A 144,179-nucleotide genomic window follows, 5' to 3' on the forward strand; every position below is an offset into this window, starting at 1 on the left:
CCCTCCCCGCCACACACACACACTAGTGACAAGTCCTAGTTACTTACACAGTCTCTGTCCTTGAAGCTGTAGATATGTAAATATGGAGTACAACATTAGGGGAACCCATCATTTCTCATCAACACCTTAACCACTGTAAATAGCACCATTATAATTATGAGTTTTAAATGACTCAGATTCATTACATGTAGCTGGGCTTCTGTTTTCTTGTTTTATTTTTTTGGTCGGGGATGGCATAGGGTAGGGAGGGATTTTGGGAATATTTAAACTGTTCAGTTGAAACGCACAAGAACAGTGAAAAGGATAGGTGATAACCTGTATAAGTATACATGTAAATACATGTACACCTAAACATCTGTAAATACACTTTTATAGGTATGAGGACAAAAACGGAACATTTTTTTGTGGATACTTAGTGGTGTACATGTGCTGTATAAAATCAGTCTGCTTGAATGTCACAATTTGTGCGTTTATTTTTCGTTTTAGAAAAACCTGTTCTGGAAATTCTTTGGTGCATTTGAAAGTCTGTTGTGGTACTTCTTTGCTAACAGTTGAAAATCTGTTAGGGAAGTTTTTTGGTAGCATCTGAAACTGGAAATTCCTTGTTAACATCTGAAAAGTCTGTTCTGGAAACTTTAAGTAGCTTCTGAAAATGTGTTCTATAATTATTTGGATTCCGTTAATATCAAAAATATGTTTCTCACATTAATAAGCTGTACATTGTGACAAGTTTCTCACAAATTTTCTCACAGTAACGAAAGTGCAGTTTACACCATAGTAATTAGCCTGGACTATGTACCTAAATCAAATAGAAATTACTTTTGAGAAGTTTTTCTTAAGGAAATTGGTCAACAATATCACTGCACATGTATACATGTATGTACCTATTTTCTGTAGAGGTTCCGTATTTCCTGAAAATGTACATGTAAGTGTTGATGGAAGCATATTTCCTAAGTTAATGTTTATTTTGATTCTGCTTCTTGCTTTGTTGTATTGTGTTTGAATTGTGTGAAATTTTTAGTGATTGTGACACATAAATTGTGTCAGGTGGATGAAATGTCATCAGTTTTGTCTGAATGTCATTTATGTCCAAAATTGTTAACTTGTTCAACAATACTTGCCATTGTCATGTTTCTGGTTTTTTTTTCCAAATACTTTGTCAAACTTTTCAGTGTTAACGTATCTGTATGTACTTGTTCAGTATTGAGAAACTAAAATGCATCAGTTATGAGATTTACTCTTGTTTATTAATTTTTTTTTGGACGATGATGGTGATAGTTGAGTATTATAAATGCTTCCTGGCATGTCCCATGACGTTCCATCAGAATGCCATCAGCCTTGCTGATGTTTTCATATATCTGCTGGTTGCCATTGTTGAGTTATTTACGTAGATGAAAACTATATGGTCCTGTGAACTACTCAATCACCATCATTAATAATCTGACTGTTAGTCCCCAACTTATATCCAGGGGGGGACTACACCCTGTGTGTCAATCCATCACAAAATAGTTCTAATAGCATTTTGGTAACGGTTCATCATACGGAACTAAAACTTGATGCAAGGCTTAACCATGACTGATCAAGTTTAAGATTCAGACCTCTTTGTCAGTGATTTTGTTATGGCTGGTTTTGTCTGTTGAAATATGACCGTTTTCTAAGTGGTTGTTATTCTATTTATACAACTTTATGAACCAAGTTATGGGCCATTTTGTCCAATTTCGACCAAATTATGTCGGTCGAAATCCGAAATCAATATACTTATAGAATGCTTATTTATTTAAAAGTACATGTATATCTGATATCAACTTGCACAGATTGCCCAAGACTGGAAGGATTGAGCCAGTGTATTTGTCTTTCCCAGAAGCCGAATAATATAAAACCTGGAGTCTATTGCATGTATATATAGGTGCTTAAATACAGGAATGTTCAAGAAGGAAAAGGGGTTAGCATACAAGCGCTGTGCAATGACACAGGAGCCTCTCACCAATGCCTTACTGTGAGTTCAAGTCCAGCTCATGCTGGCTTCCTCTCCGGCCATACTTGGGAAGGTCTGGCAGCAACCTGCGATTGGTTGTGGGTTTCGTCTCTCTACCTGGTTTCTTCCCACCATAATCCTGGCCGCCGCGGTATAAGAGACATATTCTTGAGTGCAGCATAAAACACCAGTCAGATGAATAAATAAAGGAAGAAAAAAATATTAAGAATCATTTCATATGAATTAAGAAGCTCATCACAAGATATATGATAGAACATCTATCTTGTTGGTTGAAACAATTCGTTGGTGTGGTCTTTGGTACAACTGGTGTCTTTAATGTTAATGTGCTATGCACATATATCCCTGCATATACATGTACATGTAATAGTCCCAGCTAAAAGCAATTTTTTTCCACATCAAAGTGAATTTTTCTTCCCATTAAGTGAATTCTGAATGTTGAGGTTTCAGTTGCTTGAATCTGTTCCTAGGATGAGTTTGAATGTGACCATTGCATGCACATTATTAATCATTCTGATGTATTGGTGAAACCCAAAAGATTTAAGCATATGAAGATGTCATTTCTTAGATTGTAACTTTTGTTTCCCATGTTGCTTTGTTTACATTGCTGGTTTTATACAAATGTTGATGCCATTACAAATGCTGAAGCGGTTATGTGTACAAATGCTGAAGCTGTCACATGTACAAGTGCTGAAGCGGTTACAAAAGCTGTCATTATCCTGGTGTTTATGCTACTTTGATAACTCTGTTGCCTTTCCTTTCACCAGCATGCATTTTTATTTAAGACAGAGCTTTTTAGGTTTTTTCGGCTTTTATAATTTGCCTTGTAATATTTATTTTTATTTGCTGCACTTTACTTTTACTTTACTGCAATTTTACTGTACACCAAATTCATTTTGATCGGTTTGATTGATTTCTGAAAAGTCGATGGGGATGGCCATCGGTTTAGTTGACTAGTACCTATTTCAGGTTGTGACATTATGGACATGCCAGAGGGTATAAAGCATGTGTAGCGTGCTAGAGTATAATATTGCTGTATAGCCATGCTGTTTTCATCTAAGGTTGTGAATTGCTAGAAGTCATTGTCTCTGTGTTCTTTATATTTGTTTTCAGTATTGGTTATAGATTACTGCTTTGTTGTCTTAGCTGGGTTGACTTGGAGCTTTCAGAATGTTTTTGGTTTTGTGTTCACATATACATAAGTGGGTACTGTAATAAATACAAGACCACACATCTGGAATATAATACATGTACATTGTACTTCCTTGTAGCTACATCAGTTCTTGTGTATAATAGTTGAGGAAGGTATTTGTGATTGTTAACCGAATGTAATTTTTGTATCATATAAGTGCAATTTGGTATTCACCTTGTTCCTGAAGTCCTGGACCAATTAGATGTTTTCCTGGATTTGTAACAATTAGTCTGAATGTGTGCTCGTTATGAATTGGACAGTTAATTGTTATGACATATTTTGGCATTGGTGATTGCTTATTTGTGATTCACGCATTAAGCTAGCATTGACTGTCCCACTGTCATTGGCTGCTAAGCTGTGTGCCAGTATTCATATACATGAACACATGATACAGGAAAAGTAAAAGGATCTTCACATAGCTTTTATTCAGATGAACTGTTTGAGCTAGCTTTTGATCCTGATCATGAATAACCATCAGGATTGAAAGTGGGCTTACACAGATAAAATTGAAGGATGGCGCCTCTACTTTTTCATTCAGATTATTGTTAAACACTTACATGCTTTGAGTTTAAAGCAGTGTATATGTGTGGTTTTAATGGTTTGTAAACTTTGCATAAATCTATCCACTCTTGAGAATTCCATCTTTGTTCAACACATTCAGCTCCCAGGATGTTTCCTAGACTTTTCCACAAATCTTTGAATAATAATTTAGGTTACTTTCTCCTATTTCTATTCCATTGGCATGTATAGTTTAATTGGAGGTGGCCGAAATGTATAGACTGTCCCAGGGCCATTCCACAAAAAAAAAAAAAATATCATAGGCTAATTTTTTGTAACTATCATGACAACATGTGTATTAAATAGCATGTGAAGTCCCAGCAGTTACAATCAACTTGACTATTTGAAAGAATGTCCAGACCAGATTCCACTATGTCCTTTATGAGGATATTTATCATTGGGTCACCTCAATGCCAAACTTTCATTTATCGTCTAAAGGTGCCATTCTTTAACGCATTCACATTGTCAAGTATGAATATCACTTTATCAGTCTGATTTACATGTGAAATTTTTACACAAAGTTCAAACTGGCTTTGTCAAACTGGCCTGTGGAAGAAACTATTGTGCGCTAACATCTTTCTTTACAAAGATTGCATTACATTCTGTGACTGTGACATTTGTTCACAAAAAGAAACATTTTTGTCATGTGGATTTAAGTGAGTGGTGAACTGATGTTGAAATGCAGCCAATGACATAAAGAACTTTTGTGTCTGTGATAAGTACGAGGTATTTTTTCTGAGCTGACTAACCTGATCCATGTTCTGGTTTATTGCTAACTATATACAGACCTGAAGGAACACCAACTCCCAGCTAGCTCGTCTGTTGTGTACCCAGTCTACTTCTTGCACTCATATTCAGGGAAATCAAGTTTCACTAATCTGTTTGTTAATGCAATGATGACTATGATTGTTTGTTAGGTTTGATCTCTACGACCCAAAGAGGAGTTCTGTATTGTAGGAGTTGGTGTTTTTTTTTTTCAGGACTAGTTAGTGACAAATCATTTAGGAAACAGATGTACAAGATCTGATTTGAGTCAGACTGGGTTTTTATCTATAAACCTACAGTGAATGTGGTGCATGGCACTGAGAATTGATCAGAAAGTACGTATATGGATGTAATGACAGGAACCTAATCCATCTGCATTTCTCACAATAAAATGCTGTTTCCTGATCTGTTTCCATGGTTACATAGTGCTTGTTATTGCACGTGTTGAGGAAATTATTTCTAAAGCAATACATGTGCTTGCTGTTAAAACCCTGTGCGGAGCAGACAATGCAGTATCACCTCAGAAATCAAATTACAAAGGTGATAAATTACATGGAGTGATTGCTTTTTTTATATGCAACATGGTTGAGGCATTTGAAAATATATTTCTTGTACCAACCAGTGGCAATTTTAGAATGCCTGTATAGGCTGGAGTTGGTTTAACCGTCGTTTCTAATTGATCACCTTGCTCATCACCTTGCTCTACCCAGCTTGCTGCGCTTTCTAGTTTATTACAGCTAGGGGGGTGAATTTCAGTGTGTTTTTTCGTGCAAGAGTCCATTTGCACGGCCAAAATCTTTTATTTTGATGCTGGCATCATGCAGAAAAGAGATTTCCTCTTGAGAAATAAAAGAATTCTAAAAAAGCTGACTGTTGGTGTGATTATGTGTTGATTTATAATGTTTTCAGTCAGGTACTTCTTAGTCAGGTGTGAAGGATTCTTCCTTTGTCCCAAGACTGATGATATATTGGACATTTAAGAAAAGTGAAAAATGCCTCTTTGTGGGGTAAAATACTATTAAATCAAGTAAATTAATTAAAAACGGAGAGTAATGAACAAAGCAAATGAAGGTTAAGTCCCCCCCCCCCCCCCGCCACCGATTCCTTCGCCACAGGTAGCAACTGAAAGGAAGAGGAAGTCACATTGCTCGTTACATTTTATATTAATCTTTTCACATGTATAAGAGTTAGCTGTCCAGTTTGTAAGTGGATTAAACCTTCCCTCCCTTGTCAGGGAGCTTGCAAACCTACTCACTTTTCAAGCCACCACCAAGTCGAAATAAGAGCTTGATTCAAGCTAGTGCCCTTATTGCTCATGGTCCAGTGAGGTGCAGCAAGATCTACAATATATGGAAATGAGCTAACAACATGCTTGTACTCCTTAATTTTTTATTTTTTTGTCCCATCCTCCAGGGAGATTGATTGATAGTTAGGCCTATTCGCCTGTCACACTCTGGTTTCTGAACAAAATTGACTGTACCAAATATTGTCAAAAGAAGCTTTTCCGGAACCTTGAATCATGTTTGAAAACTCTCTGATTCACGAATATCATTTGCACATTATGTCAGTTTGGTTATTGACATTAGTTTCCTGGTAGAAACTGGCTCAAATGTTGTCAGATTTTGAAATGAAATTGTGTTCAGATTCATTTTGTGTACGATCAAGTCAAGTTTGAATCGAGTTTCGATGTGCAAGTTTTGCACCTTTAAATGTAACAAGGTGATATATAAGCACCATCTGGATGGAATTTCCTTTTAGTATAGTAGTAGAAGCGTGGACCAAGCCCAGAGTTCGCTGGTTGAAATCCCCATCTGCTTATCCCCGTCACAAAAAGATTTATGTCAGTCACTCTTGGACCAAGGAAAATCACTGGTCTGGGGCATCTAAGATCCTGGCTCAGATTCAATAGTTTAAGTGCTTGGTTTGTTGTTACTGCCAGGTCCTTGACAAAGGTATGTACGTATGTATGTATGTTTGCTTGGGATGTAACGCCACTCTTAACAATGTTTTAGTCACATGACGACGAGGAGGTGTGTGGTGTGTGTACGCATGTTGTGTTTTCTTGTGGCAGGGCGGGTCCATGTCCCCAAAGTGCTGCCCGACTGAAGCATCAAGCTCAAGACACCAGACGTGACACCTCACTCAGTCACATTATTCTGACACCGGACCAACCAATCATACATCAACACCAAACTTGACAAATGAGCTGACTGATCACATGTTCGAAGAAAACTTACTTTGCTGGCGCTACTGTTGATCTAAATATGGGGGGTTAACTTACAGGTATCTGGCAAAGAGCTGTTTTAATGACGCTAAGTATACTAAGTATACTAGTTTCCGCCATCCATAAACCTGATCGTCGTTTTGTATTAAGGTGAATAATTTTTTAGTAAGGCATTACAAATAATGTTGGCTGATTTAGATACGGACAGTGGTCTCATAATAGCCAGAGACATGAGTTTAATTCTAAATAAATTATCCACAATAGGTAAAGATTACCAACCTTTGAACATGTTCTCATGGAATTCGGAAAAATATGGTTGCATAGTACATCTATGGCTGATGTACTGTATACTGTGACTACAGGTGAAACATCACAGGTGGAACATAATGTTTGGAGTCAGTCTGCTATTCCAGTGAGGTAGGTGTAAATACAAATCTGGAGATAGACGTGCTACAATGCCTAAGTTGATACATGCTTGATAATGTTAGAACATGAAATGTAGACAGAAACATTAAGAAACATCTGGAGGACAATGGCTTGATAACACAATCTGCTTGAAAACTCCAAGCGGGCAAATATTAAGCAGAACTTAAGGAGACCATTATGGACTGGCGGTCCAAAGACTTGATAACACAAGTTGCTTGAAAACTCCAAACAAAGACTTGATAACGCAAGCTGCTTGAAAACTCTAAACAAAGACTTGATAACGCAAGCTGCTTGAAAACTCCAAACAAAGACTTGATAACACAAGCTGCTTGAAAACTCCAAACAAAGACTTGATAACGCTAGCTGCTTGAAAACGACGAGCAGACAAAAAATTGGAATCTCAAGCCGCATGAAAACGGCAAGCATTTAAAGACAGATTTGACAAAACAAACTGCTTGAAAACTCTGAAGAGAAAAAGATAAATAGATACGTGCATGTGTGCCTTTGCTGTCCCAATCTTGTTTTAATTTTAAAAACAAAACGGATGTTCAGGGCTTGGATACTTAAATGGATGCGGTTGATAACATTAAAATATGACACCTTATGTGTTATAAGGACACAGACTCATGACTGGTTTCCCAACATCCGCATACATATACCTTGCTGACAGAAGATAAAATATATGGTCCCTACGTCTAAATAACAGCTACATGTCACTTCGGAAGTGACTTGACATAAAGTGTATTTTATGGATCAAATTCAGTGTAACTATCAAAACAAGGCATGCCCACAATATTGGTTGTCATGGCAACAAGGTGATAAACTATTAGGTGAGAAGGCTGCATAAGATTTACCGATACACTTTGTCAGTATAGTTATAGGGGATGTCAATGTGACACCGAGCAAATGAATCGTATGAAGCGTGATGACATAAAGTACTGTGTAAATTGAGTTCGTGCGAGATTTAGACAGATAAGATTCTGTAGAGATTTAATCGCAGTAACTAGTTCCATAGATACACAGACATTTAAATTGTTAAATAAAGGTTAGTGCAAAATGTGATCTGATGAAAATTGCTTTCATATTACATATGTATACATAAAAATAAACTATTGTCCTATCGGTGACCTGTACATGAACATATATTGCACTGGTTAAGGGTGCGTTAGGTCGAACCGGATGTAGTCCGGGAACCCAGACGGGTCATCATCGCTGGTCTGAGACATAGGATCTTCAAACGGCCTTTCCCAAGTTAATTTTGTATCCTGCACTAATTAGACTGGGCACTGCTAAAAAAATGACAAAATTAGTAATAATTAACATGGATGAGTACAACTTCCAAATTAGTGCCAAAATACACTCCAAAGTACCGCGTAGGGTAATTATGATGAGAATTTCTTGAGTATCAATTCGTGTAGTTTGTCCACTAAAGAAGGACCTTGATTGGTGTAGCTGATTGACTAGTATCAGCTCCTGTACCAAGACTGCTTGAGTTGTGAAACGGCCAAAAGGCTCTATCCAGAAACAGGACAGCGCTGACAGAGCTCACGAGTGGAGTAAGAAAGTCAATTTGACATATGTTTAATTGTGAGCTGTCGATCTATACGAAGCCGTACACACGCTCTTGTCTGTGTACGCAGTACTGTGACATGATATTTACTTCTGCCAAGGCGGTCATTTTTGCTGGACCCCTTAGCAAAAAAAGTGTTTGGCAGGGTTATGGATGACATTTTGTGCACAGGTCAACCTTGGGCTGTTAAAGGACAAATCCACTATAATTTAAGTTTAGTGTAGGTCTGGATCGGAATCCAGGAAATGTTTGAACGATTCTTCAATACTGACATCTAACCAATGTGGTCGCTGTGAGTTCAAGTCCGCTCCGGCCGTACGTGGGAGATCTGCCAGCAACAATATTCTAAGTTAAGTGGTGATAGGGATCGGAATCCAAGAAATACTTCAACGACCCTTCGATCTTCACGGACAGGAGAGAAGAGCAAAGTATGGTCTCTTTGTCTGCAGTGAGGGAAGTAATACATTTAGCGCTCTCAAAGCACCTTCTAAATTAATTTGAGATGGAGAAAAAGATTTAACTGGTAGGATGTTGTTCAGGTTTATGTAAACAATTTATTGCGATTACTACTTACATCACTCTTTTGTTTAAACTGCAAAGTACATGTATTTACAGATAGAAAAAGATAGACGTTGCTCAGAGACGTACTCAATAATGTTTCACTCATAACCAATGTTAGAATCATGGGCGGAGGAAACTGCATGGTGTAATAGTGCAGACATATTCCATAATATTTCACTTGTAAAATGGTACACGTAATGCCAAGGATGGCAGAAACCACACGATGTTTGTGTAGATATACTCAATAATATTCACTCATGCAGAGATAAAATCAAGGGCGGAGGAAAACGCATGGTGTTAGTGCAGTCGTACTCGATAATATTTCACTCATAAAATGGTACATGTAGGGTCACGGGTGGAGGAAAGCACACGTGCTAAATAATGTTTCAATCATACAATTGTCGAGTTAATGCTAGGGGAAACCATGTGGTGGAGATGAACTAGATACTATTTCATTTGTACGACAACATGTCAGTGTTATGGGTGGAAGCTATAATTACCCATGACACACGAATAAAGCACAAGTCTCGGACAAGTATGAACTGACCAGGCTTTCTCACATAAGACTCGTAAGTGGTACATGTATGTATGTACCTGTAAGATGTTAGTAGCTCTGAAGGCAATGAATTGCATTTGTGTCCCAGTTTTTGAACAGTAAAGATACGAATATGTTGTTCAGCAGATGGACTAACCATGCAGTGAAAAGAAACTAAACATCCCTGCTACAATCAACATGTATATTGGCTAAAAAGAGTAGACCAGGTGTGCTAAAATTTATATTGTCATACTGGTGGAGGGTGAGTGATCTCAAGCAAACCGTGCCATAGATCACCTGGATGCCAGAACAATCGCTTATTGTTGCCTACACCAGCGAAATGTAGAGGCAAAGGGATCAATAGAAACTGCCTGTCCGACCGGGACTGGAATTGAACCCACAATGTGTGCGAGCACTCGAAAACGAAGGAGATCGATGATGCAATGTCAACCCCTGGGTCTGGTGCACCTGAAATCATTATTTACCTGTTCTCTATTTTAAGAACAGATAACGTACATCGTCAGTCTTCGTTGTCAGTATGTCTGCCACACCACGTGAACTCATTGTGTATGTGGACTAATACATACTATATATATATATATATATATATATATATATATATACAGGCCTACTTGTAGTTAGGCATGCTTTTATGCAAAGTTTTCTTGTACATGTAGCTGTCTACTAGTTCATGATTTCCATGCAGATTCCTTTCATTTCAGCATCAATGTCTCTATCTAGATCTGAGAATAAACCCTCCTGGATTTGATTTTTTTTTGTGGATGGCTGTTTTTAAATCTAAGATTTCCAAGTCTGAAATTTTGAAGTCCGTTGGAGAATGGTTCATTATCACCTGATAACCAGGTATCACCTTGCACCTTGCATTCCTGCTGACAACCAGTATTCAACATGGTATTTATAGTGATAACCAGGTATCTTCCTGGTCTTTCTGTTTGCAACCAGTATCCACAACGGTTTTAATAACACTTTCAGGCGTTTTGCCGCACTGTTTCTGACAACACTGTATTACCATTGAGTTTCACACTCTTTGTTTCTGATCAGGTGATCCGTTTGGTGTTCACCTGAAAGACATCATTAAACCATTGAAGTAGGAAAAGACAATGTCTGGGATGTTTGACAGACCGAGTATTTTAATAGCCCATTGGTACAGACAGACAGACAGACAGACAAATGCAACTTTCAGGATATACATATACATGAACCAGTCCAACTTTGGTCACAGAGTTACGAGATCCACTCAATCACGGCCACATCATAGCATCTGCTAACACATCTTTATATTGTGCCTAATATATATATATATATATTTATATATATAACAAGGCTGTTCACCCTATATCACAGAAAAACAACAGCTACTGGTAAAATGCAGTGATTTACATGGAAATTAACATACAAAACACCTAACAGTCTAACAGGATGTTTCTATATGGGGCAAGAAATGATATTTTTGTTTGTAGACAAAGAAGTATGTTGTCAATGGTTCACAGTTTTACATTTGGAAGAAATCTATCCACTTTAATTTATAACACTTTATACTTTTCCCACCCAACTGTAAGCTTTATATACAAAAAAGAGTGTTCGAGAATGACCTACAGTAATATTCAACTCAAACAAGGCTGACAATTCTCATCCTGTATTTACCACATCATGATTTTTGCATGTTTGTGCGTTCAAAGTAAAATTATCTACATGTACATCAAAGCTTGCGGCATTAATATACATGCTTACTGCTGATCCAAGTAAGAATGACTTCCAGACAATAAAATACCTGTATATCCATGGCTATATATACATGTAGACTAAAATCCAAACACTGCACAACTCATTTCTCGGATCACCGTATTGTACAATTACTTATAAAGAATGTTATTTCCAGGTAACTTCATTGCACTACATGTAAATTTATAACCCCATTAAGCAGGTATACAGACCATTCAGTAAGAATCTGCCAACACATGTGGAAAGATTACCAGAGTTCCTGTACACACAAGTACACACTGTATTAGTTCTAGGAGATCTCATTCTTCACAGCTATAATACAGAATAGTGAACTATTGTTTCAATTAATTTATTCATATTTGGTATTTTTTTCTTAATGACAGCCAAAATATTTGTAATCTGCCCATCTGTTCTTTCGGCTAGACTCACTAGTTCATCAATCAAAGTGAATACCTGTAGGCCTCTCTTCCAAGGCAAAAGCGGGGCAGACATATCCTAATGTTTACAAAATTACATTGTTCAATTAGTTTTAATTAATCTAGATCTTACACAATAACCTTGATTTGAAACCTTACAAACATACAATTTAGACAGTTGTGAAAGTTTTCCCAAGTGGGACATGGATATTTCAATCAAAATACATATTCTTTACAATACATACACCACAGAATATGGTTGTCTTCTGGACTCGGATGATGTGCTGTGTAGGCTCACAATGTACTCATCAACTACGAGAAAACCTAGGTAAAATCTGGGATGCTACCATAGTAGTCTGCAAAGGATCCACATCATCTTTACAGACTGAAGTGATCAGATTGAAGCAGTTGTGTAAATCCAGTCAGAGCTGGCATATCACATTGATCCAACAGCCTTTAAAGTCTGTGAAGCAAAACAATTATGTCTCTCTAGGGCACAGAACTAATTAGAATGGTACTAGTTACCATGGAAATCAGGTACAAAGAGAGTTAATGGCTTCACTTAGAAATGTTATTTTTCTGACGGCAGAACAGGATATTGTTTAATGGTATATGTTTATAGTGATATCACAGGAAATAGAACAGATTAAGATTGATCAAAGGAAATCAAAAGAAACACCTGTAAGGATACATATCAGGTTTCGTTTCTCAATAAACAGCCCCACGTGAGCGCCATCGCCACTCCCTTACCATTTTACAGAAGATACCTTAAACAACTTGTAGTAGACATTTTCCACATACCTATTTCTAGGTATGCATTTCCATGCATACCTAGTGTGTCAACAAGGCTAAATACTGTTATTGGCAAACTATCAGGCCACCACTGGCAAACCTGTAGCAGACTTCAACAATTCCACTACAGTTCTGTTAGTCTTCATCTACTGAGGATGTACACATTCATTTCGGTCCTACGTCTAAGGTTTATGGAATGGTAACCAGGCAACGGGAACATTATTTCAGTTTTCAACAATCAGTTCAGACAATTATGCAGCCTGTAAATACTGCTGGCAAGCTTACATGTGGGATGCTCCTACGGATACACATATTTTGTATGAACATGTACCTAGGATACCAAATTAACAAACTTACAAATCGATAAAGATTTATCTACTTACATGTATAATTTAAAAACTATTAGGATTGTAAAGTTAGTGAAAGAGTATTGTCATAAACTGATCTTCTTAAATGGGGCATGGATTTTTTGTGGAGATACGATAGCTGGACAACAGTAGATTTCTACAGAAGTACATTTCACAGGTAAACTATTTGTAGACTTGCCATATTCTACCTGGATGCTCCAAAGGATTCATTTTAGCTTGGCTTGTGCTGCAGTGTCAATCGAATTTTGATCAGAAGACAATTTAACTAGGAATTCATCGAAATGGTTTTATGGCCTCTACTTTAGAGTAAATCTTCAACACTAGGGGGGAATTGATCACTTAACAAAATTTCTCTCTTGAAGTGTAAAGAATTGCTCCCATGGTAATGTCAATGGCCTAAACTCTGCAAAACAGGTTCTTGGTGAAGAAATAACTGGTTTTTAATGTTCTTGATTTAGATGGTTTCTTGAAGAACTCTTGTGGAATCTTTACATCTAAAGGTGAAGTCCACTCCAAAAAGTACATCAACCAGGACTGCTTCTGCTGTTAGAACTTTATTATTAATGTCCTCATCACTGACGTCCGCACATTATTAAAGTCCTGTATTATTTAAGTCCTCATTATTAAGGTCCATACATTATTAAAGTCCTGTTTAATTTAAGTCCTCATTATTGAAGCCCTTTATCACTGAAATCCACACATTATTAGTGGCAGGGAACTCTACCTCAGATATATTCTCTGCTCACACCTCTCATCACCGTGGATATAGGCCCCTACATAAAAAAACAACAGTTTTTCGATTTAGATTGAAGTCAAAGCTTATCAGAACCTATTCTGTGCTGTTGGTATTTCCTGCATGATAAAATCATAGTCAGTATGACCAAACAAACTACTTAGATTAAAACTGAAGGAATTCAGGGGTTGTTCAGGTAAGGAATATAACCAGGGAAGGGATTTGTCAGTGGGGGAAATTTGTCCCAAGAGAAGAATATTCGTACAGCGTGCACATATTTCATATCTCTGATCCCTCCGCTATTAGCACTAGTGATATACAGCCATTTACAATAAATTATCACGTACATATGCAATACAACCTGAAGGTTGACATGTAATGTCCATCCATCGAAAAGCACTCAATTTTGTCTTTTGTCCATTTTCGTGTTTTTTTTTTTTTTTACATACCCCAATATACAAGACACTTTTTACATCATTTTAAACGTAACAATATACACATACTAGATATTTACAAAGCAATATGTTTGTGTAACGTACAAATAAATATGGGAATTACCCAAGTTTGGAATACACAGATGTTCATGCATAGAATGAACATAGCAAAGTACCCATAATACCAATAATATAACTTCACTGAGGAGTAATTTACATCTCTGATAAAACAACCATGTTACATGTGTACACCTTATTATTCAAATTCATTAATAAATTTTCAACACCTTTTTTAAACAACAAAGAGAGGCAACCACTAGCCACAGCTTCTTGGGGAAATAATAGTGATGGTAAGGCCTAAAATGAATGTGGAAAAAATCAAGATTGGCATTCTCTGGTATTATTACTGTGAATGCCATTTCATATATTAAACACAAGATATTCTGGTAAAACAGGAAACAGACTTTATTATTTGGGATACTTCCGAAATGTCGACATAATTCTGATAAATCTACAAATATTCGTTCATCTTGTTTCAGCTTTGATTTTGTGGAGAACTTAATAGGAGTATGTTTACAACAGTTTTAATCCAGTCTGATTGTCCTCATAAATGAACAGATCTAATTTTTGTCCTTTTTTAAACATTATGTTTTGAAGGAAGCAAGCCTCTGGTAATACTTTCATTTGGATCAGTGATTATTAAAAAAGAGATTCTGCTGTAATTCAAGCTTTACTAAATAATTTGCGGAGAATGTTGTGATTTTATAATTCATTAGTTTTTCGAGTAATACGACAACAACTTGCCTAAATTCTGATTGCATGCCACGCTTAATCTATTCACAGATCAATGATCACACAAAATCAGTTGTTGGCTTCACTTCATTCAAACTTAAACTTTTGGGATAATCACTTATAAAATTGGCATTGTTACTATATATTGCAGAGCAGACAGCAAATCTTCTGAAGTAAGTATATTAGCTGATCAACTGGTAAAGAAATAAACATACATCGTTTTCTAATTGCAAGTTGCTGTTCATTGAATTTTTGTCCAATATTGCCACAATGGCTCAAAAGTCTAGAAGAAAACTCAGAACAAAAACTGAAACAAAAAAGTCTCAATATGTGAGTACGACTCAACAGAATGTATTTCTCAGCACAAGCTGGGATTTGATGTCTGAAATGGGATCTATATCTTCTTCCAGAAATTGGAGCCAGATTTAGTATACTGAAGGCTTGATTCTGACCAGCTGAAACTGTATTATCATATTAAACACTTTCTATGTAATTAAAACAGGTCTGTTATGCACATCTGGGGCATCTGCATGTACATGTCGTCAAGGTGACGGTAACAGACTCCTTGTGGGAGGTATCAGATCATTCCACTGGCATCCAACGATTCAAGGGGGATAACCACTGCAAGCAAATGACAATAAGACATCTGTCTGCACACAAGAACGTTCATACAGAACAGTCATTAAACTGGACACTTGAAACTTCCTGTCTTTGACCTTAACAAGAGTTCAGCCAAATTAATAATGCACTGTTTCCTGGACATGTGAGGCTTAACTCCTCCCAAAACATCATGGACGCTCGCACAGTTTATGGGACACACCAGATCTCACTCCAACAAAGATGTCTACGCGATCATTTTGCAAATCCATCCGCTCAAACCTGTTCTTAGAAATCTTATCTGTCCAGTCAACGGATGGAGAGAAGGTTCTGTATCCAGAGAGTTGACAACTTCATGTATCTTCTCATTTGGGGTGATCGCTCCAGTTGATAATTTCAGTTTTGTGCCTCAGTTGAACAGAATGTTTTCTGGATCTTGGTTCTCCAACTGGGCTATGTGCCTCAAAACATCCTTCTTTGTAATGATGCCTAGGAGTCTCCTGTAGGTACAAGACACACACTGTGCAATATTATCAGTCAAACAATACGCTGACACATCTATCACATTAACTAAAAGAACAAGCATTTCAATATAGCACACCACGTATACGAAAACTAGGCAAGAATGCAAGAATCATGTCAAATGTTTATTTGTTAACTCTGCACCAATATTATGATAACCTGGCTTTTGATGACCCTGCTCAGACGAATACAAAAAGGCCTTAAAATCACATTTTTGATGCCAACACTGAAGTATTCTCATTAAAAATTAAGTGTCCATTTAAGGTGGATGCAACAACCAGAATCAAGAAAAATATTTAACTTTGATGAAGCTAAACTTTTGGTGAAATACAGTTCCGTACTTCAGGAGATTTATCAACCATAATTCCAACTATTTACAATTGCATTTTACTTTGAATAGACTAAATAAATTCCAAAAGTAGAATCGATTTTAATAGGTCATATTTAAACAAATTTAACACAAGATGCTAAGACTAAATTTACTCCTCGAGCATACGTGAGTACATAAAAATCAAGTGACGCACATACCCATTATGTGTGACTAATGTTTGACGGAGACCTAATTTACGGAACATCTCTACTACTGTCTCCATGGGAGTTTGATCTGTGATGGTTATAGGGGCCTGAAAAATATAGCATGACAATAAGTTACAGCGCCTGCAAAACATATCTCACATAGCAAGAAGTACATGAAGGGTGCATGAAAAATCATGTTTTGTAACATTTATTGTGTTTTACGCCGTACTCAAGAATATTTCATTTATACAACAGTGGCCAGCACTATGGTGGGTAAAACCAGGCAGAGTCTGGGGGAAACCCACAACCATCTGCCGGTTGAGTTTTGCAAGAAGTTTAATTGTCTGGAAGACTTGGTGCCCCAACAGCCTGGACAGCTTTACATGAATTTAGATGTAGATGAAATGGCGCACAATACAAAATATTACAAGATATTTCACAAAGCAGCAAAAACACACACTGGCTCTGTCAACTTAGATTTAAATGCTATTTTGCCCTTTCACTTCCCGAATTTCACGAAATATGTGAATTTCAGTTCTGTTGCTGCATGCACACCAAGAAAAGTAACAAGGAGCTTACCATATCTAAGATCCTCCTAAGTTTAAGGGGTGCCGGCCCCATGGTGACTGTGGGTACATGAACAGTGAAGTATACCACAGAGTTCCTCACCACACCCTCTTGGTTCTTTGTAGCATTGCCTGTAATGAGGTGGTAAATGATTTACTACATAGTAAATATAGTGCTATATAATAATATAGCATAACAATAAAACCCAGGCTCTACATGTAGTTCTTCAGGCCCACCCCAATAGCAATGCCACTAGCTTATCAGGGTATTGACTTAACATATCCACAGCTCATTGCAGTAATGCTTCAAAAGAGAATGGCAGTAGGTCACAAGATGCTTGCTAGTGGGGAGCCAGTGGCTTGCCACTGGGAACCATTAACCCAGTTGGTCCTGTGGATACAGGCAAATCTGCAGGCATAATCTTTCTAAATCTCTTACCAGTACGAATTGAAAAGTTGGGAAAATCTTCACTTTAATACTATAATGTCGCAATCTTCACCATGTTCCGTATAGGGAAGGTATTCTCAACCTGTATTTTGTCAGACATACTGGAGCAACATTATATACCAGCCTAAAGCCCAGTGCACATGGACATTTGTTGTCGCAAACAAGATTTCTTGATCCAGACAACAAAAAATCCTCGAAATTTACTTGCGTGCGGGTAACCACAAGAAGAATTCCCGAGTCTGGAACACTTGACCCAAAGATTCAGCCTGTTTAACTTTGGGCAACAAAAAAATCCAGAAACTCGTCTGCAGGCAATCTGGATCTTGTGAGATTGTTTACACTACCCAATCAGAGTCTATGGAAATGTTATGTAACATGCAAAATGGAAGCTGTGACAACTTTTGAAAGTATCTCTTGACCGTCTTTCGTCACTGGAATCCTCAAAAATGGACAAAAAAATGTTGCTCATGTGCGGGTAAACAATATTTTGGATCATCTGACAGGATCACCCTCATTATGTACACAATGGTATACTACAGTAATACTATACCACTCACTGATAGCCAGGTTGAGATCTCTGCGTGTCACAAAGCCCACTAAATACTGAGACTCCCTGGATACCACCACTGGGAAGCCATTATGCTCTGTTGTTTTCATTATAAATTCTGTTCAAACAAAAAATCACAGCAAATTTGAGAAATTTTGAAACTTCACACCTGGAGATATTTTGAAACTTCATTTTATTACAAGACGATGTTGATTTATTTCTTTCTTAAAAAAATTTGCACGACATTTATATTCACTAATACCAGAAATCCTTTATTTACCTAGCAGTATATAACTTTCCTTTAGCTGGTCTCCAAAGCATTTTACATTTTTCTTTGATCTCTAACACATTATGTGACATATCTGCTCAGCCATGCATTTTTCTTTCTCTCTGTTGCGAAGCCAACATTTGAGAAATGGCTGATGGGTTCCAAACACGGTTGTGTTGAAACAGACTTACAAAATTATGACAACGGATAGCTTAGTAAGAGGACCACAATGTCTTTGGTAGTAATTGTTTTGTAGTTCCTTGGAAATATAAAAATAGGCAATGAGCTCTTAACTGAATGGCAACAATGATCAGTGAAAGTGTAGTTTTTAAATACGGAATTTTGGTCACAAGGTGTGACCAGTTCTTTCAGCAGCCATTTACAATTAGATTTCCCATGATTCAGTTCACAATTTTCCACCCACAATTTCCATATTTCTCCACCAGGTGGCGTGATCTTCTACAGATGTAACATGTGTACTGTGCAGTGGAGACTACCTATAGCGAAGTTGCATACTTCTAGGCCATGGACTTCTGCTACTACTGTATAGAATATCTGGTTACAAAGGCCTGTGTGCAAAATACACTGGAACATTGTGGGCACAGATCAGATTAATTTTATCAAATAAACGTAGATGACTCAAAACACAGACAAAGTGTCCTAAATTCACAAACAGTTCCCAAATACAAATATTAATCATGGGAGATATTGTTGTCAGTCATTGTACCTGATAATAACCCGCTGTTTATACAAAGGTGAGCGAACCACATGTAACAGGATCAGACATTATTAAGCGCTGCTGCTTTGGCAATGGCCTGATCAAGATGAAAATTTTAAATATTATCTCAGTATGACGTGTCAGTTGTCAGCATACTTTTCTGTTTAAATTGTAAGATGGTCAAATCCATAATTCAGCATTAAAGCAAGAAAATGATTACATTAACATTTCAACAGTTTCACTTGTTTACAAGGTGTTTACAATAATATTCTGAAGGCTTCATTCTGAGTGGACTGATAAAGTTGTGCTTTTTGTGAAGCCCTAGAATTGGCCAGTCCAACCATTGTAGTTTTGTGTCCAAAATCAAATTAAAAATGTGCATAAATTACACTGAAAGTTGCAGTATCATCTGCGAAAAGGTTGAGGAATTAGGGTATTAACAGTTGGACAACTAAGACTCACCTATTTCCTCCACAGTCATGGAATCTTGAGTTATCACACAGAGTGGGGGGTCATTACGCCTGTACAATCAGAACAAAACATCACGTTTACACATAAATACATGTATATTAAATTTTTATCGCTATCGGTACATGCAATATCTAGAGACTATAATGTCCTTGTGTTTCTTTCAAAGGATTTCATTTAAGGACTTAAAACAAAAAATCAGTATAAATATGGGAGACGACAATATAATACGAAACCAAGAAATAAAGCCTACGGTAAAAGTTAGCATCATTAACAAACGGGACAACTATTGTCACAGTGTCATCATGTTCTAGATAGTCATGAACAGCACTTGTAACAGTATGATTTGAATACGTAAAATGCTGGTAAAGTAGACCTGATAGTTTTGAATACAGATGCACAGATTAAATAAATTAAAATATGACAGTTATGAAAACTATCCCATTTGTGTCACCTGAAATAGACATGAGCATGCAGTGCTGATCTTGACATAACAAGGTGAGACACTGAGATAGAAACCTTGTACTTTACAGATGGCTTAATTTCCAGTTGTCCTTTTCCCACTTCAGTATGAACTTAAACTGCTCTGATTTAATACCCGTACTGTTATTCAAATTCAGATAAGTAAAACTGCCGATTCACATTACAAAGAAAATCCGAATGACTAAATTACCCCGCAAAAAATCAAAGTGAAGAAGATATTAAACAGAATATTAAACATGTGAATGAAGTGTGTTTTACAGTGTTAATAAGCTACTCTAGCAGTAGCTCTGAAAGAAACAAGGTGATATTTCAGCTGTAGTGTGTGGCTCAGGTAAGTCTACTTTCATTAATATTATTATTCTACTCAAGACCCAGTTACTAATGATAATGGTTAGTTTGAGATAATCAGATCTATGGAAGAAAGTATAACAGGCCATTAAATATAATACTGTTACTACGAAATAAATCTCATGTAAACATGAAACAAATTTGTTTTATCTATATGCAAAATACATATTTGAACATGATACATGTATATAATAAATTTAATACATATAATTTTGTTCATGTGTCCACAAAATAAAGCAAAATTGATAAAAACAAAATATGAGACTGTAATTATGAACTAACGCAAATCTTATCACTGAAAAACATGTTGTAAAGGTGTCTTATGAAATAAGCATACATCTGACTGAGGCAAAGAGTTTAAATAAATACGAAAAAAACCCCAAAAAAAACCCCTACATGTACATCAAAAAATATTACCAAGGTCCACAAATTATTACAATGTATATATATATATTTATATAATTGTATATTATAGTGTACACTATACATGCTTTAATAGACTGTGGAAAACTACCACTGCTATCTATGGGTGCTTGGGTAACTCGGGGAGAGAACTATGACAAACATCATGGACAACAGAGGTTTATCTAGACAAATACATGTGCCACAGATGTAACAGTCTACAGGGCCCGGTTTGAACATCTGAGTCTCGTGTAACATTTCATACCCACCCAATTTGACCATGGCCTCCGCACAAAAACAAGGGCTTACCAACATTTAATATACACACATTATGGCAGAGTAAATATCATTCTCCGTATTGATGATCAAAAACATGTGATCATCGTATTATAGTCTTAAATGAAGCCTATCATCAAATACAGTATTGACATCAAAACTTATTACAAAAAAGGCACATGCTCTAAATCTTCACTCTTTCCAACCATTAAAGCTCTCTTTTCCATGGAATTTATGCATACAATTACATGTATGACGATGAAGATGACGCTAAAAATAATTTGTTCGTGTCACTTAAGATGCAAGCTTCATAAAACTGTGCAAGTTATTTCTCTACACCCTATAGTTCTCTCAGAATGTTTCAAAATATTGGTTGCCGAGGCGGTTGAAAAGGTTGAAGAATTAGGGTACATGTGAAAATTTTTAAGCAATATGACTCAATATCAACAGGTTTCTGCTACAAAAAATTTACAAATTTTATAACTGGAAGTTAAGCAGCTCTGCAGATATTGTATTAAGTCCCAGCCCAGAGACGTACACTCAGACGATGACATAGCGTAATATGACCTGTAATATGAGCATAGAAACAATCCTGGAAAGTGAGCAAGAGCTGGAACCAGACACTTCATGGAGGTGACGCTTCACTGATCACAACATTTTCTGGTCTTGCCAGAGATGCACTGTAATTCTTCAACCATTTCACATATCAAAGAGCAACTTTCAGTGCAATTTATTTTTAATTTTTAAGACACAATTACATTGGTTGAGTTGATAAATTTACAGAGTTTTACAGAAAGACTACAATATTCTGATTCATATCAGAAGACTGATAATTTACAATCACTCTACACAGAACAATGTTTTCAAAATATGCTTGAATAAACACCTTGCATACATGCGAAAAGGTTGAAGAATTACAGTATGTATATTTGAAAAGAAAAAGAATGTAAAAATATTGTGGTCTCAGTTGATCATCATGCACCATTTTTGTTTAACAACATCCCTGAAGAGGAAAACATCTTTCTCATCGTTCCCCTACCCTCTACCCATTTAGTAGACTGCACATTTTTTAGCTTTTTGCTCCACTTTACTAAAGGAAAAAAGCTGTGCCTTCCTCGGAGTGTAATATATGACAACTTGCTATATGTGTAATCTATATGCATCTTATTAAATCATCTTTATACCTATCTTAAACTATAAGACAGTTTCACCACAGATACAAAGGCTTGTGAGATCAGATGTTATGATCTGTAAGAATTTAGATCTGTTATTTGAACAACAGAATGTTGGCATTGAAACCACAAAACATATGCATTTGTCGACAAGCTGGCTATTCAAAAAGCGGCATACCCTTCTAACAGAGTGAAATTTCCATTCATGCTTGGGGTTTTCTGCCATAAGTTTTCCGTCATATGACCATGAGTCAGTGTATAGGCAAAGTTACACATATCCTCCATACTTGTGAAAGCGTTTACATGCTTGGACTTAACATAACAAATTCTATTTCACTTCTTTCTATTTTCCCTTGTGTCATCTTGCATGAGGCCACTTGCTTCCACTCTGCCAGTATAAATAAATAGTGAGCAAATCTTTAAACTTCACAGAAATCTAAAATCAAGCTTTGCCCCTTTGATCCTGAAAGGAAGCCTTTCACTTATGAGCCTACCTTCCAGACACAGCTTAGTTCCAAACTGAGGAAAACAGATTACTCTTTGCTGTGACATCACCAATTCTTGTGTACTTTAAGCTCTCTAACAAGAAAGTGAACAGCTTGGGGAGAGTTTGGCAGAAGAATCCTTGTACACTAAGAGTGATGTGCAGCTCTTCATGAATGCTTGGGTTAGTGTTAGTTAACCCCGTTGCACCCCTCATGCAAAGCCACCATACTGATGTCCCTCCCATAGACTCATTACCCCTCCCCCCCCCTCCACCATTACCTGCAGGCATCACCAGACGTACAAGTAGATTATAAAACTTCTGTGTTAATACATAAAATGACAGTACAGGTGCCAGGCAGACGCCAGCGTGACATGACTGCTAATATCCCCCATTTTAATTAGACATTTTGGACATTTAACAACGTGTACCCTGACCTTGATTCCGAAGCAAATACCTTTTTATACTCAAGTAGTCTAAAGGAAAAGCGGAAAACCTGAAAAAATAAGTTCGTAATTTTTCTTTTTATAAGTTCACCTTTATGGTGGGAGAAACTACAAGATTATTAAACCTGAAGAGCAATTAGTGTGGAAAACAGACATCCATGATTAAAAAATGCTGCTCAAAGCGTCAAGTGAGACATCAATGTATATACATGTACATGTATTAAGTATAAAGCTCAGACAAAACAAATATTAAACACATGACAGACTGGGCAGTACAACAACAACAACAGCACAGCACAACATATCAGAAGGCAGGGTGTCCTAACACTTAACTTACACGCCTAATCCATATCGCCAGTATCTTAGGACAAAAAGTAAAACAGACACTCAATACATTCCTCTACTCAACCAAACTAGGCTTTTATTTGAATGACAAAAAACACCTGTCCCTGGCATAAAAATATTATTGGCTATTAGAGAAAAGGGCAGTGTATGGTACTTGTATTGAAATCATGGTGCACAATATTAATCACACCTAAACAGGACATACAAAATTTAAATGACCTGTACGCTGATAGCAGATTCCATTAAGTAGACTCATTTTTCCTATTATTCAGAGAATGGCTCTAAAGTTGATTGGTACTATTGGAACATTTCAAGTAGTAGGAATTCACACAACACAAATTTTAAAACATTTCTTAAAACACCTCATAAAACATGTATTACTTTTTATTCCCAATTTCACCTTGTCCTGTGTGTTAATAGCAAATAGCATACACATGTATTAAAGCAATTCTTAATCAACAGTAGACACATTTTCCTTATTCCAAACATTATGCAACAAACACATCAAACAGTACCAGTAACCTGATCAGGTTTCCATGTTGTCCTACATTCCCTGATCTAAATATCTGCAGACGGAAAACTTTGTACAAAATGTTTTTCCTACAAACTTTTCTTGAAAATGATGTTGCCTTAAGGCACCATAACCTAGAAAACCTCTTTTACGAAACAAGTTACCAGAAATATGACTTACAATGTTTTGTAAGTGGCACCAGTATACCATCAACAAGACCCTCCACCCACCCCCACCCCCTGCTGCTTGCCCCTTTATACTCCACAAAGGAAACTAGTAAGACGAGATACCAAAATGCTGAAATTCCATCAGCAGGCAATAAATTACTGAACGGTATACATGTAAGTTACGTGTACACTGTTAAAATGGTCAAAGTGGGAAGGATCAATATCTCACCTGGGTCTCATCACGTCCGCTGCTATCGTAGTGTGGGTAAACTCTTCTTTACTGTCCAGGTACGGGTAGCCATTGAGCTGGATATGTGCATCATAGCTGCTCATGGTCAAGGGAGACAACTGCTCTATGGTTGAACATGGTAGCGTTTATTTCCAAGCCTGATCTAATATTAACAAGGTTGATACCGATTGATTAGTTTGTTTGTTTTGGATTTCATAATAATTTTATACATTTATACATTTTTAGTTATATGGGCATGTTGTTGCAGCAGGCTGATCTGCTCACTTTACCAGAAAAAGAATGAAATTCCTTAATGGCAAAAGCATGTTTCATGGCAAGATTGTCATGTTATCAGATAGAATTGGGTCCATATGTCAGGTCTATTGTTTCGAAGAAAAATCATGTTGAGAAATCGAATTTCACATTACAAGAACTGTATCCCCCAGAAAGCAATTTCCCAGAAAGCAGAGCTACATGTAATGTACCACTCTGTCTCAGAATATTGATTATATCAGGGTTGATTTTTTAATTGATTTTAGTATTCCACATTGCAGATATCGCTGATTGCAGTTGAGCCATCAAGTAAATCAATTACTATGTGGCAGCTAGGTGTGTGGAAAGAATGTGCACAACAAAAAATGGATAAAACAGCCTATAACCTCAAGTTGTAAAGTATCAGAGGTCAATTCTCGCAAAGACATTTTTAATGTACAATAAAATATGTACATGTACATATCTGATAAAGTAGCGTGAACATACGAAAATAAACCTCATAATGTGAACTTTTAAAACTTTAAATTAATAATTATGATGATGACTGACTTAAAATTAAAATTAAAAGTTAAAATTCAACCACTTAATTCTACTGTAACCGTTTGCAGCCTGAGTAAAGGATACATGCCCCTCCTGCCTAGGGCATCCCCCACCCATTTACTGGTCATCGTGGCAACCATCATGGGAACGATGTACTGGAGACCACCGGTCAGCTCAAACATAATCACCACCAGAGACACTGAAACAATCAGGAAGGGAAGGTTAACATTCAAAGAGAGTGAGGGTGGATCAACATCTACAGTATATGTGGAAAAAGGACTTTGACCACCAAACTACCTACCTTAATACTTCTAATTTTGGGGATATCTGGTTTGCTCCGTTTAGATAATATACATGCACCTTCCACAGGAATACAGTTTCTCATTTCTCACATGGTTAGTCCAACTAATGAATACCACATACATATCTTTACTGTTTTCACCCCCCCCCAAAAAATAAAAAAACAAAACAAAACAAAAACATGTAATATTTTGCCATCAGCAGCACTAATATCTGTCTTAAAAATTAGATGAGTTACATACTAACATGTAGCTTCCTGCAGTGATAGGAAATTTTAAGATACTGGTTATACATGTAAATGAAAATCTGTGTCATCCCAGAAACAATGTGATATTATGCAACTGTTATAAAATGTTATTCCCGAAACAATGTAACATTGTGTAACTGTTATAAATGAAACAATGTGATATTGTGAAACTGTTATAAAAGTTATCCCCAAAACAATGTAATACTGTGTAACTGTGATAAATTTTATCAACGAAAAAATGTGATATTGTGAAACTGTTATAAAAGTTATCCCCAAAACAATGTGATGTTATGCAACTGTTATAAAAATTTATCTCTGAAAAAATGTAATACTGTGTAACTGTTATAAATTTTATCTAGGAAACAATGTGATATTGTGAAACTGTTATAAAAGTCATCCCAGAAACAATGTGATGTTATGCAACTGTTATAAAAAGTTATCCCCGAAACAATGTAATATTGTGTAACTGTTATAAATTTTATCAACAAAACAATGTGATAATGTGAAACTGTTACAAAAGTTATCCCCAAAACAATGTGATAATTTGTAACTGTTATAAAATTTATCAATGAAACAATGTGATATTATGTAACTGTTATGAAAGTTAAAAATGTGACACTGTGCAACTGTTATAAAAGTTGTTCCAGAAACAATGTGATATTGTGCAAATATTATAAAAATTATCCTTGAAGTACATCATATAGCTCAAATGTGATAAAAGTTATCCTCCATATAACAGATCTTGATGTACATGTAGATCTGGGCATGTGCCTTCTCTCTATTCATATGAAGGTTACACAAAGAATGTATATTCTAGGTAGGATTAAATTAGAACAGAAGTCTACTGCATTTCTGTACGTCATTCGCTATCATCATGCCCACCTGTCATCCTGGTCACACCCCCGAGTGCCGCAGCCGCCCCCACCATGGCGTATATCCCTGGGGTGATGATAGCCTGACACTCCTCTCCTGGCTTGCAGATGTTACTCAGCAGCACATCAGGGTATTTCCTGTCACACATATCATGTTATATATCATAATGCTTTGGCCATACAACATCTTAAGATGAAGGTTTATGGGGTTAAGATGGATTCAGGGGTTGGTGATGATGGTAGAAAAAAAAAAAATGTGATACACACACACACACACAAAAAGAAACTACTAGCCTTGAGGGCTTCGATTCCACATTTTATGCGAACTCCAAAGACCAATAACACTCAATGCCATATCTAATTCCAATTTTCAGACAAATTATCACGAATTCCTAAATTTTGAATGAAGCTTAATCTTTTTCTAAATAGTTTTTTTTTATCCTATGTCTATTTGATGCCTATCTGAACCATATGTTTGTCTGTATATATACATATGTTTTAAAATCTCTTTTTTGTCTTTGTTGAATGTAAAGTGTAGAGACAGCAGAACTTACAAGACCAGCTGCTCCATTCCCACCCCAATAATTCTGCCCATGATGGCGCCCACAGCCATGCTGGGGATGAAGAGACCAGCTGGTACCTGAGGGACAGACACAGACAACATCAACATAAACAAAATCAAAATTATAAACATTCTGGCATATATAGACTAATAAATCACATCCAACCTGTCTCGATTTTTTTGGTATTACACGGTGGCTTAAACCATTTTTAGAAACATTTGTACTTTACACACGTGTTGCTGACAGCAGACAGGTAAATATGGGTGGTGAAAAAAATATGCACGTCGTAAATTGGAGATCTCGATTCATCTGTGCAGTGTATAACAGAAAACTGAAATCTGTGGTAAATCTGAGAGATGGATTCATATGTGTAACGGAAAACTGACATCTGTGGTAAATTTGAGAGATGGATTAATATGTGTAACAGAAAACCCACACCTGCAGCAAACCTGAGAGATGGCTTCATATGTGTAATGGAAAACTCACATCTGTGGTAAATCTGAGAGATAGATTTATATGTCAGTTTTCCATTACACATATAAATCTAATGGAAAACTCACATCTGTGTTAAATCTGAGAGCTGGAATCACATATGTGTGAGGAAAACTCACATCTGTGGTTAAACGGTGATCTGTATTCACATGTGTAACAGAAAAACCACATACGCAGCAAATCTGAGTGATGGATTCATAAGTGTAATGGAAAACCACCACAGTCAAAAGTTTGAGAGCTGGATTCATAAGTGTAATGGAAAACCACCACAGTCAAAAGTTTGAGAGCTGGATTCATAAGTGTAATGGAAAACCACCACAGTCAAAAGTTTGAGAGCTGGATTCATAAGTGTAATGGAAAACCACCACAGTCAAAAGTTTGAGAGCTGGATTCACATGTGTTACCTCATTTATCACATGACCTGAGGTACATGCATATGTAATCACATGTTTATCCATACTTTTGAAAACAAGAATACGAGGTTTACCCCTCTCCCCCCCCACCAAAAAACAACAAAAATACTAAAGATAGTAAGGCTGGAACCAGGTTTTGTCTGTCATATTTTCCATTTCATTATTATATGTATAATATAATTAGTCTCGTATGTATGATATATGTGACTAATGCTAAACTAATGACTGGACCATATTCTCTAACCTCCTGCTGATTTCGTGTTGTTGAAACTGAACAGTATGGCACATGTAGGAGGAGTTGTATTAAAAGACAGAGAAAATATAAAATAAAAAGTTATTAAGTACTTTCTTCACTAAATTGCCTAGATGCAATCAAATGTTTGCTTTATGAACCACTATTGGTGTCAATGGTGTCACAAACTTTTATTTCCACACCAGCACATCTTTAATGTTTTGGTAGCTCATTTATGTGCACAAGTACACTAACTAAAAGACGCGGGACATTTACTGAAATTGTTAGGTCTTTTATTATTGGCTAATTTCAATTTATTTACTTATTTGATTGGTGTTTTATGCCGTACTCAAGAATATTTCACTCATACGACGGCGGCCAGCATTATGGTGGGTGGAAACCGAGCAGAGCCCGGAGGAAACCTACGACCATCCACAGGTTGCTGACAGACCTTCCCACTTATGGCTAGAAAGGAAGCCTACATGAGCTGGTCTTGAACTCACAGCGACTGCATTGGTGAAAGGCTCCTGGATCCTTACGCTGTGCTAGCGCGCTAACCAATGGAGCCACTTTGGTTTTTTTGTCAAGTTATGTGGTTTTTTTTTGTCAAGTTAGAATTTCACTGAAAATGTATACAAATATTCTTTTAACACCCCCCCCCCCCACCAAAAAAAAAAAAAAGATCTGATCGGCTTGAAATTTAATATGTTGTTACACACTGGGCAATGTTATTTAATCTTAAAAAGGTTTGATTTCCGTATACAAATTACCTTTTTATCTCGGTAACTATTTGTGTAGAATGCACATACGGCAACGGTTTTTACCAAAAGTTTCAAGATTTTACCAGAAGTGGAAAAAAACAAAAACCAAACAAAAAACCAATGAAAATCACAGAAATCAGATCAATCTCATGTACTTGTTTACTTTTTATTTATTTCTTTTATAAATACAACATGAATCGCACCTGTGAATAGAGGAAACCTGGCAGAGCTTTGGCTGAAGAAACCACCGCCTTTAGATTGCATACAGTTAGTTCTTTACCTACAAAATTTAAAACCATTGAATACGTACTAGATCTGTAAAAGAAACAAAAAATGTTCAGTACTTTCATGTAACTTGTAAAATACTTTACATGTCATACTTACAAACTGCATGTTGCTACATGTAATTAAAAATGTTGACCTGATTGACATACCTTGATACCAAAGGTGAATATGGTGATGACAGCTTTAAAGACCAGTGCTAGGGCGAGTTGCCAAAGTGACCGCATAACACCGTCCAGGGCTCGTGCACTTTTTATATGCTCAATTCGGATACTTGTAAAATTTCTCTCATAGTCGCTGAAATATAAATTGATCCCTAATTATTCGGTCCACAAAAAGAATAATTTATTCACTTGTTTATTTGATGTTTTATTTGATGCCATACTAAAAAAAACCCACGACCATCTGCAGGTTGTTGGTAGACATAAAAAAACAGATTTCCATCAGACTAAAACATCTGAAGCCTTGTACATGGGTCTAGAGTGCTTGTCTCATATTGTTGCAATTCAGCTCCTGACTTAATACAGGGGCCTCTGTGGCCGTGAGTCGGTGAGTCCGCTAGCGCAGCATAGCGACCCAGAAGCCTCTCACCAAGCCAGTCCCTGTGAGTTCAAGTCCAGCTCATGCTGGCTTTCTCTCAGGCCATACATGGGAAGGTCTGTCAGCAACCTGCGGATGGTTGTGATTTTCCCTCACGCTCTGCTCGGTTTCCACCCACCATAATGCTGGCCACCGTCGTATAAGTGAAATATTCTTGAGTACGGCGTAAAACACCAATCAAATAAATAAATAACTTAATATGGGATAACTAGAATCAAGTTCTGCCGCCATGTTCACAAACAAATAAGTAAATGAGTTTTTCATTTCTTTTCTCTTAAATAGCATCCCCTTATGCCGCTAAAACCTAGCCAACGTCTTATATGAAAGAGTTATGAGAAATATTCATGATTACGGTGTAAAACATCAATCAAATAAATAAATCAAATGAAATAAATACAAAAACAACATAAAACTTGATGGCACTTGATGAGTCAATTGAAAGAATAAAGATATATATTTTACCAGAAAGCATTTTTTTCTTTCCAGCCAGCTATTAAAGCATCTAAACCTCAGATGGCAAACTAATTCTTGTACAGCCATTATTACTGCTACTGCTAATCCATACTCACCACAGCTCTATTTCATCTTCTGGTCCACATCGTTTAACCAGCATTCGGATTAGTTCACTGGTGTTCATTCTGTCACAAACAAACAGAGCTCAATGTCAATATAATACTGGTAATGTAAAATAAATCACGAAACACCACAATGGCAATATTTCAGCTAGATTGCAGAGGTATGTGTACAAAATATTAAATAATAATACAATCCCAATAAAATATCACTAAGATATCAGTGAGAGCAGTCATTTGGTTGGTGAGTAATTGCTCTGGAATTGAAACTCTTCAATGTTGAAAGATCACACAGGAAGTCCTGCCTACATGTACATGTATAACCCTTTTGGGGCTAATTTACCTCAAATGTGATGAGAATTGCTGGTTTATTTAGTTTTGCCATTTACATACAGCTGTTACCACAATGAACTTTTTCGATGACCTTACTTTTCGCAAACGGAAATATAAATATTCCCCTTATTTCATGTGCAGATGACATTCTCAATCTTAAAAAGTGTCTTTTTTTCATTGCCTTTTCTGAAAGTTTCTACATCAATTACAGAATTCCTATTTTTGCCAAGGTCTAACACAAACATGAAAACGGATAAACACAAAGACAATATAAATAAACAATGACCTTTTCACCTTTAAAATTTAGTTGTATGTGGTCATATACTACTGAAATTTTTTATACTGTGAAATTTATAACAAAATACCGATAACGCATTATGCTTTACATGCCCACAACATTCTCTTCTTCTTTTTCCTGTGACCTACATACATGTATTCTATGGTGAAAGCACACACAGTTACTCTGATTTAACACCCGATCTACACTTTAAATGAAAACAAAACTACTGACATACCTTGTGTACTCGTTAGGGAAACTCAGGAGAGCTGTGACCAGTGTGACAACAACAACCTGTGTGAAGACAATTCAAATCCTTTAACATGCACGTAACTGTACCTTGTTCCGTTTGTTGGAGGTGACACATGTATTGTAAAAAGAAACTGACCTTTACGGTCTTACTGAGCTATTGGGGAATATGTTCTGCTGCAGTTGACTGGGCCCTGACCACTACAAATCCAGCTCTCCCTAGCTTGGATAAGAATTCAAAAATCAGGAGGTTGTCAGGTACTTGGTGAAGCGCAATTCTCACCTCTAACTATGATGTGAGTAAAACATTCTTGGGTATGACATTAAACTCCAATCAAACGCATGAGTGAGTGAGTGAGTGAGTGCTTCGGGTATAATGCCGTAGTTAACAATTTTTCAGTTATATGCCGACGAAGGAATCCTCAGAGTACATGTATGTGTAATGTGCCTTCTTGTTGCAGGGTGGATTTCCATCGCTCTTTCATCTAGTGCTGCTTTACTTAGACAACTTACTGAAGGCAAGTAAGCAGCCCGACCTTAGCCATTATACTGATACGAGCCAAAGAGTCGTTGAACTATCTCCTTCATGCTGAACGCCAAGCGAGGAAGCTACATCCTCTTTTAAGGTTTTAGGTGTGACCCGACCCAGGATTGACCCTGGATACCCACAGAATATGTCACTCACATGGCAGCTGTCAGTTCTTTGTTGGAGAAAACCACTGTGCTGAAGACTAACAATCTGGTCCCTGGCATATAATATAAACATTTTCCTAGATTTGGTTTTCACATTAAGTTCAATGTGTAGTATATGTATGCCATACATAGATGGAAGTCATGTGATCTTGAAATGAACTTCATGTAAGACCAAAGTAAGTGCCCTACACACAAGCTTACTGTCGGAAAGGTTCCACGAATAATTTATATAGAATAGATTATCCATAAATGACACTAAATGGAAGAATTTTCAAATCATTTTAATGATATGGTAACCACAGAAATGTACAACTTACCTCAGAGATTGGGTATTTACCCAAAAATGATGATTTTCTGAACTTGCACCACTTAATATTAAAATTGATGAAGAAACTACCAAATACACCCTGGAATAGAAATAAACCAAAAAATGTCAGTATTTCTTTTCTAGGAAAACATGACTTTTTCTGCTAAAATAGCATTATTTATTTATTTATTTTGGTGTGGGTCAAGGAGCCTTGCTGACGGGCTAACCCCCTTGGTCACAAAATAGCAACAAGATCATCGGTGAGCACTTATTACGTATGATTTATCCATTTAAGACTTTATGTAACTTTATCGGTTTACTCCCAAATCACATGAAATCTGCCAAGACTAGACTCTCCCACCTCGCCATCCCACACACAAACACCAAAGTTCCCCATCACACTCTCATATGGACTATGGGAAATACAATACGACTTTCAAACAACACCATGACAAGCACGCCCACACATAATGCCACGACAAACATATCTATCTTTTCTCTCGACAACATGACAACCACACCATGACTTTCTTACCTCAGCACATTGAAGCACAACCAGACTTTTTCACCTCACCATGGCTTTCTCACCTAACCACGACAAGCACACCTAGACATTCTTGCTACATCATGACAAGCACACCCAGACTTTCTCACTTCATCACATCCAGACGTTCTGACTACACTATAAAAAGCACACCCCGACTTTTCTCACCACATCATGACAAGCACACCCCGACTTTCTGGCTACACCATGACAAGCACACCCCGACTATCGCTGTACCATGGCAAGCACACCCAGACTTCTCACCACACCATAACAAGTACACCCAGACTTTCTCACCACACCACGACAAACACACCCCGAGTATCGCTGTACCATGAGAAGCACACCCAGACTTCTCACCACACCATGACAAGTACACCCAGACTTCCTGACTACAACATAACAAACACACCCCGACTATCACTGTACGATGACAAGCACCACACCATGACAAGTTCACCCAGACTTTCTCACCACACTATGACAAGTACCCTCAGACTTCTCACCACACCATGACTAGTACACCCAGACTTCTCACCACACCTAGACATCTCACAACACCATGACAAGCACACCCAGACTTCTCACCACACCAAGACAAGCATACTCAAACTTCTCAACACACCATGATAAGCACACCCAGACCTCAACACAAGATGATAAGCACACCCACACTTTTTGACTACACCATGGCAAGCACACCCAGACTTCTCATCACACCATGACAAGCACACCCAGACTTCTCACCACACCATGACAAGCACCCCAGACTTTCTGACTACACCATGACAAGCACACCCAGATTTCTCACAACACCAAGACAAGCACATCCAAACATGCTCATCACAGCATGAGATATTTTTCTTAACATTTCTACTGTGCTATGATGAACTTGTCAAATGTTTCGCAGCCTCACGATGAAAACCACCACCAGATTTTCCCACCATGACATGACAGGCACATTACCACTTTCCTCAAGCTCATTATTCATATCCAAACATACAGACTTACCCCCAAAGCTCCCAGGATGACGAATGGAATGAGTTCAATGAAATACCATGGCTCATTGTAGTCAATGTAAAACATGACCAGGTGATCATTGCCAAATGGGTTGATAGAGCGGAGGACAAAGGCTGCGGCCAGGGCACAGAAAAACGACCTCCATAACGTCTTCAGGGGAAAGTAATAGCTCACCTGTATAACAACAACGAGAAGTCACACAACTGACTTCATTAAATTCATTTTACTTGTGTAATTGTAAAGGTTCAAATAAGGAAAATGGCAATAAGTCTGTTTACAGTAAGTGTTTTGATATTACTATGGATGTAATGTGATGTTATGTAATGTACCAGGTACAAGCTGTTTTTACCTCCTCCAGACTGAAGAGTACCCCACCAATGGGTGCCCCAAAAGCTACACTGACACCTGCTGCAGCCGCTGCTGACATGATCTGATAAATGAAAGAGGACACAGGTACATGCAACAGGCAGTTATTATTTGAATAATGTTTAATGATGTTGTTGTAGAGGGTGCTTGGCTATGGGAAAAACGCCTTAAGCAAATCAGCCATTCAGAGCCCTTTACTACAGAAAATCGAGCATATTTATAAAATTTACCATGTACATTTTGTTGTTTCTTAAATCTGAACAAAATTAAACTTTGTGAAGAATTATTATATTCAGCGATTAATATAACCAACTATCAGTGAAAGTATGAATATACAGTTTCATCAATATATTATTCAAATTAAGGGATCAATGTATATAAAACTTGTATTTCTATTTCAATGCAACACTCTCTCTTCCAACACTCACCTCTCTTTTCTTGGCCTCATTTCGACCATACTTTGGGAACAGGTAAGAGAAAATATTGCCACAGCAGCTGGCCACGTGGACGAAGGGCCCTTCCTTCCCAAGACTGAGGCCCGCAGACACCCCTAACATCATGCCCACAGACTTAATGATCAATGTCCACTTCCCCAGGTAACCACGGATAATGAACCCACTGAGAATTGTCTTGATCTGAATAAACACAGGCCCGAAATATTGCAACTACTTTTCGCTGAATAAAGTTCAGAATTAACAGTAGAGCTACATTTCATTGAAGAAGTTCAGAATTAACAGTAGAGCTACATTTTGCTGAAGAAATTCAGAATTAACAGTAAAGCTACATTATGTTGATATTTTGAAAGTAACACTACTAACAGCAACATTATGTTCAATAAAGTTCAGAAGTAACATTACAGCTACATTTTGTTGAGGTAAGTTCCGAATTAACATCACAGCTACATTCCATTGAAGAAGTTCAGAGTAAATATTAGAGCCACATTTTATCGAAAAGTTTCAGAACTCTTTGTGCCATACAATCACAATTCAGTGTTTTCCATTATGTCAACATGAAAAGGAATTTTTAATATCAGACACCAAGGCACATTATATGTTACTCATGAAAAATACTAAAGCTTTATGCCACATTTGTCCGTTATAAACAGATCGTTACCTCTGGAATACCTGATCCACAGGCATATGGGGCAAATACCCGCACCAACATAGCTGCCAATGTGGCAAAAATCAGAGCCCACACAACGTATAGCAGGTATTTGATCACGTAGGCCCCAGCATTCTGACCATCAATTCCGAACAGTTCTGCCCACGTATACCACTGTCAAATGCACAAAGAGAGCACATCCATTTAAATAAAATGCACACACACATCTGCATTAAGAGTAACCTCAACAATACAGGAAAACAACTACTGTGTTAGATATAACTCTGCTATGACGATATATGTCAAGATCCAATTTCATTATCTTTCTACCTTTCTGGTATGGTACTTGTTTCAGTGAAAAAACATAAAAACACTGCAATATGTTATTTGCAACAAACGATCATACAGGTTAAAGAGCTTATTTGATAACAAAAACACCTGGATTATGAGCAGCCTAGCACAATATATTAATCAAGTCCTGTCTAGTGTTGAAATATGATGTATCTTGCTGTCTTGTTGAATTGTCTTTTACCCCCTGGTTGTCAACTGTTGTATTTCCATCATGCATTTATCTCAAGGCTCCCAAAAGGCCCTCATAGTAATACAGAAACTGCATGACAAACATGTAGTTGAATGAATGATGGATTTGTGTTTGAAGCTACATTCTGGAACAATGGACATGGATTATTAGTGGAGTAAACTGGAGTGCCCAGAGTAAACTGGAGTGCCCGGAGTAAACTGGAGTGCCCAGAGTAAACCATCATTCTTTGCCACATACATGTACCTGACAATCTTCTTCATTTTAAACTGCAGCTGAAGCAATACTTTCCAACTTCATAGTATACATGTATGGTATCAGCCAGTTTCATGCGTGGAGGGCCTGGTAAAAACTCCTGTCATTTGGCAAGTAAGTGTCTAACTTTTACACATGTGGCCCACTGGAAGCTCAGGTGGAAGTGTGATGTATTGGAGGGGGGGCAAATGATCTCTCAACAAACTTCAAGTACATGAAAAACTACCTAGTGTTTATGGTGTTTACTGTAATTCTTCAACCTTTTCGCATGTTTGCAATGTGTTTATTCAAGCACATCCTGAAGGCATTATTCCGTAATGACTGATAAAATTATACTTTTTGTGAAACTGGCCAATCCAACCAATGAAGTTTAATCGCCAAAATCAAATTAAAAATGTGTATAAATTGCTCTTTCATATGCGAAATTGTCGAGGAAAAGGGTATTACTGTCCAGTCCTCGAGAAGAGTACAGGCAAGGAAATTCTAATAAATCGCAACTAACATCACAGCATTTGTTTTAGCTAATTCTGCTCAAGCCATGGTGCCATGGAATGTGTATGCTGCTACTTTTCACGATCGTATACTTGAATAGTTGAAATAAAACTCTTTAACTGAGGGAAACTGACAAGGGACTGCATTTCCCTTGTCATCAGTGCTCTCCTTTTACTCCGTATGCTGTAGAGCTGTACCTTTTCCTTGCCTCCTTAAATTGAACAAATTTACAGATGAATATTTCATAAACCTATCCGACTCACTCTATCACAGCCTTTGATATCATCCTCATCGGGGAAGGTATTGTTATCCATCCAACAGCATTGTTCACGGTTGAACCAGAAGGCCTGAGCGCACACCCCTTCCTTGAGGTCTGACATCCATGTCGCACCAATGTCAATTATACCTGCTGAAGCACCTGAGAAAAAGATCACAAAAGGTAATTACCAACTATCCGCTAACAACCATGACTGTCTGCACAAATAACACTTCCTTTAATAAGGTCCTATTGGGACAATCTCTGTAATACACACTCAGAATAAACTGTCCCTGGTTAAACACGTCTACACAAATAACACTCCTTCAGAGTCCTCTAGGACCAATGTCCATAATTCCTTCTGAGGAGCCTAAGAAAGATTCCAGTAGAACACAATTACAAGCTGTCCAAAGTTAAATGAAATTAACTGCATACCCACCCCTTTCTTCTACACCTGCAATGGAAGTCAGCAGTAAAAAACAATTACAAAGAGTGAAATGATTTTGCCTTTGCCAGTAAGGTTTCCTAATAATTCTCTGGCATTAACATCAAGGATTCTTGCTCACACGCTCACATTTGTTTCAATTTACATCTGAAGGTCTCTGGTGTGCATGAGTTTGATGTAAGACATTTAAAGGGCAGTGTGATCAAAGTCAACGATACCTGCAGATGCAGTAGACAGTAGCTCAGGTTGTTTGTCGTCCATTTCTAGATCAGTTCAGAGTACTAAGCTGGTTCTAAAATTCATGGCCTTTCCAGGCCTCATAAAAAAGAACCCTTAAAACTTAAATTCAAATTATCAGGCTTTTTACTGCTTTCAAGGTCACGTACAATCCTGTGACGAGAATTCCTGTGATCAAGCCATGTCTTTCTGATTGGTGTTTTATGCCGTACTCAAGAATATTTCACTTATACGACGGCGGCCAGCATTATGGTGGGCAGAAACCAGGCAGAGCCCGGGGGAAACCCACGACCATCCGCAGGTTGCTGGCAGAACCACATACGGCCGGAGAGGAAGCCAGCATGAGCTGGACTTGAACTCACAACGACCGCATTGGTGAGAGACTCATGGGTCATTACGCTGCAAGCCATGTCTTAATGTACTGTGAGTATTACAGACAATTTTATTTTTTCGCTAGAAACAAGGGCAGGCCTATGCTTGTATATTTTCTACAACCAAAATCTGGATTTTTAAGATATCAGTATTTTTCAAAACCAGTGTTTTATGATGGGAGAAATCTGTATTTATAATTTAAAATTAGAATGCAATAATTCTGTAAACAATGCACTGCATGCCTCCAACTCGCTGATTTTCAAAGACAAACTGACAAGATAAGGTTGCCTGCAAAATAAGGTTGCCTGCAGAAATGTTTCCAAAGCCGACACACAAACTTTTTCACTCATACCGGCATATTTTACAAGAAGATATGCTGGTGATTCCACACTGTTTGTGAAGTGTGTCTGCATGAGCAAATTATGGCAATCAAGGCAACCAAAGCTGATCAATTAAATATCAATAAATTCTCAAATTCTGCACCACTTTCTTTAATTTGCATGAATATGATTTACTAAGTCATACGATATGCCTTTCTGAAGGCCATCAGTGGAAACATCTGCCAAATATGTTTGCAATTTGGAAAGAGAATATTGCTAGCATATCTGAATTAGCTGCCCAGAATTTGTACACCTCCATAGCACATACCCGTCCTGAGTATTTATTGATTGCTACAAGCATATTCTCCAATCTACACATCAACTGGATTAATAAACAGTAACATAACAATGTTACAAATATTTTCTTTACAATGTACACATTATACAAAAATACATTTTTGATGGTCAGGGTTAGCAGCTGTTATTATTAACTCATGTACATCTCAGTCATGTACACCCAATCTTGTTTTCAGGGTTTCCTTTTGGGCCAATTAATGGATTTTTCCAAAGCATTACTGTACAGAGCACTATGCCCTGACCAAAAAAGTTGTATGCTGCAGTAACACCCTTCCCCCACCTCCTGTAAACCATAAATCGCAACTCAGGATGGGTGTTAAAGATGTCTGACATACAACTGTTTCACACGACATACAACCCATACTACTGCTGCCTTTAAAGACCTGGTTAGTTAGTCAGGACTTACAGCTTACAACATAAAAAGTGAAATGATGTCCAGTTCCTGCCAGTTTTGCTGTTACTTTAATATGTCAGAAGGTCGGTCATATTAACACAGTTCTGACTCATCTCCTCCAATCATAATCTTAATGGCTGCTATTTGATATTTATGTACATGTATACAAAGCCAATTAAATAATACGTAAATAAATGACAAAAGGAAATTAATAGTATTTTTGAGGCCAGCAATTGATGTTTCTGTTTTTTTTTAATGACTGGCCTAAAATAAGAGCAGGGTTTACACTACAATCTAGTTAAAATGGTGGGAAAAGGCCATAAATTCCACATTAATGCATTACATATAATGTTATATATATATATCAAGATATAAATGCTGTGGGATCTATTAGGTCCATATAGATTTGCTAGATTTCACCTGCTGCCCACATAAAGCTACTGCCCATATAAAATGCTGATTTTACCCCATCAGGCATGAATGCCCGTTTAACGACATGACCTGACTGTGTAACATAAAACACCGTTTTCTCTTGGACAGATGCTAGTGAATCATTAATGCGCAGTTGTGTTTCCATCCCCACAGTGCATGTTGCAAGATGCATACCGACTTGAACTTCGTCCTATATCGCCTTGGGGTACTTTAACAACAGTCTGTGTTATCAGACATTAATTCACGAGGTGTAAAATCAATAGACAGATTCATGTTCCCCAACATTTTTTGCCACTTTGAGTTTTAGCGTAACAAAAAATTGGCCCAAACCAGAACAGCTTTGGAGTAGCTGAATACAGCAGGTAATTATGCAGAAAGAGGAGGTTAGACGGCCCTCTAAGGCAGCGATCAAGATAATAGGCTGGCTTATTGTACTGAGCTGAAGACTGGGCTGATAACGGCTACTCAACTAATCCATATGAGACATTAGCCCTAATCAGTATACATACATGTAACCCAAGTTCCCAGAGTAGGGCCAACATCTCACATTTAATATGCACTGTCCACAAAAGCTTTGCCACAAGCTGCATTGCCACCATGGTTACAAAACAAGGGATTTTCTCCAAAACCCTGTCGAAAGTTTAACCCGCATGACAACCGATCAGCTTATCTGATGGACTATTCATGTAGGTGCTCCGTAAAAATGTGACTCGAGCTGCCGTGTTCGGCGCAAGGCCAGTAATGCTGATTCATCAGTGCCTCATTACAGGTAACAGTACACTGGACAGCTAGCTGTGAGAAAGCCTGAAGTTATTGAACATTCAACGCTTGAGAAATGTGCCCACCAATGGTTGGCATAAAGCTGTACCAAAAAAAGCCCGCACTATGATGACTTCACCGACTTCATGGCAGTGGTACATGTGAGTACACATGCCCACATTGTGATGACTTCACCGGCTGCCTGGCAGTGGTACATGTGAGTACACATGCCCACATTGTGATGACTTCACTGATTGCCTGGCAGTGGTACATGTACATGTGAGTACACATGCCCACATTATGATGACTTCACCGACTGCATGGCAGTGGTACATGTACATGTGAGTACACATGCCCACATTGTGATGACTTCACCGACTGCCTGGCAGTGGTACATGTGAGTACACATGCCCACATTGTGATAACCTCACCCATTACATGGCAGTGGTACATGTGAGTTCACATGCCCACACTGTGATGACTTCACCGACTGCTTGGCAGTGGTACATGTACATGTGAGTACACATGTTACTGCACAGCTGTTTGCAGTTCATTGCAACAAAGCAAACTTAGCTGACAAGATTAGAAATTTGCAAAAGCTGCAACGACATCCTGCAAAAAGCCAATGGCATCTTGTACTCAGGCCTTTTGTTAAGTTAGTGGCCCACATTATAAGACAACCCAATAACTGACATGCAGACATACAGACAAAGAGATTTACAGAGCTGCTTTTCACTGCTAAGAAAATATCTTTGATATTCATTTAGGCAACCATGGAATTTAACATACATTTTTTCAAGACACCAAACTCTTTTCAACCCACAATATTCATATAAACAGAAAATCCTGGCCAAGTAATATCTCAGAACACCACATGGTTTATCAGAAAGGAGACACGATGGTCAGCATCATTTTTGTAAAATTTAAATACATATATCTGAAAGTTTTACCACTAGTTTTATCAAGATGAAACTACACAAAGGAAGTCATTGATTCTCTCAGAAAAGGACAAACCTGTTAGTGAACGCACACAGATAAACAAAAGAGACCTAGAGCCACTTACACAAAACTTTGTAAGTCGTATTTCTTGTAACTTTTTTCATAAATGACTTTTTCTTGGTTATACTGCCATAAGGAGACGTCACTTAAAAGAAATGATACGAAGAAATGATTTATGAAGTTTTGTGAAAGTGGTCCCTAGTGGTCTGTTCCATAAAGTCAGTCTTCAACTGGTCCAGAGATGGCTGTCTCAAAAGTCTATGTTCGGATGCAAAAGGTAGAGTGGGAACTGTGTTAGTTTTTGCTTTCTATCTCGGCCTTAGGCCACACCAATCAAAAAATTTCTTGTACAGGCTGAATGAATGTTTTCTTAATGTCAAAGTAGGGCATAAAAATAAAACTGAAAAAATTAACTGAAAAATCATCTAATTTGTATGAGATGTGGACTGTCCCAGCAATTGTTCATCTTAAAAACACATTTATGTGATTGAAAAGCCTTGATAAACAGGGAAATTATAAAAACACTAAGTTCAGGAAAAATAAAAGGACGGATTTTCAATTTTTATTCCATTCTTGGATTTTTTAGTGTCAGTAAAACCCAAAATAACACTGGTGTTGCCTTATTCCCCAAGCACTCGCAAGCTGAGCTGACAGCACAAGTTAAATGTTCTAGTACCATTGTACCTGAATCTAGACCACATATAGTAGCTACAATGAACTTAGTCTATGGTTTACTTAGTGTAACAGGACCCAATCTGCCATCATGTCTGTTAAGGACATCTATTGTAAATCTTCAACCTTTTCCACTTCTAAAACACTTTTATCAGTGGAATTTATGCATACAATCACTTCGAAAATGACTCTGAAATGTTGAAAAATTCACTGCAGTGGTTTATAATTAACCCTGCTTTCACTTCCCGGGACAAGAAGGATCTTCCAGAAAAGCTGAATCTTTGGAGCATTTACAATGACCAAACAAACAGCATGTTTTCAAATTATTCTACAGCTAGTCCACAAGTGACAGCTACCCTGAACACAGGTGCTGTTTCCATGACAAATGGTTATTAAGCAGTGTCTCTGGGACAGCTGGCTTACGTTTGTAATCTCAGCTATTTGTCCTTCCGCAGCTATTTGTCCTTCTGCGTCCATGACTGTCTGGACCACTTATGGTACACACTGGTGATTGGCCCAGTAAAAGCTAGAGCAAACTGCCTCACCAGTCCAGTCTGTTTATTTCGATGTTGTCTGGGTGGATCAATGCTGTGCGAATCCACAGTTTCATTTGTCAGTGTTTGCTAACTGCGTAGGGAAAGTGAAAAATTTCATCTCCATCTAGATATATGTCAATTCTGGACACCTTCTTGCTGTTTCAGATACAAACAGTTGCTAAGCACTGGTAGTCGTGTGGCTCGCACAGTACTGATGTCAATGAAAGTTACCTAACATTTCTGACATATCACATGCCATAGCTGCACTTTATTCTCCATGCTCCATGAACTGGTGGCTGTGGTAAAACAATCTCATGTCTTGAGGACCTGTTAATTAAAGCTGCAGGTGGGTTTTACATCAAATTAATGAAAGCCTCACAATGATGACAACAGAAGCCATTAGTCATTTAAACTTATAACAGTGGGAGTACTCTTATGTCTATAATGGTAATCTTAAAACTAACATGAACACAACATACGAATACTGCTGTATGCTTTTTATAGCTGATCTAATCTGAAGAGAAGGATTTTGACTCTCTCTTGGAGTGAGTTTGTGGAACTTAACAGTATTACCATCTACTATTATTAAGAACATATTGAAAGCAAATTTCGGCATCAACAGGCCAGTCATTAGCCGCCTTCAAATGTTTCCTGCATAGACAGAATTTTGACCTGATCTTCTAGGGCAAAATGTACTTGTCACATTGTTCAAACTTTTGTAGATGTTTAATCAAATCTCTCCAAACCCAATGACAGATGACCTACATGAAAAGCATACATGATCTTCAGCATAATGTAAAACACGCAAAGCCTGCAGCCCATCATATTTTCAGTAACTTAATTACAGAGTCATTAAACTTTTCTCAACAACTAAGCTTTAACCGTTGCTGTGTCATTTCCACTGTATTTATTGAGATATTAATTTACTGAGGTTGCTGCAGCAGCAGGACATTCTTTACCAGGAACTGATCCCACCCTTTCATACAGGTAATTACACAAATAACTCATTACAGAAGAGTAATTCTAGTACGTGACAAATTTAATTTCGTTCCGAGAATTACCTGCAGCATACATCTCATTACAAAGTTCCTGGCATGCCTAAGAAAGATGACACAGGTAATCCACCACAATTTCGCCACACTGTCACCTGATGGCTATCAATTTCCAGGCTTCTGACTAACAGAAGAACTTTTGTAATTCCAAGGAAAACCAGCAATGCTCAATCACCACTAGCATGTATCTCTAATCGCCTGTCAGTATTTGTGTACCTGTGCAGACATGTACATCCACATGTGCACACAGAATTATCTTTGTGACAATTCTATCTGCACATTACATATTAATCATATTTTTCTATCATGATTTAACAACCATCTCTGAAGTTAATGATAACTCACTGTGGGAAATGTAGGAATATTTTCTATGGTAAGCCAATGTTTGAAGCACTTCGAGTCAGTAGGGAGTAGACTATGTAGACGTAGATATTCCTAGTCTGTTACTTGTTCTTTTTTAAAACACCTGACATACTTGTCAGGGTCATATTTAGAAAAACAATAAAGGTTCTGAGCCCAAACTTTAATGTTGACATTGTGACTGTGCATAATGAAATTTTTAAAAATGCAACTCAAAATGATGCTTTCTAAGAGGTTTCAAGTCTGTGAGTGAAAGAGATTTATATGAAAACATAACTTTTTATTGGTAAACCATCATATTTTTGTTTAATTTACTTGTTAGTTTTAATACAGCTTGCTTAGTGTGTGGGGCAAACAGTTCGGGAGCCCAAACATTTTCCAGAGCCAAAGTGACTCCAGATATGGCCCTGCTTATATTAAAAGAGATACATTTGTGTAGGAGAGATTTTCTTTCTGGAATTTTGGACAATGGAGGTCATCATTTGGATTATCTGAAACTTTAATCAATGGCTGAAAGCACACCTCCATACCTGCTGCTACTCCAACCAGCAAAACACACAACCAGCCTGACCACGCATCGTGGGCGCTTTTCACCTTTTCCCATAATCCCTCCTGTTTCTTTTTGACGATGTTACGATGCCGCATACGATCCCGCGCGATATCTCGGAGCCAATCAATAGTGTGGAAATCATCGTACTGACCAATTCCTGGTGGAAGGTCATCCAAAGCATCCATCAAATTGGTGGAGCCTAAAAGCACAAAAACACACATTTGTCAATTTTGTAGAGCTTAAGGTACAGATAGGGACACAATCGTCATGACGATGGTCCTGCAGACATATACTGTAAATTGACAGTTACACACTTGTCAATTTTGTAGAGCTTAAGGTACAGATAGGGACACAATCGTCATGAAGATGGTCCTGCAGACATATACTGTAAATTGACAGTTACACATTTGTCAATTTTGTAGATCTTAAGGTACAGATAGGGACACAATCATCATGAAGATGGTCCTGCAGCCATATACTGTAAATTGACAGTTACACATTTGTCAATTTTGTAGAGCTTAAGGTACAGATAGGGACACAATCATCATGAAGATGGTCCTGCAGACAGTTACACATTTGTCAATTTCATACATATATATTTATTTATTTGACTGGTGTTTCAAATCACACTCAAGAATATTTCATTTATACACCGGCAGGAAACTGGACACAGCTTGGGCAAAACCCACAACCATCCACAGGCTGAGGAAGGCAGCATGAGCTGGACTTGAACTCACAGTGACCGCAACAGTGACATGTTCTTGGGTCATTGTGCCGCACTGGCACACTAACCTTGGCCAGGGAGGTCCTCATACTTGTATATAGAGCAAACTGGTGAAGCCCGAAAATTCATGAGCATACAGTTGACAAACTGATGAGGTCTTAAGTATACACAAAAATACAAATTTTTTACAATAATGTAACTAATTAAGAGTAGAAAAAACAGGCTTCTCAACCTGAAAAAGATATAACCCATATAAAATGTGTGACTAGTACATAAATTCCACAAATCAAAAGAAAAAAAATTGGGACTTACATTGTGAAATCACAATTCCTTGATAAATCATATAAGCTTAGTTATGATTTTACATACATGTACATGTCTGTCAATATTTATTTATTTATTTGTATATTCATTTATTTATTTGATTTGGTGTTTTATGCTGTACTCAAGAATATTTCACTTATACGACGGTGGCCAGCATTATGGTGGGAGGAAACACACGACCATCCGCAGGTTGCTGACAGACTTTCCCACTTCCCAAGTCAATATGTTTCAGATTTATTTTCGAGGAATCATTCAACAGATAAGCATTTGATAATGTCTCATTTTGTAAATCATTTTTAAGGCCAGCCCATCAACTCATGCATGCCTGGATCAACAACACAATACCAGTCGACTTTTAAGGACGAAAGGTTAAAAACCCTGTAACACAGCCATCAACTATTAAAGGGTCTGTAAGAAAAGTATGCCAATAGAAGGTGATACATCAATACAATTTATTTATTTGATCAGCGTTTTATGCCTTACTCAAGAGAATTTAACATACAATGGCTGCCAACATTATGGTTGGAAGAAACTGAATACAGCCTAGGGGAAACGAACGACCATCTGCAGGTTGGTGGCAGTCCGCCCACACATGACTGAAGAGAAAGCCAGCACACAAACGCAATCAAGTCCACATATATGGACACATATTAATGTTGAGTCTGAGGAACACTCAGACTCGATCCACATCCATTACTAATACTGGGACTTTTCAAAAGAGAATCAATAAATCATTACATGGTTTTACATCACATATAACTGCCACATTGTGGTTTGATAAAACCCTGCACCACAACCAGCCCAGGACTGATTATAAAATGTATGTTCATGTAAGACATGAACAGTCATGAACATGATACTTGGCAGGCCAACATGCATAACAGTTCTTCTGCTTAGAAATTAATCGTGGGGCCTCTGTGGCTCAGTGGGTTAGCGCGCTAGCGCAGCGTAGTGACCCAGGAGCCTCTCACCAATGCGGTCGCTGTGAGTTCAAGTCCAGCTCATGCTGGCTTCCTCTCTTGCCCTACGTGGGAAGGTCTGCCAGCAACCTGCGGATGGTCGTGGGTTTCCCCCGGGCTGTGCCCGGTTTCCACCAACCATAATGCTGGCCGCTGTCGTATAAGTGAAATATTCTTGAGTACGGCGTAAAACACCAATCAAATAAATAAAATAAATAAATAAATAGAAATTAATCTTAACAATTAACAACTTCACAAAAAACATCTTCATGTAAGTGACCATACAAGGTGGATGAATCAATCAGAATCAAGCAAAATGTATGAGTTAAATAATGGTAAACTTCAGTTGAAATACAGCAATATATGAAAATATATGTACGTCTCCATGCCTGGCAATGGTATAGAGAAATGTCAGTGCTTCAGTTAGGTCAGTAAAGGCTGACATTATGTACACTTGTAAATTTAATTCATGGTAAATATGTAATCATGCGACTTTTGTCAAGGACAATCCATTTTCACAGTAATAAAAAAAGTAATTTTTGGGAAGGGGGGGGGTTCACAACTCGGGACAGACTGATGACAAAAGAAAAAACAATGTGTACTCTAAATAAATAGGCTGAATTTGCCCAACGGTTAAAAGCCACCTTGCACAGGAATAAATAATGCAATACATAAAAAAAAGAGAACAGGGAATTTGCGGAATCCTCCGCCTTTACTGCTTATGAGACCATGGAGACAATAAGCATTTGACGATTCTCAGGTGGACAATTTCACACCCTAATGCTCCGTCAATAGTTTACCCCCATTGCACTACTGTGCATGAGTGCATAATTCTTGAGTATGACATTATACAACAATCAAATATATAGAAAAATAAATAACTATTGTGATTTCATTTTGATTTGTGTTTTACGACATACTCAAGAATATCTCACTTATATGACAGCGGCCAGCATTGCAGTGGGAGGAAACCAGGCAGAGCCTGGGGAAAAGACATGAGCTTCTGCAGCTAGCCAGCAGACCATCCCACATAGGATAAATAAGACATGCCTGTTACCAGGCAAGATCATCTGACATATGAAGACGAAAATAATGACCAATTCTACTTGTATGATCGCTGCAGTAACTGTGACCTTATTTTGTTCACACTGACTGTAGATCTATGAAACAAGATACTGACACCTGAGTAGCAGCACAGAATACTGCAGTTCATCTGAACAAAAAAACAAAAAACAAAAAAACCCCACAAAACAAACAGAATCACGCGATGTCAATGACTCAATTGCTTTCATAAATAACAAATGGCTGCATGTTCTGGATGTATATTAACCAACTAAAACAAAACAACTTGACCGACACTGTTATTGAAACCGTGATCGTGATGTCAGTTCAATAAAAACATGATTAAGTGACACTGATCACATTATTATTATAACAGAAATAGCAATGATGTGTAATTACATATTTTGAAACATTTCTTCGGAAATGTTTCAATAGACATATTTCCGAAGGAAAAAACATATTTATATTTAAACTCTCCATCATGTCAATGGAAACTTCTACATGTATATAAAAAAACCACAAAAAAAACACAAAAAAAAACCACAAAAAAAAACTGTAGCATATCAGATAATGTATTATGCCTGTAATTATATACCAGTAGAATGTTTTATCATGTCTGTTTTATCATAACTGCTTTTGAGTTCAAACAGCTTAAAATTTGAAAACAAGTGCATCTTCTTTAAGTAATCTTAATACCAGTTTTATCAAATTGTTGTGGACCAAGACCAGGCATATCTCCTAAATTTATGTTTTGTGTTTTTACACTTAAACAATTCTCGGAAAAATATACAGGTAGCTTTATAATAAAGACTTATATATATCCTAACTTAAACGGCATGTCCACTACAGTATAGTAATACTGCATTATTATAATTTAATTGGTCTACAAATCTAGAATGAATCAATTTATCCCATGTATACTGTATGAACTTAGACATTCAGAAGATTTGATCAATTTGAGACAACATTCAGCAGGGTGATTGAATGTGACTACAAACAACAGTTCTGTATTAATAATATAGAATTCATTTTCTGTTTTTATAACTTTAAAGACAAGGCCTTTCTGTAGAAGGCTGACCCCACTATCAATATATCAAGGTGCTGCCTCACTGAATCACTATGCTAAAACACCAGACAAGAGTGACAACTTCCTATCCAGTCACTGACATTGAGCTGATCAGTGCTTGGCCTATCCTCTGATGATAATGCCAAGATATTGATTCTTAATATCTTAACAGGACACAGAACCAACACTGATTGGTTGAATCAGTAGAGTTGCGACCAGGCATAATGATAAAGTCTAAAACCTATGAGTGATGAAAACAAATGTCCAAATCAGTACATGTAAAAATGTATAGGAAATACATTTACAATATGTGGATAAAGATAACACCACACAGTGGTCTTGAGCACCACCGCCATTATACTCCCCAGATAAAACTGGCAAGCCTCTATTGCTTGAAATTGGCTATATAGAAAATATACAAAAATCAAGACAAAATAAATATTTTCAGAAAAATGTTATTTTTCTTTGTCATGCATGAATATTTATACTGTGAGTACATGTATGTATGATCATTAAGAGCGTTTTCTCTTGTGGTTTAATTTTTCATGTCACATGCACATTATTGCATTATATCTCTTGTGGTTCAATATATACATGTAACAGGCACATTACTGCATGAGCATTTTCTCTTGTGGTTTGATATATACATGTAACACGCACATTAGTGCATGAGCATTTTCTCTTGCGGTTTGATATACGCACGTAACATGCACATTACTGCATGAGCGTTTTCTCTTGTGGTTTGATATATACATGTAACACGCACATTACTGCATGAGCATTTTCTCTTGCGGTTTGATATACACACGTAACATGCACATTACTGCATGAGCGTTTTCTCTCGTTTGATATATACATGTAACGTGCACATTACTGCATGAGCATTTTCTCTTGTGGTTTGATATATACATGTAACACGCACATTACTGCATGAGCATTTTCTCTTGCGGTTTGATATACACACGTAACATGCACATTACTGCACGAGCGTTTTCTCTCGTTTGATATATGCATGTAACCTGCACATTACTGCATGAGCGTTTTCTCTCGCTGTTTGATATATACATGTAACATGCACATCACTGCGTGAGCGTTTTCCCTTGTTGTTTGATATATACATGTAACGTGCACATTACAGCACGAGCATTTTCTCTCGTTGTTGGATATATACATGTAATGTGCACATGAGCGAGGAGCAACATGGATAAAATATTTTATAACACTGCATGTACTCATTGAAGTTTCTCTTCCACTCACTGGATAAGACCATTTCACATCTGGTTCAGAAAGTTGTGACGTTACACCAGAGACATTTTCTATATGACAAATGCAATCTGCGTATAGCCTGCTAAACTGTGCTACATCACATGCATCTCTCGACACTACTTCAGTTGAACCTCTGCCCCTCCCACCTTGTAGTGTTCCACTCATCATCTGGTTTAGTCAGACTGATATGTACATTCTTTCTGGTGTATAAAACAACAGTAAAATTAGCCTAGTTGTTTGTTCCAAGATAACAATGAATACAACAACTATTGCATGTTTGCAGACTGAAATTCTGAGATTCTCGGCTTGAGATGGCAGATGTAAAACCAGCTCAGCGCTCAATGTAGATACAACATACAACAACTGTATAATGCTTCTGAGCCTCCATGTACATGACAAAAACCACAATAAGCATACATGTAATTATATGCAGTTTATGTTCTTCTAAATTTATGGGTTTAATAACATATGCTTATCTGAGCCTGGAGGATATTAAAACTAAGGCATGGCACCCTTAAGTTTTAATATCGTATAGGCATAATTTCCATTATAAAGCTCAGAGCAGAAATGACATTTGGCACTGGGGTCAAAATAAATCACGCTACATGTTTATAACCGTGTACCATGAGTGTACTTTCTATGTAACTCATGGGGCACTGATGACAGAATATAATCCATGTCCATGAGAAAACCACATGTGTGGTTTTCCTTGAGCATATGAAGCAGCAAGACTACATGTGGACATTATATAATGGGGCCTACCATAGGAGTACTTTCCTTCAGGTCACTGAAGAGCTCCCGGGCCTCATCCATAAAGTTGTTTTGCTTCTGTGTGGGTACATTCACGGAGCTGCCATTGGCTGCAAGGGCAGGGGGAGGTGGCGGAGGAGCGGGAGGGGGACTTGAGGGTGGGACCGCCTCCTCGTCTGCCTCTTCCTCTGACATTCGCCGATACATTGTCACCAAACCACTTAAACCTTAATGCTCAAGTACACATAAGGCTAACACTTGTCACAGATGAACGGCTTGACATGTGGACTGCTTCCTTACAATTCCAGGTCAGCGAGTGGGTACTATGACAGAGCCGGGCTGGGAGGATACAGGTCTTGAGCAGTCTCCACACTATGATGGAACGAATGAATGCCTCACACTTTTACAAAAAGCAGGCACTGAATTTTCAACTTGAAGGCTATGCCGCAGCTTGTATTAAATCTCAGACAGTAAAACTGTACATAAAAGATATATGTATTGTTCAATCCGTGAATATAAACAATATGCTGGCAGCACTTGGCAGGTTGAGGTAAAAGAATGAGGGTACAGGAACCCACAGTGAAAACAATACCATGTAGTCATCTGCCAGTCATGTGGGTTTAACACAGTGGACAGCCAGAGGACACCACTAAAATGTGGCTAAGAGAATCAGTATCCTGGAGTTCAATGACACAGGTCCTCTGTGATTAGAGGGCTAGATCAAACTTCAGTCTAAATCCTGTGACCCTCGGGTCAGGCAGAGATCCCTGGGCTATCACAGCTGATCCGTGACACCTGAGCTCAGTGACAACTGCAGAACATACCTGTCCTATGGACTTCCCAAACTGCATGTCCACATTATTGTAACTGCTTGTAAATCCTAGAAAGTCTGCTTACAAAATACTCAGTTGCATCAAATTTCACTGCAAAAACTTCAGCTGTTTCACCGTCAGAAGTTTTATACACAGAGACAACTTTCTAAATTTAGCATTGATATAGTGCAGTACAGACTTTAGATTTCGCCTGGGATTTGGATTTATCTACTGGCATGCTCTCATCAGTGAATCGAGCAGCAGATTGTATGGAATGTATATGTAACCACAGGTCATAATCCAACACAGCTGAAGTTCAGGGTCTGTATGGCAGTCTGAGAAGTCATGGACTAATCATGGACTACAGGCTGGTGCGATATTTAACATTCTCTAAAGGTAACAGTATCCCTGAGGTCTCGTCTATGGTACAGTATCCCTGCTGTCTCGTTCTCAGGTACAGTATCCCTGATGTCTTGTGCTCAGGTACAGTATCCCCGATGTCTCGTCTAAGGTACAATATTGCTGATGTCTTGTGCTCAGGTACAGTATCCCTGATGTCTTTTTCTCAGTTACAGTATCCCTAATGTAATTTTCTCAGGTACAGTATCCCCGATGTCTTGTCCTCAGGTACAGTATCCCTGATGTCTTGTCCTCAGGTACAGTATCCCTGATGTCTTGTCCTCAGGTGTGGCACCCCTGATGTCCTGTCCTTACGTACAGTATCCCTGATGTCATTTTCTCAGGTACAGTATCCCTGATGTCATTTTCTCAGGTGCAGTATCCCTGATGTCTGGTCCTCAGGTTTGGTATCCCTGATGTCTTGTTCTCAGGTACAGAATCCCTGATGACTTGTCTTCAGGTGTGGTATCCCCAATGTCTTGTGCACAGGTACAGTATCCCTGATATCTTGTGTTCAGGTACAATATATCTGATGACTAGCCCCCAGGTATAGTTAATCCCTGGTGAATCACAGCATTTACACAGTGCTAAGTGTGAGACAGTATCTTCAGGTTGATAAAACAGCACATGTCCCAGGACTCACTGTCTATAGCTGTCTGCATGGGACAGGACATTGTTCTCCTTTGCAAGGCAACCCTGGGCTAGTTCTGTGAGCTGTCAAACTGCTCAAAGAATCTCACCACAATCTAGGGTACACTACCCACTAGCGATAACTATGGGAGAGTCATGTATTAAACCTCTCTTTCAGCAGAATTACACAAGTCAACCAGCGTAGCAAATGTGCCATTGATTGCACCACATATGTGCAGGTAATTGCCAATTATTGTTTGAGCTGCAGTTGGGAGAGGAATTTCACCTGTTAGCCTACAGGCATCTCTGCCCCATATGACAGCCACAAGTGCTGTACACACTCATTAGCTGCTAGCTCCTGCTATTCCAGCCACCCACAGCGGCTTAGCTCAGGACCTTCTCCCTCGGCGGGGACGGGATAGCTCCCAGAGGTATTGTATTAGCGCAGTGGTTTGGCAAAAGCATTCCCGATAAATGACGAAGTACCGTTCAGTCACGTTTGGTTAGGCCTGCCTAAAGTGACGGATTCTGACCCTCATTAAGCCACATGGGGAGCATGGCCCATCCCCCTGGACCACGAGGCCGACCAATCATGTTATCAGCACGTTGGACACCTGACTCCCTTAATAAACCCGCTATTACACTGGCTGCCACTCGCAACCCACTCTCCAATCATCTGGGGATATCCGGCAGTGAGGATGTTCAGAGACAACTCGCATACACCAATGCTACTTCACTGTCTCCGGGAGATCTGTCGCTATGGAAACGGAGTACCCTCAGCAGAAATTGATGACAAATTCACATGGATGATAAGAGCAACACAATCAGCACAACGGCAGTTTGGTATTTGACTCCCAAATTAATCCCTGGTGAAAAGCTGTACTTTACACTGTCAGGATTCACTGCTTTGAATTTGTCTTCAGAGCTAATATTTTTATAAACCTAAAAACTGACCAGTAGAATCACACAGCCGCTGTTTTCTGCAGTAAAACTAGCATAAAACATACAGATATCATCTTGACATGCCAAAGCTCTTGACTTGGTATCCAAGAAAATCAAGCTTATTTATTCATGGTTATGCAAGAATTAAAACAGCTAGGCTGAAATCGAACTGGTTTTCACAACTCAGCATGCATACAGACGGGCATGGATGTATCTGTACGAAGGTCATGTGTTAAAAATTATCCGGTTATAATGTGTCAATCTGTCAGCGAGACTCAGAAAAATTGAGAAGCATTTGAAAAAAAAGAAAAAAGATGCTGTTGAGCAGTTATATACGAAGTCAGGCAAACATTTGGTGAGATTTGAGTATAAAGGATTCTTATCGTACGCTTTCCATCTGCCGGCCCGGTACAGACGTATGGCACTGCAAACAAACCCCGTCCACCATGTTTATTTCATATTACTCTGCTGAAAATGTCTCATCAATATACAATCTGTAGGTTAAACAACAGCCCAAACAAATCCCCCAATGATCCCCTCAGAGCCAGTTCTCAGATGACCTCCAGGGGTGGCCAATTCTGCTCGTATCGATCCCTGGCCGGAAGACATTTGCATGTGATCTGATTGAAAGGTAACCGCTCATTTAGGCCACATCAGTTTAAACGTTTTGGGAAATATGTACAATATGTTGACCTTGCCAAAAACAGACATTTTGCTTCAAATCTGATAACATCATGGGACATAAGCATGCAGACAAGAGAGACGTTTTTCCAGTGGTGGACTGAGAACTTCATAATCTGAGGTTAGAAATGACAGTAAAATAATCCTCTTTCACAAATTCTATGCATGGTGGCAACCAAGTTTACATCTGTTTGTTCTCAAACTGAGGGAAAGTGCCATTGATTTTTATGTGTGCATGTACACACAAACCGGCAGATAAACGTGTAAGAATATACATCATGCCTGCATGACACACAACAAACTGCAATTCTTCAACTTTTTCGCATGATTGCAAGCCGTTGAAATCAAATTAAAAGTGTGCATAAATTGCAGTGAAGGTTGCTCTTTCATATGGGGTGTTCATAAATTGTAGTGAAGGTTGCTCTTTCATATGGGAAAGGATTGATAACTTAGGATAGTACCTTCACACTGTGAATGACAAACTGAACAAGAATTGGCATGTACATGTGTAAGGCCGTCATTAACAATATGTTTGCTGGGCTAAACTCGCTGAACAAGGTCCTATATGGACCCAGATGTCCTTTTCTTCTCCTCATATATCTGAAGAATGGCTAATGCACAATGGCAAAAGTTCTGGTGAGATTTTTTCGGTCCCAAACGCTCCCTCAACCCAACCCCCACAAAAAGGTCCTGTTTGTGAACCTAAATTCACCTATGAGTTGCACATTTTGCTTCATCCTGATACTTCTATTGGTCTTGTTTTGAGGTTTGTTTGAAAGGTTGAACATTGTATGTTTTAAATCCCTATCTTTTTCATTAGCCAGATATCCTTTTCCTTCTGCTTGGGTTGGGTAACGTTCAACAAAGGATATCTTAAGGATGGCCTAATGTATAACCGCAAAAGCTGTAGACGGTTTTATAATGTCACGCATGACATACAGCATATTGATGTACGCATACAAACATGTATATAGTCTGATAGACTGCAATATTGCATAGGTCAAAGGGGCCCTCAAATTCAGCTGTGAGTCTATAGTACTGCACTAGAAAGCACTGGTTCTAGCTAACAATTACATGTACATCTGGCCAATGAGGTAGCATGCAAGAGCCCATGTTTGTGTAAGATTGGCTGTAGCTAATGTCACAAAGTTGTCAACCAGGCTTATGGACTTTCTCTAGGATTGGTTATTACGCCATATGCTTTAAAAGCCTTGTTTCTTCCATCCATAAACCCGAATGCTGTATGTGGTTTAAAACATGTGGCAGAAGATACCCTGCCCACTAAACCTGTCCCCTGTAAAACACCTGTGGCATATACACTCACAACGACACTGTTAGTAAATCAATTTCTCCTCTTGAGACATGGGATTTCTATACCGGTACATTTTTTTTATTTAACTGGTGTCTCTAAAACAATATTCACATATTGGTGACTGTAATATACAACAGGATTCAGGAATAAGGGCCACTGAAACCTTTAATACTGCATGTTTAAATTATACCTATGTCCTTCCCCTCCAGATCCATGTACCTCACAGACAAACCTCCTGACCACACAATTCAACTCCTGGCAGTGAGAACACTTCCTGATTCAGTCAACTGAGCAAGCCAACTGAGCATGCAATCTATTCGTTTAGACCCTCAATGTTATTATGAAAAAATATGATGCAGTATGAGAGGATACGGTGCAGTATGAGAAATTATGCTGGTTTACTAAATTAAACATGTGCATTTAAATGCAGGCACTAACTGCATATAAATATGTTGTCGCTAACTGCGTATCAATATTTTGTCAAAAAATTTGACGAAAGCTGTGCCGTGTGTATCAGAGTCATCAGTTGTTGCAGTGGCCTAAAATCTCTACCATATACATGCAGAAGTATTATAAAGATGTGAGGAAATACTAAATATGAATTGTATGTCTACATGTACTATAGTTAATACTGTGGCAGCAGCATGGCCTTTTTTAAACCATACATGCATTGGTAGTCGCATGGAAGGGCCATTATCTCAGAGTAAATCTCATCACCCTGATATGGCTGCAACATTGCCAAAGTGGCGTTAAGCCATAATCATTCATTCATTCAGAATAAATCAACAGTATATTCAAATCTTTTTTTTTTTTTTTGGTGGGGGGGGGGGGGGGATCGTGTGGGGTGGTAGGGTGGTGGAAGCCTTTCTAAACCAACATGAGTGCAGTATATCTGAAATATTTATCAGTATCTGTATACCACTGAGGTCGTGTAGTTCCAGTGGCATTAAAATGTGGCAAACAATTACTCAGGGTCTAGATAACACAAAATTGTCTAAAATAATATGTTAATTGTCAACCTTTAAGTCACAAGGGCTTTTGGTAGCATATATAGGAAGGCAGTATCTTGTGACCAAAAATTAACACTCAAGTTCTGTTATATGTGATACATTAACACTGACAAATTCCACCGTAACAGTTTTTTGAAAAAAAAAAAATATACATATATTTAGGTACTATGTGCATCACAAAAATATTAACAACATATACTTGGTCATATATAGACATCAAGGCACTAGTCAAATGTAGACATCAAGGCACTGGTCAAATGTAGACATCAATACACCAGTCAAATGTAGACATCAATACACCAGTCAAATAGGCACATGATTTACCCCCCCCCCCCCCAATAAATTTGATCACAAATTCCTTCTTTACATAATATGTGAGCTTTTATATGTAACACAAACGCACCTATTTAACAAAGTCATCAAGAGGACAAAACAAAAATTGAAAGTTCTGAAAAACATACTCATTTGGTTTTATACTTGACAAGCCCTAAACTTAATGCTTTAACCTTAAAACTGATGTACATGTAATCTCATGTAATGTTGCAGGCTGGATACATGTACGTGTAGGTGGTCTTTCCACTACATGACATATGCAGCAAAAAGGGAATTGTATTTGGCAACTCTTAATCATAGCAACTTTTAATAAATAATGGGCACATTTTGATGGTGAGCAACTTTAGATAATGAGTAACTCTTGATAGCATGTAATAAGTACAAGCAATGATACTAGGTAATGGAGTATTTTACAATACGTATATAAACATGCATGTAGAGTCTCTCTACATGCAGATATAACAAATATGTAGCTCAGGATTGACCTGGAATTTTAAACATTATGGTCTCTTATTAACTTTGATTTCATGAACATACAAGTCTGAAAACAGACCTTCCAGAACTGAATCTGAAAGTTTTGGAGGGTGGGACAATTTCATATCAGACAAAAAACATGTACATAGAGTACATAAGAGTAAAGAGAATACCATGTTATTAGACCATTCACTTGAATACACATACATTTAATCTACATTTAATGGTACATTTACCATTGAACTGAACTGAAGCCTGTCTGCTGACTGACTGTAAGACATCATTGGAGGTGAGATGAAGATGATCTACATCGTAAGGGTCTCTAGACAAGCGCCTTTGGATCTTTTTTAACACTCCCTCTTCAGGTATGGTTTCCATCGTGAGGGTTTACAGAACTTTAAACGAGCGATAAATGCAGTGAAACAGAACTTTCAAGTCAGAGATGCAATCCATGCAAGTCAGGTGTACAAGATGTAGCTGGACACATCAGGTTGGTGATCAAAATCAATCGTTATCAACAGGTACAAAGATGAGAATGAGCCATCAGGGAGGCCATAGCACACCTACAGGTGTACAGGTAGGTCTTCAAACTTCCACGTCTTCAGACGAGTTTTCAATAACTAGCACACACACATCCTATCTTCATCTAACAACTACACTATCCACACATTTCTTTCTACTACATCAAGTCTTCTTGGTTGAATGACTTTAGTTTAAATGTTATTTCATTAAAGTTAATTACAGGTGTGATGTCACCTGTGTGAGCCCCGTGGCTGTCATAGATCACGGAGTGAGGAGCTAGTACGACTTGGTACAGGTAAAAACATGTGCCCGCATAAATATTATCAAGAAGTAACCTGATATGATAACAGACTTATCTGTGATCAGTGTATCAATCAGAGTAGATATATAGAAGGTGCTGAGGTATTATCAACTGTTGTTTAAAATTTGATCTACCAAAAATAAATGAACTATGAACTAAGCAAATGGTGAGCCTCCACTCCCTACTATGACGTATTAAGCTAATAATGCAGTAACATGTAAGGCTTTTATTTCAAACAGTCATCCATATGATTAGACACATGACTTTGAGCACACTGTAACTGGGGCGTCAGAGGTACGTATCACCAAGATTATGGAGATTAATATTCTGGTATGTACAAATGTTCTTAGGACAACTTATACATGTAGCCCTATAGTGTCTACTGTAAATCTAGATCATCTGTAACTAATGTGCCTACACCTTTTGGATCAGATTAAAGTATCATGAGGTTTATTTGTGCTGTTTTATTGGCTTTCATAATAAGACATTCACATGTTTGGATGTAGGAATTTTTAAGTCCTTCTAACTCTCAAATTTGTACAAAACTCTATTTCAGCATGCTTGTTGTATAGAACAGATATCTAAGGTGGTAGGAACAAAGAGACTGCATTACAAGGAATAACCTACAAGGAATAAATGTCATTACATATGGAGTTAATTTAACATACAGTTGCACTGTTCATTTCAAATTTTGGTGACGTAATGCCTACAATGCTGGTTGTCATGATGCCATGAACTTGATGCTTGCACCTATAGGGCTTAATGCAAGCTGAGCCCAAACAATAACTTCATGTATTATTACACACTCAGAAGATCACTGTTATAGGTTACAACACTATACACATTTATGGTTTGCAAGAAGCCGGCTGTAAGCATGCTAGTAGTGGGCTTGTGGCTTGCTACTCAGAATATTTTGTCTGAAAGTTTGCAATTATATTATAATTACTGTCTGTACAGCAATTGGTGTACATATACATGTATTAGATTGAGCGCTGCCCTTTGAAATTACACTACTGGTTACAGTTCACAACATCAAATTAGATAGTAAGCGGGCTACTAACCTACATATGGTTGCTGTTTCTCCTCCATGCCAAATTCCAGCAAGAGTCCACAAGTACAGTTCTTATCAGGGTGAACATCTAGACTTCATAATTGCTTGAACTTTAACAGGAGTCAATTCCAGAGATTACACGTATAATTATACAATGTACATCTACAATAAAATTACTGAAACCACATATTCATGGTTATAAAGTTGACCCACCAATGTGACAGAGCTGGACATGTATTGTAACTAAGGCAACATACAGTCCATCTGGTGCTCCTAAACGTGTTACTTTGAGGCAAAATGCGACTCCGACGTACACAGAATAGCATGCTTCCAGCACCACAGCCTGAAGCAATTTCAGGGATCACAATACAACATTCAAGACAATTAGCTGTCTATTTAAAGGCTGTATCCCAACACGCAGAGCCTAAATCTGTACATTCAGACTTAAATTCAGACGGGTTTATTTGATTTGTGGCACGTGTAGTAATGAAGGCCATACATAATGTCACTTTGACTTCTGTCTTTTTGCATGATTACGTTACTATTTTCATACATTATATACTTTCTTAGTTCATGGTTTGTGTTATATGTCGTGTTGGGAATTGGCCACGTGATTATTGACCTGAAACATCCTTATTGGTTGACGGCTGGTATACAAATGTTGGTCACCACACTTAGATTCTAGGACAATTATCCCTAGAAAAATAGTTCTGTGGCAAGATATATTAAACCTCTGAAAAGCAAATTGTGGTATACAACGCTGCAGTTAACCAAAATGCACCGTTTTAAATACCCATATTACTGGATGGCCAAGATGTACAAAGTAACAGATATCAGTGTTAAAGTTTTGGAGAAATTTTGCATTAAACTTCGTGTGAACATCCCATGTACTAAGTTAACACTGCTTTGCTGGCTAACACAGATGACTGGCAATATTCCTGGAGTCAAGACTACATACAGTGTATCTCAAAGTATGTTTAATGCAAAAGTTTTGAAAAATCTCAACCTCTATCACATTCTAATGGTAAAATCATTTTTGATCAAAATTTAAAACTTGAGAAAAAGAAAGTTGGAGTCTATGAGCCCTTGGCTACATGTAATTACAATGGAACTCGAAAAAAAACCCCCACATGCGTGTCCATATCCCTTAACCTGAAGCACAAACAAATGGTGTCATCAACATTCCTGCATCATCTCATTTGTCTTGTGATCATCTTGTGTATATTTTTATCCCAAGCAAGTGCTACTTTGCCAACGTATTGAATAATTCACCAATACATCTTTCAGAATAGAAGGAGGACGTGTATGGTAATTCAGCATGGCAAAAGAAGTAGAAACAGGACTGGATTTGTCTTAACATGCTCTAATCAGGCTGTGCGAACTACACAGGCTGACATGTTCTTCCTGTAGTTCTTATGGCACATAACTTTGTACATGAATCTTCCTTCAGTAAATCGTCTCCATGAAGAAGCACTAGATAAAAGAGCGGTGGAAATCCTTACTGCAACAAGGAGAAACAAAACATGCACTCTAAGGACTAATTCGTCATCATATGACTGAAAAAATGTTGTGCACGACATTGAACCCTTAGGACTCACTGACTCACTGTATTGTGTTGAAATACATGTATACCATCTGCATGTAATACAGACAAAGGGAAACCCAAAATGTTTTGGTCCCTTTTCCATTTCTTGAAAAACAAAAATAAAAAAAACAAAAAAAACCAATAACCAAGACTATAGACAAAATGATTCCAAAACTACGAGATCTTTAAAATTTAGATGCTGTTTAGTTAGGAGAGATAAATTCATATTCAATAAGTAAGACAATGACAGCCTTATACCAAAAGGTGACTGCAATCCATTTGACTGCATCTGACTATGACCATTTGATATGTTCTTGGTAAGTCATTTTCATGGACACATCAAGACCCTCTACAAGAACATGACAGACATTTCGAAGTAAGCGATGAACAGCTCTGTTGTACAATCATCATGTTCTGATTTCACGGTCTTAAAATTTAACCAGAAATATCACATGGGAACCTATAATATGTACATACAAGTACTATAAATTTGGCATTGTATGTACATGTATAATTTGTCTAATTTGATGGATAACGTCTTTTCCAGCATTTGCCATCAGACTCCAAACTCATCAAAATTAAAAGTCATCACACTCTCACACTTATGCATGACAATGAATTTGAAAATTTAAATTAAAACACCTCACTAAGCAACACAGTTTTCACAGGCCACTTTACATGTGCTTGGTTTTGTTGAGAATCAGATATGTGCTCAGACTGGCTTCTTCTACTACTACTTCATTACACGTACTTTATTATTTAATTAGTAGTAATCAGACACATACAGCAGGACCACAATTTAGCACAGCTGTACTTATCATTTTATCACATTTCCCTATTTTATTACACATATTTTTGTTCTTGTCACCAGCATAATTCCTTACCTGTCCATGTTCTCCCAGACTGCAGAACATGTTCCAGCAAGGACACGGCAGTTCCAGTTTTACCCCCTTTCCCATGATTTAATTCCAGACTTAGGTATTACCAAGGGGAAAACAAAATTCTCATGTACATGAAGCTGTACATAATATAACAATCAGTACACATGCAGACGTATAGACGTAGGTGAACATCTCTGCGTGACAACCAATGGAAAGTGGAAGTAAAAAAATGCTGGATAGTTAAATATCTTTTACAAATAAAGCAATTAACGCAGCAAAATCTTTTCATACAGGAGTGTTAGCTTTTTCAATGGAATTCCAGACAATAGTGTCACTTAAAAATGATGATGAATATATTTTTAATAGTTTTGCATTGTTCCTTCCATGTGCCATCTGTTAAGAGGAAATGAGCATCAGTTTAAAGAATAATGGATACGCATAAAAACTCAGTCATGTTGACTGGATAGATTAGGTATATCTTCTCGGTATACACTTATTCACTTATTGTGTTAAATACAGAACCTTGCATATTCTGTTAGATACACAGCTTTGTATTTTCTGTTAGCACAACCTTATATATTCTATTTGTTAAAGAACCTTGTATATGTTCTGTAAGATACAGAACCTTGTGTTTTCTGTTAGATACACTGCCTTGCCTATTGTGTTTGTTAAAGCACCTTGTGTATATTGTTAGGTACAGAACCATGTATTTTCTGTTCGCTACATAACCTTACATATTCTGTTTTTAAGGAAACTTGTATATACTGTTAGATATAGAACCTTGTAATGTGAGAACAACAATACAATTCATGGCTTAACTCAGTAGCTAAAAACACCATTATGCAACTACATCATGAATCAAAGAATAAATGAATACTTGGGGTTTTATGTGGTACAATTTTTCAGTCATATGATGACGAGGAGTCAGTAGGTGTGTGTACATAAACTGTCTTCTTGTGGTAGGGCGAGTCTATGCCGCCAAAGTGCTGCCCCCACTAAAGTATCATGCCAAAGACACCAGATACAACACCATACCCAGTGTGTCTGACACCAGACCAACCAGTCTTGTTTCCTTGCTCTAGGCCCCAAGATCACGTATTAGGAAGGTGAATAAAAATGTATCACAAAAAAAAATGATGCATGTACAAATAAGTTACAAATTTAGCCCTTAAACAACTAGTATCTGGAGACAAACTATTCCATTATTTTTTCACACATTCAGTAATTTTATCAAATTATTAGTTCTTCTTGAAGTGTTCAAACCTCTTAATCTCTGGCATTTTCTTTCTTTTTTTTTTGACCATACCAGTGACAACCATAAAGTAAATAATAAAATATATTAAAAAAATTAAAAACAACACATTTAATTATATGCCTGCCTACACATTTTAATAATGAACCACTGGGCTGAAATTTTTTCCATTTTTTGTAAAAACAATTATCAACACTGGACACTTAATTAGCTCATGTGGATGTTGGTTATTTAAAATTTCTATTTCTAATTGTTGGATGTGTCATATAATCTTCTCAATCTCAGTCATATCTACTCCAACTATACCTTTCATTTGGATTAAAATATGTAAGTGAACAGTCTAAAAATATCTAAATTCACAACATTTATGCAGGCAAAATAATGGGAATTTATAATCCTGACCAAACTCCCACATGAACAAACCAATGAGTAAGACATATGTAAGTTTATATATCCCAGTTTTAGTCTATAGGTTAAATCACTGGGCCAAAATCTCGATTTCTGAACCAGAGTAATGCCATTTAAACTCTTGAAGTGAGATAACTGATGGAACCTTAATAAACTGGTTCACACAACACAAAAAAAGCATGCCTTGGGCTACAATTTGGTGTAAATTTTGCAAACTTCTGACTCTCATAGTTTTCAATTTAATTCTTATATGACATGAGCCTTCCATAAAGAATGTAGCAATGACAAAATTAAGGCAGGTATACTACCATTACAGTTCCCACTAGAGTTATGTCCCCTGAATACGCAAACACCTCTATGCAGGTGTTTAATAATACCTCGGACTATTATACTAGTACTACTGTATATAATAGTATATCACGCTAGTGCATTGTAAGAACATTAATACAAAACACCTAATATCGAACACACTATGTTAAAATGCCACTTGTTGGGAAATCAATTTTTTTAATTAGTCTTCCAATCTGAAAATTTCACGCAGAAGCCTATTGTTATTGCTCAAATCATTATTATTTTGTTCTGGAAGAATTATATAGGTAATAACTGCTGCGAGAGGAGCGTTGGTAAACCCATGAGCACCTGCAGGTAGATGGCAGAACTTCCCATGTGTGATAGGAGATCTGGGTTTGAGCTCACAGTGACCCCATTTTACCATACGTATTTATATACGTGGATACGTTGTTTTTTTTTTGTTTGTTTTTTTGTACTTTTGAATAAATGTGTGTAGAATGACTATGGCTTACCATGACTCTTGTCTGCCACCTCATTGTCCAGATCTGCCCGAGGATTTGTCTCTGATATATCCAACATCTCGTCGTCGGTGCTGGAATGGATGCTAGCGTGGTCAGACACAATTCCGTTTGCTCCTCCGGTCCGGAACGAGGTCATCTGTGGAGGATGGCCAAATGTCTCCTCACAGTCGGCTAAAAGAGCATCAGTTTCCATTAATGGAAAGTCTGACATTCGAGATTCATCAACAAATGACACAGAACTGAAAAGAACAAAGGAAAACTGTTACAACATGCAGCTGTGGAGTGACTGTTGGGCACAGACACGCTTACAATGAGCAGACAGGAATGATGCAAATTTACAGGATTCAAAATACCCTAAATACGCTCAAATTTTGACCAAAAAAGTACATAGAGGCATATAAATGTCACCCAATTTTTTTTATTTTCGATGCTGAAACTTACAATTTTCCAGTACAATATCATCCCATGTTCCAAGCAAACCTCAATACACCCTTCTAAACTAAATATAACTCTCAGAATACGAAAAAATGGGCAACTTAGTCATGGACGAAATTGATAGTCATTTAGTCGGGACCTAAATGTACTACATAAGTCTCAAAATCAATTTTTGCAATCTGCTTTTCAAATGGACAGCAGGTTTAACCAAGTAAAAAAACAGCCTTGAAAGCTACTTTTTTTTATCACTACATGAGATGTTCATGTCACTATATAGGTGATGACTCAAAGCGTCTACACAGCTGGAACCTATTTTTAGTACTCTAGGTAATATCAACAACATATGTATAAAACAATATATATATATATATATATATATATTATATATATATACATGCATCTACATGTGAAATACATGATAGAGCAATCACACACAAAGAGGGAGAAATGTAATCTTTTGATTTCAGCACTACTAATATCTGTCTTAAAATTATCCTAGCACATTATACTATCTAGTGAGTGAGAAGGAAATCATATAGTTTAAATTTTAACATGACAAACAGAACTAAATGACAGGGAAACATACATTTAACAAAGATGGGATCATGCTTTGTATTAAACACGGGGATATTCATAGAAAGACCTGCAAATATGCAAATATACATGTATGAACTTACATAAAACTGGAGGTGACTAATAGTTGGAGAGACACAGGTAACCATTTCTACACTTATATGTACAAACAAGTTGAATTAAAGCATCTTACATATATATGATTAAGTTTTCCGGACTGACATAATACGAATAACTAAACCTACCACTCCAAAACTCTGAATTTTAGCTTTGGCTTATTAAAGCATGTCAGTTGGTCATTCTGTTTGTCCATTGCTTTTGACACCCTAGCTGTCTTTCAACACTGGGCCTTCTGTCTTTTAATAACAACCACTCACTTAACCAGGGGCCTGAGTTCAAATCGACGCCAAATCCTCCGTGACATTACTATGAAGTACGCCATACTGTTGGGAGACAAGTTGTCTTTTAAGGGGGAACCCTTGCAAATGGCCACACAAGCATACTTAACTGAATATAATATTCTCCCTAAAGCCATGAATCATGGGAGTGGGGGAATCTCAATTTAATTTTTGTTGTCCAAGGAGTGGATTGAGCCCAAACTATGAGCCGTGATGAACTAAAGTCTATGCCTGATTTTGCCACAGCAAGAATATTTGGACATCTTTTCACATGTGTAGTCCAAGCATTTATGAAACTTTAGTTAAAGAAAGCAAAATCTCCTGAAAAAAGCAAGAACCAGCATGAATTATGCCATCGATCTGGTATGTACACATGTGCTCCTGTTTATGTAACTTTTACTAAAACATTCCAGAAGAGAGAAATCTTTAAATTATTCAAAACCACTACTCTTACGATAAGTTTTTCTGATGTGGACATGATAAAGTAAGACAACTTTTGCGTTACCTATTTTTATAGTGCCTTGATATTTGTATCATAACTGCGTGTGGAACAAATGCTGCAGCAATATTATACAACAACCAACCAATGCATATAATGCAAGTGAAAATTGCTAACAATGCAGCACAACTGCAACCACTATATTTTATGCTAACAATCAATATTATGTGTGATATTCAAGTCAACCTCTAAATGATAACATATAATACTTCTAGGTCTACACAGATCTAAAACACACTGTAAGAAAGTGGACGCAGACAGAAAAGATATTTTGTTCTGGACAGCATACAGATTATGACCCCATGACTGGGGTTGAATTTGAAAACAATTTGTGGGTGCATAAGTGCATTTAGATTCACAAAATGCATATATGCGCATGCACACATGCATCTTCAATTATGAACCCAATTTTCAATAGTAAAAATGCATATGATAATGTAAAATGTCATCAACTTTATGACATTCAAAACACGTGCCAGATATAGGAAGAGTGCATGCTATAAAAAATCAATGTATGATGTGTTTAATAAAAGTGATCTAGACAGGGAAACAGACAGGAAATCGATACAGATACCAGGAAATTGTTTATACAAACATCTGAACACAACAACATGCAACTGTTAAGGAACAGGTTTACTGAGTAAATACACCACATCTTACCTCTCTAATAAATGACAGATGCAGCAGTCTTATGAAGCTCAAGAGCATGGAAAGCAAAGGAAAGCTTATTATACTAACATACTACCATAGGAACCTGAGCACTGGGTTAATAAAAGTGACCAAACATTATAAGAAACTTCTGAAGAAAGGATTGATCAAGAAGAGCACACGTTCTACATGTACGCTGGTATTAAACAGGCAATGTTGGACTAGCAGACCCATATCTAGTTATATGACCATAGGCCATTAAGAGCTCCCTTGGTCTTCAAGGATATATACTTGCTACATTTTTTCAGTGACTATGCACAGTGTTATTTTATGCATACTGTAAGAGATTTCCTCTGTCCATTTTAAGAGATGTATATAAAGTATCCACACAATTCACCTTCATTCTAGTTAGAAGTCTAACAAGTACAGTGAAAGGATTGCTAAATGATTGTGTAACATTCAAATCTACAACTAGGAGTAATATGTCATGCATTCTGTTCAATAATTAATTAAATTTAAATGCATCATTTCTTTTTCTGCAAAAGAGCAACTGCTAGTAAGTACAAAACTGTGGAGGTACATGTATGACATACTCATAAGGCATTCTCATTTCTTTATTTATTTGATTGGTTCTTTTATGCTGTACTCAAGAATATTTCACTTTAATATCATATACGATGGTGGCCAGCATTATAGTGGCGAAAAAACGGGCAGGACCCAGGAGAAACCCACGTAGCTAGCAGACCTTCCCACGTACGGCCGGAGAGGAAGCCGGCATGAGCTGGACATGAACTCACAACACTGGTTAGAGGCTCCTGGGCCAATGTGCCTAGCAGTCACGCAAACTACATCGGCTTTAAAGGTCCACCATTTTCATTTGAAGATGATAGTGTTAATCTACAAGTATCACAATCAATCCCCCTCTGCATTAGGCCTTTCAGATATGATAAACCATGCATTGAACAACTCTTATCATACACACTTTTGACTGTAGTAAAGGCTTAGTATAGGAATACAGTGGACCGATAGATTCCCACTCTGTTAACACTTTTACTCCCAGTGGGGATCGCTTTGGCCATGTCATTCTGTCCTGGCATTGTAAGGACTCTGACTGGAGTGAGCTTGGTGGCTGTCCTTTACAGGTGAAAGTGGTATAAGTAACAATATTAGCATTATTAGAGTGGTCTCAGCTAATTTTCAGCCATAGAATCTCTTCTATATTGTACTAATACCCAGAATTAAGTGTAAATCCCAAATAACGATAATACTGTAAACACAAAGTAGTGTGACACTCAAAGATACTTCAATTTTATTTGGGTTTAGACTCCCAACATATCATAATACACCTTTAGTGAGCATTTGATCTGGTGATTCTGCCTAGCTCTGCACGTAGTTACTGCATTGCGGATATGGTGCCTTGGGAGCATCCAAATTTTATGTAACTGCGTCTTACCAAGAAGACAATGCAAGCTCGCACATCCAGTTCACTCTGTTTAAAAGAATGAGTCTCGCCTCTTATTTATGTCGATTTAAGTTCGAAGTGATGTAAATGTGCTATTTTTAGTCGACAGAATGGAACTGAACATGTGACACTGAGTGACAGCGACACTGCACGGGCTCTAGCACCAGACAAATCCACATGTTTAGATCGAATTTCAGTTCTTCTCTCGGGATTTCGTTGCTAGTACATTGGGGTGCACTTACCGCTGAGTTATTCCAGACAAGCACAAGTAGTTATTAGAATATGGCTCATACACTCAAGGCAATACTGCTAAATTAGGCCTCCCCACATATTAAGTCACCAAGATACATCCATGTTGTTTTGCTTTATTTCCGCCTGTAAAACGAGGCTAGTCGGAGGCTCAACACGAGTGAGGATAATTTCGTTTCGAACACAACGTTCGAAACCTAAAGTTAAACTGAGATATTTTACACCATTTCTCTCCCCGCTCCCCCACCTCCAAGTGCAACGTTGTTACAAAAATTTGGTTTAAAAGTGTTGATTAATTACAGGCTCCAGGGAGAAGGATAAATAATGGAAAAACAAGTTTACAACGATTTGGGTTTTTTATCCGCCAGATGGCGCTGATGGTATTTTAGCCCGAATCCTTCAGAACCTCATTTTTTCCCCGCTCTGGTCATAGAAGAAAGAACCCGCGGGACGAAGTTGGTCAGAAATTAGAAATTTGCCGTTTTTTAATCTACAGACTACAGCCATGAGTTACGGACGAGGTCCACCAGACACAGAGGGGATGATTTCCTTGAAAGTGGACAACTTAACGTACAGAACCACGCCAGAAGAGTTGCGTCGTCAATTTGAGAAATACGGCGACGTGGGAGACGTTTACATCCCACGTGATCGTTTTACAAGAGAGAGTCGAGGGTTTGCATTCGTTCGCTACTACGATAAGAGAGACGCGGACGATGCGATGGATGCCATGGATGGAGCGACTTTAGATGGAAGAGAGGTGCGAGTTCAAATGGCGAGATACGGACGACCGGCAGAGCCGTACAGACGGGGTCCACCAAGGAGGTACGACAGGTAATCTCACTCAGTCACTCGTGGAAATGAAAATGGCTTAGCCTAGATCGCGGGACCACTCGTCTGCTAAGGATAGACCAGTTAGATCTTTCAACACGCTCAATATGCCATATGTAGCTATATCCAGTATGGGCGAAATATGTAACCCAACAGCATTAACGTTATTGTGAAATGTAGCCCCGAAAGACTCAACTCCTTTCGTTATATTTACCTGGGGTTGTTGGAGTCTCGACGAAAATCCAGGCCTTTTCTTTTTGTTATTGAACAAGCCTTGTGTCTACGAAATTAATACTGTTAGCGTCAAGACTCCAACGACGTTATGCCAGTATAAAAAAAGGAGTTGGAGTCTTTTGGGGCTAGATGAAATACAATTTTTGGCAGTTGTTAAGACAGTGGTGTTAGTAAATGCCTGCTTCTCAGATGTTCATTGTGAAAACTGCTTCTTCAATAAATTTACGTCACTTTACCACCTTCAAGTTTAAAGCTTCCCAATTTTTTTTATCTTATTAATATTTAGGGTAAATTGTAGTAAAATACGACGATCTCTTATGGGTGACTTTATGAGTTGCATAGTTGTTGTTGTTGAGTAACATGGTAACAGAATAATTCAAAATGTATCCTGGATCAGGATACCAACAGAATGCTGCTAAAATGGTAAAGTGCTTTTATTTAAGCAAATGTATGGTGTATTTCAGATCTAGATCCCGTGACCGAGACCGAGGACGAAGACGCCGTTCCCCAAGTCGGTCAAGAAGCAGGAGTCGTTCACGTAGTAGATCTAGGAGCCGCTCCGGGGATCGCCAGCGGCGCTACAGCAAGAGTGCTTCGAGGAGCCCTTCACGTGGAAACTCTCGCTCACGCTCCCCATCAGTTGATGGAGACCGCTGAGTGTCCTGGCGAACCGTAGCAGTGTGATCAGCTGTTCGATGGAATCATAGTCGATTCTCTGCTGACATGGACTGAATATTTCCACCAGACTTAAGGTTATTGTCCTTTTTGGTGGTTTTCATTGAAAATTGGAGAATTTCTTTATTAAGTTCATAGGAGATTTCGGCTAGAGTAAAGAATTGGGTGTTATCATGTGGTGGAGAGATTAAATGGAAGAATCTGCTTTTCACAATGAACAGTGTGTTTAGGATATATTAAACACAGGCTGTATAAGTCATTTTCGCATTTCAGACAACTGCCTTCTTTTTAACTGAAATGTTTTGAGATCTTGCATTACATGAGAGCTGGGTGCTAATTTTCACTCAACAACCTATGCTTTAACCTATCGGCGGCATGTTGGCAACATTAATTATCTGTTTCATTGAAATTCTGCATTGGTAATTGAAAAGCAGCTGCAACCTCAGACTTCAAAGGCCACTGTCTGTGACTGGGTGCTAATTTGACCACGCCTACTATGTTGTGGGGAGTGTAGTGGCACGTATCCCGAAATGCGAACTTGGCTTATACATGACCCAATTCTTTACTTTTCCCCGAAGATTTCTTTTTTTGATATGTTTTGGGTGGGATGTTTGCTGAAATGATATAAAGCTATCATTTTTTTGAATCCATTTCTTGAAAGTTGTACATTTGTCATACAAAAATACTAGGGTTGGTAGTCTTCATCTTAGTTTTACTGGATTGTATGTTTAAGAAAAAAATATGAATCAAAGAAAGGCAAAATGCGCTTTGTTGTATTCTTAGTCATCTCCTTTAAGTTACCTGCTTCATGATTTAACTGTAAATGTACATGTTTTGCAGACTATAGTTTGCAAATTATTGCCTTTTTATACAAAAAGAAAAAAAGAAAAGAGACATTCAGTCATCTAAAATCATTGCGTTTGGATTTTAACATCAGTACAAATAGTATTTGTGGTAATAAATTGTGATCTTCCAATATTCTTTATTAACTGAGTGTATTTTTGTTATTCCCCACCATCTTAGGTGATGTATGAAATGCTGCCGTCTAAATAATGCTGAATCATCAAGAGAGTTTGGGGGTTGGTGATTCAGCTGCGACCCGCATTCCTGGGCTGTATTGCAGTATGGATCCTGTCAGCGGCGTAGCAGTATTGTGCCTGCCTCAGCAGTATAGCAGTATTGTTCCCGCCGGGGCAGTTTTTGCAGTTTGGCAGTTCCTGACCACAATATACATGTAGCAGTATTGTTCCAGTCAGCAGAATTGCAGCCCTGAAGCAGTATAATTCCCTTGTGTACGACCAGTTTCACACCTGTTGGCAGTATTGTTCCGATCACCTGTATTGCAGCCCTAAAGCAGAATAATTCCCTCGTGTATGACCAGTTTCACACATTTTGGCAGTATGGTTCCAGTCACCTGTATTGCAGCCCTAAAGCAGAATGTTTCCCTTGTGTATGACCAGTTTCACACCTGTTGGCAGTATTGTTCCAGTCAGCAAAAATGCAGTATTGTTCGTGTCTGTGCAGTATTTCGGCACTGTTCCTGTAACTGGGGTAACGGCGTAGCGCCTCACCTGACAAGCCTTGCATCTCAGTGTGGGGCTCACCATCCCTCGTAGCTGATGGAACGCCAATGCCCTCTACTTACTTGGAAAACAATACCAGTTGTCATGATCACTTCAAATGTTATTGAAATGACTTGTATATAGTAGATAGAGGACTCTGTTGTTCCATTGGTTTACAAGATTTGTTTCCCTTGTAGAGAGCTGTCGAGCCCCATTACAGACATCTGAGTAGCAAACATCAAAAAGATTCATAGTAGCAGTTCTATCTCGGCCAACTGTACTGTTCCTTCCAGCTGTTGATCAATAAAAGAAAAAGCATGATGGCAACAATTGATAGGTTAAAACAAGCACTCATTGAGGAAAAAAGGGATAGGGTTCACCTTGAAAAAAATGATGCGAATGTTGTACCATATTCCACCTGGCAGCAGTGTTGTCCCTTCTAATGATGTTGAAGCGTTTGTCATGGCAGCATCAAGTCATTATTGTTTCTGTATAAGCTGAATCAGCATTTCTGGAGTATTGCAAGTTCATGCAGTTTTAGGGGAAGTAGACAAGGACTCTTGCTAACTAACGTTGCCTAAAACAAGTGATTTTCATGCAACTGCTGAAGAGGCCATAGAGCAGATGGACTGATAGTCTCGACTATGCAAATTGTATATTCAGTCTAGCAACTACTATAAAATCTCGCTTTTTAGCTGCATTAGCCTGTGAGATCTCCCACTTTGTCTCTTCAGAAATTGCTTGAACTGCTGATTCTAAGATCTTTTTGTGAGAAGTAAAAGCAATGCGGTTCTCATCAGCAGTGTAGCTTTTTGGACTTGATGGCAGTGTTGCAGTTTTGTTACCAATCGCAGTGTTGCAGTTTTGTTACCAGTCGCAGTGTGGCAGTTTTGTTACCAATCGCAGTGTGGCAGTTTTGTTACCAACAGCAGTGTTGCAATTTTGTTACCAACTGCAGTGTTGTAGTTTTGTTACCAGCTGCGACACTTTGTTACCAATGGCAGTGTTGCAGTTTTGTTACCAACTGCAGTGTTGCAGATTTGTTACCAACTGCAGTGTAGCAGTTTTGTTACCAACTGCAGTGTAGCAGTTTTGTTACCAGCTGCAGTGTGGCAGTTTTGTTACCAACTGCAGTGTCGCAGTTTTGCTACCAACTGCAGTATTGCAGTTTTGTTACCAACCGCAGTGTTGTAGTTTTTGCTTTGGCCTTGAAGTAGTGTTGCAGTTTAGTTCTTGTCGGCAGCTAAACAGTATTGTTCTCAGCAGTAGCCCTGCAGTTCTCATCAGCGGTGTTACAGTTTTGGTGTTGTCAGCAATGTAGCGGTACTAGGAATAACAGATGTCAGTTTGACAGTCATATCAAGAGTAGTACTAAGTTTGTGGTTTTTTCGTGGAACAGTGTATCCAAGTCTGTACCTTGAGTGGATCATAACCAGCCAGGACTTGCGTAATAAAAGGTAGCACCTTAGCTGTGTCAGGATGAATTAATCATGAAGATAAACGAGTTAGTCCACTCTATCCAATGCAAAGTTGTAAGTTTTCCCACGATGTGGCTGGAAAATTGCTAGTGTGGTGTTAAGCCATATTCATTCATTCCATGTTGTTGGAGCTGATATTCTCTACACTTTTGTCAGTAAACGTGTAGATAATCTGATGGATATTGTGATGGATATTGTCAAATGTGAAGTACTGGGCATGGTTGTTCAAAAGTGTATTAGCTAATATTGGTATTAAGGCATATCTTTACGATTTTAACAAAACCCAACAACAAACAGTTGTACAGAGACCAAAATGGAATTGTAGCAGACTTAGTTCATGTTTTTCAGACAATTTTCGACAACCTGGGCCTGGAGACATTCTTGTTGAAAACAGTATTAGAAAGATGCCTGCTGTGAGAAGGATGGTTGTTACTGTTGTGATAAAAAATCTGATTACAGAATTCTTAGATTAACATGAAGGGTTTCCCCAAGGCCCACCATAATGCTGGTTGCCGATGTATAAGTGAAATATTCTTTACTTAGACTAAAAAAACACCGCAGTTGGATTAACAAAAATTATTTAATAATCAGAAAGGCGCGAGCATTCAAACAGTCTTTTCGGAACGTAGCAAGGGGCAAGTCTGTTGGGATCCATTCTTGGGAAGATAATCAATATATGCCTTGCATTGAACTTGAAGAATTTGCAATCTGTCACCAGTATAAAGCCTAACGAGTTATTTGATAGTGTTTATGTCGCGAGGTCAAGTTTATGGGAGAAGGAACGGGTTATGAAAGTTGAAAAGATGTTACTCTTGCAGAAGTAGCAGATTTACAGTTCACCCAAAAATGAACGTGAAGGTAAAAATGCATCCACACTGCAGATCATATATATATATACACAAAGTGGTGCAAAACTTCAGATGTTCAGTAAGATTCACTTGATTTCATTCTAAGCATATAGTGGAACTGCACAAATTTGTTATACATTTAGTGTAAACATGGTTAAGTTTTTATTTCTTTTATTGTTGCAAACAATACAATTTGGTCATGATTTCAAGGTTAAAGGTGTAACAACATTGCATAGGCAAACAAAACGTTCATGAGTGTAATAGTGAATTAGTAGTAGTCCATATACAGCTTGGTTTGAAGTGTACATTCCTGTCGGAGAATGTTGGATTTATGAGTATTACACATCAGAAAACTTTCACGTGCAAGGACTAGACGGACGGCCACATTGATATTTTAATAACCAAATACTATTTTCCTAGTGTATGGACGGTGCATCACAAAGTAAATTCATCTCCTGTAGAGTTATTTCGTGTATTAGTGTTTACAAAGGCAAAGCTGTCTTAGCATGGCCAAGTCTAATATACGGACCATTTTCAGTTTCTAGCAAATGCTTATTCTCAAGTTTGTGAGAATAATTCAATGAAGTGTTGGTAAATGTTATATATGGTAAATATTTTTTAAAATAAAAATACTAATTTTATCTAATTTATGATTAAAATATGACAGACCTAGGGTTTTCCAGACTTGTATAACTAATCTGCAATAGGTTTCAAGAAAGTGTGATGAAATGTGTTCAGGTTAAAACGACATTATTGAACCCATGTCATGAATCCATACTGGGATAAACGGAGTTTAACTGTGTAGTAGTAACTGACAATCCCAGATGAACTAAGATTTTTCACTTGGACGATGACGGTCAGTTTATCCATGGGTGGAGGAAATACTCTACAGCGCATGTGTCGTTCTCTCTGCCTATCTTTTGTTTTACATCACCTGCTCCTCACAGGGTACGCGTTGCTCTCTCTGCTTGTCTTTCGCTTTACATCACTTACTCCTCACGGGGTATGCGTCGCTCTCTTTGCTTATCTTTTGCTTTGCATCACTTACTCCGCACAGTGTATGCGTCGCTATCTGCGTGTCTTTCGCTTTACATCACCTGCTCAGAGCGTACACATCACGCTCTCTGCCTATCTTACTTTACATCACCTACTCCTCACAGTGTCTGCGGCACTCTCTCTGCCTATCTTTCGCTTTACATCATCTACTCACAGCGTACGCGTCGCTCTTTGCCTATCTTTCGCTTTACATCACCTGCTCAGAGCGTACACGTCCCGCTCTCTGCCTATCTTACTTCACATCACCTACTCCTCACAGCATCTGCGGCGCTCTCTCTGCCCATCTTTTGCTTTACATCACCTACTCACAGCATCTGCATCGCTCTCTGACTATCTTTCGCTTTACATCACCTGTTCAGAGCGTACACGTCGCGCTCTCTGCCAATCTTACTTCAATTCACCTACTCCTCACAGCATCTGCGGCGCTCTCTCTGCCTATCTTTTGCTTTACATCACCTACTCCTCACACCGTACGCATCGCTCTGTATCTTTCGCTTTACATCACCTCCTCACAGCGTACGCGTCACACTCTCTGCCTTTCGCTTTGCATGACTACCACCACTTGTAAATTTTGAACAGAAATCTTGAACAATGCCGAGGTCACTTGGGTAACCTTAATGAGGCAGTGATATCGGAAAACACGATTAGTCTCAACCTTTGTTTCTAACAACACTTTATATACATGCATTCTTTTTATCTAGACAACATGATTCTAACCAAAACATAAAACAATTTTATTGATGAATTCTGATAAAATTGTTCCACAGGAAGACACTGATGACTGAGGCTAGGCCTAAACAAGCCAATGCGAGTCTTGCAGGTTCCAAAAGTCAAGCTTGTCTGTTGGTGGCAATGATGGAACATGCGCCGTAAGAAATATGTTTGCATCACTGCGACAAGTAAATTTTGTACGGATATCTTGAACAGTGCAGAGGTCACTGTGGTCATGGTGAGGCAGAAAGTGATGTAGGAAAAGACAACAATCTCAACCTTTGTCCAGTAATACATTTGATACATGCATTCTCTTTATCCAGAGTAGGCTTATATACAACATAATAACCAAAAGCTGAAACAAATGTGTTCATGAATGCAGATTAAATAGTTCCACAGGTTGAAACCAAACTTCGCGTGACTGCGATTGGAAAGCAAAAACCATTAACTGCTATACGAAGCCCCGTTGTCCACATCGGGGCATGTGCTAGGTGTCTAACATTAAATTCCCGATTTACATCATTTGTCACACATTCTTAAATTTTACATTTTCAACTAATTACCAGATTTTAATAAACATCATTTCTGATCCACTGTAGTTGATAAATGTTTACTATGATCAACACTTCACCTGCGGTATTCGGCGCAACATGCGGGATAGCTGGTCCTAGCGATTTCAGAGTTCAGCTAGAGTGATGTGCCCCTTGTACGCTTTGTGTTTTCGTGGTTATCCAGTAGGTGGCACCTCTTGTGCTTTATCCGGAAGAAACGAAGAAAGGAATACAGAATCCCAACTTTACAGGTCTGTGAATTAGACAATTCAGAAGATGAGCTACGGGCGAAGTCCTCCCGATACAGAGGGTATGGTTTCGCTGAAAGTGGACAACCTAACATACAGAACCACACCAGAAGATTTGCGTCGTCAGTTCGAAAAGTACGGCGACGTTGGAGACGTATACATCCCGAGGGATCGTTACACGAAGGAAAGCAGGGGCTTTGCGTTCGTTCGTTATTATGATAAACGAGATGCGGACGATGCGATGGATGCTATGGATGGTTCAACATTAGACGGGAGGGAAGTTCGGGTGCAGATGGCGAGATACGGGCGACCGGCAGAGCCTTATAGACGGGGTCCTCGGAGATACGGGGGAGGTGGTGGCGGAGGGTATGGAGGAAGATCAGGCGGCAGAGATAGGTATGCCCACATGTAGCTAATTTGTGATCAACAATTTTGAATGTATTGTTAAACGACGTTAAGCCCCAAGCAAACATGCATGCAGTTAGGTGTATGAAGGTAAGTTTTCTCCATCATGAATACCGTAATTCTTCAACCTTTTCAACAACCTTTGCAGCCGATATTTTTAAATATTCTGGGAGAACTATGTAGAGAAATAATTTGCGCAAGTTTTTAAAGCTTGCATTTTAAATGATACGCTGAAATTATTTTAGCATCATATTTTCTCAGAAAAACGTGCATTATTGGTTGAAAAAGTAGAAGATTTAGTCATTGTGCATATTCTTTGCATTCAGACCTTTTGATATATTATTTATTGAAGCAGTTTTAAAGACAAATTTCCATCTTTTGTCAGATCTAGATCTCGTGACAGAGGTAGAAGACGCCGTTCCCGAAGTCGTTCAAGGAGCAGGAGCCGTTCACAAAGCAGGTCTAGAAGTCGCTCAGGAGATCGTCAAAGACGTGCTAGCAGAAGTCCATCACGAAGCCGGTCCCGATCCAGATCTAGGTCAGCATCTAACCATGGCGACGACTAAGGAACAACTCTGATCAACATGGCGTTGTTATCTGACTCAACACAAAACCAACTTGTGGAAGATTTCTTCTGAAGCCTACAGTCTACAAGGTTACTGTCAGCTTTTTGGTTGTCACTGGATGACTACATCCTTTGTTTCTATACTACCCATACTATGCTTTGTAATGTTGCAACTCTCTTAGGTTGTCCCACCATATTTATATTGCATCTTTAGCTTCATTTCATCTTTCAAACTACATTTTAGAGGATGTTTATAAAATGTACAGATATTTTTTTTTCTTCTGAGGTCCATGGATCAGTTGTTCAAATACAAATATGAAACATAATGATTTTTTTTTTATAGATTATGCCTTTAAAAAATTGTATGTGAGGTATAAATTTGAAATCTTTGATGAAAATTTCTTTGGTAATGTTTAAAGTGTCAGAATATGAAATCATATCTGAAAAGCTAATTGATATATTATTTCATCCTTTTGCATTTTTAGTTGTATTGACAAAACCAGTATGTGATTGTCTATCACTTGCTGCTAGTATGGTAATACTTTTAAATTCTATATACTCATTCTTTTTCTTAATAAATCATTATTTGCCTTTATGCTTTATTAACAGTGTATTTTTATCATTTCCCCACATCTTAGGTGGTGTATAAAATGCTGTCCAGTTTATAATGCTGAGTCAGAGTTTGGGGTTGGTGAGTCGTCTGTGATCTGCAATCCGGAGCAGTGTAGCAGTATTGTGCCTGTCAGAGCAGTATGGCAGTATCATCCCCTGTTGGAGCAGTATTGCAGAATCGTTCCTGTCCAATTACCATGCTGCCTCAATGGGAGCAGTAAAGCAGTACAGTTCCTGCCAGCCGTGTAGCTGTGTCCCTCATGTCAGAGTATTGTGCAGTATATTTCCAGTCAGCAGTATCGCCGTATTGATCCTGTGCAAGTAGTATGGCAGTATTGTCTGTGTGAAAGAAGTATGGCAGCACCACTTCTAAAATTGATCACAAACACTGAGCCAGGTATCTGTACATCAGTTGCGGAAGGTGTCGAGATCATCATGTAATGAAGTGGAGGAATGTTTTTGAAAATCTTAAACAAGTTACAGCAAAACCTCGTTAAATTGCTTTAGAGGGGAAAAAAATTTGTACCCTGAAACACACCTGTTATAGGTTATTTCTTTTCTTTGGGGCTAGATTGTGGGTTGATCCCACAGTGTTGCCCTAAAGCTAGGAAAAATTACCCCCTCCTTGCCCTTAACTGATTTGATCATGAAACACTATTAAAAATTTCATGGATCAAATTTAGAATTGACTTTCTATTCCTACCCCTAAACTTCGCACATCAGTGAAGCTTCAAGTTGAACCTAAAACAAATGAGCTATCAAGTTTTAAAAATTCATTGCCTTTAGCAGATTTAAAACTTGCAAGTACTAACTGAAGCATTCCCTAACAGTGTTGGGGTAAAGTAACTTTTGGTTGGCAAATATTTGAATACAGAAACCAGTATTACCATGACATGCTAGCTTTAGTGGACCTTTCATATGACAAGGTTCCCATGATTTGGCAGTTTGAAACATAAATGTGGTACAGAGTTTCCACATCAGGGTTATAATCCACAGTCATTCATGAAACTGAAACAAACAGGCCAAGGTGACCTTTCCACCACATTACTTACAGCGAATGGCTTAGCATGTGGTGGTCTTGTTTGTGTTTGACGTTTCAGTGGCACTCCATCTCTTCTTTACAGTGTCCAGGTTTGTACATCACACAGGGGTCAGGTGGCAGGGTCTAATCCACTTTGAATGATATAAATTCACACATAGGGCCCGCATACCTTGCTAATATGCGACTTGTTAAATCATCGCTTCTGTTCCTTTGTCGGGGTAGGACGTGCATTGCCAATCAGTGTCAATCATTGGGTATGTCACAAGTGGTATTTTAGTTGAATGTGCGGTTTCTGCAAATGGACTTGTTTCATTTGAGGTTGATATTTTCCAGATGAGTTATCAAGCCTGGAAATAATGTTTAAATTGGGATAGAGCGCAATGACAAGTCTTCCAGCTATTCATAATATAAAAAAATTTACAGTGTTATTTACATATGATATAATAGGGCATATTTGGTGTAAGAAGACTTACCTTCAATTAGTCCATGGGCTAGGCATGATATTGATACCACCTGCGGTGGCCAGACCTAATTGGTACTAACATGTTTGCAGGGTCAGCAGAAGTAAATTAAGACATGATAGCCTTTCTGCAATGCTTCATCCAAAGCTTTATCACAACTATGGATGTAGTGAAATATGACCTTATGAGGCATTGTGCAAATTATAGAAAGCAAGAAAAACGTCATTACATCGTGGACTTGCAAAAAAAATATAATAAGACCAATTTAAAATGGTAGTTTTATGAAGCAAAGAAAATTTAGCGGTAAACATTTTGTAAAGCATTTCATGTACGCTATTAGCTGATTATTCAGTTGACCTGTACATTTACATGTAAGATTTGGCAAGGTTTTCAGCTGGGTTGATAACCGTTTATTAACAGTTTATATACTGTTGTACTGCTGATATTAACTCCCATTATTAGGGTGAGTTAAGGTAGATTAGCTCGGGTAAATAAACGTTCGTGTTATTTCCTTACTTCTGATGGACAGGTCTGAAAGTATAATGTCGGAGCAAGCCTTTGATCAGATTTTTGACTCCATCAAGAAAGTTCCGCTAAACACTAAGATCAAAGGCTAAATTAATCCACAATACTCTTTGCAGAGTGTAAATGTCTACTTTGCAGGTAGACAGAAAAAAACTACTCTGAAGTGTATGTAAGATTAAATACCATTTTTCAAATTTTAAAAACCTATTAAAACCTTTAGGACACTTTATATGTGAGTGGCCATTTCTGACCATATTGTGAACAGTAACGTCACACAAGGTTTGTACCACTTGATAGATGCAGTCTGCTAAACTACTACAATAAAATGCACACACATACTTGTATATAGCCACAAGTTCATTAACTGAATAGACCCTCATGCAAATTATTTCGTAATGGATATATCATTTGTTGATGAAGACACTACTATGCAAATGGAGCACCCAGGCATCATTCATTATTTTGATGACGGAATCCTTGATCTCGCTAGGTCAGGTTCGTGGAACATTCTACAACGAGCAATGGACATTAGGCAACATGACTTGAACATGGGCAAATTTCAAAAATGTCATGAACTGCCACTACAGTAGCATTTGCAGCATGACAAGGACTTGACCGTACTATCCAAAGGTGTGTGTGTGATTACCTGTAACTATCACTTCTACATTTTCTATGGATACGCCAACTAATTCCAAAGCGTTGTTTGATAGATCTCAAGATATTCGCTCTTTAGAGATGAAATTGTACGCATACTCTCTCCCAGCAGTAAAGCAGACAAAGATGTCTCAAGGATTATCATACAGATGTGGTTCTTTAACAAACGAGCCTCATATCCAGTTTGCTTAGCTTGGTGCCGATCACAACAGACAGAATAGCAATCCAAAAACTTGACCAAAGTATCTTTTGCCCTACATAGACTGACCTCGATGCTGTAGCCGTGCATTAGAATCCATAGATTGTATACAAACAGGAGTCCTCCAGAAATAGAGGTGTTAATCCATAATCATGCATTTAAGTCGTGCAGGGGAGGAACAGAAACGGACTGTAGGAGATAATGAAAACTTACGTAACTCTTGCTGTAAACAATGTTTTAAATAAGTGCTACGCTTGACAGACTTGACAGCAAAGTCAAAACGTTCACAAACCATCATGTTTCAGAGGGAGCTGGAAGAATTACTTTATTTTGTATTACGGATGAAACCAGACCGTTTGATCATACAACGAACCAGTGACTGCCAACACCCAGGGTTACGTGAGTAAAGTCATCGTGCATTAAGACGTCAAATTAAGGAGCAAGATGTTCATTAAACATCCATGGCTCCCCCTGACATAAATGAGAGTGTGAATGCCCCTCTGAAAGACTCAAAAAGTTGTACCGTTTCCTTTGGTGTTTGGGGTCATGGAAGACCTCAGCTGTGTGCCATTTGGATATTTAGACCTGCAGTTAATTCTTAAAACAAACACGATAGAATGCCCTAAAATGTTACAAAAACTTTCTCTGTGTTTTTTTGGCTGCAAGAAAACTGCAGATGTCCTTTTCGCCACAGTATTTCACCCCTCTTCCCAACCCAGATAGGGCTGAAATGTTATCTTTCATCAACAAATTTGCCTATATGGTTGAGAAGATTACCTTGAATTAGTTGAGGAAGTATTCCTGAAGGTGAACACTTTGTTTCTGAGTTGATTGGGGGTGAGATACCACAGTGGACAAGAAGTATTTTTATTAAAGGGGACATAACCCATACAAAGGTACCCATCTGCGAGGACTACCGTATCATAACATGTAGTAAAGACGTGTACCAACTTAAAAATATCGAGAAGATTTAGCCACCTGGGAGGTACCAATATGTGAAATTTTGGGCCATGGCCCATGGACTAAATACCCAGACTGCGACATGTTGATGTACATAATATATGCAGCGACACTTCTAGAACGGACTGGCTCGTCTCGATCGGCTTACGAGATGTTAGCCCATGTCAAAATTCCATTTTCCGGCGTGGGTTACGGGGCCTTGCCTTGAAGCAGTACAGATAAATGTTCATTTTCTGGCCCAATTTCATTATTTTAGTGGGTTTTGCTCTAAGTCACTACGATATATAAACTGTAAAGGGTTCATCTTTGTTTGACATGAAACGGCCTTATATCTGAACCTGAACAAACAAATAAAAGACCAGGCGATTCAAATTGAAATTTTAGAGGGTAGTTGGGAAAGTTAGACGTATACCTTTCTCTGGGGCAGTACGGTTATTTGGTTGTTTCCTTTTATCCCAACCGAAACTGAAACCTGTTGATAGAGGCCCACATTATATGTGCGGGGAAACCAAGATTGATCGGCCATACCAGAGACATTAAAACTGATACTTATTGCTGCCTCGCCTGGCGAGATTAGAGCAAGGAAACCGGTTGACGTGCCTGTATAATGTGTCAGGGTGGGGTGTCCTGTCTAGTATCTTCGGCATGATACTTCAGTGGTGGCAGCACTTTGGCGGCATGGACTCGCACTGCCTCAAGAAGACACTGTGTATACAACATACCTAACGACTCCATACGACTGAAAATTAAAAGTACTACGTTAAACCCAAAGTATACATACTCATCGAGATCGATATTTCTGTATCTGGGGCCAATTGCACAGTTTTCGCAAGCGCATTTGCCATTTGTGTTGTCATGGAAATTTTTTATCGACGGCTTCGTAGGACGGGCCCCCAGTGGCATCAAAGGCCTGGTAACAGAGGACCGTTACAAAAAACAAAAAAACACACACACACACTAAAACCCCCAGGGCAAAGCGGTTGATGTCAAATTGGCTTGTTGGTTTATACAGGTGAGTTTTTTTCATTTCTTCAGAATTAAGATAATGACGAAATTTGGCAGAAAGCGTACGACCGAACTGACCAATGGATGAGTGCTAGTCAAGGTTTTCCAGATTTTCGGAATACGTCCACGAGAGTGGTCTCCCTTAGACCGCTTTAACGAGCGAGTCGTGAATCGGCATTTGGGCGATATCACTTAAGAAATAATTTAAGTAGGCCTACCAAGGATTGTGGAATGAGCCTTGCTGGCTGACTTGCTTCACATTAAGACATTCTGTCGGTGCAGAGTTCATATATCTGAATGTAAGCCTATTTGGAGCAGGGAATTGCTAGTGATGTACAGATAGAAGACCAGAAATTCCAACAGACACCTATCCTGAAGCTATCTGGCGACATTGCTCTTATTCTGCATGTTGTCACGCGTTTTCTGTAATATGCAATCCCACAAGGAATAACTCGTCCAATAGGTGACTGTGGTATACCATGTTAAGCTATGTCGCAAATGGAGACTTAGTTTCCACGTAGCCTACATGCTGGTTCCCATTACGTGGTGGAAAACAAGACTAAAACGATCACACCCATTTGTTTCGAATAACGAGTAAATTTTTAATTTGGAATTCTTACACGAGGCCATTCTTTGAATGTCTGTATCCAGCCTGCCTTTGGTCTAGCGTTGTGTCTTAAGCCCTACTAATATTCTGGATTCTGTTGCGTGCAGTAAAGCTGGTGAGCAAAGGTATTGGTAGCAAGGGGGCCTCCGTGACCATAGTTATCGTAGCGCGGCGCCAGCAACCGCCAACGCGGTCGTGGTGAGTTCAGGTCTAGCTCACTCTGGCTTCCTCTCCGACCGTATGTGGGAAGGTCCTTCAGCATCTTGCGGATGGTCGTGGATTTTCTCCGGGCTCCTCCCACCATAACAGTACTGGTATATAGTATATAGTTCGTATATTGGAATATTCTTCAGAACGGCATAAATCACCAATAAATAAATACTGGCAGCAGCGAGATAAATGATATATGGGTCTAACGAACTCTTTTTGCATTGCATTTGATGTGTATATATTCTTGCGAGTATCACATCAGTAAAGGAAAAAATATCCTGTCAAAGAAGCAGAAGTTTGTTTTAAAATGAAGTGTCTATAATAATTGTTATTACGGATTCTGCGTGTAATATATTACTATATTACTGTATGTTTTATCACCTAATTCTGTTTAAGGCATGGTGCTAAGGGCGTAATATTTGCTACAACTTTAAGCATTTGCGTGAAGAGTTGGAATAAAACCCTGACAGGTAAATTGACAAAAGGCCATATTTCGCCATTTGCCAGCTATCACACATTTGTAGCTTCTCTGGTTTTACTCTCTTTGCTGTTCGTCCTTAATTATGTGCTCTATGCTGCGCTCGAGTTCGCGTACATGAAGTTGCGGCGGCCACAAAGATGACATCCGTCATGGCGTGCCATATAACTGTGCAATTCGGACCCTTTGGAACGCAGAAACTTGAGTTAGTCTTATACGTATTACTTTTTTAAAAAGATATTTTGCTCGCTTCATAACTACCTGTATTGACTCTTAACTGTTTCTCTGCTTGAAACAGTCCTAATATCTTCAATCTATAATTTCTTAGCTCTTCATATTGTTTTGTGTTGAACGTTGCGTTGGAAATTGGTCATACGATTATTGACTGGGAACGTCCATTGTGATTGACGGCTAGTGTACGAATGTCTGTTTCCATGCCATGAACTATATATCTTGTAGACTTGCATCATATATCTTACAAGTTCTGCCTTAACATCAGATCTTCAAAGATCCCACCATTAAATTGTGAGATGAGATCCATGGAAATGGGTTTTTCATGGGGAGCTAGTCTTGGCTGATTGTTGATACTTCGTACAGCTACAGTGGAAACGTCTGTTAGAGGCTGTTTATGGGCGTACATAGGTGCAAAAAAGGTGCGTTATTAGAAAATATTTCTCCCTCGTATGTTGTTGATGTAAACAGTACAGAATATACTAGGGTCAAAGTAGGCCTATACAAATAATGATGAAACTAATGTAAATCGCGACAATAAAAATCTCAAGGAATCAAAACAGAGGATTCGCAGACAATCAAAATAACTCCATGATACAATAAAGAAACTATCATGACTGAAGCGGCTTGTCAGGTTTGGGTCATTTCAATCCAATGGAAGGTAATTGGTTTAAGAGTAGTCTCCCTTCCAATGCAAGCATTCCCATAAGTTAGTTTTATTTATTTTATTTTATGTCACTGGTGCATTGCGTTTTTGAAGATTTCTGTCAGAGGTTTTCCTGTAACGATGGCTGTACACTTGTAAAGTTTGATGAGAAGTAACTTTTGTAGCCAATAAAGTATTGTATGTTGTTATGGGATTATCCTACAGAACCTGAACGCCCAGAAGTTTATCAATACATTCTCTAATTCTTTCCAGATTTGTTGGTTTAAGATATGAAAGATTTTAGATATGTTTGTTCTGTGGCGGAGCGTCGTGATTGTCTCAGTGTACTTCAGTGCCCTCCAAACGTAACAACGTAGTATGAGCGAAAAATTCTTCAACGCATGCAAAGTTTACACCAAACGCTTCTTGTTGAAGTTTAAATATTTTGTGCTTGTCATGCCAATTTACACGGTACATGGGCTTGTAAGCAGGAGTTCCGGGGCTCAAACACGATCTAGGCTTTACCTAAGGCCTAAAATCAAAAATCTTATATGGAACGTCGTAGTTTCGTTGAATCATGTCTGTCTCGCTTTAATAGTATGGAGGTGATGCAGATAACGGAAGACACTACGATGTTTTACGTGACTATGTTAATCTTGTGCTGTATAGGTACTCCTGAATATAAAAAAGGCTATGATTAAGGTGGAAATGCCATCGGACTTAATACTCTGACATAAATCCTAGCTAAACACTTGTCTGGATTTCAGTGTGGACAAAAAGAGTCTGAAGAAAAGTACTGAAGACATTTCGAAATGAAGTTCTCCATGATGAACATCACACCTAGTAATTACCATTAACTGGTCACGATGAGCATAACATCAAGGAGTGTTGTAACAGAAATATAATTATTCTAATGGATTTCGCTTGCTTCGTTATTTGCTGAGACAATCCCGATTTCCTTTCTTTCGTCCAAGAAGGGTTTTTTTTTACTGCTAGATGTGCAACATTTTCAAACTTCCAAACATCTGGTTGTCAATCACTCTTGAATGGTGTAGTTAATTTCAATCCAAACGTTCTATGATTCATCTTTTGCCGGACGACACCGAGTGCGGACGACTGGAATCGGAAATGGCCGTTATCGAAGTTTGGCTGGCTGTCGATGGGCCAGGTTCATCTGTGTTGATTGTGAACACAGGTATATAACTGTGATATACAAAATCAGAATTAGCTCACGTTCAAAGGAAACATGTTTTCGTAGCGGACAGCTTTGACATATCGAAGGCAGCACACTCTAAATGACAAAGTTCCAAGGTAGTGAAAGGTAGGAAAAACACGGATCAGAACAAGCCGAATCGGCACATCGCGAGCCTCGCGTGTCTACACACATTTGGATGAGACTAAGTGGGGGCTCTAGTTGACTAATACGGTTAAAAGATGCGATTTTACGTGATCTTGTTGCTAGATTGAAGGGGCCTATTTGCCAACTATCACACTGTTCTTACTATCACTGTTCTGGTTTTACTCTCTGTGCTGTAGTGTTGTCTATATTATAATCTTGTAATGCATCTGCACCTATGGAACCTATCGTAAAGTAACGTGTTTTAGCGTCGTTACTTTGAGAGAGCCCGAATACCCTTATTCCGCCTAAACGTATGCAAACTCAGGAGACCCAGAAATGCCGGTTTTGCTTACATGTATTTCTGAAAGCTATGCTTGGAAGAAGATTTTTTTCTTGTCCTTATTGTGGTCAGGAATACACATCCATGTCATAGCGGAAAAAGACGTCATCACATTAAAGCCCAAAATAGTATAAATCCGAAACTTACACGTTGCGGAAAAGGTCAGTTTTGGACAAAATGTGTTATTCAATCATAAATCTTGTGTTCTATTTCTAAATTGTTGAGTTTAAGGTTTATTCTGTAGGAATTCCCGTTTTGGCACTTGATGAAAGAAAAGAAGTGATTTCGTTGTGGGCTGGTTTTAATTCCACTTCGCTCTAACTTCTTTAATATTTCTGAATGTCATTACAGGCTGATATTAGTGCTGGGTCTCAATTCAAGCATAGTCTGGCGAATTGCCGCCGGGGTCGATATTACATTTAGCTGTTTTGACGTTATGGGATCGAAAAGAAAACACCATCAAATCCTGTTATTGAACGCGAGCTGTGGGCTCACATGGCCGATCTGAACCACAGTCCCTGAGGCCACAGTCTTATTTGCGTAAGGGCTCGGTTCGACCTCAGTATCTCCCTGTAGCTGACCGCTTCCTAGAAAATGTCCACGTCAGGCCATATGAGAGTCAGAGAAACATGCCAGCAGCCTCTCGGGCGAAATGACCTTGGCTGAAGAGAAAGCATTAAATTATCACACGACGGTATACATTATATACTATACCGGTATTTAAAATAAAATAGGGGACATTTCATATAAATTAAATAGACGCAGTATTATGATATTCAATATCTTTAATTAGACAAACATTTATGAATAACACTTACAGACATTTGATGAAGGAAACGATTTACAAAGATATATGATAAAATATATACGATTTACAAACATATAAATATGTAAATTTACATACATAGGCGAAAATGGTAAAATATCACTATGTGGCCATTTGCCAAGTATCATTCTGTCGTCGCTGCTTTGGCTGTAGTCTTTTATACTGTCTACAGATAGGTATTTGTTCGCCCACGGGTACGTAACGTGTCTGTTTTTTCCGAGATCATCGATCAGAATATTCCGCCCATCTTCTTACAGTTTTGAAAGTCTCTTTTTGTCAGTATTCTTACATGCAGTTTTTCTTGGCTTTTCTGGGTGGATTCCTGATTTAGATAATATTTAATAAACAAACATATATAGTAAAATTAAAGTCATACAGCATAAATAGCAAACCCAGAGGAGCAACGACTGTACATGTCAGGGGCGTAGGAAGCAATTTCAAAGTGGGGGGTGGGGGTGGGGGCAGGGAGGGAGCTCTGAAGGAGCCATATAGCTTTAGAGACGATTTGCCGTATCTTACGTATGCCAATTGAGATGTCATTGACTATTTAGGCCTGCCTGAAAAAATTGAAATAGGCATTCAGCTCAATTGTTGACGCTTTTGCCTGGAGAACCAGAGGTCAACAAAGAGCATTATAACAATTTATCTAAAATTCAACATTAAATTTATGCATGCCGAAGAAAGGTTGGTGTAAATTGACTAATACAAGCATTTAACTCGTATGGAGGAGAATCGCTGGAAGGAACATCCGTGTTTTTACTGGGCCTTGGTGGTAAATTTGCCGGCCTATTCGCGCTGGCTTGCTTTCAATTGAAATCATTGACATGTATGCATACACTTTTTGATCAGACAATTGACTCAGAAAAAAGGCGTGCGTCTGATTTAGGGAATTGTCAGTAACTCGCCAAAGTCGGTGGTTACAAGGGTTACTTATCTTTCCTTCACTGATGAATTTTGCAACCTATCCTACGTGAAATGATCTTGGAGTCACGATAAACCATGATGAAATAAATAACTCAACACCGATGAGTGCATATATTGCACAAATTCATTAATTATTCTGCTTTTTGGGCTGAATAGAACTGCAACGTCATCGCATTGAAACACAGTCACTGAATTAGAAAGAAAGATTGTATTTGGAGACAAATGAGTCCACTCTTTTGTCAGATTACACTGTAGATGATTTGCCCTTCCATGGGAGAATTGTATATATTAATATATGCTACTTATTTATGTGTAGTGGAAGTTAAAACAGGCAAACCTACATAAATCCATGTAATTTTGGCACATGATCAGTTCACTGCCACTTTGTATTGGTTCCTGACTTGTTGAGGGGCTTGTATTTCTAGACGACGAAGTTCGATTTGCATATGTCGTAAAAAAGGAATGTATGAACCGTTGAACTCGACGAAGTTTGTCAGGCGGCTCCATTTCAATCGACTGACAAGTCCCATCTAAGGGCGCTAATATATAAATATGTATGCCCAAGGACGGAAAAACATGTAGACATTATATTAATAATACTGTTCACTGGGAAAATTGCAGTTTAACATGTTTATTTAACAATATATTTGCAATAGTGTGATTTTTTATTCGGCAAAGGGGCCTGTTTGTGTTACAAGTATATATAATTTCCGTAACCTGAAAAGTGTGAGGGTTCAAAAGATAATGTTGCCCCCCCACCCCACGTTTGAAAATGTGTGTGTGTGGTGGATTGGGTGGGGGTGGGGGGGGGGGTGCGGGTCTAGGTCGCAATAGTCACACGTAACGGGTGATATACGGCCTTTGGCAATTTATCTTCAATAATAATTTTTATTATTTTCTCGTTTTTTTTTGGCTGTTTTTGGTCACGTGACGTGGCGGCCATCTTAGATTTTGATCAAACCATTTAAAAATCTTCTTCTCAAGAACCAACGAACGTATTCTTTTGAAATTTAATATCCTTGTAGATAGATCCCAGTTTGATGATGTTTTCATGTATTCTGGTATATTTGGTAACGCTGATTCGGAATGTTCTTTCGGATCTTCGGATCCATGACCTTTTTGAGATAGGGTCAAAAACTTTTTTCAGTCACGTCATTTCAATGGCATGTAACTCGAGAACTACGAAAGCTACAGATGTGAAACTTGCACCAAATTGTAGCCCAAGACATGTAGTTTCTGGTTCATGCCAACGGATGTGAGCTACGATCTATAGTTTTTATTCTCTAGGAATATTTAAATGACACCACTTTACTTCAGAAATAGAAATATTAGCCTGTGCATTTAGCATAGACTTTGGAGGTAACCTGCCCCGTAGGTCGGCTGCCTCTCACTCAAACCGAGAAATGAACAACTCTCCCTCTTCTCCACAGGTATCTACGGACAATTTTCAATTTTTGCACGTAAAGCAAACCATGCCCGTAATGCATCATGGGTAATTCTCAACAATCCCGACAGCATTCCGCCATTCTGTAAGACGGATCGGAAACTAGAGCATAGGACAATGCCTCTTTTTGAGTTGTTATCAGCGATCTTGTATCCGTTTAATTAGTATAATTTTCAGCTTTCCAGATAGTCTGAGTATTTCTGCAGAGCTTTCGTGATGTTAAAGAAATATCGCGCCTTACTAGTGGCTAGCGACGTGGCAGTGACCTTTTCAAACATTGGGCGGTCATTTTGTTTGGACGCGAAAGGGTGTTCACGTGACCTCCAACTCCCGACCCGTCTTACAGAATACCTCGGTGCTATCAGCAATATAAGTTCAAAGTCATGGCGAAATAAACGAGAAATGTCTATCCATGCATGTACCTTGAGTCATGACGAACCCAAAACATGTTACTCTTATTAGGCCAGATTTAACTGTTAAAGAAATATCGCGGTTTCTAGATTCTAGTCAGGTCTAGACCTTACATGCCCGTAAGGAAGAGACGGGCTTTGGGATGCCGCACAGAAAAGTATCTACGAAAAAGTACGCCTGAGTATCTTTTTTGAAGAAAACAACACACAACACCGCTTATTCCTTCTATTTGGACCAAAATTTCATTTCTTTATAGTCACCTAACATTTCCTGTTACCTACCTGCTCTATGTCCTCGCCCGCTCTCACAACTGAACTGACCCCAGGCAAACCAGATTGGACAATAGAGTGGGGTGATTGCACACCATGTGTCGAGCAACCTGACATGTACATATTTAACTAGGCGCAGAGATCGGCAAGGCCTAACTCGATCGAGACACTGGTGGTTTTCAGCACTAGACGCATATGGTATCTGGTAGCGTGTTCAAACCCAGTTCATTATTTTTCATTTTTTTATGCTTTTTCTCCATGTTGCCTGTTTTTGTAAATACTGTTACAGTTTGTACATGCAGGTTGAATGTGTTGAATTTTCCAGTTGAATAATGCTACTGGTCGTTATGTGTGAGTAGTATAAAAGGGGCAGTTGATTTCGGATTGGGGAGGTGGAGTTGGGGAGGTGGAGGTGTGTCGTTGAGTCCGTGCTCCGCAACCCATGACCGAGCAAGGGGCACGTCACACGAGGCGCGCCAACGGACCAATGAGCGCAGCTCCTTCAGCTCCTTCAACAGGCGCTTGACGTCAATCGCGAGAGCAGCTCCTTCAGCTCCATTTCGCGCCAAAACTGACCAGTGGGTGAGCTCCATTTGGCCCCAAAACTGATGTCACGCATGAAAGCAGTTCCTTCAGCTCAATTTCGTGCCAAAACTGACCAATGGGTGAGCTCCATTTCGTGCCAAAACTGACCAATGGGTGAACTCCATTCGCGCCAAAACTGAGCAATGGGTGACCGCGCGGTTTTTGCGCCTGAATTTTGTTGACGTCCGCGTCAATGAGCGAGGCGCGTGATGTCACGCGAGAGGCGCGCAAACGAACCAATAAGCGCAGCTCTTTCAGCTCCTTTGCGCCCAAACGGACCCATAGATGACCACGCGATCTTGGCTCGAGCGAGGCACTGAGAGGTACACCGTGGAAATGCCTGGACTCCATTTCTATAGCCTCCAAATAAATTCGGTGGTGATGTCGAGCTCGGTTCTCGCACATTTTGGGGTTGGCCTTGTCCAGATGGACAGCCAAACATCGAAATAAACACAAATGGTCGCCATAAGGTCCATCAGTTCCGCCCACTAACGTGTGCAGCCCCTTGTTTGCCGCCAGATATAGCGGCAACGTTACCACGCCCTCACCGGCTGTTGGGGAAGTTTATGGACATAAAACAACACGTTGGTCAAGAGATCTAAGATCCATTTCGTGTTGGGACGTTGTTGCTGCGTCCAGGTGAGTGGATCTTTGCTGTGGAGATGGGCGAGGAGTTCACGCAGGTCAGCCCGACTCGCCACGTCGTACGAAGCGTCGAGCACGCGTGAATTATTCGTGCTAGGGTAAAAGTAACGCACCTGCCCTGTCACTATGTGGCCAAGGATATACCGAAAGCTATAGTTGACGGTAATGGCGGTGGCTTGATCGTCATGGATAGCGTTCAGATATTCGTCCATGGCTCCGAGATCGCTGAACCGGTAGTTGTAGAGGCCCTGCACCGGCTTGCCGCGATGGAAATGCTGGCGGATGGAACGCCAACGCTGCCGATACAGTTCCCGTATATCACTCTCACTGTTAGGCAGGAGATAGTCGAGGGGTTGGGTCGGGCCAGGTGGAAACTGGCTCGCCGGGATCTTCCACTTTGCCTTGATCGACTCCTCCGTTTCTAGACTTCCTGCACTCTTCCTGCACTCGGGTATCTTTAACACAGAAGCGTGTAGAGTATAGTAGAGTATAACTATAGTATAGTAGAGGATAAGTATAGCAGAGTATAACTATAGTAGAGTAGAGTATCGTATCTTAGAGCATAACTATAGTAGACTAGTATAGTATAGTATAGTGTAGTATAGTATAGTATTGTATAAAAAATAGGACAGTATAGTTATTATCTTATAACTATAGTATAGTATAAAAAAAATAGTAATAGTAATAGTATAGGATAGTATAGTACAGTTTATTATACACCTAAGTGTCCAGCGCCTACTATATTATGTAGTAAACACAACTGTCCAATATTTTAAAATATATTGGACAGTTGTAACTGTGACGTCACACGTACGTACTACTTTTTGTTTGTCAACAAGCAGACGACACAACAAGCATGGCTCCCGATCAATCAGATTCTGACCCTTCTGATCTCACCGACGCTGAAATTTGCATGCTACTGGATCCATTTGATGACCCAGAGCTGGACAACATTTTAGAAGCAACACCAAGTACCTCACACCAATTCCCGAATGTCGCCTCAAACCTGATGCAGCTGTGTGGTATTACTCCACTGCAATGGAGAGCATCGTTTGGGAGAGCTAATGAAGAGGGCAGCCGAGGCTGCTAGACTGAAAGGCCGGATAACTTCTCACTCAGTCCGAAAAACAACCGTCCAAACCCTTGTAAAATCTGGCGTCGCTCCACATAAAATTATGCAGGTCACCAGACACAAATCCCTTGCTAGCATCCAGGAGTATGATTCTAAATTATATCACGTAGAGCAGAAGCAAATGTCAAGTTTACTTCAGGGCAATCGCGCTTTCATTCAACTATCTCCCGCGCTTCCACTCCCTGGCCGGTCAGTTCAAGTGCACACAAACGAAGTTTTCACGACTCCGATGCTTTTATGACAGTTGCAGTCAAAGCGCGACTGAGATACTTGTTTAATTGTTATTTGGACCTGGAGCTCATTCACGGAATACGAATTTGAACTGTGATATGGAATTCATGCCAGGAGTATCCACTGTCTGCACGGCATCATTGAAAACTGATGACCGCTTCTCTCTTGTGTGTTAGCGGCTTTATTTCTTATTTGTAGAATTTCTTACATACCTTTGTCTTTGGGAGCTAGTGTTAAACGTTGTTTTGGAAATGGATCTTGCGATTATCGACTTGGAACGGCCTTTACGGAATACGAATGATATATGAATGTCGGACATGACGCTTATATTTACCCTGCCTTGTTCATCATGCTGGTTTACACTGTGCACGGGGTGTAGCGTCATCACACGCCCCTGACCTTTACACCAATCACTGTACTATGCGACCTTACTATTACCCTACTGTAGTTTTACTTTTTGATAGAGGGGCCTCCGTGGCTCAGTTGGTTAGCGCGCTAGCGCAGCGTAATGACCCAGGAGTCTCTCACCAATGCGGTCGATGTGAGTCCAGCTCATGCTGGCTTCCTCTCCGGCCGTACGTGGGAAGGCCTGCAAGAAACCTGCGGATGGTCGTGGGTTTTCCCTGGGCTCTGCCAGGTTTCCACCCACCATAATGCTGGCCGCAGTCGTATAAATGAAATATTCTTGAGTACAAAACACAAATCAAATAAATAAATACTATTTTATAGCTATACAATATTATAGTCATACTATACTACACTATACTATACTATACTATACTATACGAGTGTGTATGTGTGTGACTTACCCTGTCGTATTCAGCACGTTGATGCACTCGCCAATCCCACAACCGGTAATAACGTCTTGTTACACCCGTTTGCATTAGTACTTTGTTTTCTTTTTTCCCATGCACCTGCTGGTGCCGGACCAAATGTGTCTGTCGGGGAAACGTCCGGGCGCAGGTCGGGCACGTGAACCTCGCTCCGCTCATGCCTCAACCAATTATCACGCCGGGAAAACCACCTGGCACACGTGCTGCAAGTAAACTGGGACCTCTCTCCCTCGGCGTGGTGTGTTTGTCAGGCCGCACCCATGTATCCCGCCTGGCACACGTGCTGCAAGTATACTCCTCCTTTCCCGAAGCCTCTCCTTTTTTATCTCCTCCTCCTCTTCCTCCTCCTCCGTAAGCCATGATGGTAGCCTAGCGTCTCTCTGGGTGAACGTGGTCTGGTGTTGGCTAGGCAGGTAGGATAGCCAGAGTAGCTTCATTCTCTTCACACACCTTCTTTTTATCCCGTCAACGCGGACGTCAACAGAATTCAGGCGCCAAAACCGCGCGGTCACCATTGGTCAGTTTTGGCGTGAACGGAGTTTACCCATTGGTCAGTTTTGGCTCGAAATGGAGCTCACCCATTGATCAGTTTTGGCTCGAAATGGATCTGAAGGAGCTGCTGTTTTGCGTGACGTCACCCGATTGCGAAAGGAGCAGAGGGAGCTACGCTAATCGGTCCATTGGCGCACCTCGCGTGACGTGTGACGTCACGCGCATGCGCCTCGCTCGTTCATGGGAGCGTGGACAACGACACACCTCCACCTTTCCCAATTCCACCTCCAATCCGACATCAACTGCCCCTTTTATACTACTTGTGTGGTAGCCTCTGTTGGTAAACACATGTTTTCCAAAGCTTAATTTTTCAGTTCAGTAAGTTCCATGCATCACTTGCATAGTCTTTTCTCTTTTGACATTCAACCGGTCCTTGACCGGTATCGCTGTAAGGAACGTAATAGCTGAACGTAATTCTAACTGTTCTCACAAATGCTTAAATAGCAGAAAATTACACGGCAGATCCTGATTTTGATTACAGCACCTGTATACATGCACTAACGATTAGCTGTAAGATCCGTGTTTTCATTTATGTACATTGCTCTGTTGAGAACGTGCTTTAGATCAACACCACGTGGAGGCACATCTATTCGATGAAGAAGCGCGGGGACATATTAATCCATCAAAGATGACAGGTCGGGTTGACCTGACAAAGCGTTACGTCCCCCCAACTCCCTGGTGCACACACGTTATAAATGAATTACAGGCTTTATTCCGCATGTCACATTAGGCCCGGTCCACGAGTTATACACTCTCACCAGGCACACATCACTTGGAGTTCCTCTCTCAGCAGATTACACTAACAGAGCGATAACCATGTCTGATGTCTCTGTCACGCCATCGGCAACATCTGCATTTGATCAAGAGGAAATAAATCCACTGACCCTACCCTCTCCATTCCTTCCAGAGTAAGACAGGCACAAGTGTTTTAAAGAAGAAAATAAGAAACTGATCCTATTGCTCTTTTTTCCTTGATTTTAGCAAATGTTATGGTGGACAGACTCAATGTACGCCGAAAGGATTTAAAAATGACACGCAATCTTACTTCACCTTGTATATATGAAAAAAATATACCAAATGTCACGTCATACACACTGAAGCACCAGACGTTGAGGCTTACTCTATACATATTTGTGAACATGTATCTACATTTAAATTGCCATTTGTTTAATGTCCTTTATTTCAAATTCGATATGTTTATAGGTTTATGTAAATATACATTTAACGAGAACTTGGAATGGTACCCGATCTGGGTATATACTGTTTTCATTTAACTCCCATAAACTATTCCTTGCGTTTTTCTAACATCATCGAAAACTGTTCACGGAATCTCAGTACATTACTCTTTTCTGTTGTCCAACTTTGCCTACTTTCTTACTTCTTTGGTGGCTTTATGATAAACTTTATTGACCAGGAACCACTTGCTCAGAGTGATCGTAGGCTAAGTTCATTGTAATTACAATGACGACACATGTTAAAACATGTTGCCATTATATAGTTACAATCTCCTTAACCTGCGACCGCTGTGTGCAAGAGGCCCCTTGAACGCCCATCAAGGTTGGTTACTGATATTCGAATGTCTGGGTATGAATTTCTGGAGAATTAACAAACTAAACAGTTCTAACATCCTACGCTATGTAACACAGTGCCCCATATGGATCACACGCCATGTCGGCATTCCAGGGATTACCGGAAAACTGTTGACATTTTCGCCTGACAGATTGTACAAATCTCCACACAACACGCGCTCGTGACTCTCTGACATATCCGATTCATATGCATACGAGCGTTTAAGACTTTGCCCATCTGTTATACTTTACATGATTTATCACTCGATGAATGCCATTACTGACAGCTTTAGTCCAACACTGTCACTTATGACTGAGAGATAACCCTTATTTACGTTCATAATGCATTATACTTACCCTGCAAGCATTAAAGCGATGTGTTTACTTAAACAAAGACTCAAGGCAGCACGTACTGTAGGTCCAGGATTGTAGCCACCTTCTTAGATTAATTCAGTCTATATACCCCGTGGTGTACCTTGCCTCGGCGTTACTACAATGTTTTGTTCAGGGTACAGTATAAGCTGAAACTAGTGTCCGGAAACCTTCAATAAGCGATGCCGAATGCAGTATACAGCGTTTAAAAGAAAATGGGAAATCCTCAAATGATCCATATAGGGAAATCAGAGCATATGGCTTATATAGTCCTTATGGCAACAAATTTTATTTATTGTATTTTCTTGGGATTTTTATCATGAAACTACAAGGTTCTAACGGCAGAAAAACAAGCACAAATAGCCATATTGTTTACCTATAATTAGATATGTGGGTCTGTTAATCAGTGAGAAGACAGAATTCTGTAGACACCAAAAGCTGTGAAAGCTAGGACAATATTGCCCCCAGACACGGACGAGGTCATGGACCAACAATCCGAGCATGACGTCCCCCTAATATTATTTCCACTGTGTTTAGTGTAGCATGGCTGTCTTACCAAAAATCGTACAAAATCATGATTACTATCAACCGAAACCGCAAAAAACTTCTGTTGCATGTCCACATTCTTTGATCGAGAGTTTTTAACCTTCTCTTAGAATTTGAAGGTAATATGTCAAAACTCGTGTGACCTGACACATACCAGAGCCCGGTAACACATTTGTTAAAACAAAATTTAGCCACAATACACAGGATATAAAACGTTACGTCATTTTTTTGATTTGTGAATTTTCTGTAACTGTACTCTATAAACTTTTTATTACTTTCACTTTTTACTTAATGATGGAATCAATTAAGCTAACTAGTCGTACGTCATTCTTTTGATTTACGATCTGTGTTTTCTCTGTGTTTACTCTAAACACTTTTCCATTACTTGGTGTTCAGCTGGAAACCGGAAAAACGTGAGAATAGAATATAGTTTCGAGGCGTTAACATTGCCTACCATTGTATGATTGTGCTTGGGTGTTGCAGTGTCTATTAGAACCAACCCAAGGATTTTATTTGGACTTTGCGACGCCTGTAATATAAGTGATCGAATGACTTATGACATGAACTTATGTTTGACCCATTATGAGCGAACCAGGAATGAACACTTTATAACTTTACTCGCAAAGATGTTCATGTATAGGCCTAAATCAAGGTCAAAGTCTTCAACACACTCTACACACCTGGCCGTCAAAATGATCAACTTGCAGACTTCGATAATCGATACCTTAATGTTCGTTCGAACATCACAAACATGCCGCTGCTTGCCTGCTTACCCACAGTCTTATCTCCAGCACGACCTGTCCAGCACACAATCCGATCGATCACAGAAAAGCTTAATTTGAGCAGCAAGCCTTTCCTGAAGTATGGGAATAGTTAATTGTCTTCCAAGAACAATGCAGACATCTACAGGGAATTCAGTCTGCGGCAATAACGGCAGCAATAGTTATGCTCTAGTATTTACTGTTATTACCCTGCTTCATCCATCTTAAGTTAATTGCTCCAGAAGTCCATAAACAGCTAGGGTATCCCCATAAGCCATTATTCTATTGTGCCTCTCTGTAATTTAGAACGGATGGTGGTTGTCCGGTATCCAGAGACCACTTTTTTAGTGGATAGGAAGGCGAATCTTTGCAGGCAATTTATGTGTATGCTAAACTGGTCGTCATAAGTGTGTCTGAAATTTGCCTTGAAATTATGTGACGGTATCAAATTTGCCACTATAGCACCCTTTTACAGAAAACATCTCGCTTGTCCCTTCTAGCCCTGACGTTATATAATATACAAGAGGTTTTGTGTCCTTCAACACAAAATTTCTTGTGAGGTTCAACCAATGGCACCATGGATTGCACAAAGCAAGGGGAGGAACAAACCGTTAGAACTTTGACTGGCGCATTATTCTTTCGAAGGGCTGCATTTACTTTAACATTCGCACAATAGGCTATACACAATATCAGAAACAACTAATACTTTGTCATCAAAACTGAAAAATTATATTCATTTTTATTTCAAAATCAAGCATGTGTAGTTCACATTTATCTATTTATTTCATTGGTGTTTAACGCCATACTGAAGAATATTCACTCATTCGACGGCGGCCAGCATTATGGTGGGAGGAAATCAGGCAGGGGCCGGGAGGACCCCACGACCATTGACAGTTTGCTGTCAGACCTTCCCAATTACTGCCGAAAAGGTAGCCAACATGAGCTGGAATTTAGCTCACACCGACCACATTGGGCGTGAGTTAGTGAGTGCTTCGGGTTTAACATCGTACTAAATAGTATTTCGGTCAGATGACGACGAAGGAATCCTTAGAATGCAATGTAATGTGCCTCCTTGTTGCAGGATTTCCACCGCTCTTGTATCTAGTGCTGCTTCACTGGGACGCCTTACGGAAGAAAATTAAGCCGCCCCGCCCGAGCCATTATACTGATGGGTCAATCAGTCGTTGCAGTATCCTTTATGCTAAACGCTAAGTGATCTTAGGTGTGACTCGACCTAGGGTTGACTCTGGATCTACCGCTGCCGAAGCGGACGCTCTGCCTACTGTGCTATCGGGGCCGGTGCGACCGAATTGGTGAGAGGCTCCTGTGTCATATTGTGGCACGGTAACCGCCGCGACCCAATCCACATTTAAATACTCCAGAATATATCATATCATTATTATGATAGTAATAAAACGTCCAAAAGAAGTTACAAAGGCGCAGATGATCGGACTCTGCCGTTGTTTCCACCAACAATAATGGGGGCCACCAACTATTTAATGTTTTCTCATCCCAAAACTGGCAGCAGTTATGTAGCAGTAATGTTTGGTAGGTATAATGTTAAATTTCAGAAGATAAAAGCAAAACCGAGGCCTCCATTTTAAATGTAAGATGTAAGTGGTTACAAGCAAGCCTGCGCTGTTCGAAAAGAAATTGTCACAAAATTTTGATTTTCTTACGGAAAAATAATAAACTTCAGTTTAATGTTTGTTTTGATTTTCAAGAAGTTCAACCTGTGATATAGTTATGTCCTATCTTCATATCTCACTTCCGGTATAGATCTCTTACTCATTGAGCCAAAAATAATAATCATAATAGTCTCGTTTCAAAATGTGACTTGGGGCTGTATGTCAAAAATCAGGACAAAGGCTTTAATATCACCTTTATTCCTCATTGTGAGACAAGAAAAAAGACTTACTTTTTGAAGGTTCCTGATCTGAAGTGCTCAAATGGATGACGATATCAGACGATAGAGATAAAAGAACATATCAAATGTGGATTTAGCGAATAAATTTTCCGGAACTAAACTTCCACAAGAAACCGACGATCTCTGTATTTGTCGAATGGTTGAATGTCTCTGTGGAAATTAGCTGTTTTCCTTTTGACTTCTGCAGGAAGCTGTCGGGACAAGCTTACTCTGTAGAATTGATGTGTCTACAACTACATAATTCTTTAACAGGCTTTGCATGGTCTTTCCATTCCGTGAGCGAACTTTTCCAGTATGAAGGACTTAAGCAATACCACCAAATCGATATTTAACAATGCCACACCGCCTCTTCAACTAAATGGATAGACCATCATCTAGTACACCGGTAAAATGGTGTAGCAATTACGTGGATTCAACCAATGCCTACAAACGACAGCGTGTACCTCTGTCCTTTCTTTTTTCATTCATATAGCATTCGGCGCAGTGTATACATGTACCACCTTAGTCGAGATCGTTAACACAGGAGTGGGACGCAATGTGGCGTCGCTTTCGCTGGTTTCTTCTCCTGTCGTATGTGGGAAGGTCAAGCAGCAACCTGCGGATAGTCGTGGGTTTCCCCCGGGCTCTTCCGGGTTTCCTTTCGCCATAATGCTGGCCGACGCAGTAGGGCGTAAAACAACAATCAAATAAATAAATAAATAAATAAATAAATAATCATGATCATGTATATGTCACAAACACTGAAACATCGTCTTGCATAAGAGCTATGTCATAGCGATTTGTTAACCTTTTATGCATGCTTCTTTAAAACATGCAAAAGCACGCATACATGCAAGCACTTCGTTCATAACACGCAGGAACTTTGAGTTTATTCCATGTGTACATATCGGTTTATATGGTGTAAGAATGGGTTTGCGTGAGGTTTAATCTCACTTTCAGCATTATTTCTACCATTCTATGACGTCTGGTGTCTGGAAGGCTCGCAATGGCGACACATTTAAATGTTGACTCACTAGAACACAGTGTCTAAGATACCAGGCATGACGGCATACCCATTATATCCCCTTATTCTGAACACCTATAAAGAAATTAATAAAATGAGAGATTCTCACTGATAAGATTCTCACTGATTTAATTATTGAACTGAGACTCAGTGCTTAAAGGGAAGCGAAAGGTATTATACATTTCTCTCTCTGTGTGGAATACAAGTGTTTACAAACAAAGAAATAAAAATAATATAATTTGCATTCTTATTCTCAAACTGGAAGAAAATTCTGAATCTCATTTTCCGAAACACCGCATGACATTTCAGATAATGTGACAATGATTTTGAAATAAGGCTGCATTAAATCATTTTAGAAAATTAGATCCGCAGTGGGTAGTGTATAATAACTGAACAAACTTCCGTAGGAAATCCGACTCCACGGGACGGGCATACCGCAGTGCAATTGAAGCGGAGTCAGTCAGATAATGATACAGTCCATCATTTTTACATCATTGTTACGGACGGAATCTCACGCACTGACGACTTATCATTATCCACAAACAGTGGTCTCTATGATGTATGGGCCCCCGTGAACATTGGCGGAATAATACAGTGATGGAAAGGAAACCAGACGCCACGTGATATTTAGACGCGGCAATATCCGAGGCGTGGGTGTAATGAGGCCCCCTTATTTCTATACACAGAACAGATAAAATGGGATTTCTGATCCTCGGGGTGAGGTGACAGTGACTGCGTGTGGGTCGTTAAATCTATACCCAAACCAACAGGTTAATCTTACCCCATTTCCACATGACATTTACCATCGGGGCAACCAGTGTCTTTCTCAGTAGACTATAATACAGGACAAAAGTGATCCTGGTTTAGACGGAATATTCATGTGGGCAGAGGTTCACAGCTGTATATCGTACGATACCACCATAATAACTGGCAGTGTGCAAATGGTACATACCTAAAGCGTCCTTGGGGACTTCATACGTTGGAACAGGTTAATACTGCTATGCATCACACGTGAATTTAGAAATAGTGTCATGGAAAAGAAAATGCCTGCGGACAGAAATGCAGGCATGAAAGGTGAAAGAAAAAGGCTAGATTAGGGGACGGGTTAGAGAAATTAATTCCGTGATCGTGTAAATTGTGGCAGGACGGTGAAGATATTTCAGCTTGACAAGATCGGACAAAGAAGACGATGCACCGAGCCATAATACCTGCCGAAGACAGGTGATTTAGGACATTCTGTGAATACATTTGTTACTCTGCCTTTGGTGTTGTAAACGGTGGGTGGCTCTCGTACGGATTTGTAGGCGCTCTAAGAAGTTCACTGAAACCCAGTTGACTTTTGCACATGTGCTATACACACTGATTTATCTCTGCGGGTTAAAATATTTGCGTCACATTTACCCAGGGCGAACAAGTTTAATCCACGCATGAAGATGACAGCCGTAATAAAAGAGTATACTGTAAACACCAATCAAGCACCGGAAGGAGGACCATACCGTACGGGTACCAAGAAATACATGTATTTTCTTTATTTTCCTGGTTTTGTCACACTGCATATTGAAACCTCTAGTCATCAAAAGGCTGCAAAAGTCTGAAACAGTTCAGGGAACAAACACCTCTTGGAATAGGCGGAGTGAAATAAAATAATAGTTTTCATCCTCTCAGGAGAGATAAAATTAATTAAGGATAAAATGAGATCGTCAGAAAAAGCTATAAATGTACATTGTTCAAAGGTAAATATGTCGACCAGATTTAACCGTTTACCATTATTCAGTTACACTCTATTACGTCCCGGTCACCAGGGAACATTTCATGGCTACATCGCGAGCTATGAAATTAAACGAGTGCATTACTCTTGTTTTACGTCACTTTTCGTGCCCCGCAAATGCGTCTGCAGCGAGAAATGGCTTGTAATTAATATGTATTCCTGGATTGCATGAGTCAATCACTGGAGGTGGGTACCGTCATCTGTGGAGAGGAGACATCTAGTCATTGACTTAGTCATCTGACTTTCAGTCTGATTTTTAATAGAAAATACTGTAACAATATAAAAGATTTAATTTTGTTTTCGTATTGAAGAGGATATTTTTTCTTCTTTTTGTTATTTGTCTTGTAAAATTATATATGGATACAAATTTCAACCCTGACAAATTGTAACCATTTGTCTGTATCATGAGAGCAATTGCCTTTTGAAGCCCTGGCGTCTGTCTTGGTATAAATTGACCCTTGTAACTGATTTACAACCCTGGTGGGTAAGTGCAAAGAGAAAGCGGACGAATATTCTGAAAATGAATTCAGATAGGGCTCATCCGAAGAGACAGGAAATGGAGAATCTAATAATTGGTTTCTACCACAGTTGGCACCATCATTAAAGCAGTCAAGAGCACGATGCCTATGTACATATTGTTTATGCTCTACGTAATCTTATTAATTAATAAATTCTAATGACGAGTTTACAGCGCCTTTGGTGTACATACGAATGCCTGGGCATGACTTGAAGTGTGTCATTTTGTTAATGGTTTATTCGATTCGTCAAGAAAACCATCATTTTTCTGGTATGTAATCCTTTTACACAAGGGATCACTTGGACACACAGGATGCTTTTTCAATTCAAGCAAGGAGATTCCCGTTGCTCAACTGTTCTTGGACATTTGGTGACAATAAGCGGTTCACAGCGCTTGTTGGTCATTTTGAGTGGTGTTACATGAAGTTTGTTTCAGTTCACTCGCTTCCGGTTGTAAGGGTATCACTATTATTTCACTGTTTGAGTCTCAGATCAGTGATAGTCCTTACACAAGATAATGATAGAGAAACATGAAGACGCTTGAATAATTTCAATACATATATTTGGACAAACATAGACAAAAATACAACTGACAATAACATAAAAAACAATACAAATAATTACAAAGATAGATAGTCTCTTACTGATGACTACGTCCAAATCTTGATGGAATATTCCGGCTTTCAAAGGCGGGTCAGTCCACGTAAATACAGAATACACAGTTTAGAGGGTGACAGTCCAAGTGACAAGCTGTATTGGGTACGGCACACTGACGATGGTTTATTCCCAAACTGCCTGCGAATGTGTAACTTCTCAAGGCGGACGGGTTGACAGTAGCGTCCGTGATACCGAGCTGTCGATGTATATTTCAATCCTGGGAAGTATACACAAAGTCACTTTCAGGGTAAAGTAGGATGAAATATACGGAATAAAAAAAATAGCAAGAGGCGAAAATGGAGTACGAATGTCGAATGACGTGAAAGCGGATATCTCCAAACCCAGCAAAATCTTTCACAGTGGAGGACAGAAAATATGACTGCTCTCAAGGGGACTTGAGTAAATGACTGCGAGCTTCACAACCCCATCGCTCATATTTTGCACTAACAAAAAGAAAATTTGGGATGGTTTGCAACATGTTTACAACACCGATACATATTTCTAGAATGTTTAGTCTATGTACAATGACACTAAACTCATAAGCTCAACTGATTTTCAGTGCAGGCTATAACGTACACACAGAGGGAATAATGGAGGTCAGACATTGCTTTTTTTCATTTTTGGATAGGATAAGTATTTTGGATAAGTAAAAAATTCTTTGTTTCACCTCGTAACATATGTCGTGGTTTGACAAAAGGATTCGACGAATGGAAACGCCGCGTCAGGTGAGGTCAATACATTCATAAGAGAGTTTACAGGTTACTCCTCAGCTGAACAGATCGAGCATGGAATCTATCTCAACTATCGGGAATTCCCTGGTCTGTCTGAAATCGTAATTTGTTCGTGATGATGTCTGATAAGTTAACAGTCACATGGGGAGTACAGGCCACGGACAAATCCTATGTATGATGGTGTATGTATATATCAGGAGCTTGGGGACTTATCGCTTGGGGACCAAACATACCTATACTTGGGGTTATAGACACGCTATAGGGTTGACATCACTACCAGGTGCTGTATTAGCAGGCTACTGGCATTTTATATGTTGTTATTGTATGTATCGCCCATCTGCTTTGTTAGCTTATGTGGCAGTGTCATAGATCGAAATATACTTGATGCCCTTGTCTGGTACAACACGTTTTTATCATCGCCCAGATTGTGACACATGATGGACTCTCATTCTGCTAATCATTTTTTCCTCTCATTTGCCATGTATGACGACCATGTTGTGAGCACATTTGATATCGAACTGCAATGTACTAGATACGTGATGGGCGAAATGCCAACGGATACAGCTTTGATGTGGTAACACTTTATCCAATTTTATGCCACTGACATTTCGTCCCAGTTTCATCATGTTCGAAACACTCTTATCTCGTCTCATTTAGCTTCAAGCTTGATCTCTAAATATGTACATGTAGGCTAATCTGATACAACGAAAAAAATCATCAAAGCAGAGGTCGATCTCAGTGATCGGATGTCAAAAACATGCCTTTGTAGTGCCCTGTACAAATGCCGTATTGTTCTCCAGAGATGAAGGCCGATAGGTAGCCAGTGGATACCTAGCAGGGACTAGGAAAAGTCATTAGATAACGCTATGTTCTGATGCTCCTACAACAAACAGACATAAATCGGGACAGAACCAAAGAGTTGAGCTTGATTTTAAATAGACGAGTAATTGATGTATTGGCTTGAAGTTCACAAAGTGGTTAAGCATAAAACAACTCAAAAATCTAAATATTGAAGTCCGAACCAGGAGATTCCTGTGGTCAGACACACATAAAACTCAGGATATTGTTCCGCTAAACGTCTTTTAATAAATGTCTTCTTCACCTCACATAAATACGGATGTTGAAGTTTTGTCCCATTGGAAAAGGAAAAACAGTGTAGATTTGTATTTTTTTTACACATTTTGTTTGCTCAGATTTATAATTCTAAGGTCATTGGCAATGGAAGTTAGAAAAGGATATTCAAAGACTGTGGAATAAAATGTTCAGATTGGCCAGCACAGTTGTGTCCGCTGTAGATGTTAAAGGTAAACTGGGAATGGAAAACACGAAAACTCGCCTCAGATCACCTGTGAGGTCTAAATCATTCAGCGATCTTTGTAACTGATCAAATGATTGCACGACAAATTTTTGAAATCACACAACTTTAACGCTTCGTTGTCTATCCCCCAAACGACATAGAAAGTTAAAATTTTCAGATGTAACATGATTGTCCAGAGATTTTCTACCATCTAATTATATCACCTTACGGAGTAACATTGTATGGTTAGACACACTGCCAGGTGATATTAAAAATCGTTACATCTCTGTCTGACTGAAACGTCTACGTATCAGTGACCCAGTTAGTATTGCTTATATCATTCCTGTCTCAGAAAGCGTAAAGCATTGGTCATGCTTATATTTAATCTAACAACTTCCCCATCGAAGTAACTACAGGGATGTTTCTGTAACTCCTAAATAATTGATTTCTTGTTATTGTAATGATTGCAGGAGAACAACGATTTATCACACCGTAATAGATGCAACCCGTGAGGTTAAAAACGTCCAGGAAAGTTTTATGTTCAATGGGCAAACCATATTTTTAATTCAAAATCATGTTTCATTATTCGGTGAAAGAGTAATCAATGAAGGCACCTCCACTTTTTCAACTGAAAATCATTTTGTTCAAAACACCTCAACTTTAGAATTCTAGCCTGAGTAATATCGAACTTTGTTTTTTCAGTTGACTTTGGTTTGATGTAAATAAATTTAATCCATTTATGTGCGTTTCATTGACAGATGAAAGAGAAAAACATTAGAACGCTGGATAGATTTATGTATTTATTTGATTGGTGTTATACGCCGTACTCAAGAATATTTCACTTATACGACGGCGGTCGGCATTATGGTGAGAAAAAACCGGATACAGCCCACGGGAAACCTACGACTTTCCATAGGTTGCTAGCAGACCTTCCCACGTACGGCCGGAGAGGAAGCCAGCATGAGCTGGACTTGAACTCACGGCGACCGGATTGGTGAGATGCTCCTGTGTCATTGCGCTGCGCTATCGCGCTAACCAAATGAGCCACCGAGGCCCCCCAATGGAAAGAGGAGATAAGATAATATGCCTGAATACAAACAGTTCAGCAGCAGAAGGCCTTCCAAACTTCGCACGAATGCAGCTAGCGAATAAGAAATGGGAAAACTGTTTAATTTCAGTAAACCTATGGCAATGTAGACTCTTTTGAAGTGGAAAACAGGTAAGAGGATTAAGCATAAGAGCTGTAATGTTAGGAAAACATATGGATGCATCTTTTGTTTAATTAAAACGCCAATCTTGCTGGATGCCTGTGTTGGGCTGGCGTTGTCAGATTGAATTTGATAGTATGATGCTGCAAGTCAGGAAGTTATAATTTAACCTTTGTATGGAAAACATCATCTCAGCCATAGAAATATTTAGTCAAATTATTTTAGGAGCGGGAATATGCGAGGTGATCAGCACGCCAGCGCGGCGCATTGACTCAAGAGCCTCGCAGCAATGCGGTCGCTGTGAGTTGAGTGGTGTTTTACTATGTGCTCAAGAATATTTTACTTATTCAACGGTGCGTACAAGTTTTAATGGGATTGTCATGGAACATGTAAACATTGTTTGGGGGAAACTGGCCTTGCGATTATTGATCCGCCACGTCTATTTTGGTTGATGGCTGGCATAACAGTTTCTGTTTTGACGCCTACATTCCGTGTACAGTGCCTTAATAGGATTGTCATGAAACATGAAGACGTTCGTATACCAGCCATGTCAGTCTCCAAAACAATGTTCAACATAAACTGCTAAAGAGCCTCTTGATGATGGAAAGACACCAGGAACGTTCTATAGGAATTATTTGAACCTGTATCCAAGTCGTGTACCATACGTAGACTCTCGACACTCTTGATGCACCGATTCGGCTTATTCTGATCCTAACTTTCACTAACTTGGAACTCTGTCATTTAGAGTGTGCTTTCCTCGATATATCCAAGCTGTCCGATACGAAAACATGTTTTCTTTGAACCTGAGGTAATTCTGATTTTATATATCACAGTTATACTGATCAGCAATACCGACCTTAGTTTCACAATTAAGACAAATGTACCTAGCCCATCGACAGCCAGCCAAACTTCGCAACCGCCATTTCCGATTCTACTGGACCGCACTCGGTGATGCCGACAAAAAGGATAAGATAAAGCGTGAACGTTTGGATTGGAAATAACTACACCATTCAAACTGTGATTGACAACCAGATGTTTGGAAGTTTGAAAATGTTGCACACCTAGCAGTGAAAAACCCGTCGTGGACGAAAGAAAGGACATCGGAATTGTCTCAGCAAATACAGAAGTAAGCGAAATTCATTGGAATAATTATATTTCTGTTACTACAACACTATCAGTACGAAAGATACAGATAGAGACCTATACAAGAGTCTGTTGGGAATGAAATAAAGTTTTACTAGGTGTATTATTCAACATGGAGGATTTCATTTTAAAATGCTCTTATTTTAGACTTTTTCTGTGCAAACTGAAATTCATCCGAGGATTTAAACGTCCAGTTAGACATTGTTTGAGAGTATGAAGTCCGATGGCATATTCGACCTTAATCAGTGCCTTTGTGTATTCAGGAGTACCCAAAGAATGAATAAAATGAGTAAAATTCTGATTAATTTTATTATTGAACTCAGACTCAAAGCTTACAAGGGGCTGTCAAAGTATAATGCATTTCTCTCTCTAACTGGAATACAAATGTTGACAAACAAGGAAGAAAAATAATATAATGTGCATTCTTGCTCTCAAATCAGAGGATAAACATAAAAGTTCATTTGCAGAAACACCGCATGATATTTCAGATAATGTGACAATGATTTTGAAATGAAAACGCATTAAATTATTTTAGAAAATTAAATCCGCGATGGGTAGTGTATAAAAAGTGAACGAACTTCCTTTAAAGTCTGTAGGAAATCCGATTCCTTGGGACGGGCATACCGCAGTGCAATGGAAGCGGAGTCAGCCCGGTAATGACACAGTCCATCATTTTACCCGCTCGGCCATTGTTACGGAGAGAGTCTCGCGCACTAAGGACTTATCATTAGTAGTAGTAGTCTCTATGATGTATGGGTTCCCGTGAACATTGGCGGAATAATACAGTGATGGAAAGGAAACCAGACACTACGTGATATTCAGACGCGGAAATATCCGAGGCGTGGGTGTGATGAGGTCCCCTTATTTCTATACACAGAACAGATACAGTGGAATTTCTGATCCACGGGGTGAAGGGACAGTGACTGTGTGTGGGTCGTTAAATCTATACCCAAACCAACTGGTAAATCTTACCCTATTTCCAGATGGCATTTCCACGCACGGAAATCATGCCATCAGGGTAACCAGTGTCATTTTCAGCAGACTAATATAGGCAGACAGTGATTCTGGCTGAAACGGAATATTCATGCTGAATACATGCTGTATCGATATCATGGACTTCATACGTGGGAACAGTTTAATACTGGTAATCATCACACGTGGCTCTTGTACAGGTTTGCAGGCGCTCTGCCAAGAAGCACCGCATATTGAAACACCTAGTCAACAATGGGCTGAAAAAGTCTGAAAAAGTTCAAATAGCAAACGCCTCCTGGAATATTTCGGAGTGAAATAAGATAATAGTTTTCAGCCCCTCAGGAGAGATAAAATTAATTAAGGATAAAATGAGATCGTCAGAAAAAGCAATAAATGTAAATTGTTCAAATCTAAATGATTTAACCGTTCGCCATTGTTCAGTTACGCCCTATTACGTCCCGGTCACCAGGGACATTTATTGGCTACATGGCGAGCTATGAAATTAAACGGGTGACATTACTCTTGTTTTACGTCACTTTTCGATCTTCGTGCCCTGCGACTGCGTCTGCAGCGAGGAATGGCTTGTAATTAATATGTATTCCTGGATGGCATGAGACAATCACTGGAGGCGGGTCAATGTATCGTCATCAGTGGAGAGGAGAAATCTAGTCTAATTAAATGTTGCTTTATGATTCAATCAACTCGAAACGATTTCTGTTTGACTAAAGAGGGCCAGAAACACAATAGTGCTGTACATATAGTTTTGAATTTTCTCATCCATCACTTTCATTAAACAATTTCTAACCGACTTTGTCATCTGATTTTTAATAGAAAGTACTGTAACAATATAAAAGATTTATCCCTGTTTTCGCATTGAAGAGGACAGTTTTTCTTCTTCTTATTTGCCATCTAAAATATTAAGATAATATATATGGATACAAATTTCAACCCAGACAAAATGTAACCATGTATCCGTATCATGAGACCAATTGCCTTTTGAAGCCCTGGCGTCTGTCTTGGTATAAATTGACCCTTATAACTGATTTAAACCCTGGTGGGTAAGTGCAAAGAGAAAGCAGACGAATATTCTGAAAATGAATTCAGATAGGGCTCATCCGAAGAGACAGGAAATGGAGAATCTAATAATTGGTTTCTACCACAGTTGGCACCATCATTAAAGCAGTCAAGAGCACGATGCAATCCTTTTACACAAGGGATCACTTGGACACACGAGATGCTTTTTCAATTCAAGCAACGAGATTCCCGTTGCTCAACTGTTCTTGGACATTTGGTGACAATAAGCGGTTCACAGCGCTTGTTGGTCATTTTGAGTGGTGTTACATGAAGTTTGTTGGAGGTCACTTGCGTCCGAGTGTAAGGGTATCACTATTGTTTCACTGTTTGACTCTCAAATCAGCAATAGGCCTTACAAAAGATAATGATAGAGAAACACGAAGACGCTTGAATAATTTCCATACATATATTTGAAAACAAAATAGACAAAAAATAAAAAAAAACAACAAAACAAAATAAAAAAAAAACACACAAAAAACTGACAATTACATAGAAAACAATAAAATAATTAAAAAGGTAGATAGTCTTTCACTGATGACTACGCTCATCTTGATGGAATATTCCGGCTTCCAAAGGTGAGTCAGTGCACGTAAATATAGAGTACACAGTTAAGAGGATGACAGTCCGACAAGCGACAAGCTGTAGTGGGCACGGCACGCTGACGATAGTTTATTCTCCAACTGCCTGCGAATGTGTAAGTTTTCAGGGCGGACGTGTTGACAGTAGCTTATGTGGCAACTTCATAAATCGAAATGTACTTGACGCTCTTGCTTTGTACAACACGTTTTATCATTTTCGAGATTGTGACACATGATGGACTCTCATTTTGCTAATCATTTTTTCCTCTCATTTACCATGTATAACGACCATGTTGTGAGCACATTTGATATCGAACTGCAGTGCTGTAGATACGTGACGGGCGAAATGCCTACGAGTACAGCTTTCATGTGGGGGTGTAGTGCTGTAGATACGTGACGGGCATTTTGCCCGTCACGTATCTACAGCCCTGCAGTTCCTTTTCCCCAATTTTACGCCACTCACGTTTCGTGCCCGTTCATTATGTTTGAAACACTTTTATCTCGTCTCATTTAGCTTCAAGCTTGATCTCTAAATATGTACATGTAGGCTAATCTGATACAACGAAAAAAATCATCAAAGCAGAGGTCGATCCCAGTGGTAGGAGGTCAAAAAACATGCCTTTGTGGTGCTCTGTACAAATGCTGTAATGTTCTCCAGATTGAATGCCGATAGGAAGGGAATGAATACCGAGCAGGGGCTAGGGAAAGTGGTTAGATAACGTTATGTTCTGATGCTCCTACCACAAGACATAAAGAAGTAAAAGAGTTGATATGGTCTGTTGACCGTATACTAGGGGTGGCTTAACTGCATTAGTGACACGCTAGATAGGTGGGACAAAACATAAAATATAAAAAAGACAGTGAAAACGAAATTGGATCGACAATTTCTTATCTAGTACACAAAACGTCAGACTGACCAAAGTAAATGTCATATAAACACCCCACTGTTCTAACTATAATTTTATCAGTTTTATTTCAGAACCTTTTATGCAAACAGTCTGGATCCTTCGGTCGGACTGTAAGGCCAGGCTGGAATGCTGTGGCTATGCCTTAACATGATTCGGGCTCTAATAACGTAATGGGGTTGTCTTTACAGGAGATTAGACAGTGGGAATATTAGCCAGTGGAAAGCTACTCTATAGACAGTTCACAAAGGTTGTATTTACTCTAACAACTTCCCCGTCGAAGTAACCACAGGGATATTTCTGTATCTTCTTCATAACTGATTTCTTCTGTTGTAATAATGATTACAGGGGAACAGCGATTCTTCACACGGTAATAGATGCAACTTGTGCGGTTAAAAACGTCCAGGAAAGTGTTGTTTGTTGTAGGCAAACCATATTTTTAATTCAAAATCATGTTTCATTATTCGATGGGAGAATAAAAAATGAAAGCATTTTTTTTCAACTGAAAATCATTTTGTTCAAAACACCTGAACTTTAGAATGCTAGTCTGAATAATGTCGAGTTTTGTTTTTTTAGTTAGCTTTGGTTTGATGTAAATAAATTGAATGCATTTATGTGCGTTTCATTGACAGTTGAAAGAGAAAAACATTAGCCCACTGGAAAGAGGAGATAAGATAAAATGCCTGAATACAAACAGTTCAGCAGCTGAAGGCCTTCTAGCTCTTCCACGAATGCAGCTAGGAAATAAGCAATGGGAAAAGATCATCTCAGCCATAGGAATGTTTGTAAAAATTATTTTAGGAGCGGAAATATGCGAGGTGGTCAGCACGGCAGCGCGGTGCAATGGCCCAGGAGCCTCCACCAGTGCGGTCGCTGTGAGTTGATTGTTATTTTACGCCGTGCCCAAGATTTCACTTATACGACGGTGGAACATGTAAACATTGTTGGGGGAAACTTGCCTTGCGATTATTGACCCGTCGTATCTATTTTGGCTGATGCCTGGTATACGAATGTCTGTTTTGACGCCTACATTCCGTATACACTGCCTTAATAGGATTGTCATGGAACATGTAGACATTTATATACCAGTCAGGTCAGTTCCCAAAACAATGTTCAACACAAACTAGTAAAGAACCAATTGACGATGGAAAGACACAAGAACTGTTCTAGACGAATAAATTAAAAAAAATCGTGTAGCATTCCAGTTCATAAATCGTAGATAATCAAAACCTGTTGATTTGCCGCCCCATGGTAGCAATTGTTCATATATCCAACGTGACAATTTAATTAAAGCGAGCTAATTCATTGGAGTGTTTGGTATAGGTCTTTAGGGAATGATCACTCCGTAAATCTGGAAATGTTACCAAGTTAAGGAAAAAAGAGTTTCTTTGATCCACCTTTCACCATATGTCTCCACGAATCCATTTGCAGGGACAGTTTTCTTGCGCTATCAGAATTAACCGTGCTATAGAGGCATTGATTATGACATACAGCTGACCACTGACCCAAACAGGTCATGTGTACAGTGTACGCTTGTAAAAACCCCACCTTTCTCCCATTGGTTGCCTAGTTTGCTTTCAGGACGATGTAGTACTGAGATCAACTGAATTGTGAACTCTATTGCAAAGCCCAGGATGAGCTTACCATTATGGAATAATCTGTCCACGCTGTAAACTTTGTCTATTTTACTTCAACCGGTGTTATTTCATTAGCCAAATGTGCTCCTCTCTAAATGACTTTCACAACCCTTTAAAGAGAAGAGCAGGCACTTTGTGAGGATTTTTTTGACCAGAAGTTGCGATGTAAAAATGTTAAACCCTTTCCAGGAATAACCCAAGGGTTGACAGAAACTTTTATAGTAGAAACGATGTTTGCAGTCAATATTTTAAAGGTACTGCATGTCTTCGTAAGTGGATTTTATTGTTATCTGTTATCCTGGTAACTGGGTTGAAATTCTTTTGACCACGAAGACTATTCTAACTTAAGTCAAATTTTAAAACTTTTTCACAAAGCTTAGCTTTTGGTTATGGGAGTTGAAATTTTGACACATTTGTGTGTGTCAAAGATAACATTGATGAGATGGTCAAAATTTTTAGTTACCATGGCTTGACAAAAAGGTATAGAATCATATTTCAAATTTTGGGCTAAGTCAGAACTTGCTTTATGGAGTTGATCCCAGGATCTGGATATGGAGAGTGATTTGTCAGTTTGGAGATATGGGAGAGTCCTTAGTCACGGACTACAACCACAGATAGGAGAGTGTATAGTCATGGACTGCAACCACAGATAAGGGGAGTCCATAGTCACGGACTACAACCACATATAGGAGATTCCTTAGTCACGGACTAGGTTACCGCTATCTAATCAAGCAAATGATATGGGTGAAGATTTGAAACATTTTAAGTAAAGACGCCTGAGAGAGAGAGAAACTGTAATCGAGCATCACTATTTTGGTGGCTTTTTAAGTGCTAAGCTTTTATTTGTATCATCGATATTTTTGTTCGCACAATACATGTGATCTTTTTCAAACTATTTGTGTTCCTTCACTTCGACAATTGTCACCCCGTAAAACGTATACTCAAGGAACCGATTTGTTTGTATTGGATCCACGCTGAATTTTGTCTTCTGTCACCGTCGTCGCCAATGAATCCGGGAATAATACGTGATGGCAAGTGCCATAGTCACAGCCTACATCGGTAACATCAACCAAGACAGTAGCATCCAATGTCGGTGTTCTCACAATCTGTTAGAGGACGAAGACGACTATGTTTCAAGGTTAATGACATATTTGTCTGATAGACGGACGCACAAAGGGATTGTTTTCTCGTGGTCTTGCCGTTCGCGCGTGGCATTACCGTTGAACCTTTGTAAACAATGTTACAAAATGTTTGTAAAACAGCCTTTTTAAGTGCATTGGGACGGCTACATGCATTTGACCGTCTTGTATAAAGTGAAATGTTCTTGAGTGCACAATCACAATTTCTGCGTCCGGCCTTTACAGAAAGGAGAATACCTCGACAATTTATCTTGTGGTTTATCTTGTGGCTTGTGGACTGAAACTACGAATTCACAATTCACGCCACATAAGAATATTGCTTACTTTAAAAGTGTGGCTAATGTATATTCATAAAGTTTGTTTGTGCGTCAGTTTTTTGTCTTCAAGAACATTAAGAACAATTCGTTGAAACTCATGCTATCTTTGAGGAAGTTTCACTTTGGAAGTATCGTTGATGTAGGAAGAGCGCAGCCAAATGTAAATCAATACAGCTCGTCCACCGTAGGTCTAAACGCACAGGCTGCAATAACAGTTTTTTTCCTTAACACTTCCAAACGACGAAATGACAAAACCGTAAATATAAAAAAAAACAGCTGTAAAGGATTTTTCAGTCTAAACCATTTACACTGAATTGGTGCTTGGTTTGCCTTTTAAATTGGAATTTAATACACTATGGGCATCCCTTGGGAAGAAGCAGGGATAACAAACGACTTGTCGATCGATTTTGTTGAGGAGGCATGTATGCAGCGGATTTCTTACTTGTACTGTTCTGTCCATTGTCAGCTGTGGTTTTCGAAAATGAGGTGGTTACTTTAAAATACAGTGGGTAGCTTTTAACCCGCACCTCGTGTGTCTTTGTCATTGAATGTCCCCTTCTATAACCACCACGCTAATTAGACTACACTCCCTAATTATAATCTTAATAATTTTTAGGTAGCTTTCTGATATCATCTTATATTATTGCGGGCACTGGAGTGAAACAATCGACTATTTGCTCATTCTCAGATAAGGACTAGCGAGTCGCCCTTACTTACATGTAGGTCATTGCAGAACATCATATGTCGACACATACGACATAGTCTTAGTCGATCCTGGGCCAGTAACCGGAAAGCAAATTCCAAAACAACTTTCTACACATACTAAGTATATATGAAAGCCCATTGTTCCCTCTTCAAACTGGTCTGTGGAAGTTTCGGTTTACGATCTTCCAGATGGATTTATTCTGATTATTAGTGGTGTGACAGTGACGATGTCTGACATCACTGGTGACACCGACAAATACGACATGTTGCAGTTGATGAAGAGAAAGTGTTAATGGCAAAGTGGTGTTACCAAGTAAAGAGAATGGTTCACAGTTCAGGCAGTGGAAATGGAGTGAATTATACAGGAGTCATAATTAGAATCTACAGCAGACGGAATTTATGGATCCAACCCTTCTGCTCGTTTCCAAACGTGTCTTCATTGTCAGCAGTTCCTCCAGTACCTAATTAGCCTGGCAGAGATTAACGGCTACTGTTTTAAACATTCCCGCGGGGTTTCTTCAAAGATAAGGCTAGCAGTGAGTAGAGTGAATGTGAAACAGATATGGTTATGAGGACAGCAACAATTAGGAGCAAAGACTAAACACAAGTGACGCGTATGTTAAAACGTTACCCAAACTGCTTTGTTGTTGGCCGGTCCACGACGATATGAAATTTCCTCATAATGAATATTTCCATCATATCAGGTAGTTGTGATCTTCGAGAAAAACTGCTGTGTCATATGGACACAATATCATACAATACTTAAAACATAGAGAGTGTAACCAGGGCAGTGATGACAATGTGATAGCTGTCCAGTTGTCACACGTATAACAGGTAAAATACAGCCTCTTGTAAAATTACCTTAGTTACGGTTCCATTAGCGACGACAGTGTGTTAGTTGGATGATGATCATTCATAACCAGTAAATTTCTCAACAGACGCTCTATCAACTTATTTCATTTATTTTCGTATTGTAACTGTTCATGTAGTTGCCTAAATAGTAACAGTTTAGTCACCATCATGACTTATTTATTCATTTCATTGGTGTTTTACGCCGAACACAAGAATGTTTCACTTATACGACGGCGGCTAGCAATAACGTGGGAGGAAACCGGGTAGAGCTCGAGGGAAACACACCACCATCCAAACCTTACCGCGTGCGGCTGGAAAAGATGCCAGCTGACTTCATGAATTCAGAGCGACCGCATTGGTAAGAGGCTTCTGGGTCATTACGTCGTGCTGTTGTGCTAACCCCCTCGGCCACGGAGGCCCCAAACATTTTTAAGCAGAATTAGGTAAAAAAGAAGAAAAACTAGGTGGTCTGCTCTACAGGTGATCTTGTTAGAAAACCGACGTTAAATCCCCGATGGGGCCTCTGTGGCCAGCACGCTAGCGTAATGACCCAGGGACTTTTCATCAATGTGGTCGTTGTGAGTCCAAGTCCAGCTCATGCTGACTTCAGGCCGAACATGGGAAGGTCTGTCAGCAACCTGTGAATGGACGTGAGTTTCTCCCGGGCTCTGCCCGGTTTCCTCACACCATAATGCTGGCCGCCGTCGTATAAGTGAAATATTCTTGAGTACGCCTTAAAACACCATTCAAATAAATTAAACCTCCAAGCATACATACATACATACACAAACATTCAGACATGCATACAATGGTTGGAGGACGACTCCATCCTATAGAATGATTCCCATCGAGGTGTTTTGGGTACACGTATTAGTGATGTGAGCACTAAGCAACAACGTCACCACGTCATTCCATTGTCTCATTGTTACCGAAATATCCATCAGTACAGTATTAAAGGGAACTTAGAAGACGTTTAGAGTTTCTAGCCTTGTGAGAAAGACCTAGAATCTTGGAAACCCGCGAGATTCAACATTAAGGTACAATGATAACCTACATGCTGCAAAGGTTATATTGCAGATCTTTCTTTCCCTGCTGTCCGTGTAACGAAGGTGCTCATGAAATAAGCACACATGGAATAATTAGCTTTAACTTGCTTGCCTAACATGTGTTGTATGTTAGCCTTCGTAGAGACTGAACCACTGTAAGGCTCTCTCATATACAGGCTTGAAAAGAATAACTGGTTGTTTTGTAAAACAAATAGGCTAGGTCACTGTAACTTGCACGGCTGAAGTTTTAGTACTGTTACGACCCAAACTGTCTGTATTATAAAGAGATGGCTTGTTTGAAATACACTACCGTCTAGCCGCACAAAAAGGTAACCAAAACCAGCAGATTTTATTTTACAACAATTTATTAGCTTTAACAAGAACAGATAACAAGACTTATACAAATACTAAAGTACTTACATGTACAACGGCGTCAAGTCCAAACGGACGCATATATTCCACAATGCTGAAACCATAAAGGCATAAATGCACAAATAAGAGGGAAAATCCACAGTATAACTGAGTGTATGACGAAATATACACAAAATTCCACAGACAGGGTCCGCGTACTAACAAGCACTGTGTACACAAGAGCACAAATTAAATATACAAGTTCAGACTGAACAAGTGCTCGGTGGAGATAGGATATAACAAAGCCAGAGGCTATAAAGACACCAAAATTCAGCACAAAAGGCCTTCTAAGGTAACACACAGCGAAAGCATCCCAAATTCTCCTTTCTCCCCCTTTGACCTGCTTTCATAGGTCTTATATAGACTGGTGGAATTTCCTAGAATAAGAAAATTCTTGAACACTTGTTGTAAACAAACAGGCCCCAAACTGAGTGTATTCTGGAACATTCTATGGCAGAGGCAGACAGCAGGCCCTGAAATCAGCATATGTAAACAGTGGTAAGCTAAATTTAGAAGCTGACGGCAGTTGTGCACATAACAATTACTAAATTTATAAAACAAATACGCCCTTGAATATTTTAAAAGCCAGTATATTTTACTTTGTTTTTATGTATATAACAATTTGCTTTCATGTTCAAATTTGCTTACCCAAAGTAATTTTCTTCCCGGCATTTCCTAAAATTGTGTTTTGACTATTCTGGGCAGAAATGCCATTATTCATAAAATCTTTGTCAAGTTTACTGTTAATGTATTTTTATCACATCATAGGAAAATAAATAAATAAATAAATAAATAAATAAATAATTGAGAACTATAATTCTGCTGTGTCTTTTCCTTCACATTACAGACGGCGAAGTCGTGTATTCGATTTTCAGCCCACTGGACTTAAATCATACAAGTTGCAAAGTTAGTCAGAGAGGGCTTGTTCAATCGTCGTTGCTACATACAGCAAGATAACCAACCAGTAACGTGTCCATACATGGGGAACCAGTTCAGAGTGAGTTCTGATTATTATAATATATTCCGACTGTATAGTGTAGTAAGGGCTACATAAACCATGTGGAGGGGAATGTTTGATAATTCGAAATCTTCAGTAAATCTGACTTCAGGTTAACCTCATCGACCTTATCAATAGTTCTACAAAATTAATGACTTAATGACTGTGTTGATTTTAAAATTCACCTTTCTTTTTTCTCATATAACCCCCTATATTTCTTCCATACTGTTTCCACAGCGTCGTATCTGGAGTGGTAAGGACTGGAAAGAATTTGTTTCCCAAAATTTAGGTTCATTTAGTGAAGTAGACGTTTACAGCTTAATATTTGTACTGTTTTTACAAAATGTACACCATTGATACAACATTCCCTTTAATATATTTAATTTACCTATTCTAAACAGCTTTTATTCTTTCTAAACATTTAACAAGTGATACAAAATTCATCTATGGTTTTGACAGGTCAAATGAATTATTTTCCTGATGTTGATCTTTATAACTTTTCAGATGTGAAACATATCAAAATGGCCGGGACTGTAATGAAAATAATTTGCAAGTTGTAAATTTGTTCTATCAAAAGTGTCGCTAGTGTCGTATATCGCTTTGTACATCAGTATTAAAGAATTTAATGCAGACATTTGCAGCAGTTGTATCGGCAAAACAGCCGTTCATCGGTTCCATATGACCAGTTGCCAGCTGTCACGCTGTCGTCGCTGCTCTGGTTTTATAATCTGTTTGTTGTACGTGTTTTTGTATTCTTACATAATTCAAGATTCTGCTGGTGGACTAAGTATTCCCGAGGCTTGATCCCTATAATCCCTGTTTTAATGTGACTGTGTGTTAAATGTGATGACAACACAGCATTTTGAATAGATCTAGACCATTAACATGTAATAAATTGAATTGAGCATCGCTGCATTTCTTTTAATCTAATTCTGCTTAAATCATGCTACTAGGGGGAGTGTAATTTGCTACTATTTATGCATTTACATGAACAGGTAGAATAAACCCGGACTGCGATAAATTGACAAGAGGCCTTATTTCACCGGTTGCCTGTGACCATTTCCTAGCTATGACACTATTTTCGCTGCTCTGTTTTTACTCTATTTGGTGCGCATCTTTAACTATAATGTAAGAGCCGGTCAAACCGTATTTCAACATTCATGCCAAGCTCCAGTAGGTATAACAGCCTAATTATTAGTTGAATTACTGTCATGCATGACATTTAACGTGTTTAATCCAGTCACTCACTGTTTACTACTCTAGTTACCTTATTATGTAATTTGTTCCACAAAGATACCTTGATTGCGACACAGCCGTGACGAGGAAGTTCATGATTGCATGAACTTGCTGACAAACGACACGGACAGCGACAGATCTGGTCGGGATCAGACGATTGATGTCGAAATTGCACCACTTGCATAAATTGTCCCTCTCAACAAAAACATGAATACAAAATTGCTATTTTTCTGTAATAACTGCATGCATGTCAAATAAATACACATTTAAACTTTTTCTCTCTTAAATTTGAGATTTGAGACTCGTATATACTCGCAAATCCTTGATATATCATTGTAGATATAACGTCGAAAGAGTGTTTTTTTCTTCGTTTTTCTTGTTCTTTCAAAATGCTTATGATTGATTGAGGAGTCGGCCGTACTGAAGAGTCTTCAGCTAGTCTACCCTGTCCGTGACCGTGTAGTGAGTAAGATAATTTGACGCAAACGACAGATAAGTTGTTACTGATATGCGCAAGCTGAATTTTACGTCATAGGATAAAGGGTCTTTTGTTCGAATCCGATCCCGTTTCTTCTCTCATCACACTTCGATGACTGTCGTGTTTTAGGTGAAATATGCTTGAATACAGCGTAAATCAGCAATCTAATATATCCAGTAAAGATATATTCTGTCTTGGGTGTGACCCGACCCATGATTGACCCAATGATCTACCACTCCCGAAGCGGACGCTCTACGAGCTGAGCTATCGGGGCCGGTTAGATGTTGTATCATTAATAGAATATGCTCATTTCATACTTTTCCGGTTAAGTTCTGCTGAAAGAAACATAGCATTGGTCACTAAACTTGGGAGCCTGTGGTGATCATGCGATCTCTTGGGAAGGGTAGACCAGATCGGATCATACCGAGAAAACGAGGTTAAAAATGTCAATAGATTGTCAATCAGCCGACATACCAGACTTATCGATATCGTCTAAAATTGGATTCACTGTCCAAGCATTTCGGCTACACTGTAATTAAGTGGTGTCGCTATTCTGGTGCTAACATTCAGTCTACCTCTCTTTTCTGAAGCATAGGATAGGGCTCGTTGACTGGGTAAACATAAGGGAAAACTGAATAGAGATGGGGACATTGCTGGTGAGGTGTTCGATCGATTGAAATGACTCGTAGCGTGGTCAGACCTGAGATGAGGTGTATAAATACAAAAGCGTCAAAACAGACCTCTTCATGAGTCTTATTCGATGTATGACAAAGTAAACAGTGACAGGGTTTGGCACAAAGCTGCCCAAAGTGGGCAGGAAAATTATGTGAACACAAAGACGTCTTGAATAGCATGTCGTAGACGACACGCTTTTTCTGGTTATAAGGATGTGGTAGATCTGTGAGAAGGCGCTACAAAGACTGCTTATTTCGACACCTGTGTGGCAGAAGCCTAAATCTCGTCAGTGTTATGGCTGTGACCTTTAAAAGAAACAGTTTGACTGTCTGGATCCCCAAGGCTGACCATTATACCAGGCTTGGATTTCGTAATTTAATATTACCATGTCAAAATAGTGTGTCATGCCTTATCGACATCAGAATGTTTGCAGATTAGCCAATGAGAAAACAGAGTAAAACAGGGACTAATGCATTTTAGGTGAACCTTTAGGTGAAACAGCTCCCAAATTTAATATTATGCTCACTTACGTGACTGTCAAATTATATAACTTGTATGACTTCCTCTCAGTATTTGGCATTTGATTGGTGTTTTACGCTGTACTCAAGAATATTTCACGTATACGAAGGCGACCAGCTTCATGGTGAGAGAAAACCAGGAAGAACCTGGGGGAAACCCACGACCATCCGCAGGTTACTGGGAGATCTTCCCACGTACGGTGAGTATTAGTCATTCAACGGATTATTGGTTTAACCGAAATAACCGTCTTTACAAAATGAAATAATGTGAATGACTTAACGATCAGTTTTGTTTGGATGACGAGTGATATTCACCAGTACACTACATGTACAATGTAACACACATTGCTCTTTAGAATCCGTACTTTAGAAAGTTTTTTTAAGGGAGTTTAGAAAATTACAACGTTTTCGCTACCGTGTGAAGTGAGGCATGTTTGGACACGAAATTCTGCGCGATAACACGTAATCTGATGAAGCCTTTGTATGTCCAGAAAGCTCATGGTGTTTCTGGACAAAATCCCAGTGTAACGTGACGACGGGAATAAAGCGGCAAATGATGATGAACCCAAATCGTTTAATTTTGTCGTACATATTGGCGTGCGGTCGGTGAATGTTGGGTTTGAGGCATGTGTTAATGTTGTTGTATGTGGCAAATTAACAGCGTTTAGAACGTAAATGTTCTGCAGCCGATAGACACGGATGTTTTGGGCATTCCGTTAAATGCCACTGATCACTGTGGGACGCAGTACTTCTTGGCACATCATCTGAGCTTGAGGTGTTTGATCGCTGTTATACACCTGGTAAGCGTTTACATAATAGACCTAAGGCTTTAGCACGACCAGGTGTATAAACCGAGATCAATGACCTCAAGCGAATCACGGTAACCTACTTACATAATGGAACTATTGTTCGATCGCGAGAGCTTATTTTGCGTATTGTCAAGTTTCGAGGGACAGTTCTTAGGACATGCATTGGCATCAGAAATAATCTCGATTTCGCAGTAGTTTGTTTTCGTCAGATATGTACAGTAGTGATGCATGTAAGGCGACACCAAATTCTAAACCTTTATGCAATCTAAATAAAGTGGCACTATTCATGTCTACTAGAAGTGTAGGAGAAAAACACCGTGTTCAAAGCTATCAGTTTAGGTCGGACCCGATGACAAATGAAATCATAATTAAGATATCCGCATTTTACTCGACCTTTGTGCCTATTTTACACGGGACAACAACCAGCTCATTAAAATGACCCTTATAGCACATGTGATATACACATCATACAGTATCAAGCCTGCAAAATTATCCAATCTTTACAAATTTTATCTTATTTTCTTGTACAACAATGTCCTTAGGTAGAAAACACAGAACTTTACCTTTCAACACAGACTAAGACACAATACAAGCTTTTTGTATCCCTAGAAGAACATTTTGGACTTCTGGAAAAATGAGTGTCCAGTTAATTACTTTTGACTTCAATAAAATGTTCCAAGCTCAGTGATATTTTTCAGAAATATCAAATGCACACGAGACTGTTCTACGGGAAAATTCCTACATGTCAGAAATAGAAAGAAATTTGCACGCTTGCCCTAGCTATATCGCCACAATATGGCAGAAATATTGCCGACGTGACCCTAAGCCATAATCATTCATTCATTCACATAATTAGGTCATATATATTGTGTATATTTGCTTTTTAAAAGAATTATTGTGAACGTTTTACAGAGTTGTGGTAGAACGCAAATTTTTAGATATGTGACATTAAGGAAAGCTTAGATACGTTGATTCTATGTCCAGCAAATTTTCAGAGCCTGTGAGGTGGGAAAAGGCCATGTCTATTCTGTATAAAAGGAGGAGGAATAGTCTTTCTTGTTGTGTGGTTGGCGCCAATAATTTAAACTGTCTCTTTACTTTGGCAGTACATATCAGCAAACAGGGAATTCAACTTTCAAAGTGTTATGTATGACTATTTAACGTTTTCATGTACTGTTAGTCTGCGGACCTTTGTGTTATATGTTATAAGCATAACAGGCCCTGTTATATATGTACAGCGCGAACCTGGCCGAAAGCACCTTGTTCAGTGCTCTGTTTATTTAACTGGATGTTCATTGGCTGTTAATTCTGTGTCTAAGAATAGTTGAATCCACCTGGACCGTATATAAGCCGTGTTTTCTGTGCAGAGTGGAGGTATTTTTGCTGCATCCACTGGGAGCCAGGAGAGTGTGCGACGCTCTCGTATCGAGTCCATTATTTTGATATGAGCTGGTGATGCCAGTTTCATTTGGGAGGACAGATTTTTTATGCCGGCACCGTTTGTGTACCACAGTAGTACTGATGTCTGATTTATGTGAATTTCTGCGGAAGTCACGTTTATTGGTGTTCGGATCTTTATTATGATTATACAGTGTTGACTGTGTAATTTGTTTAACACGCTGACCTCACCTGACCGACAAGGTCGTCAAGGACTCTAAACTGAAGTTTTCAGTTTTGCAAAGGACGTTCGTTCTGCCACAAGGTGACATTACTCTACGTCTCTGAACGGCTCGTTTGTGAGCTTCTGCGGGAGCTGTGACTGATCTGAAGTGGATTATACCTCCATGCCTGTATTTACCCTGTGTTGTGCTCTGCGGGTGTGACGTCATTCAAAGGCTTGACTGTTCCAGTTCTGTGTAACCTGTGTACTGTGTTCGTGTTCGCTAACCTGGCGAAGTACCTGTCTAGGACAATTTGTGAATTGTGTGTTTATCCCATGGTCTTTACGTTGGATTTCCTGGAATACATTCCTTGGGATGCAAAGGTGAACTGGAAACTTGTAAAGACCGGTAATACTGATGTGTATGTTGTTGTTGTTGTTGAACTGTCTGTAAAACTGTACGTCTCATTTTATATATAAAGCATTGTTCACATTGTAATATTGAGTCACTGAGTCTGTTTTCTGTTGCCGTTTTCAATACCGTAACAGAAATTGGGGGCTTGTCCGGGAACTGATTGTTTCCCTTTTGTTTTGCACCGGATATTTGAAGTTAAAAACAAGTGAGAAGCGATTGCTTAATTTTAACGGTGAATGATTCAGTGGCTAAATATTTACAATGGGAGATTTTGATCCTAAACAGTTTGTTAATGCGCCCGATCAGGATGTTTTTGAGAGTTTAAAGAAGGAAGACTTGGTTAAGTTAGGGACATTTTTAGGTTTGTCCATAAAGTCTTCATGGAGGAAAAGAGATATGCAGCATACTTTGTTGAAACATTTAGTGGAGATAGGGAAGTTTGATAGTTCTGCATTATCTGATTATGAGTTCGAGAGTCAGTCTGATGCCGAGCTTAAGTTTAAGCAGTTATAGTTAGAAAAGTTGAGATTGGAGAAAGAGGAAAGAGAGAAAGAGAGGGAACATGAGATAGAAAAGTTGAAAATGGAGAAAGAGGAAAGAGAGAAAGAAAGGGAGAGGGAAGTGCAGAGAGAAGAAAGAGAGAGGGAAGTGCAGAGAGAAGAGAGAGAGAGGGAAGTGCAGAGAGAGGAGAGAGAAATGCAAGAAAGAGAGAGGGAAAGAGAATTGGAGTTTCAAATGAAAAAGTTAGAGGTTGAGAGAGGTGAGAAACCGGGTCCTTCCGGTAGACAGGATTCGGGATTTGATGTGACCAAATACATTCGGTTAGTTCCATCCTTTCAGGAAAAAGAGGTGGATAAGTATTTTCTGCATTTTGAGAAAATTGCAAATAGTTTGAAGTGGCCTAAAGAGTTCTGGACTATGTTATTACAGAGTGTGCTAATTGGAAAGGCCAGGGAAATTTACACTCAGTTAAGTGTAGAGACTGCTTCCAATTATGACTATGTGAAAGAGGTAATTTTGAAGGGTTATTAATTGGTGCCTGAAGCTTACCGCCAGAAGTTTCGTAACTGTGAAAAAGGTAGAGATCAGACATACGTTGAGTTTGGTCGAGCTAAGGAGCAGTTGTTTGATTGCTGTTGTACAGCCAAGAAAATAGGCAAGGATTTTGAAAGTTTGCGTCAGCTTGTGCTGGTAGAAGAGTTCAAGCGTTGTATTCATAATGATGTAAAGGTGTTCGTTCATGTGCAGAAGGCGAGTACACTTGAAGAGGCAGCCAGTTTAGCTGATGATTATTCCTTGACACATAAGGTTACATACACGGGTAAGCCATTTAATTCATTTATACGTAGAAATACCCAGTCACATGTAACAGGTAGAGGTAGCTCTACACAGAAGAGTTCTACACCAGGCTCCAGTGGTTCTACAGCTCATGGTTCACGTAGGTCAGATTGGAATGGTAGTCCTCGAAATAGGGTCACTTGTAATTTTTGCAAGCGGGTAGGTCACGTGATGAGTGAATGTTACAAGTTGAAAAGGAGACGGGAAGCTGAGAATGAGTCTAAGCCCACAGGTCTTTGTGTTGCAATGCACAAAACATTGCCGGAAGTTACATTAGCAGTTAAAAGCAGATCTGAGTTAGCTGACATGGGATTGGATAAGATTCCCAAATGCTCTATGGATAGCTTCGCTCCGTTTATCAATTCTGGTTCAGTGTCGCTTAGAAGCGACATGTCTTGTGCTACCCCTATAAAGATATTGAGGGATACTGGGGCATCTCAGTCTCTGTTGTTGATGAATACTCTGCCCTTTTCTGAAGAGTCATACTCTGGGGTTCGTGCCCTTATTAGAGGTGTAGAGTCTAGTGACTTTGTCAGTGTTCCCCTTCATGATATTTATTTGTCATCAGATTTGATATCTGGACCTGTCAGGGTAGGCATTAAGCCTTCATTACCTTTTGAGGGTATTCATTTGTTGTTGGGAAATGACTTGGCACATGATAAGGTTACTGTTGATCCCTTAATGGTTGATAAGCCTTCTCTGAATTCAGTCACAGAGCCAGTTGAAAGCGAGATAGCGGGTTTATATCCGTCCTGTGTTGTTACAAGAGCTATGTCTAGAAAAGTCAGTACAGACCAGGGTAGTACTGTTGATTTGAGTGAGACTTTTCTCAACAACATGTTGGATGGAGATTCTTCCAAATTAGACAGCCAGCAGGAAGTAGATACTAATTTTGTTAGTGGTGGTCAGCCATTTTGTAGGACTGAGTTGATTGCTGAACAACACAGTGATCCAAGTATTTCTTGCTTGTTTAATGATGCAGCTAAAGATGGTGAATCTTTACCTGACCCATGCTACTACTATGTCAAATCTGGCATATTGATGCGGCAGTGGAGACCTCCCGATGTTTCGTTGGAGGATGAATGGGCAGTTAAGCATCAGGTAGTTGTGCCCAAGTCTTATCGTAAAGACATACTGACCATAGCGCATGAAACGCCGTTAGCAGGTCATTTAGGTGTTAATAAGACCTATCATAAGATTCTCAGTCATTTCTATTGGCCAGGAATAAGGAAAGATGTTACTGAATTTTGCAGGTCTTGTCATGCATGTCAGTTAGTGGGGAAACCTAACCAGACAATCCCCAAGGGAGCCTTGAGGCCTATTCCTGCAATTGGTGAGCCCTTCAGTAGAATCTTAATAGATTGTGTTGGTCCGCTACCTAAGACAAAGTCTGGAAATCAGTATATGTTAACCATAATGTGTACTTCAACTCGTTTCCCAGAGGCAATTCCACTAAGGAATATTACTGCCAAGACTGTAATTAAGGCTTTAGTTAAGTTCTTCACCATGTTTGGTCTGCCTAAGTCAGTACAGTCAGACCAGGGTTCAAATTTCATGTCTGGTGTGTTCCAACAAGTTATGCATGAGCTAGGTATTAGCCAGTATAAATCCTCAGCTTATCACCCACAAAGTCAAGGAGCACTAGAGAGATTCCATCAGACACTGAAAAGTATGATAAGAACTTACTGCTTTGAGACAGGGAAAGATTGGGACGAGGGTGTACCTTTGTAAATGTTTGCTGTAAGAGAGTCTGTACAAGAGTCACTTAGATTTAGTCCATTTGAGCTTGTGTTTGGCCATACTGTGCGTGGTCCACTACAGTTGTTCAAGGAAAAGTTTGTGTCTGGTGATAGTGACAATGTTAACCTATTACAGTATGTGTCAAGTTTTCGTACTAAGCTCAACAGAGTATGTGAGTTAGCCAGAGAGAATCTTACAGCTTCTCAGAAGAGTATGAAAACTAAGTATGACAAAGAGACAGTAAGACGCAGATTTGAAGTTGGTCAGAATGTATTGGCCTTACTTCCAGTTAGTGGTAAGCCACTTGAGGCTCGTTATTTTGGACCTTATGTAGTAGACAAGAGGCTAAGTGATCTTAATTATATTATTTTCACTCCTGATCGGCGCAAATCTAGACAACTTTGTCACATTAACATGTTAAAGCCATATGTAGACAGAGATAGCACTGATCTCAATGTTGTACATCCTAGTGGAGTTGTTACCTCTAATTTATGCCCTGATTCAGCTGTTAGGGATGATCAAGATTTTGACTTAAGGTTCCGGTCAGCCAAACTCCAGAATTCAAGTATTCTTGAGAACATTGATTCTGTGTTGGGTCATCTGGAATATCAGCAACGCCAGCAGTTGAAGGATTTGGTTCGTCGATATGAACATTTGTTTCCTGATGTTCCAACCAGGACTGAATCCATCTACCATGATGTTGAAGTTGGAGATTCCAAGCCAATTAAACAGCACCCATACAGACTGAACCCAACTAAAACTGAATACTTGAGAAAAGAAGTTCAGTATTTACTGGAAAATGATCTGGTCGAGCCCAGTAACAGTAACTGGAGTTCACCTTGTATTCTTGTGCCAAAACCAGATGGGACGTACCGTATGTGTACAGACTATCGCAAAGTGAATGCCGTCACTAAAGCAGACAGCTTTCCCATTCCACGGATCGACGACTGTATCGATGCCGTGGGAAAGTCCAACGTTGTCTCCAAGTTTGACCTATTGAAAGGATTTTGGCAAGTACCGCTCACGCAGCGCGCTCGTGAGGTGTCCGCGTTTGCTACCCCAGATGGTTTATACCAGTACAAAGTCATGCCCTTTGGGATGAAGAACAGCCCTGCCACCTTTCAACGACTTGTGAACAACGTTACATCAGGCCTTAAAGGGTGTCGTGTTTACATCGACGATGTAATTATATTCAGTGACACTTGGGAGGAACATTTAAATATCATGGAGGCATTATTTGCGAGACTGTCCCAAGCCAATCTTACAGTAAATTTGGCCAAGTGTGAGTTTGGTTGTGCTTTTGTCACATATCTAGGGCATGTTGTCGGACAGGGTCAGGTAAAACCTGTTAATTCTAAAATCAGTGCTATCTCTTGTTTTCCAGTGCCAAGTTGTAAGAGAGAGTTAAAGCGTTTTTTGGGCATGGCAGGTTATTATCGTAAGTTCTGTAGGAACTTTTCATTTGTTAGTGAGCCACTAACTCAGCTGTTAAAGAAAGGTGCTAAATTCTTGTGGTCCATTGAGTGTCAGAGATCTTTTGATAGATTAAAGGCCATGCTAAGCAGCGGCCCCATACTTGTAGCACCTGATTTTAATTTACCATTTAAGCTAGCTGTTGATGCTAGTGATATATCTGCTGGGGCAGTTTTGTTACAAGAAAATGAAACAGATCACGTTGATCACCCTGTATGTTTTTTTCTCGCAAATTTGACAAGTGCCAGAGAAATTATTCGACAATAGAAAAGGAGTGTCTGTCCTTGATTCTAGCATTACAGCATTTTGAAGTATATGTGACTTCCTCAAGTTACCCCATTGTTGTGTATACAGATCACAATCCCTTAACCTTCTTGCACAAACTAAAAGGTAAAAACCGAAGATTGTTACGGTGGAGTTTGCTTTTGCAAGAATTTAATCTAGAGATTAGACACATAAAAGGGAAAGATAATGTGATTGCTGATTGTTTGTCACGTGTCTAGTTGGTTTTCTGCAGCTTTGTTTTATAGACTATGGTAAACGTTATTATTATTCATGATTATGAATATGTTAAAGAAAGTTTTATGCAAAACTTTCTTTCCCTGAAGGGTGGGGGTGTTATGTATGACTATTTAACGTTTTCATGTACTGTTAGTCTGCGGACCTTTGTGTTATATGTTATAAGCATAACAGGCCCTGTTATATATGTACAGCGCGAACCTGGCCGAAAGCACCTTGTTCAGTGCTCTGTTTATTTAACTGGATGTTCATTGGCTGTTAATTCTGTGTCTAAGAATAGTTGAATCCACCTGGACCGTATATAAGCCGTGTTTTCTGTGCAGAGTGGAGGTATTTTTGCTGCATCCACTGGGAGCCAGGAGGGTGTGCGACGCTCTCGTATCGAGTCCATTATTTTGATATGAGCTGGTGATGCCAGTTTCATTTGGGAGGACAGATTTTTTATGCCGGCACCGTTTGTGTACCACAGTAGTACTGATGTCTGATTTATGTGAATTTCTGCGGAAGTCACGTTTATTGGTGTTCGGATCTTTATTATGATTATACAGTGTTGACTGTGTAATTTGTTTAACACGCTGACCTCACCTGACCGACAAGGTCGTCAAGGACTCTAAACTGAAGTTTTCAGTTTTGCAAAGGACGTTCGTTCTGCCACAAGGTGACATTACTCTACGTCTCTGAACGGCTCGTTTGTGAGCTTCTGCGGGAGCTGTGACTGATCTGAAGTGGATTATACCTCCATGCCTGTATTTACCCTGTGTTGTGCTCTGCGGGTGTGACGTCATTCAAAGGCTTGACTGTTCCAGTTCTGTGTAACCTGTGTACTGTGTTCGTGTTCGCTAACCTGGCGAAGTACCTGTCTAGGACAATTTGTGAATTGTGTGTTTATCCCATGGTCTTTACGTTGGATTTCCTGGAATACATTCCTTGGGATGCAAAGGTGAACTGGAAACTTGTAAAGACCGGTAATACTGATGTGTATGTTGTTGTTGTTGTTGAACTGTCTGTAAAACTGTACGTCTCATTTTATATATAAAGCATTGTTTACATTGTAATATTGAGTCACTGAGTCTGTTTTCTGTTGCCGTTTTCAATACCGTAACAAAAGGTATGTTGTGAACTTATTTAAACTGCGTTATACATCACTTATCACGTCTCCTATCCGGGAAACTGGGCAAAAGCAAAATAAAACACTGGCGGGCAACAATAGTACCAGTATTTAAAGTCATATATACGTTTCTTCAGCAAATGCTGTTCCTTTACTTAAGAGTTTGGTTCCAGAGAATATATTTGTGTGAGCCTCATTTCACTGCATGGTGTCCATCTCTATCGTATTTTTGACAAAGAAGACAATAACTTTACTGGAAATCGGTTAACTAGCCCTATGAGGTGTATACCTAAAGACCGCAAACTACTTTATGGTTTTCACTGGAACGACAGTAGTAATAATATATCGCAAAAGATCACAAAAAACATGATCTTCCGATCAGTACAAATCAAAGTTAAATATCATTGCTTTGTGAAATCGAGCTATAGTAAATCTAGATGCATGTGTCTTTTCCAAGAGTAAAGTGGCCTTTCCAAAGAGCCGTGACCAAAATGAATGTAACATAGTATCCGTCATAGCGATGGTGCAACCGCCTTGTTTTATATCAGATTGACTATTAAAGGATTAGTGTCCAGCTTTACTTACTGGTCCCAGTATTTTACCGGGAGGGCTTTAAATCATCAAAAACAATAGATCTACTACCCTAGCAGATCTCCAGCTGGCCGGCGGCACGGCTCAGCAGGTGACGTCAAAGATGGCAAATCCAAGTCTACTCACCTGTATAACCTGGTAATTTGTATCATAAAGATGTTATTTTCGAGATAAAATCTAGCTACATAGAAGCAAATATGCAAATATATATATCAAGTTGAACCTATTGGGGAAGACGTTGAAGTTCCGATTTTTGACAATGACATCTCTGGGCAGACTTCAAATTCCGAATTGCAGATGTTGAATTTGATTTTTGCCTGGCATTTCAAATCGCACTGGCTAAACTATAGCGGACGGACTGGTAAACTATAGCTTTAGCCTGTATTACACCATGCGTCTCGTGTATTTATTTGAAGATTTAATATTTATTTAATATTCTTGCCCTTTGTCCGCTTCACAATAAATATTATTCCATTCCCCGAGGGATTCTAAATTCATAACCATATACGATGACAACTACCGGTACATGTTATTTTCGGTATTCCGAATACCCTAGGCGGATAGGGACCTATAGTGTTAGTGTACAGAGATTTGCTATCTATCAGTCTTCAGTTCAGTCAACAGTAATTTATTATCACTGTGTGCAAGGGCCGTAGAGGAAATCTTTCGAGTTCAGGTGTAGCGCTCAGCAGTAGCAGATACGGTAGTTTTTGGCGTGTCCAAAATCCTTCCGTCTTGTGCTTTAACTCCACGCCTTTCTGAGAGCCAAATTGTCTGGCAACTTGTGAAAAGTAACTCTATGGTTCTTGGACCACCTGTTTTCACAAACGTATTAATAACGGCAAAAAGGAGGTGACCATCTCCACAGTAACATCATCGTTGATGTTTACATAAAAGTGTCTGACCTCAAATTGACAAAGTCTCCAAGACATTCCTCAACCTTTCAAAATTTTCCCAAGTCAGAAGATATCAGATTTCCGATGTTTTAATCAGTCAGTAATAAAATTTTGAAAAACCGTTTTTCTAAAGAAAGCAAATGGCAAAACATTAAAATTCAAATGAAGTGTATATGACTTACACAAATTTCGAGGGTAACATTAACAGTTGTTAGTCATTATTTGAGAGAATATGTGGGTTCATTGTCATGTTGAGGAGATCTTCTTAGTGGCCGTTAGGCTGAAAGAAAGACTCTTTAAACAAATAAAGAATTAAATGGATTCATCATGATCTGTATGAATTTTCAGTGGAATCCTGAGTTAAAGTGTTGCAATGCAGTATGCGGCTTATATATTCCCAACGGTTTTGACGACATATAAAGTTTTATATGCAGGTTGTAATTCCATATGCTTTGAAACATTGGTGTGTAGGCCACTTTTTTCTAGATGTGGCTTTTCAGTGCTTGATTTTATCACTTTTGTCTTCCATTCATCTAAATAAAGGTTCAGCAGATGTACCAATCCTGCGAGTGGATGAGGACGTTTTCAAGACCAAAATATATAAAAGACTACTGCACTGAGAGTAAAGTCAGAGCAGCTACGACAGTGTAACTGTTGGCAAATGGTCATACCGGAAGTCATTTCATTCGAACCCTCCAGGCGCATTCTCGCTTTCTTCACGTCGCATGGGCTGTAAACATTATGCTCCCAGCGCATGTGCTGACACAGCAATGTTTAGTGTGGTTTGTATTACCCAGTTAGGCGTGTGAGTTTTTAACATTCTGTCCTTGACGAACTCTTTAATAGCCATTGAATCTAATGGATGTGCTACAAAAACAGCAATTACCGGAAACCTCGTGCTTAATGGCAGCATTGTGGTCTATTTATAGTCGAGCCCTCCTTTCAGTGTTGCATTGTTTCTTGTTGTCACCTTCACATGTGGTTAAAATATAATTCAGGTTGATTTAAAGTTTAATGTTCATGTCAATCCGTTCATTATTGGGAATGATGAATAAAAATGGCCAAAAACAACGAATTCTCATTTAGCAAAAAGAGTACAGATTATAATTTCTGTGAGGAAGGGAGCCAGTCTCATGCAAAATTGTACAATAAAGAACTAGAAAACAGAGGTTCTTAAAGCCCTTGATATAAGACGGCCCAGCGCTCTTTACTAAACCAGGAACGGTGTCTTCTAAATTGAGACTTTTGCACATCGCCATACGCATACAGAACTTTCGAAAGCATGCCCGTGGCTACACCATATATGTTATTCAGTAAAAGCCGTCAAAATAGCTTCCTGTTGGGAATAGGACGCGTTAAACCATCCATTCATCCGTGTAAACCTTATATATAACTCAAGGTTAAACAGCAACAGTGATCATTATAAAAACTTTTTAACATCAGTAAAGGAACAGCAGCCTTTTCATTCGGGATTCGTAACACGTTCATATAATGCCGGTACAAGGAAACGTTGCAGGGGCTAATTTTTCGTAACCTTTACAAATGTCCTCATTTACAAGCAGCTAGTAAAATCCTATTCTTGTCTGTTGAGAAAGAACCAGCCTCGGCACATTGCTGTTCAGTTCAGTTCAGTTCAGTTTCATAATGCTGGTTAATGTAAGCTATGATTTTTCAGGCTTGAACACTTCTATAAACACGGCTAACATACATCACTTCCTGTAACCGGGGAAGTTTGCTGGTGGCCTGCAGCGGGGAAAATGTGACATGTATTTCTAGCAAAACATCACTGAGGGCACATTCAACAACTTCACAAAAATGTATACTGGTTTTACGGTTGACATTGGTAATTATAGCTTCCAATAGCTTAAAAGTTTTCAAGGTATTCTAATATTTGCCCAAGGGGATTCCAGCTCAAGGCAAGAAGGATAAAAATGTAATGACAACGTGTGTTACACGACAGCCACCTTGAAATGGTCAACCTGGTTCGTCATTGCAATTCCACATTATTCAAGACATTTGATATGTCTACTTTTGAAGACAACATTTTGACGAACATAAACCTCAGCTGAATAGGCCTGGAGTTCCAGTAATCGGAATGCAGTTACAACATCGTACGACAGACAGACTGCATTTATTCTTTATGGAATTCCAAAGAACATATTAATACACACAACAACACATGTCAAGACATGTCAACGACGACCGTCATTGATATGAAGTTTAGGGCTATGATTCTGATATTCTGAATAACACGTGTAAAACAATTCTGAAACGGAATCCGTATTGTTGACCCCATTGGTATAGAGTATATGTGCTTGTAAGCAAAAGTTTGTCTGATTTCAACGTTTATGAACTATATAAATATAGACGAAATATAGAAGAAATGTGGCCAGATATAAAGAACGTCTCCAACACGTTGGATTTTTTCAGCGAAGTTGTTGGCAGCTAGTCTTTCACGAACACGACTTCAGGACTTGTATTACAAAGGTTATCTGATAGTCATACTATATTTATTAGAAATAAAAAAAATTCTGACCTATTTGAGTTGGCAATGTTCCACATTATGCCCTGGAGCAGTTGTCAGTAAAATGATGAACAAGGGGTAAATAATAAACTTATTCTCATCCCGATGGGCCGAAGAAGAATAAACATGACATATCATTGATATTTCGCGGAGAATAAAAGTTTAATTGGTTGGGGTCGGGGGAGTGGGGGCGCAGAAGGCTTAGTTACTATCTCTACAATCGTTGAGAATCGGTTAACGTGGGTTAACGTACTTAAACACAATTGTTGAGAATAATATAATAGTTTTTTTAGTCTTAAAGCTAATATTCCAGAAATATTTGCTTTGCATTTTATATTGGAAATCGCTTTTGCCCGTTGAATTGCGTCGCTGGATAGGGGATATTGATGGATGAGGCTTTACATCAGGATTTCTAAAAATGGGAAAATTGTTTTATTGTAGGAACTTTTTCAGTTCCCTAAATCTTCAGTCGGCAGATGAGATGGCCTTGGTCAATATTGTGAAAACCTGATAACAATAAAATCAGGATGCAGAGGGATTTCCCCAATTCTGTGCGTGTTGGACAAGTCATTGAGGCAAGGAAAGAGTTTTAATTGAATCTGTTAATGTCGCTCCGTTTCGAACTTGCATCCTCACTGAAACTGTGCATATGTGCAATAGAGTATGAGAGATAGTGAATTCCTTCAAGGGATGTCTTTTGGATTTCACTGAAGGGTTTTTATTTCAGAACGGCGCTTGGTTTTAATTGTATCATACGGTAAGGAGCGTTTAATCACTTGTGTTAAACGTTGGTCATTGGACAGTCTGTTCTCTTCATAAGGCAAATATTTGTGCCACTTTTCGCCCGGAAGAGGAATTTATTCCCATTTGATGAAATTTCATCACTGATCTTTTCCAGCCCTCATATATTGCCCGAACATGACGTAATACTTCTCAGCATAAACGATCAAACTGAGAAAGTCATTAGTATCCACTGGCTTTCATGGTTAAATATTAAATGACTTATCACAGCTGATCAGATTATGGACATTCAAAAACAGGCAATCAGAGTAATTGTATGTTTGATTAAACTTACACACTACATTATTTGTTGAAGGAAGTCACATTTCCGGTCTTGTCACGTGAATCCTTAAATTCAAGAAGCCGAGCTCTGTCCGAGTTACCCAAGAAAGGCCCTGTAGGAATCTAAGAGTAATTTACGGGTAGAATCTCTATAGAAACCAGTGCCCCAAAGATCAAAATCGTTAGCAGACAAATTCTTGGTTATGTCCCCAGTGTTGTATTACGATACCTCTAATTCCGTCGACAAAGCACAGCGCAGATTTCACGTGGGACGTTGGTATGTGCCACTGATATCAACACCAATCTTCATTTAGATGAGTTTAGCTGAAATCTTATTCTGAGTATTTGAGTCCAAGATCGGTCTTTGTCAGGAATGTATAACGTGTAGGTAATGGAATATAGGTTAACCCGTGAGATTTGTTAGCCTTTGTTAGAAATGCACAATATGGGCAACGAGACACTAATGTTTACACACGATACGTTTCTGTTGGACTTCAGTATACAGGAGGCTGACCAAGCGACACATCATCCGATACTGGATGCACAACAAGTTTTGAGTGACTCTTTTTAGTCAACTCTAAATTAACCATTAACACTTGACCAAACAACCGTTTCCTGTTTGTCCAATACCTCAGATATGTGTTGCATATAATGGCCAGTAACCATTTCAACAATGCTGTTTTGAATATTGAAATCAAGCAGATACCTGAAGCAAGAGGAACCCGGGAGAAACTTCCTTGTGTGTGAGAATATGGATACTAATTCAGTTTTAAAGGTCACACATAATCCTGGTGAAATCCGGCCTCCCATCAATTCACCTCATTTAGGTTTGGTTTTCTCATTGTTCATGTAAATGTATGAATTGTAGCAACTTCCTCTCTTTGCATCACCGTATCTTGAGCAGAAAAATGCAGTGATGGTAACTGCGACAAACTAGACCTCCTTGGTATAGAATTACTAAAAGTCCTGTATTGTCTTCACCTTTAATATACAAACACATTAAAACAATGGAAAGGGACCAGGCCTCGGGGATGCTCAGTCTACAAGCAGAAGCTCATTATACATGGAACCCAAAATACAAGGGCTGACAAATCCTGACAAAACAAAGATTTATCTTCAGAACATTTACAATCAATGTAGGCAACTGAGGAAGAAACCCGTCACAATGACGGAAGAAAAGGATTGCTGGGTCCATGTTAAGCGAACTGCTAAAAGACTGACAGCGTAATGACGTCAGGCCGCATCAGTTAATAAAGTGTACAGTGACATGTATTAAGTGAGGCTGGAAGAAGTTTCTTTTAAATTGCAAGAGAAACAAAACTGAGAAGAGTATAGTGTGGATGGAATGGGAACGTGGTGTCGTTAACTTTCTTCCACTATGGTGGATATTTAAAACATGATTTCGTTCTGTTGTTCTTTCCATCAGCGAAGAGTATGTAATAGAAACGGGCCAGGCTCAATCCACTAGTAGAATCCCATTATACAAGAAAGCCGCAATAGGAGACACCCATTATACAAGAAAGCCGCAATAGGAGACACCCATTATACAAGAAAGCCGCAATAGGAGACACCCATTATACAAGAAAGCCGCAATAAGAGACACCCATTATACAAGAAAGCCGCAATAGGAGACACTCATTATACAAGAAAGCCGCACTAGGAGACACCCATTATACAAGAAAGCCGCAATAGGAGACACTCATTATACAAGAAAGCCGCAATAGGAGACACTCATTATACAAGAAAGCCGCAATAGGAGACACTCATTATACAAGAAAGCCGCAACAGGAGACACTCATTATACAAGAAAGCCGCAATAGGAGACACCCATTATACAAGAAAGCCGCAATAGGAGACACCCATTATACAAGAAAGCCGCACTAGGAGACACCCATTATACAAGAAAGCCGCAATAGGAGACACTCATTATACAAGAAAGCCGCAATAGGAGACACCCATTATACAAGAAAGCCGCAATAGGAGACACCCATTATACAAGAAAGCCGCAATAGGAGACACTCATTATACAAGACACCCATTAGAGAACGGTTAACAAATGCTGACAAAATGAAGATTGCTCCTCAGAGCAACTGAGGAAGAAATTTTATTACACTGTCCTTATGATTGCTGAGGTCCATGTTAGACAGACAGCACAATGACGACAGATTTAATGATTTGAGGAGTTGAGAAAAGATGTTACGGCCTAAATGGCGGGACAAACAAAGTTGAGAAAAATACGTTGTGAATGATATGAGACTCTCGTGGACTTTCCTCTACATAGGCGGATATTTATAATATAATATAGTGTTGTTGATCGATTCACCCAGTGAAGTAAATTTTCTCAGTTTTATTATGTTTACGTCAATGTGAAGATAACAACTGTGTCCCCCTCTTACTAAAGCTGACACTCCACTCTTTCTAATGTTGTAGTATTCAAACAGATCTCCATAAATTACCTTAACCTACCACCCATGTTCATTGAATTAAATGTTCATTGTGCAATTAATTTAACATCCAAGAAGCCCCATGCATGTACTAATTTATAGCTTACGAAAGGTAATGCATTGACCTTATGCATACTTGGGTCCTAACTCTCACGGTTTCCTACTGTTTTAACTACAATCGTGTCCATTAAGAACAAGGTAATGTCTACTTACTGTAATAAGCGCGCAACAGCCGTGATTACCTAGTACATCAATTTAAAACACCGTGTTATTAAGTTCATGTTTTTTCATTGATTCATTTTAGTCTAGCGTCACTACTTAGCATCACTAAGTACACAAATGTTAAATCAACTTAATGAAGCTTTTAGCACAGTTTTAATGGCTTCGCCTCACAGGCAATGTGTGTTAGAGTGTTATGCTCAACTCACATAGTTCATCATGGCAGTGCATCACAAAACGCGCCATGAACAATAATTTTGCTTTCAGAACGCTATTATGTGCTCGCAAAGAGAATGCATGAAATATTGGAGACCTATGCAATCTTTGGTGCAATTGCAAAACAAACGTTCGCATGTATATATACACACAGGGAATTTTTAAAGCCCAATTAAATACATGGCGCCACAATCCGCAAAACATAGATAGAATTTGAAAATTAGTTACCTGACGACTGATAAAAACTGACAACGGGCTCGTGATGTGTGGCCATTTTCTACTTCTGTGACTTGGGTCGGTGAACCGGTTTTACTCTGCATGGTGTGGTCGTTTGTATTGTATTGTTTAAAAACTGGAACATGAACAATGACGTTTGTATCAGTGGTACACGAATTGTGTACAACAGATAAACATGTGATTGTTCATGTATTCCGGAAATTACTGAGGGTACACAAAATTACTGTAAGTGTGTATTTTTGCCACAATCCTGTGTATCACTTGTACACAGTAAGTTTTAGAAAGTAGAAGCAGTTCACAGTTTTCAACATGGTCGGAAAAAGACGTGTATCTGCATCATAGTTGCGCATGAGTGTGAACAGGTATCATACCCCCAATATCTAACCCAACACTCCCTACCAGTGAACACGCGGATATGATATTGTCTCAGTATATTTTTAAGTCCGTATAAAGGATCTGGTACGTTAAGGCGGATAAGAAAGTGCAAAATTCAAAATCCAAGAACAATTCTGTACATTTCCAAATCACAAGTGTAAAACTTAGTCGAAGCACGGTTAAAAGTTATATGTCCATAAAAGAGGTGGTTGCTTAGTAATAATCTGCTAAAAATATACTCTCGATCAAAAACGCCACATTATCGTGCAGATGAGGCACTGTGCTTTTAATTCACCGTATGAAGATCAATTTTAACCAGTGATTTACCCCACATTAGAAAGTCTGCTGCAAAAAAAGAAGTTATTTCAATCAGTGCGACTGGAGTAGGCTACCATTTTTTGAAAGACCTGTACATCGTTTCAGTGCATATTTGGAACCTTATATGCCGCACGCGTGACATATAACAGTAAAAGAAGAGTAAAACAGAACTGAATAAAAGAAGTGGCGCAGCTGAAACTCACGGCTATAATCAGTTTCGCTTCTTGAGATACACTGTTTTTTTTACCTAATTCTGCTTAAGGCATGGGTCTTGGGGGCGTGTAATTTGCTACTATTTACGCATTCGCATGAACAGTTAGAGTAAAACCTTCATGAGGGGAAAATTGACAACAGGCCCTATTTCACAGGTTGCGTGTGACCGTATGCCAACTATCACACTCGTCGCTGGTCTGGATTTCTCTCTTTTCTGTACGTCATTTATGGTATTGTATTCCTGCATAAACCAGGTTTCTGCTGAAGGACTCAAAGCTTGTTCAAAGCTTGCTCCCTTTGTATTGTTTTTATGTTATTGTATTTTAAAAATAATGACAACACAGCATTTTGAGGAATTCTAGCCTAGTGACGTCTAATAAATTGCAATTAACATCACTGCTGTTTTTTTTTTATTATTACCTAATTCTGCTTAAACCATGGTGCTAGGGGGTGTGTAATTCGCTACTACCTACTCATTTGCAGGAACAGTTAGATAAAGCCCTTACTGCGGTAAATTGACACGAGGTCTTATTTTACCGGTTACTTGTGACCATTTGCCAACTATGACACGCGTAGCTGTTCTGGATTTACTCTCTATGCTGTACTTCTTTTATAGTATTCCTATACACTGGGGTCGCATTACTATACCAGGTGCTTCATTTATTTGATTGGAGTTTTACGTCGTACTCAAAGATCTTTCAATTATACGACGGAAGCGAGCAATCGTGGTGGGAGGAAACCGGGCAGAGCTACCCCGGGGGAAGCCCATGACCATACGCAGGTTGTTACTTTTCCAGGCTTTACTCTTCATATTATAGTATTTGATACAATACTGATATATATGAAAATGGGCAATGTTTTCACTGTTGTGATGATCCAGGGGAGGCAATTCAGCAAACTACTTGATATTCATCTATATCCTAAATAACTCGTAATTCTCCTTAATTAAAAGAGCCAGTCAACCAAACAATCACGTTAAAAACTGTGCAAATACAGTCTGATTGTATGTGATAATCTTCCTTGTTATTGTTGTTCACAATAGCTGTATAATTCCCAGACTTTTAGAGAGAGAAATACTGGTGACTGCAGTTAAGTCATCCGGGAACGTTCAAACATCGAGGACATAATCAGGCCGTTTAGTGTGTTACATCCTTCACTGAATGGGTAAAACCATTTGAAACAAACAAATACGTTGTCAGTGCTTGGGTCTAGCAGGTGTTTCCAGTCTAACAGATTTTGATAGCCTTGTCTACCAAGAAGGGCGCTACCAGTTCCCTCAGAAGACCAAGGGACGAGACCAGTCCTTGCCGACAGGACGTGGGGATCCACCCGGAAGAGGAGGGCGTGGCCAGCCCTGAAGATTTCCTTTAACGGTTTATCAATGCTTATTTTCTGATATCGTTTTATTGTACATGACCTTTTTCATTCTAGCAAACTGTTGAAACTGAACATCTCTCACTTCGTTCACGTTCTCTCTGCTCTTCTGGAACTCGCATGGCGAAAGGCGAACTTACCTTTGTATATATTCAGTCTTGGAGATGTCATAGTCAGGTTCCTTACACTGGAATACACTTTTGTTTGAGTTCCTAAGCTCTGAATCTTAATTCCAAATTTCCGCATTCACGGAGACAAACATTCTTGCCCATGCTCTTCCATATAACGTTCTTTTTGTCACTCCTACATCAAGTTAGCAGGCAATAAAGGTTGGGAAGACACACTTCTTCCGGAAACCACACCACCTTTTCACTGCTCATTTACTTTCAAATAAAAAGTGAAAAAAGAGATCAATTCAGTATGAAAAAAAATATCAGCCCTGATGTTTTATCAAGAGCACATGAAGTAACAGGTTCATTAAAGATGTCGACATCTTTACAACCTCATAAAACTGTTTGAGCCACTATTGCAACGTCAGCTGCATTCTTGTTCATATGATCGCGTACACCCGAGAGTGAGCGGACAACTACGCTGTGTTACACGGCCACAGGACATATGTGTGTATATATATATATATATATATATATATATATATATATATATATATATATATATATATATATATATATATATATATATATATATATATACACACAAAGAAGTTCAACAATAGCGTGGTAATCGGTAAACCGATTTTTGGCAAGGAGAATAACTCCGCTTTTGGTACTACACCACAGTACCAGTCATCGCGTCTCTGTACTAAACCACTTATTTATAAGGCCAAAACTCTAGCTAGCCTACTTGTGCTCATGGTCGATAATGCAGCTTGTGTACTATAGCACTTATTCAAGGGGCATAAACCAAGTCTTTACACTCAATAACTTCCCCACATGGGCAACAATCAAACAGTGTCCGGTTTAAAATCCAGGACTGCAAGGGAAAATGATGATTTACCAGCAATAAACGCACGCGTTTTTTTCTTCGCGTTTTTTCCTGAAAATATCAATTGAATGGAAAACATTAAACGAAGAAAGATATTTAGATCATACGAAAAGATCCTCTGGTTTATTTGTGCTGTGTAAAGCAGTGTTATGCTTTTGTTTCAAAAACATGGGAACGTCTTTCGTGTAGAGCAACTTCAGAAGACTAAAGTATTTTTACGACAGGAGAGATTTCCTGGAAAGTCCCCAAAGAGCTAGACACATAAAGCACATGGTCAGTGAGGCAATAGTGTCATCTGTCAGTATAGGAGGGACTGAAAGAAAAAAGAAGGTTATCACATTGCAATGTATCGAAAGAAGTTCTTTCCAGGATGTATGTATTGATTTTTTTAAATCCTTGGTGCCAGGTGATTTGAATCATGGCTTCCGTTATTAACATCTAATTGAAGATTGGTGATATTTACAGTAATTAAGTACCACGCGTACATAAATTAACCTAACAAGAAAACTAGAAGAAAAGGTATTAATATGGAAAACAGACTACCGTCCTTGCTTGTACTGCGGATATACTTAGTTTAGTACTTAGTTTTCATCATAATAATAGACCAACGTTACAACTCTGAGAAAGGACAAGCAAGCATGTTTCGGAATGTCGGTTTATTGAACTACCATGATTAAAACGTACATATATATAAAACGTACCAATAATAGACCAACGTTACAACTCTGAGAAAGGACAAGCAAGCATGTTTCGGAATGTCGGTTGAACTACCATGATTTCGCGATTTTTGCCTCCTAAGTATTTAGTTGGAATCACAGCATACACCAGTATCAGTGACAAGATGACCAGCTATTTTTCATTACATGAGTCTCTATCTGTTTTTGTAACTCTGCTGTAACTGTCTTTCCATATCAACCAAAGGAGATGTCTTTGAATGATGGACAACAGGGAAAGAAAAAAGTCAGCAACTGATACATGTCCAGATGGACTGAAAGCAATCCTTGTAAACATGAAATATCGTCGTTTTGTGGACGGTTTGGGCCTGATAAAAATTAGAATGAATGAGGAGAAAAACAGGAATCGATAACCTATCTGTGCGAATACCAACCTGATCCCTAGCAAAACCCTCTAAGATCGATCATTTCCTGATTATATCATTTTATCCTGGAAGCTGGATTTTCTGACAGTGCAAGAGATAGAGTTAATAAGTACGTTCAGATTAAATCGCAAGGCTCCCGCAAAACTGATGTTTAATCAATGAATAAGTGTCTAGCAAGTATTTTATTTTTAATATTTTACCAATAACTATTTACAAATCTGATCGATGTGTGCCTTATGCCGATGTTCTAGCTATTGGTTTTTTGGGTGTGCTAAACTGGAGATGTTGTCTAAAGAGACCGACACTCCTTGTCCAGCTTTTGGAGAAAATTCGGAGCTAGATGGAGCAGGATTTAAACACACAAGCTCATTAGTTAATGATCTGATCAAATGCAAGAACTGTGTTCTTTGAAACTTTGAATCTATGCATCGAAACAAACATTCGTATACAAACAATTTTCAAAAACGACGTATAACATAACCCACCAAAGAACTAAGAAAGTATATAAAGTACAAAACTATGACGGGATCATGCAAAGAGAAGCAGTCAATACTTGCAACTGATGCTGGAAAGGAACACGGTGTTAAGGGTAAATGAGTGAAATCAGTATTCAAATCGTGTACCATGCTAGAATATCAGTTGTCGGTAGCAAAATATGTATACCACTTGCGCTTTGATTGCTACTGTTCATATATCCAACGTGACCATCTAGTTCAAAACGATGAATATACTGCCCCTCGTCTCGGTTAA

At 38.9% G+C, this 144,179-nt stretch overlaps 2 protein-coding genes across 4 annotated transcripts; one reads left to right on the forward strand and one right to left on the reverse strand.

The window, feature by feature from the left end:
• Positions 1-15,954: 15,954 nt before the first annotated feature.
• Positions 15,955-68,614, reverse strand: LOC135472134 (H(+)/Cl(-) exchange transporter 4-like). 3 transcript variants are annotated; one of them, XM_064751489.1, is made up of 21 exons: positions 68,492-68,614; positions 64,226-64,473; positions 44,659-44,877; positions 37,201-37,355; positions 35,665-35,826; positions 34,980-35,186; positions 34,535-34,615; positions 34,177-34,359; positions 32,632-32,721; positions 31,611-31,666; positions 30,760-30,828; positions 29,743-29,887; positions 27,402-27,487; positions 26,858-26,985; positions 25,513-25,627; positions 24,616-24,711; positions 19,747-19,805; positions 18,309-18,416; positions 17,317-17,435; positions 16,750-16,844; positions 15,955-16,199 (listed from the first exon to the last, which is right to left on the reverse strand). In XM_064751489.1, the coding sequence occupies exons 2-21, from the start codon at positions 64,443-64,445 to the stop codon at positions 16,109-16,111; spliced, it is 2,484 nt and encodes an 827-aa protein (XP_064607559.1). In that variant the 5' UTR covers positions 64,446-64,473; positions 68,492-68,614; the 3' UTR covers positions 15,955-16,108. The 3 variants fall into 3 exon arrangements, with proteins under 3 accessions (XP_064607559.1, XP_064607560.1, XP_064607561.1); XM_064751490.1 differs by having other exon boundaries at positions 64,226-64,405; positions 68,492-68,610; XM_064751491.1 differs by lacking the exons at positions 64,226-64,473; positions 68,492-68,614 and adding an exon at positions 57,659-58,041.
• A 300-nt stretch (positions 68,615-68,914) lies between these two features.
• Positions 68,915-80,969, forward strand: LOC135473511 (serine/arginine-rich splicing factor 2-like). The gene is made up of 5 exons (XM_064753360.1): positions 68,915-69,329; positions 70,025-70,199; positions 76,706-77,085; positions 77,480-77,749; positions 78,298-80,969. The coding sequence occupies exons 1-4, from the start codon at positions 69,004-69,006 to the stop codon at positions 77,658-77,660; spliced, it is 1,062 nt and encodes a 353-aa protein (XP_064609430.1). The 5' UTR covers positions 68,915-69,003; the 3' UTR covers positions 77,661-77,749; positions 78,298-80,969.
• Positions 80,970-144,179: the final 63,210 nt, after the last annotated feature.

Source organism: Liolophura sinensis, chromosome 8, assembly GCF_032854445.1.
Source record: "Liolophura sinensis isolate JHLJ2023 chromosome 8, CUHK_Ljap_v2, whole genome shotgun sequence".
In the NCBI taxonomy this organism is placed as follows: Eukaryota; Metazoa; Mollusca; class Polyplacophora; order Chitonida; family Chitonidae; genus Liolophura; species Liolophura sinensis.

Coding starts and splice junctions, on each gene's coding strand:
- LOC135472134 (XM_064751489.1), bottom strand. CDS start 64,445: ATGTCAGACTTTCCATTAATGGAAACTGATGCTCTTTTAGCCGACTGT. Junction 35,187..35,664: donor GTGGATCAGGTATTCCAGAG/GTAACGATCTGT, acceptor GTGTTTATTCAG/ATCAAGACAATTCTCAGTGG. Junction 26,986..27,401: donor GGAATGGAGCAGCTGGTCTT/GTAAGTTCTGCT, acceptor TATGTGTGACAG/GAAATACCCTGATGTGCTGC.
- LOC135473511 (XM_064753360.1), top strand. CDS start 69,004: ATGAGTTACGGACGAGGTCCACCAGACACAGAGGGGATGATTTCCTTG. Junction 69,330..70,024: donor CCACCAAGGAGGTACGACAG/GTAATCTCACTC, acceptor GGTGTATTTCAG/ATCTAGATCCCGTGACCGAG. Junction 77,086..77,479: donor AGATCAGGCGGCAGAGATAG/GTATGCCCACAT, acceptor ATCTTTTGTCAG/ATCTAGATCTCGTGACAGAG.